The 144,179-nt window shown below is 37.3% G+C and overlaps 4 protein-coding genes and 1 pseudogene across 6 annotated transcripts in view; 2 read left to right on the top strand and 3 right to left on the bottom strand.

Annotated features, from left to right (window-relative positions):
• LOC127409782 (apoptosis-stimulating of p53 protein 1-like) overlaps nt 1-11,555 on the bottom strand; it is a 110,024-nt gene extending 98,469 nt beyond the window's left edge. Inside the window, exons 1-2 of the mRNA XM_051644601.1 lie at nt 11,255-11,555; nt 10,656-10,756 (exon numbers count right to left, since the gene is read on the bottom strand). Of these exons, the coding sequence (XP_051500561.1) occupies nt 10,656-10,664 (9 nt within the window). The 5' untranslated portion in view covers nt 10,665-10,756; nt 11,255-11,555. The remainder of the gene's footprint in view (nt 1-10,655; nt 10,757-11,254) is intronic.
• A 7,080-nt stretch (nt 11,556-18,635) lies between these two features.
• Nucleotides 18,636-24,596, bottom strand: LOC127409815 (protein RD3-like). The gene is made up of 4 exons (XM_051644653.1): nt 24,575-24,596; nt 24,235-24,296; nt 22,132-22,437; nt 18,636-20,650 (listed from the first exon to the last, which is right to left on the bottom strand). The coding sequence occupies exons 2-4, from the start codon at nt 24,261-24,263 to the stop codon at nt 20,284-20,286; spliced, it is 702 nt and encodes a 233-aa protein (XP_051500613.1). The 5' UTR covers nt 24,264-24,296; nt 24,575-24,596; the 3' UTR covers nt 18,636-20,283.
• Nucleotides 24,597-31,343: 6,747 nt separating this feature from the next.
• LOC127409943 (zona pellucida sperm-binding protein 4-like) lies at nt 31,344-33,227 on the top strand (annotated as a pseudogene).
• A 21,584-nt stretch (nt 33,228-54,811) lies between these two features.
• On the bottom strand, nt 54,812-108,215 carry LOC127409786 (reticulon-1-A-like). Of its 2 annotated transcripts, XM_051644605.1 has the most exons (9): nt 107,729-108,215; nt 83,241-83,969; nt 80,857-81,699; nt 56,980-57,187; nt 56,706-56,844; nt 56,346-56,415; nt 56,146-56,192; nt 55,938-55,996; nt 54,812-55,818 (listed from the first exon to the last, which is right to left on the bottom strand). In XM_051644605.1, the coding sequence occupies exons 1-9, from the start codon at nt 107,970-107,972 to the stop codon at nt 55,776-55,778; spliced, it is 2,382 nt and encodes a 793-aa protein (XP_051500565.1). In that variant the 5' UTR covers nt 107,973-108,215; the 3' UTR covers nt 54,812-55,775. The 2 variants fall into 2 exon arrangements, with proteins under 2 accessions (XP_051500565.1, XP_051500566.1); XM_051644606.1 differs by lacking the exons at nt 80,857-81,699; nt 83,241-83,969; nt 107,729-108,215 and adding an exon at nt 69,009-69,176.
• A 12,683-nt stretch (nt 108,216-120,898) lies between these two features.
• On the top strand, nt 120,899-127,504 carry LOC127409809 (protein phosphatase 1A-like). Of its 2 annotated transcripts, XM_051644644.1 has the most exons (4): nt 120,899-121,256; nt 121,693-122,571; nt 122,703-122,759; nt 123,183-123,318. In XM_051644644.1, exons 2-3 carry the CDS (start codon nt 121,708-121,710, stop codon nt 122,733-122,735), a joined length of 897 nt encoding a protein of 298 aa, XP_051500604.1. In that variant the 5' UTR covers nt 120,899-121,256; nt 121,693-121,707; the 3' UTR covers nt 122,736-122,759; nt 123,183-123,318. The 2 variants fall into 2 exon arrangements, with proteins under 2 accessions (XP_051500604.1, XP_051500603.1); XM_051644643.1 differs by lacking the exon at nt 122,703-122,759 and having other exon boundaries at nt 123,183-127,504.
• Nucleotides 127,505-144,179: the final 16,675 nt, after the last annotated feature.

Below are 144,179 nucleotides of genomic sequence, written 5' to 3'. Positions count from 1 at the left end.
TATGATTGGATTATTGTTGCAGTGATTAATATGATTCAGCTGGCAATAATTCCTTTAACATTACTGATGCAGTGTGTAGATTCTCATTTCTTAAACAACCATGTCGGAAGACATATCCCGTGGTCGTGGAAAAGATGTTACTGCGTTTCAGAAGGGGCAAATTATTGGCCTGCATCAAGCAAAGAAAATAACTAAGGAGATTGCTGAAATCACTGGAATTGGGTTAAGAAGTGTCCAATACATTATTAAAACCTGGAAGGATAGTGGTGAACTGTCAGCTTTGCAGAAGAAATGTGATCGAAAATAAATCTTGAATGATCGTGATCGAAGATCACTAAAACGCTTGAAGTTACATCATAAAAACAAACCACAGTAGAAATCACGGCTATGTTTAATAGTGAAATTAAGAGCATTTCCACATGCACAATGCAATGAGAATTTACAGGGTTGGGACTAAACAGATGTGTGACCACAAGAAAGCCACTTGTTAGTGAGGCTAATCAGAAAAAACGACTTCAGTTTGCTAGAGAGCATAAAGATTGGACTGTGGAGCAATGGAAAAAGGTCATGTGGTCTGATGAGTCCAGATTTACCCTATTCCAAAGCGATGGGCGCGTCAGGGTAAGAAGGGAAACGCATGAAGCGATGCATCAGTCATGCATAGTACCCACTATACAAGCCTCTGGAGGTAGTGTTATGATCTGGGGTTGCTTCAATTGGTCAGGTCTAGGCTCAGCAACATTATGCAGCAATAAAATGAAGACAGCTGACTACCTGAATGTACTTAATGACCAGATTATCACATCAATGTATTTTATTTCCCTGATGGCAAGGCCATATTCCAGGACGACAATGCCAAGATTCATCAGGTTCAAATTGTGAAAGAGTGGTTCAGGGAGCATGAGGAATCATTTTCACACATCAATTGGATATCACAGAGTCCAGACCTTAACCCCATTGAAAATCTTTGGGATGTGCTGGAGAAGACTTTGAGTGGTTTGACTCTTCCATCATCAATACAAGATCTCAGCCAAAAATTAATGCAACTCTGGACGGAAATAAATGTTGTGACGTTGCATATGGTTGTCGAAACAATGCCACAACGAATGCGCACCGCAATCAAAGCTAAAGGTGGTCCAATGAAATATTAGATTATGCGACTTGTTTTTTTTGGCCAGGCAGTGTAGGAAACTTCCAGAAAGAGCATTTAACTTCCAAATCAACTTATAACCAGCTTTGAAAAGTAAAAAATAGTTCTCCAAGACACTATCATACTATGAGAAATCATGTTTAAGACCCCTGATTCTCTGACTTTTGAATGTCAATGTTACATCTTCTTTGCAATCTTCTTTCATCTCATTAGATGGATGGATTGAGCCATCTAGAATCCATTTGGAATCTATTGAATCCATTACCATTTGGAAGCCTTCAGCAGAGTTATTTCTCAAAGGAAATTAACAGCTGTATCTGATACCCCTAAATGAGAATGATGAGATGCAGGAACTCCAGCATGATCAATGTGCCTTCATTAAAGCAGACACCTACTGCGTGAAACACTGTCCAGATCAGATGTCACACAAACACCCAATACATGCAAATCCAGACAAATGTGTGCATACGCATACGTGCAGAGAGCCACAAGGTGAGAAGACTGAAGAACTGTGGTCCAACAACAGAATGCTACAAATTCACAGTGAGAAGACTATTGAGATGATACATTACGAATCTCGTAGATGAGGAGATGTAGATCAGACATTGTGAGATTCAGGTTACTTTTGTCCATGGATAACAAGGCTGTATTCATGTAGCAAAATTAACACTTCACAGTTTTCACAGAAATATTATTATATCAACAAGACCAAGCCAACCAGCTATCATGCTTAAAAGAATGAAGGGTGACGAGAAAACATCTAAAGAAAAAAGCAAAGAGTAAGACCAAATAAAAATAAAAAAATTAAACATTCTGCAAAGGTAAGCGATAAGGAAATTTCCACCTACCAGCCACTGCTAAGTCTTAACGTTAATTCCTCCTGCTGGTGATGAAGAAATACAGCTCAGCAGCACTACAAATGATCAAAGCAAAGCCTTGTCAAAAGTGCTCTTAATTAACAAATAAAACTATGATGAAAACCTAAAGGAGGCTGGGAAAATAATTATTTAGAAATGTACTCTCTAATAAAGAAAAAAAGTATAAAATAAGGTGTTGATATGGCTATAATTAATTTCAGTCTGTTGCATATGTCTTTGTGCTGCAACAATAACAGACCATTCAGATTCCTTCCCATTTATGCTGTTACTCTCCCTTATGTCCAACCACACCCATGCATATTTTTGAGAAGATCAAAATAAGCACTATTAAGCTACTGATACTCAACAACAACACTCTATAAGGCTATTCTTTCTAAACTTTCAACCAAATGCAACCAGATTCAGATCTGGCCCTACATTATCAAACTCAGAGCATCAGAGCTGCCGTGTGTGTTTGCTGCTGATCAACTAGGCGGGCCTGCTTATTATTATCCAGTACTAGGCTGATTCATGAAGTTGCTAAATTTACCCAGGAGGAATTTAGGAGTTATTAACTGGTGTAACAGGCAAACGGAATAAACACATCACTTATCTACAAGGCCAGCTACAATCTGCTCACCACTAAGACATTCCATTGAGACCCTGGCGCTGGTTCTGAAATGCATCATAGCCCTTTTCCACCGACATGGTTAGGGGACAGGTTCCTGGGCAGGTGCGAATTCTCAAACTGTTCCGCACGTTTCCACCACAGAAAAGGCCATTCTAGGGTGGAAAAACAAGTTCCGCACTGGCCCTAAAAGCTTACTGGTCTTTACACAGGAATCGATTACGTCAAGGGGCAGAGGGCGGGATAATGTCACCAAAGTTTTACAAACAACAACAGCAGCTATCGTATCGACGTGGACGAAACGAGCACTCTACTTGCAAAATGGTCTTCTTCAGAGATCCAAGATAAAAACTAGAAAGATCGCAAAGAAAACAAAAAGAATCTATGAGGAGATACAACAAGAAATTACGCATGCTGGTGTTCTGAAGCAGATCTCAGTATATTAGATTTGCCAACTTGCTCTTTTTTTGTGCATTGTTTTGTTCAGTAAGGGGATTTTTTACCAGCTATTCACTAAATTAGGAAGATCGCGGCTATCTGTTAAGTATTCCGGTGGGATTCTCAATCCAGATGTAAACATAATATCATATGCTATGGCATAAATCCAAATATATCAATCTGCTATAATGTTAATAACGATTCCACTATTACAGTTTATAGAACTTTGCATGTTAAGCCACATTAAAAAGTAAATACAAAATCATGTAATTTTGTTACCTGTCAATCTTGCTGAGCAATGTAATGAAGTTGGAATGCATTTATCTTTGTTAAAATATGTCCTAAAAACAGCAGTAAAAGCTGTACACAAACACTGTGAAGTGCAATGTTTGTTTATGGGCAGGTGAGATAGTCATGTAAAACTACCACGTAGCCACATAACACATTACGCCACCATTCGGCTTTCAAGTCAGTGGAAAAGTGTGAACCTGCCGGCACAGGGTCGGCACGAGAACCATAGCAATTTCGGTGGAAAAGGACTATCAGTGACCCCATTTCCAGCACTACACTAGAGCAGGTAAACAGCAGCCAAATAAAAGTGTAGGCACCAACAGTGTTTGGAGACATGTGTTTGAAAATGTTGTGCCTATGACCTCTACAGAGGTTTGATGAAGTATGCTGAAGTGTGAGCCAGACTCTTCAGATCTACTCAGATGCTTGGCTTAGACATTGCTCTAGTTCTCTTGATACAAATAGCTACTGGGCAGTACATATGTAGGCATTTCCCATCATGCATTTGCATTCCCAGCATGATAGAGTGATCTAGGTCATGGAGGATGTCTCTTGTGATCAAAGTGGCATCTAGGCTCTTCATCTCAGTCTTCAGACAAAGAGCCTTGTATCCACTTTATTTTGAAATGCGTAAGCAATCAGTGGCTGCATTTCCGGCAAATGTGAGAAAGTTCCGCTGGCATTGACTGCAGTATAAATAACTAGAAGGTTATAATACCAGAGTTAGTGATCTGGGCTTATAAACTATCACACAACCACAGGATGTACAGCAGAATTATGTGCCAATGTCAGATAATTTTCAAATGTCAGCATTTATAGTAAAAGAGAAAGTAAATCATTCACTTGTTGCCGTGTGTTGTTGTATTGAAGAGACGGTAATAAAATCTGCTTCTTTCTTTACCGAGATCATGACGATACAGATTTTCTTGTCTCCATGTAAACCTCCATTCATATCTACCTGCAAAACCTACAATGATGCCTTTATTTATTTATTTCCAAAGCCGATGTCTCATAAGACATGCTGAATGCGAGATCTGCGTGTCTGTTTACTATGCACCTCTAAGAAATTGAGAATGCTCTCTGACAAAAACGGAGAGTAAAATGTTTTTGCCAAGATGAAACAAGATGCAGTTTTGGTGCAAAGAAAGATGAAGCTGCATTTTCCTGGCATCTTTCTTCTCTCTGCTGGTTGTGTTAATTTGTGGATGCCCAGGACTGTCCGTGTTAGCGCCTGATTTCATTCATTCTGCCAGTGCAATAGGGTGCGATTAAACGATGGCAAAATGTGATAAACGGTAAAACTACATGTGCTCAAAACCAATGAGTTTATGAAAATCGTAATATAAAGCAGCATAATGTAGTATTTTTGTATAGCTAAAATAGCTGGAAGTGATTTATACCGGAAGAGGTCCACATTCAAGGTTGATAATGGTGGCGCCCTAGTTTTGCTGAAAAATAAGGTAGATAGTTTTTAGAAGTCTGGCCTAAGGGATAACATAGCCTAACATGGTCAATAAAACTGTAGTGATCTCACAGTTAATTTAAGCAGATTGGAGAGTTCTCCATATCAGCAAAATTTGGGAAACAATGCCATCAGATAACTGAAAACTGAGTTTTCAAACAAAAATGGATTAGTGTTGATGTGGCCTTTATCACTCACCCAATGTAGCTGGCCTTTGCATGACTGTTTAGCCCCTGAGATACAATGTTGAGAGATCTGGCAAAGAATTACTATGTCAGTGATGGGGGGAAAAATGTACATAGAAACAATGTATTAAAGACGTGTTGTGTGTCATCTGTGTAACAGTCTCAGCACTCCAACAATCCTCTGCAGAAACAAACATATGGATTATTCCTATACATTAGCTAGACTGAGGAGGGGGCATTGTGTTTGCTTTGGTCAGAAGCTGTGGTCAAAGGTTCTGGTGTCACAGCATGGGACTAAAACGCAATGCAAGATTTTAGCCTCATGCTGAACTCAACCACACCCTGCAGTGATTTTTTATTTTTTTATTTTTTTTTTTACCTCTCTTTTGGTTGTTTCCATGGCTGTCAGCCAATTGCAGCACAGGAAGCTTAGCGGCTGTAGCTACATTTAAAGAATGCCAATCTCAGCAGAGGGAGAGGAAGCAGGGACTTCAGCATGCATTAAACTGAAACTGTTGTCCTTTGTTTGAAAACTCTTTTACATCTAATCATGCTTTCAATCATATACAATTTAGGCTATTCTTTGTAGGATTCTTCTTTAGATGGAGAACTGTACATGGAAGATCCTTCATTCAAAAAACAAATCTAAAGGGCAGTCGGGTCAGAGAAACATTTTACTGCATTGATAATCTGCAGTCATACAGTTTCCTGCTAGGACACAGCAAAACTGGATCATATCCAGATGTAATTAAAGAGCTGGGCTGTCTGATGCTTATAGCACACAAAACTGGAAAACGCTCTCTCGATCAACACAGCGCAAATCTGATTGGCTGGTTCGATGGAACTTCCACTAGTAGGCAACATAGGCAACTATGAATCTGAGTGGACATCCATGACATGTGGAGTCCCACAAGGCTCAATACTTGCACCGCTCCTGTTCAACCAGTATATGCTCCCACTAGGCCAAATTATTAAAAAGAACCAAATTGCATACCATAGCTTTGCAGACGATACCCAGATCTATCTAGCCCTATCGCCAAATGACTACAGCCCCATAGACTCTCTGTGCCAGAGCATTGATGAAATTAACTGTTGGATGTACCAAAACTTCCTTCAGTTAAACAATGACAAGACAGAAGTCACTGTATTTGGCAACAAAGGCGAAATTCCAAAGGTGAATACATACCTTGACTCCAAGGGCCTAAAGACAAAAAATCAAGAAATCTTGGTGTAATTTTGGAGTCAGACCTTAGTTTCAGTAGTCACATCAAAGCAATAACTATATCAGCTTACTATCATCTAAAAAATATAGCCAGAATTAGATGTTTTGTATCCAGTCAAGACTCTGAGAAAATTGTTCATGCATTAATCACCAGTAGGGTGGACTACTGCAATGGACTCCTAACCAGCCTTCCCAAAAATCCATTAGCAACCTGCAGCTCATTCAGAATGCCGCTGCCAGGATTCTCACCCGAACCAAAAAATCTGAGCATTACTCCAGTCCTCAGATCTTTACACTGGCTTCCAGTTACATTTAGAATTGATTTTAAAGTACTATTAATTGTTTATAAATCGCTCAATAGCCTAGGACCTAAACACATTTCATATATGCTTGTTGAATATAAACTTAACAGACCTCTCAGATCATTAGGATCAAGTCAGTTAGAAATACAGAGGGTTTACTCAAAGCGTTTAGCTACTATGCCACCCGCAGCTGGAACCAGCTTCCAGAAGAGGTTAGATGTGCTCCAACAGTAGCCACATTTAAATCCAGAATGAAAACACTTCTGTTTAGCTGTGCATTTTCTGACTGAGCATTGTGCTGCACTTATTGATTTCACTGAATCATTTTACTTTTGTCTTTCTTTCATTTTAATTATTCTATTTTATTATTTTTATATAACTTTTTCCTCAGTGAGTTAACAATTTATGTTTATCCTCTGTTTAATCAGGGAAGGTTAACAACAGTTATGGATGGTGTTAACTTAGTTATCCTCTGCTGTGCCAGGGAAGGTTAACAACAATTAAAGTGTGTGTTAACAATTTTTGGATATCCTCTGTTTAATCAGGGAAGGTTAACAACAGTTATGGATGGTGTTAACAATTTAATATTCTTTTTCTTATTATACATTAATCATTTTTTTTTTTAAATCACATTTTATTACTTTTTATTCTTATTTCATGTTCTTAATTGGTTTGTATTTATTTTTATGTATCTTGTATTTTCTTTAAAATGTATATGTAAAGCACGTTCGGATTGTTTATGAAATGTGCTATATACATAAACTTGCCTTGCCTAGTAGAAGCAAAAAGGATGCTTTATCAGTCCGTCTGGAAGCTGAGTTGTGTTCATAAGGTTTTGCGTTGATAGAATGAACGCTTTTGAGGATGAAATAATCACAGAATTTGCCCAAGTTTGCCAGGTTAGTGACATCATTTGTTTGAGGCACGTAGCAGAAAGTGAAGTTTACTTGTTTACTTAGTTATGTCTGTGAAATTCTCTATAATGAGGTTTTCTGTGCTGTAGTTAGACTCTCTACACATTTTCTGCTACCCTCCCATGTGTTTTCTGTGCTCGCAGAGACTCACACGCCATTATAAGTCAACAAATGTACTGCCCAGTAGCTATTTGTATCAAGAGAACTAGAGCAATGTCTAAGCCAAGCATCTGAGTAGATCTGAAGAGTCCGGCTCACACTTCAGCGTAAATAATTTTTCCAGCATGTCGGTCTTTTATTATGTTATGATATCTTCAATAATCCCTCCCCTAAACACCCCATACTGACAACACTGACTGTGATTGGTCACTTTACATATCAGTTAGATGGCTTTTCCTGTCTAAATGGGTGGTTCTTGGCCAACTCAAGCTGCTACAGGCCCCTATGCTATGCGAGACTCGGGGGCTGCTAATGTCCACCTGAAAATTACTTGGAGGAGCCACATCTGTAAAGAACGCAGTAAACAGGCCTATGTTGACAGTCAAGGTCACAAAATCCAATTTTGTTAAGAAATGTAAAAGCTTTATGAGTTAAATGTGCTCAACAAGGTTAATATTTACTGACACAAAGCTTCCTTTAGAGTTAATGTGTGATCTCAAAGCAACTTACCTTCTGGGTCTTAGAGGTTGTGGAAACTAACTGAGTTACTACAGGTCTGTGTAAACAATTAGATATTCAAAAATGCTACCTAAAATACAATTCTCACATATCTTTGCGTTGCTTAAAATGGATAATACAGCTACAAGGATGTGTACTGGTCACTGTTTTTTATTACTACACAATTAAACAGTAACAACCAATAAGTAAATGTCCATCCCTATATCTCTTGTGGTCTATTAAACATCGATTTTAGCATTTGTCTGTTTTCAGTGTTGCCAAGCTCCAGATTTACTTAATTCCAAACAGAAATCGAGCCCCATAGAGAATTGAGGGAGGGACATGAAATTGTCAATCATGTTTTAGCATTACTGAAAGACATTAGGCTCAAAAGAAAAAAAATTCTCTTAACGAGCCACAGCGCTACAACATCATAAAACTAATAGCTTCCACTAGTGCATGGCAAGCTTTTTCCATCATTTGGTCAAAATGAATTCAGATGATAGGCAAGAGCTTTGTCACACTATAAAGTTCAAACTGATCTGTTAATCTAATGCAAACCCATTGTTGACTGCCTCAGACAGAGACATTTTACACTTAGGGTGGGTTGCACCAATAAGGATTAAATTAAGCAGAGTTTAGAGCTAATCCAGGGTTTGTTGATCTAAGTTTTATTTTAATTTGAGTTGCGGTTCACCACTTAATTTTAAATACGTTTTAACAAACGAGAAATTTAAATTTTAACCTGCGATTAAAACCTTCCCCTGTGATTAATTTTGTCCGTCATGATGGATTCTGAACCTAGCTGTAGATCGTTAGTACACAGACCAAGCAGGTTAAGAAAATGTTGCAGCAGCATGTACAATGTCACAAGCTTTAAAATATGGCATCATAATTTAAGAAAAAAGGACCACACGGGTCTCAGATCGACCACCTTCCCTCGTCAGCACCACCACTGTGAAACGAGTAGAGAGGAGGGGATCAATAACGATCACCTGTTGCTTGTTACTGCTTTCTTAAATGCAGAATAATGCTCTTCTCACGCTCCTCCTCAAAAGACCAGTCTCTGTCCCGTGTCCCCGCATGTAAAGGATGGGGAAGCGGGTAATTGGCAATCGCCCGCCACCAAGATGAGCTGCCGCACTCGCACCCCGAATTTGAAAACACGCATCGTGGCCAACGGCCCAAGATTTCGGACCATAATAAACGTAAATAATATGATAAACGTCTCTCAGAGGGCTGACGGCACATTCACTGTTCATTTACCTAGTCTTTCGTGTTTAATTGTAGATCTGTTTTTTTTTTTTTTTTTTAAACCACCTCAGTAACAAGTTTAAAGTTAATCCCTAACTGAGATTTAAATAAGAGTTTAAAATATTGGAGCAACAGGCTTAAAATTCATTCAGATTTACTGTGAAATTTAAATCAGTATCAAAATGATGGTTAAAAAAGAAAATTTAAAACAAGGTTTAAAGTTTAGTGCAACAGAATTATCAGATAAACCTTGATTTAATCTATATTTAAGATTAATCCTGGTGTGTGCAACCCACCCTTAAACAGCTAAATGAAAACAGCACAGTTAAAGGGATGGTTCACCCAAAAATGAAAATTCTCTCAACATTAACTCACCCTCATGCCATCCCAGATGTGTATGACTTTCTGTCTTCTGCTGAACACACACAAAGATTTTTAGGAGAATATCTCAGCTCTGTTGGTCCATACAATGCAAGTGAATGGTGACCAGACCTTTCAAGCTTCAAAAATCACGGAGGCATCATAAAAGTAATCCAAAAGACTCAATATTTAAATCTTTTTTTTACTATAAATAATAAAAAAAGGACTTAAATGTTGATCTTTTTCTCACCCATACCTATCATATCACTTCTGAAGATATAGATTTAACCACTGGAGTCATTTTTGCTGCCTTTTTGGATCTTCAAATTTCTGGCCACTATTCACTTGCATTGAAAGGACCTACAGAGCTGAAATATTCTTCTAAAAATCTTCATTTGTGTTCTACAGAGGAAAGACATACATATCTGGGATAGCATGAGGGTGAGTAAATGATAAAATGTTCATGTTTGGGTGAACTATCCCTTTAAAACAGCCAAGCATTTGGAACAGACAGTCAGTTTTCTTACATGGGGATATGGCATATTCTCATCCTCAGCCCATTAGCAGCTTTCTGAAAAAATGGTCTTATAGATCCTTTGGCAAGGCAGTAAGCGAACATTTGCAGCCCACAGTACCTCTCTCAGCAATGAATAAATCAAACAAAGACTTTCACACTAATGCCACAATGTGTTATGCAACGGAGTAGGTTGATTGAAAAATACTATGACAAATGCACACATTTTTATTTAGGATCTAGTGATGAGGGCTCAAACATTTTAACTACACTGCTATGAGAAGTCCCATCACACTCGCCTCACCCTGTAAATCGCAACGATACTCTAACAGATCTTTCAATGCATGTAAACAAACTCCCAAAATATGTTTTGAGTCATTGCTGATTCGTTTATAAAAATAAAAAGACAAGGAATACTCACAGGCATCATGTTTGCTTGTGTCAGAGGAACATCTGGTCTTCAGTCGGATTCTCTTTGCCTTTAATAAGATCCTCAACGTCCGATCCGAGATCACAGCCCCTCTGCATATCAAGAAAACCAATCACTAGCACGATTATTGTAACAGATGATTGTCCACAACACAGTCAACTGCAGGCCAAACAGGCCACAACCCTCCGCTGTGTCTTATCTGGCTGCGACCACAGCTTTAATTAAACGCTTTAACGTTCTTAACATTAATCAGTGTTAGCTGAGTATGGAAAATGGACAGAATTGGAAGCAGCTCGCCAAACTGGAAAATCAGCTGTGTAGGTGGAAATGGCAGATGTTATATGTTTCTGTACACCCACTGAGAGCTCACTCTCTCCTCTGTTAGTGGCTTATGTTATATACAATCAGAAAATTTAAACCGGTTCATTCAACGTTTGACCTTTAAGGACATTTGGTTTAAAGGTTTCCTCTTTCTCTCTAGCACAGGTCTCACATCTGCTAGCCACTTAGCACGAATGGAACAGCATCTCGCTAGCCTGCAAATTTTAACATAACGAATAAACAACCTTTGTTTTAAAACTTTTACTCACGTGTCACATGTAGATATGTGCCATAATCCTTTAAAAAAAGATACAAGAGTGATATTCGTATCCTTAAGGGGAGAAAGCAGACGAGTATCGATTCACTGGCGAGATAGCTAAACTAGTTAGCTTGCTAAGTGAAGCCAGGTAAAACACTCAAATACGTTAAACGAAATCAGAACGCGCTCACCACTTTAAGACAGGTCTGATATACGTATGAAATCTTTAAAAGAGACTGTATAGGATTGGCAGAACTGTTGTTTGCAATCTTGCAGAGGCGAACAACAAGCCGCTCGCGCTGTAATGTTAGTAAATGAAGGCACGCGCAGTCGTGGAATGACAGGAATGTGTAGCATATAGTAACCACTGATGTGTCTCATTGAAATCTCGTTCTCTAAGATTTTTTCATTTAGACAGGAATGAAGATAGTCACTAAAAAACTAGAAAGTACATGTTGTTTTAGGACTGACTTTACTTGCAGTTGCAGATGTTCATGTTAACATCTTATTGCGGATGTTAAACCTTTTAATCAGTTCACAAATTTGTATGAGATTTACTTGACTTTCCATTTTGGAATATGTAATTTTAAATTATAAGTTATTTATATATATGAGAAATGGTGAAGAGTGTTTTAAGAAGTGAAATCTGATGTTGTTGTCTTTTAAACCACCCACTACCGATCAATCATGTGAACTACATCATATTTATAACCACAATTAAGGAGGGAAATGGAGTCTGCTCTTTATTATATACCGTATATATACAGGGATGGGTTACCGACTGGGCCAATGAGGCCAGTGCCCAGGGGCCCTGGGCTTTAAGGTTGCGCGATCCAGTTTGGCGATCCCCCCGCTCGAAAACCCATCAACAATGAAAACGAAACGAACTTTTGGGCATGAAAACGAAAACACCACCCTCAACAACTGTTGGGCCAGTTGCTATGTAAAAAAAAAAAAAAAAATGGTGGGAGGGGGGCCCTTGAAGATAATTGGCCCCGGGGCCTTTGCAAGTCATAATCCATCCCTGTATATATATATATATATATATATATATATATATATATATATATATATATATATATATATATATAATACTGTACATGTATACTATACAGTATATAATGTTTGTTAGAAGGTATATACACACCGGGGGCCAAAAGTTTGGAATAATGTACAGATTTTGCTGTTTCGGAAGGAAATTGGTTCTTTAATTCACCAAAGTGGCATTCAACTGATCACAAAGTATAGTCAGGACATTACTTATGTAAAAAGCAGCACCATCACTATTTGAAAAACGTCATTTTTGATCAAATCTAGACAGGCCCCATTTCCAGCAGCCATCACTCCAACACCTTATCCTTGAGTAATCATGATAAATTGCTAATTTGGTACAATAAAATCACTTGCCATTATATCAAACACAGCTGAAAGCTATTTGGTTCGTTAAATGAAGCTTAACATTGTCTTTGTGTTTGTTTTTAAGTTGCCACAGTATGCAATAGATTGGCATGTCTTAAGGTCAATATTAGGTCAAAAATGTCAAAAAAGAAACTCATCAAACTTTCTCAAGAAACTTGTCATTCAATCATTGTTTTGAGGAATGAAGGCTATACAATGCTTGAAATTGCCAAAAAACTGAAGATTTCATACAAAGGTGTACACTACAGTCTTCAAAGACAAAGGACAACTGGCTCTAACAAGGACAGAAACAGATGTGGAAGGCCAGATGTACAACTAAACAAGAGGATAAGTACATCAGAGTCTCTAGTTTGAGAAATAGACGCCTCACATGTCCTCAGCTGACAGCTTCATTGAATTCTACCCACTCAACACCAGTTTCATGTACAACAGTAAAGACAAGACTCAGGGGTGCAGGCCTTATGGGAAGAATTGCAAAGAAAAAGCCACTTTTGAAACAGAAAAACAAAAGGAAAAGGTTAGAGTGGGCAAAGAAACACAGACATTGGACAACAAATAATTGGATAAAGAGTGTTTTGGATCTTAACCCCATTGAGCTTTTGTGGGATCAGCTAGACTGTAAGGTGCGTGAGAAGTGCCCAACAAGACAGCCACATCTATGGCAAGTGCTGCAGGAAGCGTGGGGTGAAATGTCACCTGAGTATCTGAACAAACTCACAGCTGGAATGCCAAGGATCTACAAAGCTGTCATTGCTGCATGTGGAAGATTTTATGATGAGAACTCTTTAAAGTAGTTTAAGAAGTTCTGAACATTTTTTTCAAATTTTAATAGTAATTTTTTACGTTATTAATGTCCTGACTATATATTGTGATCAGTTGAATGCCACTGGAGAATAAAAGTACCAATTTCTTTTCATAAGAGCAAAATCTGTACATTATTCCAAACTTTTGGACGCCAGTGTGTGTGTATGTATATGTATATACACACACACACACACGTTGAGCATGTATTATAACACAGTGTTTCCCAATCCTTGTCCTGGAGTACCCCTAACACCCTTATTTGACACCCAATTTAGGTCATGAAGCACTCTACAAAGGAACTGATGAGCTGTATCATGTGTTTCAGAAAAACTTCCAAAATGTGTCCTGTTGGGGGTACTTCAGGACCAGTATTGGGAAACATTGCTATATTTATGGTAGAAATGCATCAATTAATCAGGAGTTAAGCAATTAAACATACTTTTGGCATGACTTGTTTAATATTTTATTTTCATAAGTTAACAATGGATCAAACTTTTTTCCCATGTTTGCTGATATTAGGAATAATAGAGCTGTGAACCCTTTACAAATGTATTTCCTGCAAGCCAGAGTGAAAGATTACAAAGCAGTGAATTGTCCATAGGGTGATCCAAATCAAGTTTTTTATTGTTTCCATAACACAAAATACAGATATCCAGCTGAACTTCTCCTGGGGAAGATTTACAGAGAGGGCATGGGGAATGAAACGATTGCTTGGAAGTCCATTCAATGGGCTGGCTCTGTGGGAAAATAAAAGTCAGTTTAGTTCTTGACAAATCTGTAATAAAGCCTCATTCTACAGTATATTTTAGCAGTCATTAGCCCCTTTCACACATGCAACCTGGTCCACTGCAGTTAAATTGTTGGATCGCCTTTACTGGTAAATGTTCCACATCTGCTATTCACACATAATGGTTTCCATCTTTTTTCCATTTTGCAACCTCACACATCAGCACCAAAAATGCTATTAAACTCTGAGATGTAGTTAGTAGGGGTGTAACGGTTCTCGGTAAAAAAACGAAACGTACGGTTGGCCACCCATGGTTTGGTAAGCATTGGCACCACGGTTCACCTCAAGTTTATTGACGCATCTGGAGCACAAGGTTTTGCGAAGAAAAGTGTCAAATAGACACGCACAGTTACAACCTCCGATAATGCATCTGAATGGATCTGTAGATGGATACACGCCGCCTGTGTTTTATGTGGGTCGACTTGATGACACCACTGTTCTGCAAGCATTGTGTGTAGTTGAAAATGACAAGTGGAGAAAACAACCCGCTGATCGAAAAGCTCACTGCATTATTCAGGTCTCCTGTCTGGAAACATTTTCTTTTTGCAGTCAATTACAAATGTGATGGTCAAAAAACGCTTACAAAACAGGCACTGTTTGCAGACATCCCTCGACGCAAGTGCTGTAAACTGGTAATTACACCGAAATCACCGGGGAAAGATAGCATGCGGCAGAGCCGCAGATGAGCTGAAACTGCACACACACACTCCCTTTCGTTTTTAAGCAGGCACTCAGTGCTAATTCGGACAGGCATAAAACAATAACTAAAGCGATTGGGGTGTTCATTGCCAACGATATGTTTCCCTACTCTGACGAAGATGTGTGATTTCCGTGCATGATTAAAACACTCGAGCCGTGTCACATTCCCCCTCGTATTAATTTTAATAGCAAAGTTCCTTTTACAGTGATGTACAGCTTCCGAATATTGAATTTAAGTGCAGTAGAGTTTGAAGTGCACTTTATGTTGATGCGTGTCACGTATTAGTGCAGGTATTAAGTTAAAATGTTGATTTAGTAATTAGAGAAAAGGTTTTTTTTTTAGCTAAAGACCCTGACGAAAATTAACCATGGTTTTACTTAAGTAAAACTGTAGTAGCCATGACTGCTGTCACCATGGTTTTCTTAGCAGAAATCATGGTTTTGGATGCAATTAACCATGGATTTATAACAGTAATACTGTAGTTTCCATATAGTAACCATGATAGTAACCATGTTGATTTTGTGGTTACTATGTTTTTACTACAAATACAATAGTTAAAATATGGTTACTGTAAAACAATCATTTTTATTAAGGGCAAACCTGTTGAAGTGTTTGTTACCAAATAGAGATTTCTTTCTTTGGATTTGGCAGTAATATTTGTTTTTTTTTTCTGAACAAGGCAAATATTGAACCGTACCGAAATGTGACCCTAAAACCATGATACAAACCATGAGAAATATGAACTGTTACACCCCTAGTAGTTCGCTATTTTATGTTTGTTTGGTGTTTATTGCCATATCAGCTACAATGGCTATTTCATGGCAAATACAGGTGGCAATCAAACAATTCATAAATACAACACACCTTGTAAAAACAATACATAAAAAAAGGGAGACTATTTAATCCAGTACAGTAAATCAATTCTATAAAAGATCCTTTAGTTGAGCTTTTCTGGGCACATCTTACAAAACAAGTCTTTCAAGGTTTTTCCAGAAAAAAAACTGTCTCATGACATTAAAAATAAGGCAGATCAGGAGCACATGCTTCACAGTCAAAGGGGTGTTACAAGTTAGCTATTTTATAGATTGACAAATTTCGCTTTTAGGCTGAATTACACAACACCATTCCTAAAATATGAACAGAATCTAAAAATACTAGGTATCACACACTTAACAACTTTGTAAATGACTACAGACAAAAACTGGGCATCACACACTAAACGACAGGATTACTCCGGCTGTCAAGTCGACCCGATCACGAACTCATACGGAAATACACGCCCCCCCGTTCTAGGAGACGGATGACAGATGTACACAAACATGGATGTATGGAAGCAATGCTGTTGACGTTGCTGTTTCTCATTTCCCAGTCTCAAAAGAAATGGGTCGAGCGCATTTGGGAGCGGTCTTGGGTAGAAAGATGGAGACTGCGACGTGAGTTGGAGGTGAGTGGCGTTAAATGTTTTCTACACTTTGAGCGCTTGTTTGCCACCTCCATTTCCTCGTGGTCCAGTGTTGTGGCCACACGTGGTCGATTTCAGCTGCTCACCATATGACTTCAGATTTGAGTCGTGGATCATCACACACTACGAGAGCTCCTCTATAGTCAGCTCTACAATATAATTTTGTATTTTTTTTATATCCTCTGACTAAATGGAATAATTTCACCATCTGTCCACTTTTAAGCCATTTTTGGACTCCGAAGTAACTGAATAATCTCTGTTTTACGCCAGTGCATCCTAAACTTGTACACTCTCAAACCGTTAATCTTACAACTCTTTTCACACATGGCATCAAAACATTACTTTTAAGGTAATGTTACAACTTCTCATTCAGAGAAATAGCCGGTGCAAAATTGAACGGTATTTTCGAACAGGTCATGTTCAAAAACGATCTCTAAATTGAAAATTGCAGATAATTTTTATGGAAAAGGCTGCATGTGTGAAAGCAACTATTGACTTCTTCCTCAAATTGAGCTTTCAAAAAATGAGGACATCTGCATTCTGATTCAAAATGTGCCTATGGTTTCAGTTATCAATCCAATTTTGAAAATATCACAGTATTAACTTTGAACATTTCCCATTTCTTCCCCACAACATTTCCAGTTTGAAGTTTGAGTAAAATAATACTGAAAATCTTGCACTGAATTACAAAAAAAGTAAATACTTACTTGACTGCACTGCTTTCTTCTTTCCTGCAAAAGAGCAATGTAACTGTTAATACTTTTTCATTCTTAGTACTTCCAATTCTTCATACCGTATGCTTGTTATTTAGTAAAATTAGTTGCCTCACACCAACAAAAGTTGCAGTTTCAGAATATGCAGTAACAAATTATAAGTGTGGGAAAAAGAACAATGGTTCATGCCATTTTTACTGTACGTTGACTATTAAAGAGCTCTTCAACAAACTTGACCTCTCACCTCCATATGAGAGTTTGTAGTACATGAAAGACATGATTCCTACACCAACCCACATCTCTTGGTATGCCTTGGTGTAGTAAGGGGCCACCTTGGTCCACCAGCCAGCGAATGCACCACCTGCCATCTAGTGATCAGAACATAAAGATGCATGTACTTTTTCCACTTTAAGGTCTCACAATTATGTTCATGACACAACTGTGCAAATAAGAAGCTTGCTTTGAAGAAGAAGACGATTCTATGTTATAAAAAGTGAACTATAGTCTATATTTAATAACACGAAACCTGCATTACTTTCAAGGACATTAATCAAACATTGATGGGCCAATCAATTCCATATCTCTCAAAGCTAAAGTATTATACTTAGATATTAGGAAATATTATAGACTGAGTCTTTATGGTAGTACACTATCATATTGAATTCTCTATTTCATTTGCTGTAAGAGTTTAATGAGTTCAAGCACAATTCAATTTGAATCGCGAATAGAACAGCTGCTCTTCTCACAGTCTAATAAAGGAACAACACTTTAGCCCCGTTTAGACAGTGAAAAGATTTGCCTCGATCCACGTGTGCTATTCAGATGTCAAGCTTGCAGCGTACATTGATAGCCGATTTTGATTCATTTTAAGGCGCTCAGCGAGGCCTTGTCATAATAGGTCCAATTAGGTAAACAAATATTGGTTCAAATGATATCGCATCTCCTTAAATTGGTCAATTATTATTCAAAATGTCACAATTGAAATTATCTGGCTTTGCAGACAAATGTAGCTCACCTCTAGAATATAAGCGCACCCGGAGAAGGTCACTGCTCGACACTAGCTTGGTCGAGGAGACACAGCGGAAGTTCGCTTCAGGGATCCGTTTTGTAGTTAAAAGCCCCAGTACCAAAATAAAAGTCCGACTGGTTCACTTGGTCTGATATGATTTATGATAAAGGTCATCTTTCATTTCAAGTCAGATCAGTGCAGGATTACAGACTCTATAGGGCCCTATACATCTATTGTAAATCAAAACACACAGAGCAACCTATTTGGCATTTTAGTATTTATTAATATTATTATGATTATTATTTTTTTTATCATTTTTTTTGTCTTTATATACAGTACATTCACAACATCTCACTGTAGTTAAGCTACATCTAAATTGTATGTGTCTATGTACCTTTTACTTTGGGAAAATGGCTTATTATTATGTTTACTTACATCTATGAGTGAACTGAGAGTCAGGTGAATGTAATCTATGCCAAAAAGGCTCAACACCTTAATCACAAATGTTTTATTATTATTAATTTATGCTTTATTATCAACGAATAACACACATAACACATACAACTGTAAAACAGGTGTCACATACATTACATTACACATAGTGACAGAAAGAAAACAATAAATAAATAAATAATAGAACAAAAACTGACTAATGGACTAAACAAAAAAGGAAAGCGGTACATTTCTATCAATTAGATATCATTATACCAAATTACACTGTAAAAAGAGATACATGTGAAGGTACATGTGGGCACCACTTTGCATTCATTAATTGAAAATGTAAAACGAAGAACATATTACAACTGATTTCGACATTACATCTCAGCCTATACACATTTTTTATCTCCTCAAACACTACAAAAAGAGACTTGCTATTAAAAATTAGTAAATAACAGAGACATAGAATAAAAATTATAATGAAACCTGCATCATTGGAGACATGATCCTTAACAAAACAAAAAATTACATGTCTATAGGATAAAGATTTCTTTTTTTTTCTTTTTTTCTTTTTTTTCTTTTTTTGTGGACAACACAGTCCTCAACATGCTTTTCAGAAATTCTGGGTATGAGATGAACAATGAACATATGAAAAGAGCAATAAAAAAATAAATAAATAAATAAATAAATTAAAATAAAAAACTTACAGGGTTCACAGAAGCAAATAAATAAAATTGATCATCTTACACTTACACAATTACAACAAACTTTTTTTTTCAAGTAATAAAGACAATAACAAAATCTAAAGCAGAAAATAATTTAATTAAAGACAATATTTGGATTGCTGGTGTAGACTATTGTATTTAATGATCACACACTCCACTCTACAAGAGAAGTACAACAGTAAAAAGTCTCCTATTTGTTTTTACACTTTTTTGAATCTGCTTTAAAATGGAAGCTTTATGATCATCCCTCTCATTATGGACAATTACCAAACTTGTGCTTTAATTCTGAAGTTTGTTTGTTTGCCACTTTAGCCCATGCTAAATAAAAAAGAAAAATAATAGTTATCTCATTATTTGTACACAAACAGGCAGACAATATGAGTTTGTACCTCTGATCTAAAAAGTTTGGAGATGTATGAAACATGCTAGGCAAATCATGGGTAAATGCAGGGAGCAGGACTCACTGATGTGCAAAGGCAGTGGTGCAATCCTTGGCCCTCAGGCTAATCTCTGCTCTGTGATCCAGAAATATAACTTTCGAAAAAAGACAGTTTAGGCTGGATAACTGGGTTGACTGCTCTGGGTGAATGTGCTCATGTGTGTTTGTGCTACCTCCAATTTGCTCATTAGCTGTATATCCTGGAAAGCTACAACTAAGTAAAAATATTATTTCAATAGGAAAAAAATGAACACAAATTATTGGTCCGTTTCCAAAGAGGAAAAATTGCCTCCCTTATGTCATTAAAATCTGAAGTTTGATCATCTTTTTGATCAATTACAAAAGATTATGGCTCTTATTCCAAGGTTTAACTTTGCACCCTGTTCCACTTTTTAGTCAGTTTTCACTTAAACTGGAGAGGGTAATTAGATATTCTCAATGTTGTAAGCGCACAGTAGATCTGTGTCAGAGAACAAGGGAACTTGCAAAGAGGAGGGACAAACAAAAAGGGATCACATGTTCATTTCCACAATTAGGTGGCTCTCACAAAGTGGTGCTGTAGGCCTCAAAAGTAAAAGGGTGGAAATAGGGCAGGCTCCAATCTCGGTGGATAGAGTAAGGGCAGGCAGCACGCAAGTGTTTATCCACGTAACTAGAAATAGTAGGGATCTCCTCTCTTTGCTTTCTCGACTCCTCTGGTGAAGACTGAGAGGCATTTTCAGCCCAATGATTTCTATTACCACTCTCTATAGGTGCTATGGGAGCAGAAGAAATTGCTGGTGGAGCTGAAGGGAGTGGACGCCTCTGCACTTTGTCTTCCTGTCTCCTCAGGAAGTCCTTAAGAACATGCTTGAAGACACCCACCATCTCCCAGGGAGAGATGTCATTGTGGGCCAAAAGATCATGAAACCTTCATGGAGCGCAATAAAATGTTTAGTTGCATTTCTCAAATAGAAGATGTCTATACTGTAAATTAATTCTGTATTATATCATTATGCATTTGCATGATGAACAATACCATTACTAACAAGATCAGGAAAGAAATTCCAACCAAATTAGAATTCCAACCCACTTTGTTAGTTACTTTGATAGCTTTGTTATTTAAATTCTCTGTACACTGTGAAAAAGGATTATGACTCAAAGATGAGGTAAAATAATTAATCACATTTGTTTGGTTAAAAAGGTTAAGGGATAGTTCACCCACAAATATGACTTTCTTTCTTCTGCAGAACACAAACAATGTTTTTTAAAATTGCTCTGTAAGTCTGTGCAGTGCAAGTGAATGGTGACATTTCAAGCTTAAAAAAATCACATAAAGTCAGCATAAAATAAATACATATGATTCCAGTGGTTTAATCCATATCTTCTGGAGTGATATGATAGGTGTGGGTGAGAAACAGATCAATATTTAAGTCCTTTTGTTTTACTATAAATCTCCACTTTCACTTTTACATTCTGAAAGTGAAAGTGGAGATTTATAGTAAAAAAAAAAAAAATATTGATATGTTTCTCATCCAAAGTGATTGCATCACATCAGTAGACATAATAAACCACTGGAGTCATATGGACTTATTTCATGCTGCTTTTATGTGATTTTTGCAGCTTCAAAGGTCTGGTCACCATTCACTTGCATTGCACAGACTTACAGAGCGGTTTTAAAAAACGTTCTGTGTTCTGCAAAAGAAAGAAAGTCATTCACATCTGGGATGGCATTAGGGTCAGTAAATGATGAGAGAATTTTCATTTTTGGGTGAATTATTCCTTTAAATGCTTTGACAGAAGAATTTTATATCCATTTAGAATTCTATATTCCAGTAGTTATCAACTGGTTTTGCTTCAGGAATCAAATTTGACATTGGACATCAAGTGGTAACCCAAAACATTACCAATATTGTTTACTGTCCAAAGAAACCCCTGAAAATTACCTAAAATCAAACTTTATATATATATATATATATATATATATATATATATATATATTAAAATAATATTAATCTCTGTGACACAAAACACATTGTGGTTGGCCCAAATCCTGTTCATCCTCACTGCAAGTGAACCTGTATTTAATTTAGTCTGGGTCCCAATTTTACTTTGTGTAGTTTTGTTGTTCATTGTTTTTTGAGCATGAGGGCATGCCACTCAACCTATCCTTGTTGGCATCAGCCTAATTTGACTTGTTTCTACCAAATAGCAGATGAATTTGCGCTAAAATACTGTAGAGTTTAACCTTTGACATAAACAATAAAAGATATGGGATGTATTGTTGTATCCTCCTGTTTCAATTTTTTTTTTCAATTATATACGTACATTGCTTTCCTAACTATGCATGATTATATGGTTAGTTGCATTTTATTATTTGCACTTTTTATATACATGCACATATTCTCTTACCTAGTAAGTACAATGGCAGTGTGTGAGGGTGGGATGCGCCCACAGAGGCGTTCTAGCTGATGACGCTCCGAGGCAGGTATGAGGGCCAGCAGGCTTGGGTATGCTGGGGGGCGACGGTGTGGCAGAATACCACGGGAGATGCAGTACTGGAACTCCTCCTCTTGAACCTGAACCGCTCTTTGCTCTAGCTGCCAAAACAGTTCTTGCAGCAACATTCGACCTGGGCCTGCAGGTGCCATACATCCTTGAGCTGGGACACTTTCTGTGTTGGGCCATTTGGACAAACCGAAGAATGGAATTGCTGGGCTGCAGTGGAGGAACAATAAGAAAGTGTGAGTTAAAGTGTGCTGGTGGAACCAGTGGATAAAACGTTAGGTCTTTTGTTACATTTAAAGCCTTTATCTTCTTTTTATGGTCATCCTCTGATAATGAAATCTGACTGTTGATAAAGAGTTTAGTCTTCAGTAGACAGTCCTTCACAGTGTATCACATCAAGCTTTGCTGTGTACATTCTGAACTGGCAGCTTAGTTGATTCAGCAGCATACAACTTCTCTCTATTCAGCTAATGCTAACTGAATCTACAGGACAATCATGTTTTTTTTGTGTGTGTGTGTGTGTTTTATCTTGTAAAAGTCTGGCAGAATATAACTTATTCTCATAACTTCGCTTTTCACATAACTACTCATTGTATTCAGTTACAAAACTGAATCATATTGAGAAAGGCTTAGAGAGTACTTTTATTCATCCCTTAAACTTATGGGTGTTTTGCCAAACATTATTATGTATTTGGATCTTTAGAGACCCAGCACGTATATCTATCACTAATGCCCAGATAGTGTCAAATTTTCATAACATTTTCAAAACAATTAATAGAAAATATTCTGATATATTTTGATATATATATACATATATATATATATATATATATATATATATATATATATATATATATATATATATATATATATATATTAATTTTCATATATCAAAGAAATGATGCAGCAAATATAGAGCAGGATACATTGCTTCCACACTTAAATTTCATGAGACTCAGCTGGCTGTCAAACACATATTGAGCTACACATAACACATAATCTATAACCTACACAGATATATATTTATATTTTTGAGTCTAAATAGATGCACAAATTACATAATTTCAGAAGTACACCCAAATGACGATAGCCAAATCATACTGTTCATGTGTTACACTTGCTATAGTTTATTCCACATTGCTTCTTCATCAAATAGCAATGTCAAATGTAAATCAAGTCAATCACTGACACATCAGTGCCACCTTGAGTAAGAAATAGCATTTATAATATGTATGTGTGAACGTATATGGAATACTGATAATTTAACTTTGTCACACAGAAAATCAATGTGATATAGTAGTCATTTGTATGAATATAATACTCATTTGTCTTATAATAAACAAATAAATATATATCCTGTGACAGTGAACTTATATAGACATGAAATAATAATTAAAACATAATTTATTGAAGCACAAAATTACACTATCTAAGGTCCTTAATGACCCTATACACCTTTGTTAATCAAGCAGTTATTTTTTGTTGTTGTTGTTGTTGTTGTCGCAATTTTGCGGAATGAGGTCCTGGGTCACTAAGACCCAAGGAATGCATTAAAGGGTTAAAAAAAGATTGAATTACAAGCTAAAAACAAACTATACAAATTGACGGATAAGCATAAAATGCACTTTACATCAATTTTTCATAGTTCTAATAGTGCGTAGTACAGGGCACATGACGTTTGCAGCCAAATGTCTAAACAACCTAAATAAGCTCTGAAAAGTCAATACTGAGTAATAACTGATAACTAAATAAAAGTTATAACTGAGAAAGACAATGAAGAGAGGGATATATGCACTGAATGGACAGGTAGAAACAGGGGAAAATCTGGGAAAAACTGTTGCAGTTGAAAATAGAAACAGGAGGGAACATGCACTGAGATGATGGATGAGGCAGAATTTGCAGGAGAGCAACATAACCACCAAAGTATTCACCACAGAGGACAGGAAAAAGAGTTTTGGCAATAATGACAAAAAGAGGATGGAAATTAGTATAAAATGGATATTTTACCTTCCAGGTCCATGATGCCTTGACTCCATCTGATGCCCTTGGAAAACGTCAGTTGCATCAGGCTATGCAAATGAAATGAGAAAATTAAGCCAGGGAGATACAGAATGGGAGAACACAGACAAAAAGTATAGATGTATAGATAACAGAAGGAAAAAGCAACCCAAAGAAATGTTGCTATTGCAGTAGAAGAGTACAAGAGAAGCTAATAAAGTGTTTGAATAAGAAGAGTGAAAAAGAGAAATGAAAGACAGGCAGAAACAGGGGGTTAGGCAAAGAAAGACAGAAAGAACTGAGCGTGTGCCAGTGACATGCAGGAATGGCAGTGTATAGATGACAGCACCGGGCAAAGTTGAGAAGAAGAATGCGACTCTCTCCCCTGCCCACAGCAAACTGTCATCTGTCTTTATGCTCTGATAAGCCAGCCCACTCTGACTCGCTTTACACTCAAACACGCAGCATGAACACACACGCATGCTTTTACATATTACAATTTCAGCTCATACAACAAAAATAGCACACATACTCACATATATTAATAAATTAATATTTAATTCAACTAAAAATCTCATGCTGTTTTAAACGCATCCTTTTCTTTGTCAGCATCGTCTTCGATGGTCAAGCCATCTTTCAAATAGGACTAACACTGTCACACTCTGACCTCTTCAACATATTTTTGACTCACAGCATTCCTGGGGTACATTAGCCTGGGGTTCCTGTTAATTACAGTAAAATAGTTCATTGAATTTGACAGTATGAGAAAAATTATCAAATGAAAATGCAGCCTTTGTTAGCATGTAATGTACCCCACTGCCAAGGGGAATTATGTCTGTATATAAGGGAAAGCAATGAGTCTTGAGAGAAAGCAATGAGTCTAGTCTGCTTGAGAGTGTGACGTGCAGATGAATAAACCTGTATTCTTCAGTGGAGGATAACAATACTGTCATGTTAAATCATGGCATAATCAGACAAAAAAAAAAAAAAAAAAACTTGTTCTATTCACAAAAGAGAATGGCAAAACGAACTGACAGTTTCCCATCTCAGAGATATAGCACAAGGCTCTCTTCTGTCTTAAAATCACTTTTACTCAAAAATGATTGATGCACCTTAGTAGTAGTACATGACTGTTACATATGTTTTTTTATTGCAACAGTTGGCCTAATATATGCAGCACCATGTGAATCTAACTAAGAGGCCACTAATCAAATAAATTAACTTGCATTTCATTGAGTAAATTTAGTTTGAACATACTGGGCCCTTAAGAGCGCTTGCACTAAGCGTTATGCTTTAAGTCTTACGAGCAAAGCCACTGGGCATGACCATGAAGTTTTGGTATTTTCATGCAAGAATGCGCTAAGTCTAGACACAAGTGGGTATATCGAAACTGCGCATGCAAAGCGCTAATGGGCTGGGTCAAGTGCATTTTAATTCTGACGTTCTTCTCTGGCACCGACTGCGTCCTACTTTATAGTCCATTCTCTGTAAATAACCACCGATATAAACAAAGACAGCACATTCATAAGAAGTTGCATAAACAGACCATTTGCAAATAATTAGAATAACAGAAATATGGACTTACGTTCTTTTGTGCATTTACTGCCTGTTGAATATCAGGCATATTTCTATGACAGTGACACCCCCCTTTTATATGCATGAAAAATGTGGTTCTCGTCAGGATTTGAATTTATGCGCCGTTAAATTATAGAGAATGTAAATTGTATTAATCACTTGCATCTACTGACACACACAAATCATGGCTAGTATTAACAGTGGTTGTATCGGCATGCACTTCACTTCTACCGGTCTATTTTACATTTTGAAAATCTTTTACCGGCCCCTTAAAAATCAATCTACGACAACAGGTGGAAAACAATACAATTTTTGTATTGAGCACAATACAAAAATCTCAAGATTTTTTTGAAAATAACTGTTCTTAGTGTTCTCAGCTGGACTTCAACTTACAACCTTTTAACCATATCCCAGTTCATTAACTACAAGGCCACTCAGTTGACTGAGCTCGTCAAAGACACATTTCAAGCTGACAGTACAGAAAAATCGCTGAGAAAATCTCATCGTTGAACTATGTGGTTTTGAATTCTAGCAGGAATTATGCAGTTTAGCACAGCCTACACAGTAGTATGCACAACATGAAGACTCAAAGGCACTGGTGAAGAATTGGGGGAGATGGGGGAGATGACACACATCCACCAAAAGTCTGTGAATGGGGTGATTCACACAAAACTTTCGTATGAATTTAGAAAACATAAAATATATCACATGAGTCATATGTGGAGTCAATGAGGATGTTAAAGGCATCCATAGAAATGATCAGTTGTTTTTCATGGTGAGGAAAGCAGACAGGCATTTTAGATGAGCAGGTAAGAATTGTAATTTTCTGAAAGGGTTACTGATTTCTGAAACATTGACCCTAATGCTTTTTTTAAATGTTTGATATGAAAGAGTGTATAAATATGTAAGAGTGTGCAATGAATATACTTTTATTTATTTATCTCTGCATTAATTTAAACTGTTATTATGCACTGTGTAATGTGTTGTAAAGAAACATGAACCCCCAAACCACCCCCACATTTGGTCCCCTTCAATGTTCAGACCAAATCTATGCCATTACTCAGAGGTCAACAGAAGTACACATTTTAAAACCTTCTTTTGCTAGATTTGAACTCACAAATATTTGAACCATAAGCCAATGCTTTATCCCTGATCCACTCTGTTGACACAGCTATTAGCCTATTAGCATGCTAACCAATAATAATGCTAAGCTAATGTTTCCTATGGACAGCATTGTGATCAAATAGCCTTAAGAGTTAGAATACCCTACAGTTAGCATGCTAACCGATTATAATGCTAAGCTATCATAGCATGTAGCATGATAATGTCTCCGGTTACACATGTAACCTCGGTTCCCTGAGATGAAGGGAACAAGACATTGCAGTGAAATGCTTTGTGGAATTCCTTTTCCACTACCTAGTTGAAGCCCTTGTATCATATGCCAATCTTGTGATTGTCAGTGGTGTTTGAATCCCACCATTTTAGGCGCATATTTGCCCTATATAAGTGGGCGCTCAATCACCATTTCTTCAGAATTTTCTGACTGAAGAACAAGAACGAATCACTCGTACCTCAAAACTCTGAAATAGTAGTGCGGCCAAGTTTTGCAATGTCTCGTTCCCTTCATCTCAGGGAACTGATGTTACATGTGTAACCGGAGATGTTCCCTATTGATTCAGTTCACTCGACATTGCAGTAAATGCTTTGGCGAATGGAGTCCCATCACGCCGCACTATGTAGCGGCATACCCTTCATAAGATTCACCAGGGTATAAACACTTAGAAGAATATGTATATGAGGTCACGGGCCCATTGGGCGGTGACTTATTATAATATGTCTTAAAATGTGTATGAAAATGAATAACCCCACATGGTGAAAACCAGATGGGAAGTTTATCTTAATCTGAGGATCTATATGAGTATATAATACTCACAGGATAATTTAACCCCTTCATAACCAGAAGTAGGAAGGGAGGTTTAATTCTATTGGAAGTGCTAATTCTATAACAAGTAGCCTGCCTGTGAAATGACATCTTTATAAAGATGCGTACACACAAGCAGCTCTTTTATAGAGTGTATAATTACATATATATATATATATATATATATATATATATATATATATATATCTATCAAAGGATACAGCTCCTGCCTGGATGCTGCAGGAAGTGGGTAGATGTCTTGCTGAAGTGAAGAAGCCAATGCCGGTGGCGAGGCAGAGAAACTCTTCGCCGGAACACTAGAGGGGCCAGGTGAATCTTTTGCTGCAGGCACTGAGAGTCAGAAGAAGAATGTCCTGATGCATCTTCAGGGAAATCCCGTTGCTGGAAGGTATCTGTCGACGGTGAAGGGAGGGCTGATCAAGATGAGATGATTGTTGTAGTCAAGGCGAGACGATGTCGGTCTTGAAGGATGAAAATTCTGAAGAAATAGTGATTGAGTGCCCTCTTATATAGGGCAAATATGCGCCTAAAAGGCCGGGGCTCAAACACCACTGCCAATCATAAGTTGCCGTTATGATACAAGGGCTTCAACTAGATCGTGTAAAATGAATTACCCAAAGTGTTTCACTGCAATGTCGAGTGAACTGAATCGATAGTTAACCATGCTAAACAGATGATTTTCTTTTGAACTAAAGGTGACGCTGTCTCCAAACTACTGAGGTACCCACAGAAAAATATGTGGCTAAACCATACAAATTTTGATTTCAATTCAACAAAGGGTTCAAAAGACAAATTAATTTATTTGATTTCAAAACAGCTCATAATTAAAGGAGATACAGTTAAAAAGTTATGCTTCATTTCTGCTGCCTTAAACTTCCATTGTGCTGTCTTTAAACTGCTCAGGTATCCTCAGGAAATGATGTTGATGATGCATACCTATTTTCTTTCAAATCCGAAAATGCATTTAAAATCTATATCACTTTTTAATGAAATTCAATATGGTGGAAAGGCAGCATGGCCGATATGAAAAAAAAAGGATATAGTTGAAATCCACATGACTTAAGGGATCCACAGAAATGAACCCCATAAATTTTGGAAATACAATTGAAAAGTAATGGGCATAAAGCAGTTTTTCACAGTAACTTTTAAACATAGGTGAAAATAAAAATTCTGCATCATAATTTCTGTGCGGCTTGGTCTGGAGAATATTTCAAGATATTGTTTGTATGGTTCTATGGGCTGCCATTGACTCCCATTGGGGAGGAAGAATAATAATAATACTAATGGATACAATAGGTGCCATAGCACCTTCGGTACTTGGCCCCTAATAATATCTGAAAAATAAACCATGACCTATAGATAGTTTAACAAAAATCTAAATTTTTGGTTTCATAAAATGGCTATTCTCAGGGACATAATTTTATGTTCTACCCTCTTTTCAGAGTCTGGACATGAACTTCATTACTACCTGCTGGTGGAATCTCATATCGCAAATGTCTTAGCGGGATAACCTATTTCTCAGGAAAATAGTAAATTGCGCTTGGCACGTCTTCATTACCATACAATACACCCACAGTTAGCACAAACTCTCCCACCCACACCCACCTCCGCTTTGCGCTGACATGTAAATTGTGCTTAGAATTAGCGGTCTCACAAAAAATGGATGTAGTGCGCGGTCGTAGCGTGAAGTGCTGAGCTTTGCGTGCTTACGAAAATAGAGCCCTTTGTCTCTGTGGCACAAGGAAATTTCCTCTTTTTGATTGGAGTGACCCATCTCAATAGAGACAATAACATTGACTCAACCAATGGCTTGAGTTATCTGTTTGTTTGATCAACAGCAGAAAAAGCTGTTTTGAAAAAAAAAAAAAAAAATGACAATTCTGTTTGGTGGTGCTAGTGACGCAGAAATAACACTCTTCAGCTTTAAATAAAAAACTTTTTTTCTAGTTAAAATTAAATCGTGATTTTTCACAGTAGATTGCATACATTTAAAGGAAAAAGACAGTCACAAATTGCGATGGCAGAGCAACCCCTTGAAACATTTTAAATAATGTTTTGAAGGAAGTTAGTAAGATATTATTTTGCAGTGCTTGGGCATTCATGTTAAGTGCATTTTTTGGAAACACGTAAAAAAGGAAATAAATTTGTAACCTTGTATGTGGAGAATGTTCTTATAAGCTAAGATACATTGTTTTCATTGAATTACTGTAGGCTCAGAGATTGCATGTTTTTTTCTCATTGTGTATATCCATTATGACAAATCCAAGAAATTTTCAAAATTCACCAATAAAAGACAGTTAACTCTTGAGAAACCAGTACAAATCACCTTGTAAGCTCCTACTTGTGCAAGTCTGGTGTACCATGATTATTAATGAACAGGCAGGGGCTGTAGTTAAAAAGCTACAATTTATAGAGCATAAAAAGCACAAAGGGATCCACTTGAATAGTGTGATCATTTGTGGAGCAATGACAGAAAGCATGGGTATATTTTATTTTCTGGCACTTTGTGGGTGGTTTTGTGCATTCTGTCATGCTGTTCCACAGCAGAGCCTGCTCCAGGCGCTTCCCGCAAAGTCCACAACAAGGGGTATTCCAGACTAAAATCTTCAAGCTCTTGTGAAACAGCCAAGTGATCAGTGGTTTATACCTCAACTGGCTCTGCAACAGCAACCTCAAAAACAAGGGGTGATTCCAGCTCGGAATCCTCAAGCTCTTGTGATCCAGCCAAGTGACCAGCAGTTTATACCTCAACAGGCTCCACAATGGCAACCTCAAGGGGGGATACCAGGCCCGAATCCTCAAGCTTTTGTTGTCCAGCCAAGTGACCACCGGTTTATACCTCAGCCAGCACCGCAACGGCAACCTCAACGACAAGGGGTGATTCCAGCTTGGAATCCTCAAGCTTTTGTTGTCCAGCCAAATGACCAGCGGTTATTACCTCAACCGGCACTGCAACGACAACTTCAACAACAAGGGGTGATTCCAGCTTGGAATCCTCAAGCTTTTGTTGTCCAGCCAAATGATCAGCGGTTTATACCTCAACAGGCTCTGCAACGGCAACCTCAAAGGGGGATACCAGACCAGAATCCTCAAGCTCTTGTGATCCAGCCAAGTGATCAGGCATTTCCGCCTGTCACAAATTCCCTGTTTTTTGCATTGACTTATGTTGAAATTCTTGTTTTGTTCCCATGTTTCTGTTTCCTGTTAGTTTGTAGTCCTTTTGTAGTTTCATTTTATGATTGGTTTTCCCCTGATTGTTCCCTTGTTTTCCCTGTTTCCTTGGTCAGTCTTCACATGTATTGTCATGTTCTGTACCTGGTTCCCTGTGTTTTGTTTTCATTTTTATTCTGAGTTACTTTGTTCATCTTTTGTTTCCATTAAAAGCTGCACTTAGATCCTCCATCCTTGCCAGCCTCATTACAGAAAGACTGCCCTAAAAATTTACCTAGCAGCCGTCAGAATTCTGCTCCTTCTACAAGGGGACCGTCCAGTTGAGGATCACATCCATGAGTTTTTAGAGCTGGCAAATGTAGTGCACTATCCAGACCGCTCTCTGGTGGTTTTCTTCTGGGCCAGTCTGAATAGTGCACTGAGGGAACTGATGCCTCTGGCTGATCTTCACTGGATGCTCGGCAAATATGTGGAGAAGGCTCTGGAACGTTGCAGTTCCCTTTATACAGTGGATTATGGCGGGAACCCCGGGCCTAATCCTGCGTCTTCGGCTTCCTTGTCGAAGTCTTCCACGGCCCCTGTCTCGAAGTCTTCCACGGCCCCTGTCTTCTTTTCTTTTCATTTTTATTCTGAGTTACTTTGTTCATCTCTTGTTTCCATTAAAAGCTGCACTTAGATCCTCCATCCTTGCCAGCCTCGTTACACTGCCCAAGCAGCCTGTGGTGCAGGCAGAGTCTCTTGACAAGTGTACTGTAGCTGATTATGAGCAGATCCAGTGTGGACAACCTGGTATCAGTGCTGTGGAGTGTGAAGCTATAAATTGCTGCTTTAACGGACAGCAGTGCTACTATGGGAAACGGGTAAGGATGTTGAAGCAATGTAAAGCTGTTCATATTAAACAGCTTATCTGACGTAACTTGCTCTGTACCTTGTTACAGTGACTATCCTGTGTATTAGAGATGGCCAGTTTGTGGTCGTGGTGGCTAGAGATGTTGCGCTTCCTCAACTAAGCCTAGATACGGTCCGTCTGTTGGGTGGAAATGACCCACCTTGCGCTCCAATTGGATCCACACTTTCCTTTGCCATTTACCAATTCCCTGTCATAACTTGTGGCACAAGCATGATGGTGGGTATTGGTAACTTTTAAACTTGCTTTGCTTAGAAAGTAGTGGATGCCAACCATGTTGGTGTTTGCAGGAGGACAATGGATATGTGGTGTATGAGAACAGAATGACATCATCTTATGAAGTGGGGATTGGACCACTTAAATCCATCACCAGGGACAGTCATTTTGAGTAGGTGATCTACACTTTAGCTTAAATGCTAGTATTTTACATGTACTACAAGCTCACTGTTTGTTGTCTAGACTTCTTTTCCAATGTAGGTATTCTTCCACTGCTGTTCAAGCTCTGGTTGTGGAGGTCAACACCATTCCTCCACCTGTAGTTGCTCCTGGACTCCTCAGAGTGGAGCTTAAACTGGCGAATGTGTCTCTAAAGGATGCGCTGAAGGTAGTGTATTGATTATCTAGATTACGTCCTCAAAAGTGCAGCTGTGGTTTGTTGTCATCCTGCAGAGGATTCAGCATAAACTTCCTACAACAGTGATTCAGATTACCCAGTCACAAAAGTCCTGTGAGATCCTGTGTATTTTGAGGTGCACATTTTGGAGAGGACTGATCCCAATATTGTCCTAATGCTGGGACATTGCTGAGTGACATCAACCCCTGATCCCTTTAGCCTACCTCAGTGGGACCTTCTAGTTAATGGGTGAGCATAACACCAAGGATTTGTTTAGTTGGTCAGTTTTGAGCTAGCCCTGACTGTCGTTGTGCCTTTTCAGATGCCCTTACCTGGATGACTGTTACCTGACCACACTGGTTCCTGTGGATGACTACTCTGGTCTTTAGTTCCCAACTCGCTACACATGCTTCAATGTGAAGATGTTCACATTTGTGGATCAGTCACTAGCTCCTCTGCTGGAAACCGTATGACCCCTACCTAACCTTCCTAATGTACTTTTAATCCTGAATATTGCATATTCTAATGAAAGCTATGGTTGTTCCTCTTGTTGCTCAGGTTTTCATCCACTGTAGTACAGCAGTGTGCTACCCCTCTTCCATAGGCTCCTCTGAACAGAGCTGCACCAGGCAAAGTGAGTGCTTCTCTTAAATCAATGGCTTCAGGATTCTGAACTCTAACCCCTACCCCTCACAACTCTCATTTATCTTACAGGAAGGGATGTTCATGTCAAGACCACTCTTGGTGGGGAAACAGTTGTTTCAAGTGGAGAAGTTACTCTGGTCATGTCTTAAAATAGCTTTTATAATAAACTTCATGAGACCAACATGAGCCTTACAGTCTGGTGTCTATGTACAACTGTGAAATGAGAGCTGTTTAGGCATGAGCCAACAGCATTCCAGTGTGGCCTGTGAAAGAGCATCTCATTCATTCAACATATTGAATGAATGTGTCCCTTCACTAAACCAGTTGACTGACAGAGTGGATGAGGAATGTTCATCTTGTTTAGCAAACAAGGAGAGAAAAGGGCCTGGATGAATTGAGTAAAGTGACCACAGTTTCTGTATCTAATCAAAACATTATTTTTAGGCTTCTTGTTAGTCTTTCACAGCAGTTTACAAAATGAAAGGATATGCTATGTCATCTGTGGGGAATACCTTTTGTGATGCTTAAACCCTCTGACATCACGTCGATTTGTAGACAAGCAAATTGTAATGCAAATATAATTAGACTTGTTTTAGTCTTGAACGGCTACATACTTTATCAGTGGTTTAATGACTTGCTCACTCAAAATGATGTTTGTTTGCCACCATCTACTGCCGTAAAGGTGTGTTACAATGGTCAGTGAACCAATATTTTTGGTGAACTGTCACAAGTTAGAGACCTGTTAATTTTACTCCACTAAAGTGATTATTGTTGTAATGTTTTTGTGGTGTTTGATAGTTCTGTAAACTATAGGCCTTGCGAAATTGATTCATGTTCTATCATATTTCTTAAATGGAGAACAAAAAAGGAATTGGGTCAAAGCATGTCGCTTTGATTTAGTGATATTGGGGGCTTAGTTCCCCCTAAAATTTCAGTCCTAGATTTGCCCCTGGTGCTGGTCCAGCAGCAGGCTGCTTAAGCAGCAAGTGGAGATGTTCTATTTAAAAAGGGGCTTTAAAGGCTGGGAAAAACCACAAATGCCTTGCCAAGATGCATGGAAATCAGCCATTGCATCACCTTCCACACACCAAGGGTGCTTCTGCCCACACTACAGTGTGCTATGACATTGCATCACTAGCTGACATTTCAAATGTGTTTTGAAAATTTCACAATCCTGTTGTGCACTCCACCAGGGATGTAAAAATTACTCAAATTATACTTAAGTGATATTGTGTATACTGAGTGAAATTGTACTCCATTTAAAGTCCAGTAATCTTGCCAAAAACATACTTGAGTGAAAGTGAAGTATTCACATTAAATTGCACTTCGAGCTGAAGTGTGTAACAAATCTGGTGATAAATACGCTCTCCTATCCTAGCTTAATATGCAGAGGCAACTATAAGTAAGCCGTTTATAGGTACATTTTCTTTAACCGTAATCTGAGTGAGTTAACATGCACGTTCTTGCACCAATTATGCTTAAGCTGGCAACGTGAGCGGTCATGTAAACGGAATAAACGGTGTTCCTATATCGGCGCAAAGGCCATAAAAGGCTTATGAATAAACCGACCGGCACATAGATTTTTGCCCATTACATTGATTTTGCGGGCCATGTAAACGCCTTACCTGGTGTTCTTACTGGCTCATCCAATGTGCGCATGCTTCAAGGTTTGAAGTCAAAAGTAGAGAATAATGTGATTATTTTCAAAATGTGAATTTCTTGCCTTGTCATGTTTTTTTATAAATAAGCTGATTTTAGAGTAATCAGTATATTGGTGTGCATGTAAACCAGCTCAGTGTCTCTGTGAAGATATGAAAATTCCTCTGTATGTTTTGAGCTTCAAATGTGTGTTGAGTATAAATTTTACCTCCCTATTGTGCACTCCACCAGGGGTGTAAAAAATACTCAGAAAAGATACTTAAGTGAAAATGTGTAAACTGAGTGAAATTGTACTCAATTTAAAGTCCAATTATCTAGCCAAAAACATGAGTAAATGTGTAGTATTCACACTAAATTGTACTAAGAGCTGAAGTGCGCAACTTTTTGGTGTTAAAATACTTTCTCCTATCCCAGCTAAATATGCAGAGGCAACTATAAATAAGTAGGTTCATTTTCTTAAACTGTAAACACTGTTTAATAAAATTCAATATGGTGGCGAGGCAGTATGGCCAATATGAGAAAAACTGATATAGTTGAAATCTTTATGACCTAAGGAACCCACAGACATGAACCCCTTGAATATCAGACAATATTTCACAATTCTTGACCCATAGGTGGCGCTGTCACAAAACTCTGCAAGTGCCCTCAGGTCATGGTCCTCATGAAGCATACCATGTTTTGTTTTGATAGGACCGCCTCAAATCCAATTTCACATCGACCTTGTTAACTTCGTGATGCTGTAACTTTTAAACAAAGGTTAAAATCAATATTCTGTATCATCATTTCTGTGCGGCTTAGTCTGGAGAATATTTAAAGACATTGTTTGGACAAATTGGACAAAGTTTGAAAGACGTTAATCTTTTAAACTGTAAACATCATAATCTAAGATTACGGCTACAACAGTGATTGTCATTGACAAATTGATGTTCCACCATATTTTTAGAGTTTGGACATTATTTTTATTACCACCTGCTGGTGTAATCTCCAAACTGCAAATGCAGGAACTTGGCAAAGTTTGGACTTTGTGCTGAGATAAGATGTGGTGTTGAAAAGTCTTAGCACAATGACCTGTTTCTCAGGAAAATGACAAATTGCACTTTGCGGCACTTACATAGGGTCTATCTCAATCAGCTCCCTAGTTCAGTAGTCGAGGCACTGATCAGGGAGTCAGACATTTTAGGGCTGTGTCAACTGAAAAATCGTTCCAGTGCCCTGAAACGTTCGCTCCCTAAAAAATCCCACAGTGCACCGTAAAAACCAGGGAGCATCATTGCTCACTATGTTCCCTTAATGGAAACGTTGTCATATCTTCATGTCTTTTCTTTAAATGAGATGTTGTTTGTAATGTCTTTCCTCCATAATGACAATGGAAGGGAAACAATCTTTTAAATGTTAGAGTTGTTAAAAGTAGGTTTGAAATACACTCCTTTATATTTTTATTTCTTTATTTAATGTCATTAATCTTTCATAATAACACTGTACGTTTTAATATCTTCAATGAAAATGAACGATAGTGTAATTTTTATAGTGATGGTGCTGATTAATAACAGCTGAGCTTGAATGCGCAAGCTCTTTATCGTGTCGCAGGTAATTGAATCATAAGCGTCCCAATGTTCAGTGAATGAACACCTTTGCCAGTGCCCGAATTCGTGTTCAGGATGTACTGATTCACGACATAGGGAGCTAGGGAGCTGATTGAGACGCACCCATACAATAATACACCCACAGTTTGCGTGCATACACCCACAGTTAGTGCAAACACGGCAACTTGCACTTAGTGCTGGCACGAAAATTGCACTTAGAATTAGCGCTGTCATGAAACTTGTATAATACATTGTGCACAGTCGTAGTGCTGTGCTTTGCACACTCACGAAAACAGAGCCCAGTGTAGATGAACATTTGCGGTCATCTAACAAAGCTCATGTGAAAAGCATTTCTAGACATAAGCTTTTCATCACAGATTGCAGTTGGTGTCCATATGCTAGCCTCTGGGAATGCTGCAGGCTGCATGGTCTTCTGAGACCCATAATCACAGTCTAGCACCTGGTTCTGGTTGTGGGTCGGATCAGGGCAAAAACACCAGTCTGCTGCCCACGCCATCTGCCCTGTGCACATGCCAAAATGTATAAGGATCATTTGTACAATCACACTGCCATTCCAACTTATTTTAAATATTAAAACAGGATATTAAAAGTGCATGCTTCTCTGGATAATACATTTTCCCAGAATTTCCCTAGAATCTCACATTATTCAAATTTAAGTGAATTACTCTAACAAGGTTGCACTGTGAACTTCAGTGGTTGGAGAGAGTGTTGTTTACTAAACAGTCTTGTATAGGCCTAGTCATCCTACATGAGTATGTCATTTTCCTATTTCTATTCCTCTTCTTCCCACTCCCAAAATGTGAGGGATGTGTGCATGTCTATAGGCTTACATATGTGTGTTACTTGCAATGCCAACAACAACAATCAACAATTTTCAAAACACTTCATGTCTCATTATTTTGGAGTAATTTCTTTATTGCAGACTCAGACCAAAAGAAATGACATCACCTGCTGGCCAGTTATTTCCATCTACTGCCTCATTTCATATTATTTCCATTGGGTAATCTCAATCTTTCTTTAGTTCCCTTTGTTTGTCTTGTTTTCCAGGAAAAATATTCAAACATCTATATGACTATCAATCTCCATTTTCACTGTCACATATTACGTCTTTTCTTTTTGGTAAATCGCATTACTTGTGCATATCGCCACCTACTGGGAGAATTCTGGAGGAGAATTTATAGTAAAAAAAGACTAAAATATTGATATGTTTCTCACCCAAACCTATCATATCGCTTCTGAAGATATAGATTTAACCACTGGAGTCATATGGATTACTTTTATGCTGCCTTTATGTGCTTTTTGGAGCTTACAAATGTTGGTACCCATTCACTTGCATAGTATGGACCTACAGAGATGAAATATTCTTCTAAAAACTTTCGTTTGTGTTCAGCAGAAGAAAGAAAGTCATACACATCTGGAATGGCATGAGAGTGAGTAAATTATAAGAGATTTTTCATTTTTGGGTGAACTATCCCTTTAATGCCTGTGTAATAAAAACACAAATAAATGTGTCATCAGAGGCTGTGAAAAGTGAAATTGTATCTTTTCAAACTTTTTCTGTACTTGCTCCAGATGAGTTTTCAAACACAAAAATAATTCTGGACATTCATGTGGCACAATCTGAACAATTCCCATCTAATTTTAAGCTATGTACATTTCATACAAAGGGGGAGAATGAAATCCACTGGAAATGGCACAGGACCTTTCACCACCACCCTCACTAAAAACACTCCATGTCCTGAGGAGATTCAGGTAGTCATTGCAGTCAATCTCAAGTCGTCAGACAGGGTGAATGTAGCAGCCCTGTCACACATACCCACACAGAAAGAGACTAATTGTGACTGTCAGTCTGTGTTCTGGGGTGGGTGATGTCATTGCCAATGGCAGGGTGCCTGTACAGGGACGGTGATGGTTTGGGACATGGCTGGTGTGCACACATTGTTACACCAAAGGGCAATGTGCATGCTTACTCAAAGATCAGGATTTATTTTTTAAATCAAATATTTTGTATGGCATAATTTGGGTAAAATCATTTAAACTCTGCTGAAAAGACCAGCTTAGGCCATGGCCTGGGTTGGTTGGTTTATAGTGGTTAGTGTTGGTTTGGTGCTGGTCTTGCTGGTGGTAAAGGATTTCATTCAAGAATCAAGTAGGGTTTCACTTAGTGTCCCCATATGCTCAGAAACGGCCCTGATTGTATGTTTTAAAAAGATGCAATGAACATGAATGGTGACTGAGACTAAGATTCTGCCTAAAATCTCTTCTTCTAATACTGTTACTAAAGCACTTCATGGTTTTGCCCTACAGTAATTGATAGCTGATCTGATTTATTCTTACTCAGTGTTGTTGAAATGTTTGTGCACCCTGAATCTTTCTTGTGGTTGCAATCAATTTATACCACATTCTGTTGAACTTGTTTCTGCTGCTTTTTGTATTTTTGGGTTTGTGAAAGGCACTATGCGAATAAAAATTATTAGTATTATTAGAATAGGCAGTGGTCTTATACTGTTAGAGAAAGTGGCAGGTGTACAGTATGCATGCATGAGTGGGAGACAGAGGGACTCCATTAGGCCTGTCTAACTTACTGAAAGCATGTCCTCAGGTGAGCAGAGAGGAAAGAGGTTGCATTAAGAGTTTTGTCTCCTCAGTTTTTGTTTTTTACTTACTAACCATTAAGCTTGACATTCTTCAAAAATCTTCCTCTACCCTTGGCATTTCACTTTAAAGTTTTTGAACTTAACTTTTATTTCTTCTTTTTCTCTGGCCCTTTCTGTACAAAAGTAGAGTAATACTTCAAATAAATGGTTTTGAGCACTGTTCACTTTTTCACCCTGTCATAATGTGTTTGACAAGGTGACACTGGTCAGTTATGCCTGGCAGTTTGTGCTTACGAAGGCACGGTTGACCTTTGCTCAGGTACAGCTGGGCTCCAGACATACAGGCAGGCACCTCAGGGCCATCTGACCCAGAGTGCCTTTCCTGGTGTGGGATAGGTGAGAGAAAGGTCTTCAGATTTTTCAGACATGGAAGTTTATTTTTAATATATATATATATATATATAATATTTTTTTTTTTTTCTGTTGTAAAATGTTCTATTCTATTTGTTCCTAAATACATTACCCTCAAAGGCCACATGCAAATGTAAAGTTGACATTTGGTGAATTCTACAGAAGACTTATTTTTGAGAAGTCAATAGTCTTGGCAACAAAAAAAGCTATTGAACAATTCCACTGTTGTTGTCCAAGAAAAAAGAAAAAAAAAAAAACAATACAGTTTGTTGAACATGCATTGACCATTTTTGATAATATGCTCCAACAGCTGGGTATGTTGTCACACTATATGGGGTAAGTTGTCAAAATAGAAACTGCCATTAAAGGAATATTCCGGTTTTAATACAAATTAAGCTCCATCAACAGCATTTGTGGCATTACAGTGAGACACTTAGCCTACAATGGATGTGAATGGGGACAATTTTTGAAGAGTTTAAACACAGAAATGTGAAGCTTATAATTTATAAAAGCACTTACATTAATTCTTCTGTTAAAACTCATGTGCTATTTGAGCTGTTTTTAAAGAAAATAAGGGACGAAATGAATTTTTGTGGTAATCAACATTGTGCCACAAATGCTGTCAAATGAGCTTAACTTGTACTGAACCCAGAATATTCCTTTAAATAGCATATTAAAAGCTTTCCAGCAAAATTGAAACAGCAAAACAATTATTAAACACAAAACAATTGCAGAAACAGCAAAGGTAAAAGGTTACAAACAAAAATAGAATTTCATTGTTTTGACCAACAAATGTTATAATCAATACATTGTATAAATTTAAAACATTTACTGTTAAACACACAATAACTTGCCCTAATAAAAATGAGACAACTTGCCTTGACCTTACATTTATGAAAAATACCCTTTTCCTGAAACACAGTTCAATCTTTCTGCCAAAGTTGTGTAGTTGATCGTTGCCTGAATGTATGCTAGTGTAGTGTTTCTGTGTTCACTTGTTTACCTAAAGCAATTACAAAATGGATGATCATTTTGGAATTTTACTTTGAAAGACAGAATTCACAAAAATATTATTATTTAAGAGGATTTTGATGTAGGTGTTTTAAACCAACACATGAAACCACTGCTAGAGAAAACACATGTGTATTGGAATTTTGACTCAAAACATTATAGTTACTGATATAGCCATTGTGACAACATCCCCGTGTCACAACTAACCACTGTCTCCCCTATATTCAGTGTTAATTCAGTGTTGGACCACATGACCCTAGCCTTACTCTCAGAAAATGGAGATCTCAGAAATGTAATCATTCAGTTGTCTCCTAATTAGTCTGATAATAGCTTCATGGATTTGCTCCAATGCATTCAGACATGAGCATCAGCACTGATCCCTGATGTTGTTTTTAAGTGTTCTGAGTTAGGTGGATGATTGTCATGATTTCTCTAATTCTACTGGAATTTGTTTTAGTCAATTTATCTGAGCTTGTTTTAGTCCATTGCTAATGACAACAACTGTAGAGCCGAGGAGGGCGGGGCCGGGCAGGAATGACGCACGCCCGGTCCCCAATCAGCCTGATGGGGCGCTCGAGGGATAAAGGCGGCCGGGGACGACAGTTCGAGGGAGGGAGAATTACGGGCAGTCTCTCTCTCTCTCTCTCTCTCTCTCTCTCTCTCTCTCTCTCTCTCTCTCTCTCTCTCTCTCTCTCTCTCTCTCTCTCTCTCTCTCTCTCTCTCGTGTGTGTGTGTGTGTGTGTGTGTGTGTGTGTGTGTGTGTTTATTATTGAACTATTATTTAAGTTGTCAAGCTGATTCTCACCTCCTTTTTTTCCCTCTAACCCCCTTACAACAACATGAACAATTTTGTTTTAAACTTTAAAGTCAACTTAACATGCTTTCATCATTACTGTTAGTTAATGGTTGTGTGGTGATGTTCTGATCTCATCTTTTTACTTTATGTTTGTTTATTGTCACCATTACTGAGGTTTGTGTCAAGCGTTGAGGTCTATCTGCCTCCCTAACTTAATATCACAGGTTGTACTTTGTACTTCACATAAAGTATACCGATAAAGTACAACAGTACTAATAACAAGTTTAATTAATTATATTTAGTTATTTGAATTAAACAGGTCGTCAACATTACTTATATCAAATTGTTTTGTCAATTGTTTGATCTGTTATCTTAAGACTTCTTAAATTGAAAAATATATATTTATTTATCAATGTAACTTGTCAAAAAAAAAAAAAACTTAGTTGAGTCAACACAAATTATTTACCTCGGAAAGTAAACTTTGTTTGGGCATAACATTTTTACATTAAAATCATACTTTTTAAATCTCCAATAATACCTTACAAATAAATAATAACACCATTTTAAACAGTAATGAAAGGATGTATTTTATTTAACTTTTATTTAATTGTATTTTATTTAATGTAAAATTTTCTTAGCATTTTAAATGGGTTCAAACGTGCATTTTTATTTTTGTATTTTATTTTATCAAGAGGTACCTTCATAACTACTGCTCACCCTCTGTCTACCGACAATGCTCTGTCTGTCACATGACAAAAATGGTCAGAAAAAGGAAGATGGAAAATTATTGACGCCAACATTGATGTTGCATAGAACACAGAACTCCTTTATTTCAGGCCCTTTCTTGGTTTAATGCTCATCTCAGTGCATCAGACTAATCAGAACAGAATTGAGAGAGCACGGATTTGAGATCTGCATCTGCTGAGATAGAGGTTAGAGACACGTGGGCCAACACTGAATTCATCAGGTCATATTTATAAATGGTTCATGACATGCTTACCAGAACTGATAAAATCGTGTCATTTCCTCACTTCTCTACATCAAAGAGTTGTGTTGTTAATGTAGGACAGGACTCCCATTTGTCTCCAAGAGCACAGAGCAGAGGACAAACTCTCAGCCTTGTTATTGACTGTGAAATGTTAAACATGAGTCTCTATATGGGCCTTCTCATGAACACATAGTGGAGTGTTAATTTCCTGTTTCAGTGATCAAACTCAGCCACTTCCGGCCCTACAGATGCCCAGAGCACCATAGTCTCTGTCAACAAATTCCCTATTATCCCTGCATAACACAATGCTGCCACCACACCCTCCGTTTCTCCTATACAGTATTTAATGTGCGACACAGCTGCTCTTCGAGGTGCAATTCTCTGTGCACCAGGAGAGGGCGAGGTGAACTCATAGATATCAACAGAACCGCTCAGTATTGCTTCTGTGAGCTGAATTCTCAGGGGGTTCTTATGATAAATCCTTATCATCCATCAACTGCTTCAGCTGCTATTGTTCTCATGAGGGAACCATACTGCGACAGACTTGTATATGCAACAAAGACTTTTCTCTGCACGAATAAAATGAACACAATGACTGACACCTATATTTTCAGTAAAAGGAAAGATCATTTTCAGACATTTTCTTATACATTTTCTTTTGTTTTCTCACAAATTCCCTTCCAGACTACTGTATGTGCTGTGGGAGAAACTTAGCGTGTGTGTGTGTTGCAGGCCCCACCTGGTAGCGGAAACAGATCCGCTGTCCAAGTCTGTTCCAACTGTTTCTGGAGTGAAAATCTAGCATTTGGACAATGCACAGGTATTCTGGGCACAACCAGCATAGCCCGCTGACAGATGGCCAGTGTCTTTACCTACATCTTTGGCAGAATTTTTATTTTTTTTATACAGTATGTAACAACACAAACATATAAATATTCCTAAACCCTAGTGTGAAAAAAAAAACAGCTTAAATCAGTCTAAACTGGGTTACTGATTTTTTTTGCTGCTGTTATATATATATATATATATATATATATATATATATATATATATATATATATATATATATATACTACGGGTCAAAAGTTTAGAGTCACTTACTCATTCTTTATTATTATTATTTTTCACATTTTAGAATAATAGTAAAGTCATCAAAACTGTGAAATAACATAAATGGAATTATGGGAATTATGTTGTAACTAAACAAAATCCAAGATAAATCAAAACTGTGTTATATTTTAGCATCTTCAAAGTAGTCACCCTTTGCATAGACTTTGCAGACATGTACTCTTGACATTTTCTCAACCAAATTCTTGAGGTATCACCCTGGGATGCTTTTTAAACAGTATTGAAGGAGTTCCTATCTAAATGCTGGGCACTTATTGGCTGCTTTTCTTTATTATTTGGTCCAAGTCATCCATTTCAAAAACAATTTTTTTTATTTTATTTGTTTTATAAAAGTTTAGTTTTGTAATTAAATAAATTAATATGTTAGCACAATTATATTTTTGTCTACAACTTTTGAACGGCAGTGCTACCGTTCAAAAGTTTAGGGTCACTTACTCATTCTTTATTTATTTATTTATTAATTTTTTTCACATTTTAGAATAACAGTAAAGTCATCACAACTATGGAATAATAGAAATGGAACTATAGGAATTGTGTTGTGAAACCGGAAGTGAATGCTGGCGTGTCTGTCTGCCGCTACTCTCCGGTGTATTGTTGTGCATGTTTTGTTTTGTTTTATTCGACTGTTGCTGCTACTTTGCTTTAATTCAGTTTGGATCTCATTGAACTGTGATTGCCCTGGGATTTTTTATGAATGCCATGGTGCTGGTTTATGCGCTACTCACCTTTGGAATGAACTCGCTCTACAGCTAAGTATCTGCTGGTTCAGTTTATGTGGCTGATGCGTTGATTCGATATGGGACCACCTTCAGATCTGTGGACTCTACTGTGTGATATTTTGTACTGGAGGAAAATACTTTTTCCGTTGGCCTTGGATTATTTTATGTTTTTCTTTAATTGACATCTGTCCGGCTACAACTTCACTACAAACTGGCTCGTGAGCCCTCGCTGCTTACAGAGCTGGCTTCACGGTGTCTTAACCAGGTAGATGGATTGGTTCTGGCTTCTCCTTTTTTTTTTTATTGCAGTTTTAGTGGACTGGCCTTTCATAGGGCAAAACTCACACTACCCGTCTGCTCTGCTGTGCATCGGCACAAATAAAAAATAAAATAAATAAATAAAATCACTTTTATTGTCACACAACCATATGCACAAGTGCAATAGTGGGTAAAAGTCTTGGGTGCAGTTCCAAGCAACATAGTAGTCGTGACAGTGATGAGACATATACCAATTTACAATAAACATCAGATTTACACAACACAATTTAAAATCTAATATACACATATTTACACAACACAATAATAATATACAATGAACAGTATACAATACACACAATATAGAATACACATACACATAACATAGAAAACACATACAATAAAAATAGTATATAAAGTATATATAAAATATACAGTAGAATGTATTGTACTGTATTGGCATTCAGGCTGTCGATTGATAGTCAGTTGCCAGTGTGTTGTTTAGAGAGAATATAATTTATGACAGTCCGGTGTGAGATAATAAGATTAATAAAGTGCAGTGCTGATGTGTATTGATCGTGAGAGATCAAGAGTTCAAAAGTCTGATTGCTTGGGGGAAGAAGCTGTCATGGAGTCGGCTGGTGCGGGTCCTGATGCTGCGATACCGCCTGCCTGATGTTAGCAGTGAGAGCAGCCCATGGCTCTGTAGCATCTGGACCAATCAGATACACAATTATTCATTATTTAATGAATAATCCAACAGACATCTCAAGACCGTAACAAGCAAAGGTACAAATAGGCCCAAGCAGACTCCGAGATGTCTGCTTTCCCACTGATCATTATCGGCCTTTGCTGACACTGGTCCAGCAACTAGTGGACCTCAGAGACATTCCAGGTGGGGGAAGGTAGCCACATGCAAAAGCAAAGGAATGTGGGGAAAGTTACTCACTCCATTCCCCCATAGGAAAGACACGTAAAGCCCATAAAAAAATTAATTCCTATCAAATTAATCCTTGTGTGACTCTCTGCACATTGGTGTATCTCGCCTTATAGCATGCATTGTATGCTTGTTATATTAATCAGAGCATAAAGGGGCACAAACTGCCAGCTTACTCCAATCATGCAAAAATTGAAAATTGCACCTTTCTCATTGGTCAAGCTAAACTCGAGAGGAGTGACCTCCCTCAGGAGTTAAAGGGCACTATTGGAGTGACCTCCCTCTCTCTTTTTCTCTTCTCTCTCTCTCCCTTCTCCTGGTTGCTGTTCGCGTGGGACCGGAAACACCCGGTCTGACAGTGAGGTCGCAGGCCGGCAGGCCTCAAACACACCAAGCCATGTGTAACTTCCTCGACCATAACGGAGTCAAACTAACACCGCAAGTTCATCATTTCTTCATTCAACGTGGAAGAAATTGATTCAACTTCAACACCATCGACTCAAGGAACCATCAAGACTTTCTCCTGAGACTGCATCCGGGCTCTCTCTCAACTGCCAAGGCATTGCAAGTATCGTACAATTAACTAACTAAACAGAGGTTTAGTATAAGCTGTGAACCCCTTTGTTAACAAAGGTGCTTTGAAGTAAGAAACTGATGGTTCTTTCAGATGGTTAAATGACTCTTTTCATAGCTTCATTCCCCTGTTCTGTTCTGGTTTCATTCACTTTCACTTTTCCATTTCCCATGTATGCGTGATTTGTGTGTATGTGTTTGTTTAGATTAGTTATGTGTTCGTGATTTAGTTAAATAAAGCTTTTGTGTACATTCTTGCGAGTTGATTCTGGTCTGCTTGTAAATCAATGTCAATTTAACAATTTGATCACAGCTACATGCTAAGAAAGAGTTATTTTTCTGTGGCCACGAAAAATATCCTTTCTGAGAGTTGATAGATGATCAATACTGAGTGTTCGCTGGACGAACAGATTAATTGATTGTAATGTTAATTCAGCTACATCAAGTTAATTCTATTAACTGATCCAAATATTTATAATTAATTATAACGAGTTATGATAAATTATTCATATTTCCCTTTTAAAGATAATTTGACGGTGGTATATTTTGATAAACAATCTCATCCCTGTTTTAAAAAGATTTAGCTTCAAAGCTGTACCTAAATATGTGTAATATTATTTTCAATAAGCCATGAGAATAATATTACTCCAATAAGAGATTTAATCATAATTCCCTTATTAAAGCTAATTCCTTACAATAGAAATTGTGAGCGGATACAACGAGATGTTGTATTACGATTTTAATGGTGGAGAATTTTATTCAGACAAATAATCTAGTTATTTCTCATTTATCTAATTTATAATGGTTGTCGAACGTGACTAATTCCATTATAAATTTCCTTACATAATAATGTAGAATAAGGACAGTTTAATTTAATTCCTAGCTCACACATACTATTTCCCTACATATAATGGTGGAGGTAAGTGGGCACTTTAACCCATCCCGTGTACATTTATACTACCAAATTCGCTACAGCTCGGGTGGCTGGAGTCTCTGATGATCCCCCGAGCTTTTTTCACACACCGCCTGATATATATATCCTGGAGGGAGGGAAGCTCACCTGCGATGATGTGTCTAGCAGTTAGTTCGCACCACCCTTTGCAGGACTTTGCGGTTGTGGGCGGTGCTATTGCCGTACCAGGCAGTGATGCAGCCAGTCAGGATGCTCTCTACAGTGCAGGTGTCGAACCGTGTGAGGATGTGGTGGTTCATTCCAAACTTCCTCAGCCATCTCAGGAAGAAGAGGTGCTGAAGAGCCTTCTTCACAATGGCCTCAGTGTGGACGGACCATGTGAGATCCTCTGTGATGTGGACACCGAGGAACTTGAAGCTGCTGATTCTCTCCACCGGTGCTCCATTGATGGTGATGGGGCTCTGTTCTCTGTCTTTTCTCCTGAAGTCCTCCACAAGCACCTTGGTCTTGCTGACATTGAGGGAGAGGTTGTGCTCCTGACACCAGCGTGTCAGAGTGTGCACCTCCTCTCTGTAGGCTGTTTCATCATTGTCAGTGATCAGACCTACCACCGTCGTATCATCAGCAAACTTAATGATGGCATTGGAGCTGTGTGTTGCCACACAGTCATGTGTGTACAAGGAATACAAGAGTGGGCTGAGAACACAGCCCTGCAGGGCTCCAGTGTTGAGGGTCAGTGATGAGGAGATGTTGCTGCAGAAGGAGAATGGAAGAGTGGTCTGATTTGCCAAATGGTGGGCGGGGGAGGGATTTGTAGCCATACCGGAAGGGAGAGTAGCAATGGTCCAAAACCCGGTCCCCTCGTGTGTTGAAACTGATATGTTGGTGGTATTTTGGTGCGATTGATTTGAGATTGGCTTTGTTAAAGTCCCCGGTCACAATGAACGCGGCCTCAGGGTGCGCGGTTTCCTGCTCACTTATACTCCCATACAGTTCCTTGAGTGCCCGGTCTGTGTCGGCTTGTGGCGGGATGTACACAGCTGTGATAATGACCACTGTGAATTCCCTCGGTAGCCAGAATGGTCAACACAGAAGCATGAGAAATTCCAGATCTAGACTTGATAGAATGTACGTTCCTCTGATCACACCACGATTTGTTGATCATAAAACATACACCACCACCTCTGCTTTTACCTGAGAGGTCTTTCGCTCTGTTCGCTCGGTGCAAGGAGAACCCCGCGGGTTCGATGGCTGAAACTGGAATCTCAGCAGACATCCAAGTTTCTGTAAGGCAGATAATTCAGCAGTCCCTCGTCTCTCGTTGGAAAGAGATCCGCGCTCTCAGCTCGCAGAGCTTGTTGTCCAGAGACTGAACATTTGCCAGTAGAATACTGGGTAGCGGGGGTCGATTTGTGCGATGTCTTACTCTGATGAGAACGCCAGCTCTATTTCCCCTTTTCCTTCTACGTTTCTGCAGCCGGGCAGCCCAGACAAAGGGCTCCGCTGGCGTGTTTGTAAACAGCGGTTCGGCACTGAGGAATTGGAAGTCCGGTTTTTGGTGTGCAATTGCAGAACCAATGTCCAGAAGTGTTTGTCTATCTCATACAATAAGGCAGACAACATCCAAGACAAAAAACATAAGAACTGTAAACAAAACAAACAAAAAATAGGATGTATTTTTACACTACTTTGGATCTGTTGCGTCTAAACTCATTCTCTCGTCTGCCTGCGGAAACCTACAAAGTCTGTGCTACTCTGGGGATTGCACACCGCCCTCGTTATATTCATCGGGAGTCTCAGCGCATTTATGAGAAGTCTTATACCTGCCATGCCTCCAATAGTTATATTCCGTCATTATGGTCAATTACCCGTCGTCTCACCAATAGACCGGTTGCTGCGAGCGGTGGTATCAACTTTGATCATATTCACTTACTGGAATACTCTCCTGTGAAAACTGTGTCAGCCACAATTGCACCTTCAACTACAGCCTCCTCTCCTGTTAAAATGACATTAATTAATGCCAGGTCTCTCTCTAACAAATCCTTTATTTTGAATGACTTTTTTAGTTCTAAGGATTTTGACTTTTTATTCTTGACAGAGACCTGGCTAAACAATGGTGATGTCATCCCTCTGGGTGAACTAACTCCTGCTAACTGTACCTATTATAACTCTCCAAGGTCTGTTGGCCATGATGGTCTAGCTACTGTGTTCAGGAATCAGTATCACTGCAGACTTTTGCCGGTTAATGGATTTTCAAGTTTTGAAGTGCAGCTCATGAAAATCAATCTAATATGTCCTGTTATCTGTGCTCTAGTGTATAGACCTCCTAAATATAATAAGAATTTTATTTTTGAATTCTCAGAAATCTTATCATCCCTGGTACCTCATTTTGACAAGCTGTTAATTCTGGGAGATTTTAATATTCACGTATGCTGCCAAACACAACATCTAGTCAAGGATTTTTTATGTATGGTGGATTCCATTAATCTCACACAGTTAGTTTCAGGCCTTACACATGTAAAGGGTCATACTCCTGATTTGGTATTAACCTCTGGTCATCATGTGACCAATCTTGAGGTAGTAGATTCTAGAATCTCTGACCATAGTTTTTTTTATTTGAGTCTGTGCAGCCACATTCTGTATCTCCACCCCCAGTGCACCGGCACCTCACTCGTGCTATTCATTCTTCCACAGTTACGCAGTTTACAGAGGTGTATGCTTCTGCTTATCTGTCTCATATCACAGATGTTATTACTTGTACTTCAGACACCTCACAGTTGGTTGATGTCTTTAATACAACTTGCACTGCCATTTTAGACCAGGTTGCTCCTTTAAAGTTGCTGAGATGTAAAAATAGGTCAGGCATCCAGCCTTGGCTTAATGAGCATACTCGCTCTATTAGGCAGGAATGTAGGAAGGCAGAGCATAAATGGAAGAAGGATTAACTTAAGGTTTCATTTGAAATGTTTTGTGATTCCTTAAAACAATATCAAGTCTCTGTCAAGACTGCAAAATCTAATTACTTCTCTGAAATAATTGCTAAAAATGCCCATAGTCCTAAAAACATTTTTAATACAATTGATTCCGTTCTGAACCCTTCCCCTCTGGGCTATCCAGATGCAACCCCTGAGACGTGTGAAAATTTTCTTGAATTTTTTTATTGACAAAATTCAGGACATTAGAACACATGTCTTGGGCCCAGTTGTGATTCACTCTGAACCCACGCTGTCTCCCAGTTCTTTCAGTCACTTTGACCCTGTCTCATTTGCTCAACTGTCGGTAAAATTTCGTTAATGAAACCTGCTAATTCTCCCATTGATGTCATACCATCACGGTTGCTTAAAGATGTTTTTAATTCTGTTGCTCCCATTATGCTGGCCATAATCAACAGTTCTCTGAGAAATGGAGTGGTTCCTGCCAGCTTTAAACATGCTGTGGTTCAGCCCCTTCTGAAAACACCTCATCTTAACCCTACAGATTTTAAGAATTATAGGCCTATTTCAAAATTGGCTTTTCTATCCAAAATCTTGGAAAAGGTGGTTTATTTGCAGCTCTATTCTTATCTGACTGCCTTCAACATATTTGACAAATTTCAATTAGGCTTTAGGTCACTGCATAGTACTGAGACTGCACTGTTAAAGTTGACCAGTGATATTTTAGTTTCCCTGGATTCTGGCAATGGGGCCATTTTAATCTTTTTAGACCTCAGTACAGCATTTGACACGATCGATCACTCCATTCTTTTAAATCGTCTTGAGAGGGTGGTTGGCATCCAGCGAGTTGCATTAAACTGGTTTTCCTCATTTTTCCTCATATTGATAATTACTTCTCATCCTCAACATTGATCACATGTGGCGTCCCACAAGGCTCCATGTTGGGTCCTCTGCTTTTTTCTTTGTATATGCTTCCACTAGGCTCTATCTTTCAGAAGTATAGTGTCGTTTATCATTGTTATGCTGATGACACACAATTTTACCTTCCTGTCAGGTCTAACGATTGTTGTTCCATCAGTAATCTCATATCTTGTCTTGAGGAAGTTAAATTATGGATATCTGAAAACTTCCTCATGCTTAATGAGGATAAACCTGAGGTCATTGCATTTGGCTCTTTGTTATGTATCGCTGACATTGAAAATCAGTTAGGTACTTTGTCTTTAACCTGGCACAATAGAGTTAAGAACTTGGGTGTCATCTTTGATTCTGACTTATTATTTGATAAGCAGATAAATGCTGTTGTTAAAGGAAGCTTTTTTCATCTAAGGTCCATTGCTAAATTAAAACAGTTTCTCAAGGACTTGGAAATAGTGATTCATGCTCTTATTACATCCTGGCTGGATTACTGCAACGCCTTATATGTGGGTTTGTCTCAGTCTTCTTTTTCACGTCTGCAAGTAGTCCAAAATGCAGCAGCTAGACTTCTAACGGGTACTAAGAAAAGAGAGCATATCACCCCTGTTCTCGCTTCCCTACATTGGCTTCCTGTTAGTTACAGAGTTAAATTTAAGGTTCTGCTGTATGTTTATAAGGCCTTGCATAGTCTAGACCCTCAGTACATTGCTGATCTACTTCAACCACATTCTGTACCTAGGTCTCTTCGATCATCAAATCAGTTACTCCTCTCTGTTCCTCATTCCCGTTTGAAAACCAAAGGTGATTGGGCGTTTGCAGCCCCCAGGTTGTGGAATGCACTTCCATTCGTTGTTAGGTCTTCTTCCTCATTGGCCATATTTAAATCTAGTTTGAAGACACATTTTTTCTCTATAGCCTATGATGTTGTTTGAGAATTATAGGGGTTTTTATTTGTATGTTTTACAATGTTTTATTTGTTTGTTCTTTTAACACTTTGACAATTCTATTTAATTCTGATATTAATACAGTAATACAATGTTCCTCAGAGTAAGGCAATTACATTTTTTTTTATTGTACAGCACTTTGGTTACAACATTTGTTGTTTTTAAATGTGCTTTATAAATAAACTTGAACTTGAACTTGAACTAAAAAATCCAAAATAAATCAAAACTGTGTTATATTTTAGCATCTTCAAAGTGGCGACACTTGGCCTAGATTTTGCAGAAATGTACTCTTGGCATTTTCTCAACCAACTTCTTGAGGTATCACCCTGGGATGCTTTTTAAACAGTATTGAAGAAGTTCCCATCTATATGCTGGGCACTTAGTGGCTTCTTTTCTTAATCATTCGGTCCAAGTCATCCATTTCAAAAACTTTTTTATTTTTTTTAAATAAAATTTTAGTTTTGTAATGAAATAAATTAATATGTTGGCACAATTATATTTTTGTCTACAAAACTAATTTCAAACATTTAAGCATACGCCTTCAGATCAAAAGATTTTTAAGATCATGAGAAACATTTCATGCAAGTGATCCCAAACTTTTGAAAGGTAGTGTACACACACACACACACACACACACACACACACTATATATATATATATATATATATATATATATATATATATATATATATATATATATATATATACACGATTTTTGGGTATTTAGGTAACCTAGAAATGTGCTTAAAATATGGTAACATCTAAAATAATTTTATTCAAAAATATTTACTGTAATATGAATGAATTTGGTAACGCCAAAAAAAGTAATTTTTAAGGGTTTCATCAGGAAGAAATAGATAATAGTTACAACTTTTTACAATGCAACTACACCAGATCTAAAAACATTAAACCAGACACGATTTAAGCCAAAGTACTGTAGTTTCATGAGAAAATCATGTTTAGGTTTAGTGTTTGGTTAAGGGGGGTAGACTTGTGTTGGGTAGGTTTGGAGCTAAACTTAGGAAAAATCTGATTTATAAGTGCCCTTATATACGTACACTCACTGACAACTTTATTAGGAACACCTGTACACCTTCTTATTCATGCGATTATCTAATCAGCCAATTGTGTGGCAGCAGCGCAATGTATAAAATCATGCAGATACGGTTCAGGAGCTTCAGTTAATGTTCATATCAACCATCAGAATGGGGAAAAAATTTGATGTCTGTGATTTCGACCATGGCTTGATTTTTGGTTCCAGACAGTCTGGTTTGAATATTTCTGTAACTGCTGATCTCCTGGGATTTTCACACACAACAGTCTCTAGAGTTTACTCAGAATGGTGCCAAAAACAAAAAAACATCCAGTGAGCAGCAGTTCTGCAGATGGAAACGCCTTGTTGATGAGAGAGGTCAACGGAGAATGGCCAGACTGGTTTGAGCTGAAAGAAAAGCTACGGTAACTCAGATAACCCAGTTGTAGTGAGCAGAATAGCATCTCAGAATGCACAACACGTCGAACCTTGAAGTGGATGGGTTACAACAGCAGTAGACCACATCAGGCTCCACTTCTGTCAGCCAAGAACAGAAAGCTGAGGCTGCAGTGGGCACAGCCTCACCAAAACTGGACAATTAAAGACTGGAAAAACATAGCCTGATCTGACAAATCTCGATTTCTGCTGAGGTACACAGATGGTAGGCCCACTGCAGCCTCAGCTTTCTGTTCTTGACTGAAAAAAGTGGAACCGACATGGTCTTCTGCTGTTGTAGCCCATCCGCCTCAAGGTTCGACGTGTTGTGCATTCTGAAATGCTATTTTGCTGACTATTATTGTACAGATTGGTTATCTGAGTTACCGTAGCCTTTCTTTCAGCTCAAACCAGTCTAGTTATTCTCCGTTGAGCTCTCTCATCAACAAGGTGTTTCTGTCTGCAGAACTGCCACTCACTGGATGTTTTTTGTTTTTAGCACCATTCAGAGTAAACTCTAGAGACTGTTGTGTGTGAAAATCCCAGGAGATCAGCAGTTACAGGAATACTCAAACCAGCCTGTCTGGCACCAACAATCATGCAGCGGTCAAAATCACCAAGATCACATTTTTTCCCCATTCTGATGGTTGTTTGTGAACATTAACTGAAAGTCCCGACCCGTATCTTTGAGGATTTTATGCATTACACTGCTGCCACAATACTGGCTGATTAGTTAATCACACGAATAAGAAGGTGTACAGGTGTACCTAATAAAGTGGTTGGTGAGTGTATATACTGTATACTGTATATAATAACCTATTGTTTTTTATTTCTCACAAAAAGCACCACAATATTACAATGCTTTTTAGGTTCATTGTTATGCCACATCTCTGACATGTGTCATATAGTAAAACCATGTTTTTTTTTTTAAGTACCTTGGAATACTATGACAATATCATGAAATATTAATATAACAATCATTCAGTACCATGGTATTAATGGCAAAGTGCTTTATATATATATATATATATATTTTTAGGGCTCTAATGTTTGTCTTAAATCACAACTCTTCTCTTTCTCTCTCTCTCATCTCTGCTCCCTCACTTTATCATTTAATCTTTGCTGCTTTTACTTTGACATCATCATCCTCTTTATAGAACAGACTCTTCTTATATTACTTTCTCTTCATTTCTTTTCATATTAATATGTTATTTTACTATATTCTGGCATTAATATTTACCATACACCAATCATGTGGCAGAACCATATAGTACAACCAAAAAATGGTAATACCATGGTACTTTTTTGAAAGTGATTAGTCTAATAGCTTATTAGTTTTAACAAAAACAAACTTGCTTTGGCTGAATAACTCCTTCAGTTTATGACAGTATTATATAAAAGATGTATTGAATTTCTTTCTACACTGAAAGTGATGCAAAAGCTCCCAATATAATTAATAAAGATGTCGGAAATGCTGTACCAATCGAGTATTATTCTTTTGATGAAATTACAATACAATACACTGAGTGGACTTTTTATCTGACCTGTTACAAGAATGTTAGCTAAGGGAACATTCATACAGTAATACAATGTTCCCTTCAGAGTACCCACTTCAAGGGCTCAGAGTGAGTAAGGCATAGGGTGTATTACTTGAGATTGGAATTCGCCCTGATGTGCTGTAATGCGTGCTGTTAAAGGCACCTCTGCCTAATTTTCTTTGATGGTTCCGTGATTTACAAATAAATCACATAATGACACATAATTACTGTTATTGTGAGATTATTAAGAGATTTTAACTTAGTTTTATCGTATTATTCCATTGACATAGCTGCCCCCTTCTGTGCATGCCACAGTTCCATTCAAATGAAACTCTTTAGCCAAGTACATTTAAGAACATTTATTTTCGCATTCATTATAGAGTACATCTTAAGTGCAAATAATTAAGAGTCAATGGCTAAGAGAATGAACAATACTTAACATTGTACAAAGATTGACAGATTCTAGCTGGCAATCACTCACTTCAGCTTCCTTCTCCTCTCTCTCTTTTGTTTTGTATCATTTTCAAAAAGAAGATCAATGACAGCACTCAAAAACATCTCTGTAGCTGCTTTAATGAGTCCTACAAGAAAAGAAACCAAATGCTATGAGTGAGCTGACCATACCTAATCAGAGCAATGCTAAATAGTTGCGTTTGTGCCCAGTGTTACAAATACCAGAAAACACCGCAAATCCAAGCATCTAGCTGACAATGACGATTATGTTAATCATGTTTACAGGAATAGTGATGAAAACGAAAAAGCCCCACCCAACGCCTAGGAAACAAAAAGCTTTTTTTTTTCCAAGAAGAGAGTGTCACAGGAGAGCAATAAAGCTGGAGAGATCCTTCACATACTACAGAGAAAAAACATTTTCAGCACAGCTGAGAAAGCACAGAAAATAAGAGAAAAAGAGAATTCATCAGCACTTAAGACTCTTGAATTCATGCACTTTATGAGCAACACAACATAAAAATTACATCTAGTCTTTAACCATTTTTGAATAACATGTTTCAACATTACTTCTACAATTCATCAATTAGTTGTACTTCTCACTAGAGCCTGATTTGAGACATAGCACGCTTTGCTTTATTTTTTTATATGGTTACAAGGCGAGGATGGGACTTCTCCTGCACAGCTTGGCCGTTGCTCAAGACGTCACAATGTATACAGAGCAGAACAATTTTTTCAGTGATGTTTATGTGTTAGTGTCTGAGTGTGTGTACGAAGAGGAACCCTTGACCATCTTTCAGCTCTCTTTGTAGTAGGGTTGTCAGGGGCTCACTACCTCTTCCAGGGGCAGTGTTGACCCTACTCAGCCTTTCGTTTAGCCCCAGGAATCTTCTCCTGGATCCTGTACATTCAAACGCAAGCACAATTAAATTTCCAAATATTAGATGCATATTTATGCATTCAGATTCACACATTCACAACTTATTCTACTAATAATAAATGCTTAGATGAAGGACTTACTTTCCCACCACAGAGTTGACTTGGGTTCTTATTAGGTCCAGATACTGGTCAATCTGTGCCTAGAGAGAGAGAGAGAGAGAGAGAGAGAGAGAGAGAGAGATAAAAAGTGAGAGTATGTGAAAAACAAATGCAGAAGACATAGTCATGGTGTCTATGAATTATGTACTGTATAACGCTGCAGTCATAGTAACAAAGGTTCCATTCTGACCTGGTATTTCTTGTAGACCACAGGCATGGAGAACATCGACACCACCACTAAAGTAAGATGCAATGTAAGTAGAAAAAAATAAGAAAGAAGAGTGCATGATCAGAAAATGCAGTAGGTTTGCCATTCAAAACGGTATTCATTAACCTCTATTTCTAATTATAGATACATATACATTGTAAACATCTAAAAAGGTATCTCACCCATTATAAAAAGAGTGAGACCATTGAAGATGGCTCCCACATAGGTCAGCAACCACATCAGCACCGCAAACTTTAGTCGAACAAACACAACAAGCAGTTAGCGCACACTAACCACTTATACAGGAAAAATGATTTATACTGTATTTTTGCACAAGTACTGTAATCTAACAAGCTGAGCTAAAGCAATTGTAAAAGTGCATACTGTCTATAACACTTTTTATATAAAATATTTACAGATAAAAGTATATAACAAGAATGAGCCAATAGGGTCCATAATGTGTTAAGCTACTCAAATGTCCTGTATTCTGTTAATAACTAACTTGTGCATTATTGTTTATCGATATAAAAATGTAGCATTACCTTTAGTGAGTCCACCAGATCCTGAACCAAGAACAGTCTGCGCAGTTCTTTCAGTGTGCTGTTGATATAGTATTGGGCGTTTTCTGCATACCTCTGCATCTGATCATGGGACAATGACATTTCCACATCCAGATATGCCCTGTACCCAGGTAATAGAAAACATTGTTAGTAACGCAGTTGTAACAAAGTAATAGCATAGTAATAACATAGTAATAGGTTGTTCTTGCATCAATTGATACATCTGCACACACACTAAAACACAGAGCTGTCTCACTTGAAGGGATGTCCCTCATCTGTCTTCTGCACAGCCTGTAGCACGGACTTGTAGACTCTGAAGCTGATGGTGGCAGAGAGGGCAGCCAGGGCCAGATAGGCCACCACACTGACGACACTGAACTGTGTCAGAGAGAACAGCAGTAGCAGTATACTGCCAAACACCAGCCCACTCTGCTTCAGGTCCCGCCAATACAGTAAATCCATCGCTGGTTAGGGAGAGAGAGAGAGAGAGAGAGAGAGAGAGAGAGAGAATACATTGAAAATGAGGTTTGGTCTTTATCATGCACACATGAGAAGGTAAGGCTAGGCGGTATGACAGCAAATAGGTGTGTGTACTGTATATTGCCTGTTTAACAATGGCTTTGAATGTAGCTCATCAAATCAGAATTTAAAGTCGGAACTATCTGTTTTATAATATTAGTTTTACTGCTTTGAGTCTTTTGCTTTTTAACTCAAGTGTTGCATAACATGAAGCTGTTTTGAATGGATGCTAAACTTATTATTCATTTGTTATAAATAATTTTGTCCTTTGTTTTGCATTCATAAAGTTATAAATAACATCCAAAATAGGCATCACCTTTTAAAATATAAACCATTTATTCAATACATTTTCAGCTAATCTAATTATATTGTGATATATAACGTGACATTTATACTCTATAAAATGACTTATACCGTGATATGAAATTTTGGTACTGCCCACTGCTGTCTGTTTGTCTTTGATTGTTTTATGATCCCTTAAATCAGCATTCACTAAATGTTGTTACCAACAGTGATCTAACGACTAGTGAGTCAGTGATAGGACAATTAAAAATTATTACACAAACAGTGATAAGCAGAACCTTCAAAATCATGCCTGGGTTCAATCTGCAGAATGACTGCAAAATAAGATCCACATTATTTTTTATCATCTGCTGTCAGAGCAATAGATAACTTTCTCTGCCCCGCTCTGTCCCTGTGTCCTTAAATTCTCGGAAACACTAAATTCTGGCCAAATGACAGCATGGTGGCCACGGCAACAGACTGGAACCAGTTGCACAAATCTGGCATCTTTTGGTGCCTTTTCAAATTTTAATGTCCATCTTTAATCTCCAAGACCAAACATGAGAGTAATGCTATAATTGTGTCTCAAGCTTAATCTATGAATGGTGTACATCATGGTATACAGCATTAAATAGCAGGGTTTTACTGAGGCCAATGAACTGGAATAATTTAATTAAAATGACTCAAACACCACTGAAATCTGAAAGAGGCAGCCAAGGATTCTATACAGCCCTACAAATGCAAAACTACACAAACACTGAATATAGTTTTTTATTTTTATTGAATTGTGAGTGATTAGATATCAATTTTCACACTACTGAATCACTCCTGAATCTGAATCACAGTTTAGCCAAACACATCTATCAGAAAACTGCTCATTGTCTAAGCCCGACATCTGTCATAACTCAGTTTTGACAAAATATGTAGTTACTGTGTTCTGCCTTTGCACAGCAGTGTAAACAAGCTGCTTTTTAAATAGTTGCAAATATTTTTCCATTCCAAAGCTCTTCCCTCTGGTCTTTATTTTCCACCAATAAAATTTTCCTTGATTTTTCTGACATGTCAGAGTTAATTGTACTATAAAACATGTAAGTTTCTTCTTTAATACAAAAAGAGCCTTTATTTAAACCAAGCTGCAAAAATGACTCGTTTGGCTTTTCCCTTCTTTGTGACATCACAGACATAACTGTCTCTACAGCAAGACATCAACCCCTACTTTTAAATCATCGCACCCTTGTCCCACCCATGATGCTCAGTCAGAAAATGTCAAAAGGAGAGAACAAGACTGGCCTACCATTCCTCTTCACCAAAGGGGACTTACACAGGACAACTTCGTGTGCCCACCTGGACTATTTAAAAAAGATTTTCTATATAAACATGTAGTAGACAAACTGCTTTGACAGTTATCATACATCTCACGCCACTTTTAAAAGAAGCGATGACAAGTTACAAATTTTAAAAGGAGACCCCCATTCTGTCTTCCTGTTTTGAATATAAAAGGCATCCTGGATGCATTTTTGCACCCAACCGTGCTATTTTTAATATGAAAACAAGCACTAGATGGACGTCTTTGACCGTTTCGATGCAATTTCGGCAATATGAGCTACGTTTTAAGAGTGGTACAAGCTCAACTTTTAAAAAAGCATCTGTTCTGCTCCATTCAATTGGTGCCACTGGCTAGGAGAACTGTGTCTCATCCAGAGTAAACAGATGACGGAAGGTGTGAGATGTCGTGTCGGTGAAGTCCAGCATCTCTGCTTTGGCCTCTGTTGAAGTATCCTAACATCAGGAAATAATGACTGAAGTTTAACAAAGTTCCTGATCACATCAGTTCAGGATATGAGTGTGAGTCATATTTCAACGTGGACTGTATTATGTGTGTGTGTCATGTGGAATGTATGTGGATTGTATGTGTGTAATAAACAGTATGTGTTTTTGGCTCATATTAGCGTGGATTGATTGTGAACCAATCACAAAATTATTCAAGCTTTGCAAAGGAACTGTTTTTGAAGGATGGGGCAGTTAAAAACACTATTGGACCCGACCGAAAAACCGTAAGTATTTTCAAAGTTCCATTCATGAATGTTTGAAATGTTTGATATGTAGTTTATGGTGTTGCTGTGTTTGGGTAAACCGTTTGATACATTCGGATGCAATGTGTCGGATGTGCGTTATGTGTAAACCCTGAAATTTTGTTTTTTATTGTTGTGGAGCTTCTTCATTCACTTACAATTGAGTTTCAAATATATATATATATTTACACACTACCGGTCAAAAGTTTTGAAACACTTGACTGAAATGTTTCTCATGATCTTAAAAATCTTTTGATCTGAAGGCGTATGCTTAAATGTTTGAAATGAGTTTTGTAGACAAAAATATAATTGTGCCACCATATTAATTTATTTCATTATAAAACTAAAATTTAATTTAAAAAAAAGTTTTTGAAATTGATCACTTGGACCAAATAATAAAGAAAAGCAGCCAGTAACTGTCCAACATAGATGGGAACTTCTTCAATACTGTTTAAAAAGCATCCCAGGGTGATACCTCAAGAAGTTGGTTGAGAAAATGTCAAGGGTACATGTCTGCAAATTCTAGGCAAAGGGTGACTACTTTGAAGATGCTAAAATATAACACAGTTTTGATTTATCTTGGATTTTGTTTAGTTACAACATAATTCCCATAATTCCATTTATGTTATTTCACAGTTTTGATGACTTTACTATTATTCTAAAATGTGAAGAAAAAAGAATTATAATAAAGAATGAGTAAGTGTTTCAAAACTTTTGACCGGTAGTATATATATATATATATATATATATATATATGGCTGTATTCGAGGGGCTACACGATGTAAGCCAATCATAACAGTGGTCGTTTAAAGGAGACACTGAGGCCAAAACTGATCGTTTCAGACAGAGAGCCAGAGACAGAGAGGAAAATGATCATTAATTACTTAATTGTGACTGTTTTGGTGCAAAAAAAACATTACTAACATTATAAGTGAACCTCAGGGAAGATAATACAATTATAAAGAGTGCAAGTCATGACCCCTTTAAAATGTTGCAATGTAGCGATTGGAGTCTATAGAGATTAAACATTAAGCATCTTAACTAGTTTATAATAATACACTGATAATAGGCTGCAGTTTGCTCTAAACACAGGTATGCAAGTAATGGAGCTTCATTGTCTACACAGAGTCCTCTGATAATTTTCTTGCATGTGTGCCTGTCTCAGTGGCATAAAGGGGCTGAAAACTAGAGCATTATTTGGGGCTGTGCTAAGCTAGAGGCCAATGCAGCTTATTCAGGAAGAAAGCACTTTAGATCCTCACAACAGAATCATGTACATGCTCACTGGGATTCTTTGTGTGTGTGTTATGAAGGCGTGTTTGAGACCTCATTATGCAATAAACAGCACTTTCTAAAACACAGAGGAGTATCATGTATTATTCATAGGCACTATAATACTTGACCTCAAATTAATCAATAAACAATATTCAGACACTATGTAGTGGAATAACAAACAGAGGCTTTCGCTAAACAGTGAACTTTCTATTTATTTTTAGATGAAAAAAAAAACAACCCCACCCAATTAACACACAGTGTCATTTGCTCAAATTCTTTCACACCACGCACCTACACAAGCTTGTTTATGGGGCTCTCTGAGGAGCTCTGAGCTGAAGGGAGTGCAGTCGCCAAGGAAACTGGAGAGATGGGTGCAGTGGAGTGAGCAGTGATGCAGTTGCCATAGCGATGGAGCTTGCCCCCCCACCTCTCTTCCCCATCACCCTCCCTCACAGAGCACGCTGACTACTAGACAGAGTAATAAGGTGCTGATAAAATGATGGGGGAAGGGGGAACAGGAGGTAACAGTGTTGTGACAGACACGCAAGCAAAGACCCTCTTGCTAAGACTGTAATGCTGACATCACCATGCCCCTTATTCAAAGGGTAGACAACAGCTAACAACAGTCCGGTCCTCAGGGCAAGAATTGCTAAAGATAGCTACAATTGCTGTGAGACTGGTAGTTGCGACTCGTCACATGGAAACCTGCAGAACCAAAATACAGGCTGAAAAAAGGAACAAACATGAGAAACACCATCAAATGAGATGTAGCAAGACAGTTCTTTAAATCTATCCAATCTCAATGGGATTCATACACCTTCATGGTGATTCAAACGCTGATTCATACTGCTCTCTATTTTGTTTTTAGAACAGAGCTCTGTTATAGAAATGAAGAAACACTTCTCTCTCATGTCATGTTTAAATGTTCAGTGATTGGTTACAAATGTTATCTCAAGCACTAATAACCATACTTGGTATAGCCCACCAGATTAACACTTTCCTAATGACAGAAATAGAAAGGTAAACAGAAAATATTTCAGCAAATAAAAGTATAAATAAAGAGAGATGTGTTCAAGAGAGGGCTATATCGACCAAAATAGCACTTGTGCATGACGTCACCACTTGTGGGTTGTGACCTTATGGTGTGCATTTACTCATTTAGCCAACCTAGTCTCATAGAATGAACGTTACTATAACACAGTTTTTGCAAACTGAGTTTTACGTACAGCTTTCTACGGCTTTCTATGTTTTGCTACAGTTTCCTAGTGAAATTATCTCTAGAGGCGCTACAAAAACTGTGCGTTTTATTCACTTTCACACAAATCATGGGTACTATGGCTGATTATGACTTTATAAACACTTATTTTTTACTCTATTACTCATAACCTGATACTGTAAGTTATTATTAGGGCTGTCAATTTAACGCGTGTATAAAAATAGCACGTTAAAAAAATAAATGCAATTAATCATGTCCCTGGACTGTAATAAGGAATGTTCCTACCATTGGAGCAAAAGATTGAAGTACAACCTGTTTTATCCATGGAGCAGTAAGCGAAACTCTAGCTGTACAGAAAACAAACCACACTTATTGAGAGCAGAAAACACAAGATGAAAACACGTTCTTGCATTCAAACACTTGATGGAGAGCAAACCTGAACGCAGGGATCTCAAGACGCGAGTTTCAAACTACATTTAACTTGACACAGCGACCTAAAAACAACATGTTTTTGATGCAACACAATCGAGACACTCCAAAAGCATCCGTCTGACACAGGTGTAAATTGACACATCCTTAGACAAGCACCCATACTTCATTTTGGACTGACTGATGAATTTAGTTGCAAAATGGATTGCTGTGAACTGTAGGCCAATGACTGGCTTAAAGGTGCACTCAGTAACTTTTGTCTTTGTGTCATCGTGGACTTACATTGACACCTAGTGGCTTGGATGCAAAATCATTTAAAATCAATAGTTTTCAGTTTCAGGTACCATTGTAGAAATGTAATATACACAGTCAGCGTCAAATAACAGGACGGTTACTGAGATTAAGCGAGTAGTATGCGTCTGGTCATGTGATTCTAACATGGCAGCCCCCATGTGTGGACCCTCTCCATGTAGAATAAAACAACTTTTATAAGGTTACTGATATGACTGGAGTCTTCATTTTAATGTGAGTGGTCATGATTTCGTACATATTTTGCAAAATTTAAATTAGTGCACCTTTAAGTTAAATAATAAGGAAATAAACAATATATTTGATTCTAAAGCCAATTTTTTATTGTCTTATAAATTTTTTACTCGTGTGCCACAATAATATAATGTATTTTAATTATAATTTTTTATAATATATATATTTTATTTATAATAATTTAAATATATAATTATTTAATCATTATTGAATTATTGTTATTTGAGGGGATTTCTCAACAAATACCTTTATATGTGATTAATTTGATTTATTATTCGGCATACCATGTAATTAATTTGATTAAAAATTCGATTGACAGCCCTAGCTATCATATCAAAACACTTTTATACTCTAACGCATCATTTGAAAAATAATAAACTTTAACGCTTGTATTACAGACCCTTCTACATTTACACAATTATTCAAATGTGACTAGCTTCCACGGTAGCTCACCTGATAGAGTGTTGGTCTTTGGAGTCGGAGAACGAGCCTTGAACCCAGCCAAGGATGCTCGAAACAAAAGTGAAAGTGAAGCAAAAGTGCCATAGAAGCAACACAAAATTACGTGGTTGCTTCAGTAAATGTTCTTTTCATGTCTAATTTTCTTTTAAAACACTATTGGTCAGGTTTAGGGTAAGGATGTATGTTTGTTCACCTTTCATTTATCTGTTTGAACACTACTGGTTAAGTTTAGGATAAAGTTTTAGGTTAGGGAAGTACTCGTTTTACTCATTAAAACATCCATCTAATATTCACCTTAAAAATCTCATCTGATTATAACATAATTTCACTACTTTTGGCACCCCCTGCTGGAAATTTCACTAGGAAACTGCAGTCAAACGTGTAATGAAGCACGTCATTTTGGTTTGCAAAAATGTTGCCATTGTCACGTAAATTTCATGAGATCAGGCTTCATTTAGCAGACGCTTTTTATCCAAAGTGACTTACATTTTATGTTTTTGAGGGAATATATTGCAAAACCATAGACTGAATGCAGATTATACAGCTTTGGTAAGGTGATGCTCAATTGTATATGCATAGCAGCCTGCTCTTGACATCAGCGGGTCATACTCTCAATACAAAGAGAACACTTCAGTCAGCCTATGACAAACATTGTTACACACATCTAATCTGGATGATGATATTCTTGGCATGAGACAAGGCGACTCCAGAAAGACACAAGGCAAACAGCATTTCTCAGCTGGCAATAATGAAAGCTCTTTCAAAGAAATGTGTCACATGCTATGACATCACAAACTGATGAAAAAACAAAAAGAGTAGACTCCAGATAAACATAAAAATAACCGTTGACTGAGTCGGTACAGTGTTAAAGGGAAAAAATTATGGATGCCACAAGGAGACAGAAAGAGAATTAGATATTCACATGTTATCAGTAATTAATGGCTCTGTTTAATCACTCCTCTTGACTGGTACAACTTAGTGCCCTATATGGGATTGAATACGGTTATAGGGCATATGTGTATATTCTTACAACTGTAATATAGGTTGGACTAGGGAAATATGATCTCAAAGATGCTAAGAATGCAAACTAAGTGAGGTGCAATATATTCTTACTCAAGCATCTGCTGGTTAGCATGATAAACCCCCACTGTATAGATTAAGTATGATCCAACACCACCAGACTTCATATAAGAACATGCATGCACTGTAAAAAGTGGCAACCTGTAATTCTTACCTTCAGGAGTTATGTCTGATCTAACCCTTAAAAGTAGTTTTATTGGTGAAACCTGTATTCAGGTTGATTCAGTGATGTTAAATAATATTTTAGGCTAGAATAAAACCAGCTAATTTAGATATTACGAGACGCGTTTTATCAAAAGAGCTTTGAAAATCCTGACATATACTTTTTATAAGATATATTTATAGTGTGAACTAATATTTCTGTGTATTTTCATATATGCAGCCTGCTCTGTCATTATAAAGATCTCATTATTTTACATAACAAGCTATAATGAGTTATGATTTACCATAAGTTCCTGAAACCTAGCAAAAAAAGTTTTACAATTTCCCTTTTTAAAATGTCAATATAGTGTTTCGTGCATACAATACATATGATAAAAACTGTTTATTGAAAAAAAGAATATTTTATTAATATTGTATTTGATGTGCTGAATTGAACTGTGATACATTTCAATCCATTTTACAGACCAAGGAGAGGAAGTTGTCATGGCCAAACTCTCAAACATCTCTGAAAAGCCCAGGGAGTACTCTGATAATACCCCGATATTTACCACTGTAGCATGAATGGGCTAAGAAAAACTTAAATAACAACTGTCCTTCACAAAAATGAATTGCTGGGCTTCAGGAGGATAATGAGCCTGATGTATCAAATATGATACATAAAAAAATAAATAAAAAAAAACATGGGCCATTTTTATATATATCTATATCTATCTATCTATCTATCTATCTATCTATCTATCTATCTATCTATCTATCTATATCTATATATATATCTATCTATATATATATATATATATATATATATATATATATATATATATATATATATAGTTTGTCTAATGGTATCATTTTGTTTTGTTCCCAATCATGTCACCTGTAACTAAGTAAAGTTTTGTGTTAATGCAATAAAGCAAACAAAAATGACAGCATTACAAAAATAATTTATCCTAGTGTCCAAATATGTCTTGAACAAATGAGCTTCTATGGAATTTGCCATACATGACAGAATTGTTGGTGTGGATATTCTGACCCGCAGCCCACAATGACCACCACAAACCAAAACAGCAGAAACAACAATACATTTCTCGTACAAATTAACTACCATGAATGAGATGTGCCTTGTAAGTTTAGATAGCAAAGGTGGGTGAAAGGGGATGAATACTCAAAAATAGCACCTTTGCAATGACCTACATTACACTGTCATTGTAGTGACACCTAGCAAAATTGGAAGTGGCTTCTAAATAGGATACCTTGTAACATCTGCCTTGATCAAAATCTTAAAGATGATCTTGATCTGTAAGATCATGATCTTAGCCATATGAAACTATGCTAAGCCTTTCTGACAATTGGCACATCCTACCACTAAAATCACTAGTTTTTATATCTTGAATTCTAGGTTAGATATTTCCAGAGTAAGACTATATTCTAAATTGGAGATCTAAGTTTGAAACTACTTGAACTTTATAAGCTTATGCTGAATAACTGCTTTAGACATATGTTTGATTCTGTGAGTTTGGAAATGTACTGTATGTTGGATCCCTTAGGTTATTTGATCCAATCTTATATGGCTCAACTGTCCCCATTTTTATTAAAACAAATGGAGCTTTTACTAACTAACATATTTGTCAGTGTGAAATGTGATCAAAATCTGTTTTATGATTTGTACTTAATGGAAGAACTAGCATAGTTTGTTCTGGACTGGTACCAGATGACCATCAAGACAGATGACAGAGCCAATTTGGCGACATATACCACAGCTTGACTGAACTGCATAGCTGAGAGAACAAAGTAAGGAGAAACAGAAAATGCTGACTTAAGAGATGCTGGCACCTTTGCTGTGGTTTGACATTATAGCACACTGAATCAATACCTAGAGAACACAGATAGTACCGACCTCAAGCCAACAGGCATGACTACAGAAATAGATATCAATTGAATACACAACTCTGTTGACACAGCTGCATTCTAATGAAAAAATGTGGAAATGTGCCTTAGGTGTTTACATTTTTTAATGGCTTGATGCTGTAGGTCCAACAAAGCACTTTATCAGAAACCGCATACAAGAGTTTTCTCCACTCTAGGAAGTCACTAAATTCTGGATCCTCAATTGATCCAGATAGGGTCCAAACTATCTTAATTCAGATGTGCATTCAATTAAGGATGAAGTAATGAAAACTCTAAATCATCCTGATGCACACTGACACTTTTCAGAGCTATTCAGGGCAGTTGCATATAAGCTCGGAATTAAAACAAATCTTTAAAGGAATATTCGGGGTTCAATACAAGTTAAGCTCAATCAACAGCATTTGTGGCATAATGTTGATTACCACAAAAACTAATTTTGACTCGTCCCTCCTTTTCTTAAAAAAAAGAAAAAAAAAGAAAGAAAAACAAAAAATGGAGGTTACAGTGAGTCACTTACAATGGAAGTGAATGGGGCCAATTTTTGGAGGGTTTAAAGGTAAAAATGTGAAGCTTATCATTTAATAAAGCACTTACATTAATTCTTCTGTTTGAACTCATTTATTATTTGAGCTGTAAAGTTGTTTAAATCGTCATGTTTACAGCCGTTTTAGGGTTTGCTGACATTACATCATCATGGCAACGAAGTTGTAAATTGGATATATCTTTACACAGAAAAGGTTAGTAAGCAATTTAATAACACTAAAATCATGTTAACATTCATATTGTTTACATCTTTTGGCTATACTTTTAAAACAGTGAGTATTTTAACATTTACAGATTGGCCCCATTCACTTCCATTGTAAGTGCCTCACTGTAACCAAGATTTTTGCTTTTTTTAAAGAAGAGGAGGGACAACTCGAAATTAGTTTTTGTGGTAATCCATACTACTACTGAACCCGGAATATTCCTTTAATCCCACTTCTTACCCACTGCTCAAAACACATATCCAAATTGACCTATGTCATCAGTCTTAAACATTTTAAAGATAAAAGAAACAAAGACTGCATGCAGTAAATACTTAGAATGCACACACAATAAAGCCCAGAGACAAATATTCATCTAAATGGACCTATTTGTGTTTAGACTCTGAGCTGACAGAGATGCAAAATGCCCACATACTATATAAATAGCCAGTAGAAAGTCTCCCTCTTAAAATGTTCTAGTTTTTCGTTCCTTCTGCACCAGTCTTTTTAACCTTATACTCTAGATATTGGAGTTAAAGAAGGGACATTTACCTGGTGTCTTCCACTAGATGGATAATTCACTATGACTATACACTCCCCACCCCACCCTAAACACATTACATTCATCCTTACAAAGAATATATGATTCTGTAGAGGCCATTTTGACTGGAAGCTAATGAAAAGAGGGCCAACGGAAGTCCACATTTAAGGAACCACCTCCCCTGGTGAAAAGACCAGCTTAACCAGCATACAATTCCCATGCTGTTCTAGCTGGTGGACCAGCGTAGACATGCTGTTCACCAGCAAACCTAGCTGGTGAAGCTGGTTGACCAGCATGGTCTTACTGATGAAGCTGGTTAAGCTAGGGGACACCAGCACACTAGCATCCTATGCTAGGGGACCAGCACCCAAAACACACAACACTGCTGGTCTTTTCAGCAGGGTCAGATATGCTCAAGAGTTGACTATAGCAAGCCACACCCTACACCTCTCTCTCCATTCTTTTCTTTCATTCGCTTTCTATTCCTTCTGTTGCCTAAAGGCCTTTGTGACAGACACGGCCATGATCAGCAAAATACAAAGAAAGAGAGGAGGGGTGAGCATTTGACAGATCATTATAGAACTATCTGCATCCCAATGATCAACTGACCTGACAATTAGGAAGTCATGCATGTCATTGTGATCAAACACACCCAGGGTCTGTGAATTCAGGATGGATCCCCTAAGTAGAGGGAGGAGGGGGAGAGAGGAAGGGTGTGCCCAGCTGTCTCAGACCCCCCCCCCCCCCAGTCTGCTGCTCGTTTGCCCATGACGGCGGCAACCTCGATGCAGAAAAAATGCGGATGTGTGTCTGAGCATCCTCCAAAATTCCACTTGTACCAGCACCTCCCTTACAAGCCTTCTCCTCCCTCTCCTCCCCTTAAAATCCAACAGCCCCAATGAATCAACCCCGTATGCTTCTTTCTCCACATTTATGTCCCTCCCAAACCAGACACATACATGCATCCTAACCCTCTCCATCATTTCTCCATCCCATCGTGATCAACCCAATCTTGCATCCCCCCAGACCCCCTCCTTCCACACACACTCACAGTACCCTGGCACTTCCAGCTGCTCCAGAAGCTTTCCGTCTTGGTCGAGTCTGCGGCTGCCATGGTGCTGGCCTGCATGCTAGTCTGGGTGAGGGTAAAGACTGAGAATCGCTTTCTGCTAACACTGCTGTTACTGCCTCTCCGTTGCTCGCTCTGTCTCTTTATCTCACTCGCTCACCGGTTCACACCAGTGCATGAATAACCCATAGGAGGAGGAGACAGAGATGGGAGGGGCGGCAGGAATGGAGGAGAAAAGGAATGGGAGATCTGATGATGGTGCTGCCCACTGGTGGAGAAGATGAGAAGGATGCTTTCATTGAAGAGAGACAATGAAATGGGGAGAGGGGAAAATTATGATTGATAAAGACCACATTAAATCAAAATTGGAGTTTGTGGCTTTTAGTACGTGTATTAGCTTTAAAGGAATGTTTAGGGTTATAGCTATTTTAGCTCAATTTACAGTATTTCAGAATCAGAATCAGAATGAGCTTTATTGCCAAGTGTGCTCATGTACACAAGGAATTTTTTTGGTTTTAGGAGAAACAAGCAAGTGCACACAGAACATTACAGTGAGACACAGAATATAAAACAAGGTAAGAGTATAAATAGACATACAAAAAATAGGACATATTACATAAAATGGCATATGTGCATGTGCAAGTGGTAATCTATGTGCAAGGTAGGGGTATGTACAGTTATTTAATTAAATATGAGTGAATTTACATAATGTACATGATATATTTATTTACATTATTGCACTATGGGAATCCTGAAGGCAGTTTAATTGTTCATGTGGTAAATGGCCTGAGGGTAAAAACTTTTCTTGTGCCTAGATCCTGACGCTGAGTGCTCTGTAGCGCCGGCCAGAGGACAACAGTTCAAAGAGGGAGTGGGCAGGGTGTGTGGGGTCCAGAGTGATTCTACCTGCACATTTCCTCACTCTGGAGATGTACAGATCTTGGAGGGTGGGCAGGGGGGCACCAATAATCCTCTCAGCAGTCCTGACTGTCCATTGTAGTTTCCTTCTGTCTGATATGGTGGCTTAACCAAACCAGACAGTTATTGATGTACACAGGACAGACTCAATGATGGCTGAATAGAACTGAGTCAGCAGCTCCAATATTTGTGGCATAATGCTTACTAACACAAAAAACTATTTCGACTCGTCCCTTGTTTATTAAAAAAATAAAGAAGAAATTACAGTTTTACAGTAAGGCACTCACAATGGAAGTAAATGGGGCTATTCCATAGACATTAAAATATATAATGTAATGGCAAAATATTCCTGTTCATTGTGGGTTCATTCATACATGCAGTGTTGATTACACGCAGTGACACAGAGGAAATGCCCGCTTACTCTATCTCTGTTAAAATGATAACATGAAGAAACAGAATCTCAAAGGTCTTCCTTTATGAGAAATAAGGGCTTATGGGTTTAATCGGAAAGCCTAAAAATAATGTGAAAATATCGGAAAACAAACCCTTTTGAAATTTAACTATGCTTTTACTATAGTAATAGTAACCAAATTTTTTGGTGCAAACCATATGTGTGATGCAATTTACCACGGTGTTACTACAGTAATAAGGTGTTAGTATGGTTTTACTACAGTAATACAGTATTGTAGTATCTGTCCCACATCTGTGGTTGAACTGCATGCCAAATACTATATAAAAGTATATAAAATATCAAGGTAACTATCACTTCCCATGAGAGAATATGTATTTTTGGTATCTCATACTCTTGAATGCTGTGGAAAAGAAATACATTATTATCTGGGTTCAGTACAAGTTAAGCTCAATTGACAGCTTTTGTGGCATAATGTTGATTACTAAAAAAAATTATTTTGACTTATTCCTCCTTTTCTTTAAAAAAAGAGAGCTAAAATCAAGGTGAATGGGGCCAATTTTTGGAGGGTTTAAAAGGCAGCATTGTGAAGCTTATGACTGTATAAAAGAAGTTACACCGTGTTATAACCAGACGCCACACCACGACACGCGATAAAAGGTATCTTTTCCATGTTAATCAGAGTTTTTGTCCTAACCAGCCGTGACAAACGACGAGCGACAGGGCATTCTATTTTTGAAATGGTTTATATTTCTGCGACATTGCGCCGGGCAGGAAAGTCAACAAATGGGTCTAAAGTTATTCTTAATAACAGTATATTACAGCCGGCATCTCACTAGCCAGTTCAGAACAGCTTGATTTTGGCTGAGGGTGTCACACACCTACCGAATGTTGTGCTTGTGGTCTTGTTCTCTTCAGTGAGAGCTCTGTCACACACACACACACATGTTGGTGCAGCTATCATTATGAGGACTCTCCATAGACATATTGATTTTTATACTGTACAAACTATAGATTCTATCCCCTAACCCTAACCCTACCCCTAAACCTAACCCTCACAAAAACTTTCTGTATTTTTACATTTTCCAAAAAACATAATTTATTATGTTTGTTAAGCTATTTGAATTATGGGGACACTAGAAATTTCCTCATAAACCACATTTATAGCATAATACCCTTGTAATTACCAGTTTGTAACCTAAAAAAAGTCCTCATAACACACCTAAACCTGCCCATACACACAACAAACACACACACACACACACACACACACACAGGTTCAGAATGGCAGAGGGGTGACATATTGGATCATTCTAACTTTCTCTCCGCTTCACTGTCACGTGGAGATCGGCAAAATAACAACAGGAGTAACGCGTGAACATAAACCATGGTAACAGACTGAATCTGGAAACGATTTATAAAGAAACTTTGCTTTGTGTATGTGTGTGGTTGTGTATTTATCCCCTTGGGGTTTGCCGTAGAAAGTGTATCCCCATACGCAGCCCAAACTTCCTGTTTTAATGGGAAATTCGTCCCAAACAGGAAGCAACTTTATGGTGTATTAAAGCAAATCAGGGAGGCTGATAAATGCTGCAGAACAAAATTCAGCCATCTCAACCATAAAATGTTGTTTCTCAGCTGATAATGAAGGTAGGGCATCTAATAAACATTTAACTCTCTTTTGTTGTATTAAGACCCTGCAGATAGACACTAAAAAGGAAGGATGATGAAAAATTTATTTTCCTCTCTCATTGTTTTTTTTTTCTTTTTTGTTAGATGGGGGACAAATCCTAGAATCCTCTTGAGGAGGTTTAAATCTGGTGGTAAACATTGCGAGTTTTTTTTCCAGGAGTTATTTTGCTTATTCAGAGGCTGTACAGCAACAGCTAAATCCTCACTTGCTGTATCATCTTCTCACTCTAGCCTGCTGCAGTACAACAGTGTGTGTGTGTGTGGAGGGAGACAACATGAGGCAAGCCTCATGAGGTATGGAGAATGACTCAGCGCTCTCGGTTAAAGGAAACAGGGAGAGCTAATAGGCAAACCACCAGTCCTCTGTTCTTGTTTAGTTCCAGTGGTCCTGTATATAAGCTCCAAAAATAATTTAATATTATACAGTGGTGCACTGCGTTCCACTACGACCACAATGAAAAATTATTCAGATATGCAAATGTACAAAAAGATAAACATTATGAATGATTTGCCCCACCTAACCATATGCTATTGCATAATGCCTGATAAACAAAACACCATAAATAAAAATCATAAACAATAAATACAGACCCCTTCTTTACTACACCATGAAATCATAAGCTTTTCACTAGCTCCACATTTTCATTTAAAAATCTCAGGCTGTTAAAGACCCCATGAAATCGCATGACAAAAAATAGCCAGTAGGCTTTAGTTATGTACCATGATTTGCTACTTGCTGTTCGGTTGCAAGGGGAGGTACATTCTCATTCTAGAGAGCATTTTATTAGACAATTATTTGTCTAGTGCAACATGAGTCATCAATAATTTAGGTCCGTTTTCTTAGAAGAGAAAGACTGTAAATATGAAATGCCTATATCTCCTAAAAATACACTCACTGAACACTTTACTATGAACACCTACTCATTCGATTATCTAATCAGCCAATCATGTAGCAGCTGTGCAATGCATAAAATCATGCAGATACGGGTCATGAGCTTCAGTTAATGTTCACAAAAAATTTGATCTCAATGATTTCGACCGTGGCATGATTGTTGGTGGCAGACAGGCTGGTTTGAGTATTTCTGTAAATGCTGATCTTCTGGGATTTTCACGTACATCAGTATCTAGAGTTTACTCAGAATGTTGCCAAAAACATCCAGTGAGGGGAAGTTCTGTAGATGGAAACATCTTGTTGATGAGAGAGGTTAACGGAGAATGGCCAGACTGGTTTGAGCTGACAGAAAGACTACGGTAGTACTTGGCGATATGGCCAAAAAAATGATCAAGATCGTTCGATATCGATATTTATCACAATGTACATTTCATTCCATTAATGGGGCGGAACTGCATTCCATGTTTGTTTGACCTCAACAATTAAACATAACTTGTTTGTTTACAAGTATACTCCAGAGGGTAAGCTAACTTTAAAATACACTCAGCTTAGGATTGAATCCTACATAAGGTGTGTGACCTCTTTTTTATCAAATGTAGCCAATTTCATCATCTTCAGCTGACGTTTGACTCCACTGAAAGACTTTCTTGTGACGTTCCTCATTCCAGCTCAGTAGGTGGTGGTAATGCACCATAAGTTGGACTGCCAACTGCCAATAAACATCACAAGAAGAAGAAACACTTTCTTGCATGTGACAGCGATATGGAACATGATTTTTTTTTTTTTTTTTAACTACATAGTACATAAATAAAAAGCAATGGTGTTGATGTCGGAGTTGCTGTTGTGTTCAGTCAAGAGCTGTATTATATTGTCAGTGCTGTCTTGTTCGTTACACAACGATATTAAATTAGCCAGATAGTTTGCTGCTAGATACAGATAGTTTGCTGCTAGATAGCGGCTACTGAGCCTCATCAGGGCCCTGAAGGGGAAGCCTTCAAGGTTAGCATAGAATAGCATAACGCAGTGGTCCCATAGACATTCTATGGGAGTTACACTGGCGAGGAGACAAAATGCCATTCTTTTTTAATGGATGTCTATAGAGGAGATGCTTCAGTGTGAATAAACTGCTTTTGTGAGGAAACAGTTCATCACTTCACAAACAGACAACCTGTCCGCTAATCTCTAACATGTTTTACACTAAACAATCCTTTTGGAGTGTACTATGTGTGAAGTTCGTGAGATCACAACAGCTCATGAGATGAGCGTCCCCGTGACAGAGTGTGCATCAGCCAGGTACAGTTTCAGTCTCTCCCCCTTAGATCAGAACATTTGCACAACTTATAGAAGATACGCTGACCACACAGAGAAATGCCAGTTTCGGAGTTTGTAGTTATTTACATGATCTGCTTCCATATTATTTGAACTTTAATAAAGTTATAACACATTAAATATAACTGCATTTAAGATGTAACGCCAGAGTGTTTCCTTTAAAAAGCTCCGGATCTGCTTATTCTACAACGAGAGTGCTTCTGTATTTACTTTTGTATTTTTGCATTATACTTCCCTCATACTTTGCAATCTACATCACCTGAAGCTGTCTGGAAAGTTTAGAGTGCATCTGGATTGTGAGCTGTTTTCTTCCTCTCCTCAGTCAGGCGCGAGCTGCAGTGCTGCTCTCACGCGTCATCATTAGAGTTTAATGTGATCTCATGTTACGTTAAATGAGATCAAACGACTATTAGGCAATGAAAATGTTTGTTGACAGTTTTTTATGGTCGACGTTGTCGATAATGTCAACTAATCGTTTCAGTCCTAGTTGGCAGATTGTAATGAGACACTTCAGTGCACAGAACTCACAGCATGTTCATATATGTCATGTAATAGATAACAGTACCTGATCAATTTATCATGCAAAATAACTGCAGCTGGCTATGAATTATACATCTGATCTCTAAGGCTACGTCCACATTAATCCGGATACATTTGAAAATGCCATTTTCATTTTCGAAACGCTCTTTGTCCACACTGGCGTTTTCAAGAATTTTCAGAAAGTTTCTCATCCTCACTGAAATGCATGATAACTCTTAAATCCCCTTACAGCATATGCAAAAAATCGCCATTCCTTTTGGTCTGAAACGCAATTGTTCTCATGTTCCATTGTCGAACAGCAATTCCAAGTAAACTTCCTGTTGCCTTTGAAGTAAAGCAATGTGAAGGTTGTACAAAGTAACATTTATCTTTAACAACGCTATCAAAGTGAATATCAGGCACAACAACGCTGCTACAACATGGGCTGCCATCTTGATTGTTTTGGGTTGAATGGATCACATGACTGCGTCACATGACAACAAATATTTCATAGTTTTTGAAAATCTCTGTTTTCCCTGTCATCACTAAAACGCGAAGACAGCGTTTTTAAATGTATCCATTTGGGAGAGCGTTTTCAAAAAGCTCAGTTTTCACTGTCAAAAACGCTGTCTCAGCGTGGACAGAAGGCCAAAACTTAGAGAAAAAGATGCGTTTTCAAACTAAAATGTATTAGTGTGGATGTGGCTTAACAAACAAATCAAACAAACCAAAAAAACAAAACAACAACAAAAGCTGTATGAACTTCTAAATGGTCTGCAGCAAATACAAATGCATTACAAATCCAAACAAAGCCAGTTAATATGCATGATGTCGGTGCCTGAGGTTCCAGTCATTACACATGGAAAGCCAAGAGGTTTAAAAAAGTGAATAATTGATAAAGACAGAATGAAGCAAAAAATAAACTAGATAGGCTCACATGAATAACAGTTTGTTTTTCCTATTCCAAATCTAATGATTAATCACCAGTTTACCTCTAAAATGTGAAATGACCTTGCTTGAATTTAGAGTTCTAGTGTTTTTAACAGGTTTTCAAAAAAGCTTATTCCTCTAAACACATAGTTGCACAAGATTATATTAAAGGTCATTTACAGAATTTAAAGGGATAGTTGATCTAAAATTGAAAATTCTGTCATTATTTACTCACTCTCATGTCATTTCAAGCCTATATAATTGTCTTCCATGGAATACTAAAGAAAAAGTTAAGCAGAATGTCCAAGCTACTCTCTTCTATTCAATAAGAGTAGATGGGGACCAGGGGCTATCAAGCTACAAAAGGGCAAGAAAGCACTGGTTTGCAAAACCAGTCTGAATGATTCGTTCACAAATTGGACTGATCCGATCAAGTCTTTGACTCAATGACTGGTTGCAGATGTTCTTAAGTTAACAGCTCACTAGAGGGTTAGATTCTGTATGAAAATGCCTTAAATTTCAATCTGTTTCTCAAACAAAGCAGCCATATTTCTTCAGAAGACTTGGAATATAGTGCAAAAAATGTATGGACTACTTTTATAATATCTTTATGGTGCTTTTTTAGAAGCTTGAAAGCTCCAATACCTATTAATTCTAATTGCAAGGAAAATATCTACCATTACATTATTAAAAATTTCTCTTTTTATATTAACTGAAGAATAAAAGTCATACAGGTTTGGAATGAAATAAGGTTGAGAAAATAATAAAATAATTCTTTGGGTGAACTATCCCTTTAACTTGATCATTTCGTGAGAAGTGTGTTTTGTTTGTGCTTGTGAAGGATTTGATGTCAGTAGGTTTGACTGAAGCAAAAGAAGCAGCTTCAGTAAAATAAGACTTCAAATGGATTTCTTGAACGAGGACATGAGGACAATTTGAAAGACGTGTACACCCCCTCCCTTTTCTAAGAATGACTAAGCATCGCTGTACAGTGCCGTCAAAATATAACCCTGTAGCTCCTGTCTGACTCAAATACCATGACAAACACTCTGAGATTTGGGGAGGCAAACCAGTAAAGGGAATATATTTTTAAATACGATTAGCAAAATCCCACATGTAAACCAGCATCCACTCATCCACCATTCTTTAGACTAAGCTCTTTTAACTGTGAATGAAAAAAAAAAAAATAATCATTTGAGCATTTTGAAGCTGAAGTGGAATGGAAAAGTGCTTACATGGAATCATGCAACAGCTATGTAAATAATTTTATAGTCCTAAAAATGTATTGTATGTATATTTCCATGCTCTACTTTTATTCAAACACACATTAAAACAGTAATGCATTACATCCCCTCTCCAGACAATGGGATAACAATGGGGTGAAACTGAGACAAAGACTGTACATGGTAAACTGAGCCCTCTGCTGGAGGAAAAAAGCAGTATGTGTACATGCTGTTGCAAGAGTCATCTTATTTCTAGAGGCTTCGGTGAGACACTGATTTTAAAAGAGGAGGGGGTAGAGGGGGTGCGGTCAGACACAGGCTGTGGCACCATATCTAATTTGCAGACTACCACAGATACATACATTATCTATGGTTTATAATAGTGGAATTTTATTTTTATGTATATATGAACATTGACAATTGAAATTATAATTATATTAGTGTTACATAACAGGGTTTATAGCTGTGCAATTCCTTTTCTTCCCACTGCATCATGGCTAAGTTAACACAAGATGGCATCACTCACTGGCCATCCAGAGCAAACGTAACAGACAGATATGAACCTGAACCAACTGGGGATAATTTATTGTTCTGAACTCTACAAACGCAGCCCAGCCCAAAGCTAAGGCATTAATAAAAGACAGTAAGTGCCTTGTGTGCTGTGGAAATATCACAAACAAATGCCATACCTATCCAGTAATACGCACAATGTCATATATTATTTATTTATACAGTTGGTAATAGCATCACCAAACTGAATTAATGAAAAAAAAAAAAAAACATTTGACACGAACACAAGTTTCCCCCATCTCTTATTGGTGACAAACCGTTAGAACCGCCCAAACTCACACCAGTGGTGGAGCCAATGTTGCTGTGTTGGCCTGGTCACATGTTTCTAAAACATAAGATGGCAAGGGAAGAGTAATCCATATTTGTGAAGGGATAGTTCGCACAAAAATGAAAAATTCTTTCATCATTTACTCACCCTCATGCCATTCCAGATGTGTATGACTTTCTTTCTTCAACAGAACAAAAAGATTTTTAGAAGAATATCTCAGCTCTGTGGGTCCTTACAATACAAGTGAATGGTGGCCAGAACTTTAAAGGTCCAAAAGCATATAAAAGGCAGCATAAAAGTAATCCATATGACTCCAGTGGTTAAATCTATATCTTCAGTAGTGATATGACAATTGTGGGTGAGAAACAGATCAAAATTTAAGTCCTTTTCTTACCCTAAATCTCCACTTTCACTTTCAAGAATCTTCCAAAGTCACATGTGGTGTCTGTTTAGTTTCACTTTCACATCTGAAAGTTAAAGTGGAGATTTAGAGTAAAAAAAGTCTTAAATATTGTTATGTTTCTCTCTAACTCCTATCATATTGATTCAGAAGATATGGATTTAACCACTGGAGTCTTATGGATTATTTTTATGTTGGACCTTCAAAGTTCTGGTCACCATTCACTTGCATTGTTAGGACCTACAAAGTTTAAAATTCATCTAAAAATCTTTGTTTGTGTTCTGCAGAAAAATGAAATTCATACACATCTGGAATGGCATGAGGTTAGGGTTGGGTTATAGTTTCTCTGACCAATCAGGTATTGCTTACCTCATGAATATAAATTCCTCTTCTCCTCTTCTCCATCCTACATTAGCCGAATAAAGATTAAGGCAACATAAATAGAGTCAACTCAGCAACATAGCCAGGTTTTTCATTCTCAATTTTTATGATTCACTTACCGCTGGGATCTTTTCCCATTATTGAAAGGGAGAGAGCAATGAAAATGCTTTCTATAAATCAGCTGGTTTTATAATGCCAAGTCAGCCACATCTTTTCAATAATTATTTTTCTCAGTTTCACACAATATAGTCCCACTGAGGTCTGCTGAGTATTAAAGACAGAAACAGCAGATGCTGGGAGCAGCCAGGTGTGAAATAAACACATTCACCTAAAACATAAGCAGCACACATCTAAAGGCACAGGGGATTATGTGAGAAATCTTGTAAAGTTGAAAAGCATAATTAAAAAAATACAGTAGTGTCCAAAACTCTAAACCACTGGTGAAAACGCTTTACAAATTATATTATCAGCATAACAATTTGAGTGAATAGTGAAATTTAAAGATTAACATGAATTTCAGGTTTTTTGTTGTTGTATTTTTGGTATTGCTTTCATCAATATCACAAATTTTCTTACATTTGAGAAATGACCTAGAAATAGTGCAGTTTAAATGAAGGAAAAATACCAGATTTTCAATGTGACCTCAGACTTTTGGACCCCACTGTATCCGTTAACAATTTCTGATACACGTAGGTAATATATGGCTCATAAAGGCATTTACATACCTTTTCACGGCGAAATTCTGGTTAATATGGCGTGGATGGACGTTAAACGCATAAGAAAACCAGCAAAAATCGAATTGCTGAGCAGCCTTTTTTAATACTGCACTTTATACTCAGTGAGACTAAGAAGAAAAAAACTCACCACTAAAATTATATCCTTGTCCATCGTGAATATTCAGTTTAGCTGTGTACAAAGCAGCGCCCACACATAGCTCTCTGCCAAACCATGCAACTTCCTATTGGTCAATGTTGCAAATTCGCCTGTTAAAGTTCACCAAACTTGAATTCCACGCGAAATCCACATTCGTGTGGATTCCCACTGACCATACGTTTCCACTGGTGCGTTGTGAGCAAAGGTGAGCGAATGTCAATTCATTTGAATGGAAGCCGAGCTCCATGCTCGTGAGGAGGATTGTGGGATTGACAGCGGTGCAGAGCAAGCTATTCCCTAGCGTTGTGAGCGACTTTGAGCGGATTTCTTCCGTGCCAGTGGAAACGCAGTGTGAGATGACTGTATTTCACCATGCGAAGGCATATGTGACCATGCCTTAATAGTTTAAATACTACAGAGGCCTGTTACTTCATATGAATGATTTTCTGGGAAAAATGATTAATAGATAATGTTTTCTTTGAGTTTTCTTCTAGGGGTAGGGTTATAGTGTCTGTGTAATTAGCTTTATATAAAAACAATAGAAGTCCTCATCTGAACTTCACTCACACCCACTCTCCATTCTTCATCTTTTTTTCTCATGTAGACACCCATATGAGTACTGATATGATTCTCTTGTTAGTAGTTGAATAATTCACTTCAATTAAATGAGCTTTCCCATAAATAATATTAGGAATGTATCAATTTATCAAATGACTAATGTGGGCTGGCCTGTGCACGTCCAGTTTTATAACTGGATGGGCTGGTTCTCAAGGAACTAAAGCATTGAAATTTGTTTTCCTGCTGTTAAAGCCAAAAGGAGTTTCCTTACAGGGTGAGGCAATCAAGTGTAAGTCTGTTTTTATTTTAATTTAAGTGTATCATAGGCATCTGGCCTTGAGAGAAGTGTTCCATAATTGTGAGACTAGAATTTAAATTTCTCTCAGAGATCTCGATAGTATGGAATAACATGAGTTAGTGATAGAAGAGTTTCCCTTGGTGTAAGCCCCATCCTATGGTTCAGCATCAGGATTCTCGCTCGAGCCATCAGAACCTGGAAGGCGATGACGACAGGAGAGAGGAGCTTACCCTCCACAGTAGGACGGGGCCTAAACTGGTGGTGTTGGGGTGGCGATGGTTGAAGCAATATGGCGTAATGAGCAATGAGACAGCTGTGTGACACTATAAGGCAGAGGCTAGATCATGATTGGATGAGATGCTGAAATTGAATGAATGAATGCTAATGAGTGATGCTACTACAAGTCCTCTGCGAGAATTACCGCTTAGGCTTCCATTACTAAGAGACTAAAATTTGAAGAGTAACTTTAGTAGTTACATTTAAATGGGCTATCATATGAAGAATGCAAACCTTTGATTATATACTGTAGTTCAGGATAGTGAAAGTTGTAATTGCTGTGGTGAACACACATTTACCTTTCTCCCTGATTAGACCCTGGAAGATGGCAGGTGGTGCAGTCTGTCTGTCAGATCCCCTGCGGGCTTGACTGGACCGTCTCCTCTCTCCTTTGTGCACCTCCCCAAGAGGATGCTCCACCTTCAGCTCTGGCAGGCTCGGGCTTGGGACGGGGGTCATTGTGCTGGGCTTGGGCTTCTCCTCCATGCTGAGTGCCTTCTGTTTAGAAGCACTGGTAGGGGCAGGAGCTACAGGAGAAGGTGTGGGAGTCACAAGGGGTGCTGTAGTTGCAGGAGTGGGAGTTGTAGGTTTTTTTACTGTCTGCGAGTCCTCCTTGAGGCCCTTTGCAGTGCTGGAGATGAAGTCGTGGCTCAGTCTTTTGGGACTTTCCTCTCCGCAGGACTCCAGAGCCAGTTCACTGTCAAGCTCTGCCTCACGTTCCTCCCTCAAGATGCTATACTGCATGGCAGGACTAGAGGCAGAAGTAGTAGCAGAGACAGGCGCAGCAGACTGGACGGGCAGTTTGGGAGGTGCTGTGGCTTTTTGAGTGGTGCTGGGACTCTTACTGAAGCTCAAGTACCCAGAACTGGGAGCTTGTGGACTAAGCTCCTCAGACACTAGCTCAATCTCTGAGTCGCCAGATTCTGCACCACTACCCTCGACGTCTTGGGAGGAAGGAAGCAAGGCAGGGGAGCTGGAGGGTTTTGGGGGGGATGTCTTCATCTCAATTGGGGAGCTGTCTTGTTTGGAGGCAGGCGTAGAGGGTGAGGTGAGTGACACTTGAGTTTTGTCATTGGCGGAGCTCATTATATTTGCTTCAGAAGCCTGGACATTTGGATCTGACGGAGAGTCAGACTCTTCTTCTATGAAGAAACAGAAAAACAAAAAGAGGGGGAGGGTAAGAGTGAGGTTTTTGCTGAAGATAAGGTGTCTTGTGGCCATCTGCTCTGCCAAGGCATCCCACAGTGTAAGAAAGGGGTGCACCGATTGATCGGCCACCGATCTAAATTGGCCGATTTTCTTCTTATATTTGTGATCTGCGATCAACCGATCATGCCTAGATTCAGGGCCGATGTTTTTTGCAACACACAGGGAATCACACATACAATGCTACTCTAATAAATGAGCACTTGCTCAGCCCTGCAAGCATGACAGTGTGGCCTCTGGAGGGTGAGTTGTGTGAATATAAACTGGCCCTTTTCTAGAGTCATTACGATAGTAATTCTGACTCGCTGCACAGTGAGAGCAAAGAGAGTATGAAGATACTGGAAACGGGTATCAAAATGAATAAAACAACAAATAAACATGCAAATACAAATCTCAATATACGTGATGTATGAGTCATGACGATCAGACGTTGTGTGGAGCGATAGATACTGTTTGAGCCATCACAAGCGCTTTCAGCTTCACTCCCTTCAACATGAGCGCTCGCTGTGTCATTTAGGGCTGGGCGATAAAACGGTACTGATAATTGTTGGGAAATATTTTTTTTTATATATATATTTATATATATAGATGATAAACTTTTGAGTAATTTTCGATATTTAGCCTATGTTCTACATCTAGACGATCGGATCAGATATGTGTCACAATAAAACGAAAGCAGTTTGGCAAAGTTATACACACAACTAGCTAACTGAATCATAGTCATGGAATCAGCCTGTTAGAAAGTATTAGCTGGCAGCCCTGCTGTCATGTAAATAGGCAATGAGGCTCAGTAGCTGCTAGCTAGCAGCTAGCTATCATGTTAATTTAATAACGCTGTGTACCAAACAAGACAGCAATAACTGCAATACAGCTACTGACTGAACACAATAACTATGATATCAACACCAATGCAGTTTATTTATTTACTGTTTAGTTAAACGCTTAAGACACAAATAGAGAGTGGTGGTCAGAAGAAAGAAAGAAGACAAATTTACTGTCATTCCCTCAGCAGCTATATTTTGAAACCCAATTACAGCAGTGGTGGCTCGTTTTCAAATTAATGTCATACAAGTACACAAGTACACAAATATAACACGAGTGTAATGTTTCAAATTTACACTAAATAACTGACTAAATTTAAATTATAAAATGTTTTCTAGATTTAAACGGCTAAATAAGGCAGAAATGCATCATCACAGTCCGTGAAAAGCATAAATTGTGGCAACTCTTTCTGAAGGATAAATCATTCTGTAGTATCATTCCTCATTTATAAGTGGCTTTGGGTACATTTTGGAAAAAGCATCAGCAAAAAGAATAAATGTAAATGTCATACTGTATGTGTTTGGGTAATGTAAAAGGTTCCATTTAAAGAAATACATCTACATTAGAGCATCACATCAGCCACTAGAGGAATGGAAGTTGGGCAACATGTAGTAGATCCATTAGATTGGAGTGCTTGTATGGGGGTGATGCCTACCTGTGAGAGGGGGTGTAGATGACTCAAGACTATCGTCCTCTGGTTCTGAGAGTGTGACAGTGGGAACTCCCTCTAGCCCCAAACTCAGGATGCTCTCTTTCTCTGACACTGTAACTGATGGGCTGTTCTGGACTGTGGTAGGTGATACAGATGTAGGTGGCGTTTCTGTCAGGGTGATCTTCACTGGGCTGGCACTGCTACCTGGAGACCGGTAGGGCTGGTAGTCGGACAGCTCTTCATCAGATGGTTCCTCCACATATGGGAAGGTCTGAGAATCCAGAAGTCCAGCAGAGCCAAGTTCCTCCAAATCTACTTCTACGGGTGAGGGGCTCTTCTCCAATTTGGTGCTCTGGTTGGACTCTGAGAGAATGCTCATCCTCCAGTCCTCCAGGGGGCATTGTGAACTACCGGAGTCGTCTCTGTGACTGATGTCCATGTAGTTGTAAGAAGAGTCAAAAGCTTTTTCAGAGTCATGTATCTTGTGGGAGCTTTCACTCAGGTCTCCACTGGAAGTTAACTCGATACCTGAGTCCGAGGTCAACATCAGGGAAGTGGATCCAGAGTTGAAGTCATCCGTACGTGGTGTTTGTTTTTCCCCAGCTTTGCTCAGGTTGCCAGAAAAGTAGGAGGTATCTTCTTGTGAGGCATAGGTTTGACTGGACATGAGAGAGGTGTACAGGTCATCTCTGTCATTAGTGGATTTCTTTTGGAATTTTGAATCAGATTCAACTGCATGAAAAGAGAGGAGAGGAACAAGGTATTTAACTAACTTATTTTAACATTATTTTAACATTTTAAACTTCAACAATAATTACACAATGACTATCATTGAAAATAAACTCATTGGCAAACAGTTTTTCCTTGTTTTAAGCATGAATCTTACTAAATTGTGCTAGATTTTTTCAGAAAATAAGACTTTATTTTATTTTTATATATATATATATATTGTTGTCCTAACTTTGTAGTCATGTACTTCTGGTTCTGTTCATTCTATCTCCCTTTAAAAAGTCTTATTTTAGTTCACTAGATGGCAGTAAATGCTAGGAAAAATATTTTTTCATTGTATCACCTTCCATCACAAAATGCCGATCTGAAATGTACTGTAGGTGGCACTCTAAGCATTTTAGCCCTCACAGATGTGCTCGTCCATAGACATTCAGTCTAATTTTCAGTTCATGCACCACTCCCATTGTTTCATCAAATATCTTGGCCTCTGAGTGGACTAGAAGCTCAATCTAGCTGTCATTAGAAATCTGAGATTCTCCCCTTTCCAATAATATAAAACATTTTAGCAACAATAGTCAATAACATATTTTTTCCGATAATTTGTTCAGCATACTTTTCCTGCTGGACTGCATATTTTGTTCTGGACGTCTTATATATAACATTGGATTATTCACACAAGCAAGATCACAGATGGCAAAATGGTTAATTTAGTAGAAAACTGGCTAAAGTTAAAGAAGATACTTAGTGATTCTTTTGAAAATCTGTCGAACTGTGGTATTAGGGAAACTAAATAAACTGTATAGTCACATTCCTGAAAATGATTTTAGTGCTATGTGAAAGAATTTTACATTAAAATATTTCTACCACATTACCTCTTGATGGTTCTTATTTGCGACATAGAAGCTTTCAGCCCTTATTTTGTTATTTTATTGAACATAAATCCAAAATGTATGGTATTCTTTGAAAAGTTCAGATTCTAAGCTTTCATATGATGCATCATATGCCCGAGAACTTTAACGATTTAAGCGTAAACTTATTTCGCGATATAGCACCCCCGACATAAAGGTGTTAAAGGATGTTTCGATATTTTAAATGAAACCAGACAAAAATACTGAGTAAGAATTGTTTTTGTCACTGAATATAAATTTCAACAGTCTAAACAGCAGGACATCCAAGAGAAAATTTCTTAAATATGTGTAAATAACAAAACTATGTCTATATTTGGTGGTATACTCAGTGACAGAATGTGCAGATATCGCATCCTGTCTGTAAGCTTTCCACCAGAGCTCCAGTTTGACCTTTATCTGTTTCTAAATGTTAACAACACATACTCTCTCTCTTACTGTCTTTCTGTAATATTGTGGCTATTTTTGGCTGATACCAGATTTCAAGTTCAATGTTTATCTGTAGGTCAACTACAGTGGTGCACATATGGGCCCGGAGAGCATAAACACACACTTCCACTCACACATGCACTAACACATTTCACCCAGTGCTATAGAATCAAATAATGACAACAGACTGGTGGTGACAACAATGATTATTTTTGCAAATCCATTTGGTACTGATATTTGTGCATCACCCAGTATTTGCTATTTGTTCAAAATAAAACTATATACATCACTTTGATTTCAACTTAATGATAAAAATAATTAACCATACATTTTGTTGGAATAATATCAGATGATTTATATTATATTACCTTAAATCAGCTGAATTTCTTTCATAACTTGCACATTAGCAGCAACATCGCTTAACCTGATCACGTTAAAAGTGAATGGTTAAATAAGCAGATGGAGAGCAGAAGAGAGTTGAGAAGACAGATGGATAAGAAGTGGGTGAGTGAGTGTAGCACGTGTGAGGTTCCAAGGCTATGTTTATGTTTTTATGTCCACCACAAATACTCCAATGCTTGCTATGGAAAATGGTGGATTTCTTTGCCACAGTGACAAAAAAGTCCTCATACACATTTTGACTTTAGGATCAGGTCTGTTACCCTACATTAGGGCTGCAACTAACGATTATTCAGCTTGTGCCCCGACTTAAAAGGTTGTATTAAACATGCTTACTAACAATAAAGAGGCAAAAATCATCTTTTAAAAATACCTCTAAATGACATTCACTGAATTAAAGGGGAAAAAATACTTTTTATTTAGTTTAATTCCGTAAAGAAATTCACTGCTAAAAATTCCTATTGTTATCAAATGTTTTTGTCTTGTTTTCCATTTAAAATGGTCTAAAAATCCTTAAAACAAGATACATTTACTTGAGAAGCAACATATAACATATTTAGACTTGCTTTAAGAGAATGTATCTTAAATATAAGTGTATTTTGTATATAAGTGTGTTTTTTCACTTGGTTATACTTCTGCGAGTGCAGTAAAGACAAAATATACTTCTATTCAAGATCTATTCTCTAAAAGCAAGTCTAAATATCTTATATGCTGCTTCTCAGGTGAATGCATCTTTTTTTAAAGGATTTTTAGATATTTTAAAATATTTGTATTTTTAATATTATATTCAACATTCTCAAATAACAATTTTTCTTCTGCAGTATAGCTTCTAAAGAAAATGTATGCTGTTTTAAAGTAGTTTTAGATATTTATATTGGAAAACAAGCCAAAACAAAAACAAATCAAAACGTATTTTGTTGCCGTGTATAATGGGGTGAAGACTACCCTCTCTCACCTTTCTGTTCCATCTTTAACTCACAAAAAAACAAACTCTCTCATCTTAATAAAGCTGGGTATTGCCAGTTTTCTTCATGATAAGAAATGTACAGTGACATATATTATGATGCAATAAGTCGCGAGCCATCACGTTATAATCCATGAGTGTAATAATATAATAATGAGTGCCCCCACGACAGAGTGTGCATCAGCTGGGTACAGTTTCAATCTCTCCCGCTTAGATCGGGACATTCGTGCAGCTCATAGAAGAGGCGCTGATCGCACAGGGAAATGCCAGTTTTGGAGTTTGTAGTTATTTACATGATCTGCTTCCGTATTATTTGAACTTTAATAGTTATAATGCATTAAATATAACTGCATTAAAGATGTAACACCAGGGTGTTTCCTTTAAAGACGCTTGACAAGCAAGTTTTGTTTCAGCAGAGCGGCAGCTCCAGCTCCGCATATTCCACAACGAGAGTGCTTCTGTATTTACTTATTTGGTATTTTTGTATTACTATTACTATTTTGCATACTTTGCGATCTACATCACCTGAAGCTGTGAAAGTTTAGAGTGAATCTGGACTGTGAGCTGTGTAATTCTTCCTCTCCTCAGTCAAGCGCGAGCTGCAGTGCTGCTCTCGCATGTCATCATTAGAGTTTAATGTGATTTTGTTACGTTAAATGAGATCAACGACATTCGACAACGAAAATTTCTGTTGACAATTTTTTACTGTCGACATTGTCGATAACGTCGACTAATCATTTCAGCCCTACCCTCCATATTACAGGTCTGTAACTGTAGATAATTACATGATTTCTGTAAATCACTTTGTTTATTTCCTTGCCAACTTGACCCCACTCCATCCAAGAGCCCGTTCCTCTCTTTGCTGCCCTACATTCACTGGGCAAATTTGCTCCATTGGGACTCTATTTTTAACCAAAAGTAGCTTAGAAGTTTGTGAACCTATAGAAAAATAGTGCAGAGAGAGAAAAGAGCCACTGATACTTCAATAACAAAACTCCATGCTGGGCCATCACAACATACCCCCTTCTAGGGATACTAACAACCAACTCCAAACGCACTCATTGTTATCAAAATCCCATTCATTTCTAAACAACCCACCAACTGAACTAATAATGTAACCATAACTGCCTTATACAAATCAAATAACAACTTCAGTTATCTTTGGCATGAAAATCCCTTTACCTCTTCCCAAATTCAGGCCATCAAAGTAAGGGATGCAGCCAGACAAATTAATTGGGAAGCCCTAAGTGAATCTGAAAGAGAAAGAGAAGCTACTTCTATTTACGACCATTGGAGTATTCATAGAACTACTTTCAGTTCATATTGCGTGAAAAGTGTGATGTTGATGGTGCTCATTCTCATTTGTCTCCATGTAGTTAGTGCTACAGTGATTTTGATCCAGGCCCGAATCTAGAAAGTTTACAGTAATGAGGCGATGACATACCAGCGCTTTTCGTTAGGGTCAGCACCATGATGATATAATTTGACCCTTTGCTTCACATGCACTTGGGGGGCGGGCATAGGGATAATTTAGGGGGCCAAAGCCCACCCCAGCAGCCCCCTAGATCCAACCCTGACTGGATCACCTCAGAAACTCTGTAAGAATGTGACATAAGTGTTTGTGCATGTGAGGGATGATCCTGCAATAGTCCTCATACTCACACCACACAATTTCCAGCCCACACCTCACCCTCAACATTTACCCATTGTGCAAGCCATGAGTCATCCTCTCCAAAACAGAGAGTGAGAGAGAGAGAGAGAGAGAGAGAGAGAGAGTCAGAGAGAGAGAGCACATGGTGGCTTATAATGGCCAGTCAATTTGCATCCCTGAAACTGAAACTTCAGCCTGATTTCATGAACATTATGTGACCGTGGTCCGAGGCAGCATTTTTGACAAACGAAATTACGTGTGGAACACATTTGGCTGCAATTTCCAAGTAAAATGTCCAGTGGGGGGTGCCAAAAGTTAGTGAAATAGTGTCGTAATCATAAGGGTTTTTTAAGGTGAATATAAGATGGAGGTTTGAATGAGTAAAACATACCTCACTAACCTAAAACTTCAAACCTAAACCTAACCAAAAGTGATCTAATAAAGCAAATAAGAGGTAAACAACAATAACTACGTTTCCATCCAAGGATGTTTTGCGAAAAAAGTTTTAGCGCATCAAAAATAAGCTGATGGAAATGCAAATTATCGCTAGTGTCGACATAATATTTTTCTGTTTAACTCTAGCACATAAACTCTATGTCGATACATCAGATGTCGCGAAAAACTGGTTTGGAAACACTTTTTGTCCAGAAAATTGGCATTAATGCAAAAATATAGTGTCACATGACATAATTTGCCCCAATCATTAGCCTATGTTAATCATGATCACAAGGTATGCATCCTTGCCAATTTATTGTACGTGATTATGGATTGATCTTAACGGCATATAGATCCGATCTGCAAACTGCATTATGATGCTAAAATTAATTTTAGATGACAATCAAGTTCAGTTGGTCGTTAAAAGTTGCTGGACAAATATGCAGGACATAATGCAGTTGTGATGGCGATGCTTTAGATTAGATGATTGTTCAAAATAGCCTATTGAATATCAGGAATGTATATTATGTAAACCCTGAAATTACAATGCATCAAATTTTCTTTAATAGTTGTGTACACAACATATAGACATCGATGGATGGTCCTTATTCTAAGACCGAAAATTTCCCCCACTACTTGGTGCAGGTTGCCAGCTTGAACAGGGCCATAACGATTCGCTTTCGGGTCGGAACCGGTGGCAACCTGTGATAGGCGCAACATCAGGACCAATATTACAATCCTTTCAGAAGGGCAATTGCTCCCTTTTGATTGCAATTCCTCCACTTCTGATTGCATTTATTTGTGAAATTAAAATGACAGTTAGCTGGTTAATTTCAATGAATTGTCTCAATACTCTCCCCATTTTACCAAAACTTCGGAGGAAAAGATTTAGTGACATCTGGGAGGCGAATTAGCAATAAACACACATTTCTGTATGGATATGGCTTAAGGGCAGATTTCTTTTGCGATAAACCAAAACTTATGTGACAAAGTGTTTTTTTTAGGCATGACGTCATCACGCACACCATTTTTATCGATAAAAGGCCATTTGAATGGAAACAGGCAGAAGGCGGCAAATTTCTCCAAACAAATGTACGTATTTTCACTTTGTCGATAACAAAATAGCGCGAAAAGTGGATGGAAACTAGGCTACAGGCATTCTTACTCTAAACCAACACCTGAACCTAACCGACAGTGTCCAAAAATAAAATGTGAAATGAAAAACACATTTTCTGAAGCAACCACATCATTTTGTGTCGCTTCTACAGTATGACACTTTCGGCTTACATGGCAGCTCACGCACTTGGCTGGGCTCGAGCCTATGTTTTCCGAGTCCAAAGTTCAACACACTTTCAGGTTTGCTACTGTGGAAACTAATGACTTTGGAATAAGTGTGTAAATGTAGGTGGGTGTGTAATACAAGCATTAAAATGTGTAGTTTTTCAAATGATGCATTATAGTAAATAGTAAAAGTGTTTCGACATCATAACATAGCAGGGTGTGAGTAATAGTGTGAAAAATAAGTATTTATAAAGTCATAATCAGCCATTGTACATTGTATATAACATACAGTTGTAGCGCCTCTTGTGTTCATTTCAACAAGAAACTGCTGCAAAACATAAAACGGGCTACATAAAAGTCTGTTTGCAAAGATTATAGTAACGTTCATTCTATGAGACTAAATTGGCTAAATATGTTTCACCTACAGTCCATAAAGACTGAGCTTGGATTTTGAGAAAAAGGCTTATACTGTAGCAATGATATTTCATTAAAAACTTCCTACAAGGACCCAGGGCACAACTTGTAAATAACTCAAGCATCCACATTTTCTTATATTTTATATAGTTGTGTAATAGTTGGTCTAGCCAGAGACCAACTAGTACACAACTTAAACTAAAGGCTATTGGATATTTAAAAAAGTTTTTCTAGCCTATATATCCTGGCCCAACTTGCTGTTTTAATAGGAAATATGTCAACACAGGAAAGAGTCAAACCATTTCATAGGCTCTTTAATAAACCAAGGCAAGACATACAGGTGCATCTCAATAAATTAGAATGTCGTGGAAAAGTTCATTTATTTCAGTAATTCAACTCAAATTGTGAAACTCGTGTATTAAATAAATTCAATGCACACAGACTGAAGTAGTTTAAGTCTTTGGTTCTTTTAATTGTGATAATTTTGCTCACATTTAACAAAAACCCACCAATTCACTATCTCAAAAAATTAGAATATGGTGACATGCCAATCAGCTAATCAACTCAAAACACCTGCAAAGGTTTCCTGAGCCTTCAAAATGGTCTCTCAGTTTGGTTCACTAGGTTACACAATCATGGGGAAGACTGCTGATCTGACAGTTGTCCAGAAGACAATCATTGACACCCTTCACAAGGAGGGTAAGCCACAAACATTCATTGCCAAAGAAGCTGGCTGTTCACAGAGTGCTGTATCCAAGCATGTTAACAGAAAGTTGAGTGGAAGGAAAAAGTGTGGAAGAAAAAGATGCACAACCAACCGAAAGAACCGCAACCTTATGAGGATTGTCAAGCAAAATCGATTCAAGAATTTGGGTGAACTTCACAAGGAATGGACTGAGGCTGGGGTTAAGGCATCAACCACACACAGACATGTCAAGGAATTTGGCTACAGTTGTCGTATTACTCTTGTTAAGCCACTCCTGAACCACAGACAACATCAGAGGCATCTTACCTGGGCTAAGGAGAAGAAGAACTGGACTGTTGCCCAGTGGTCCAAAGTCCTCTTTTCAGATGAGAGCAAGGTTTGTATTTCATTTGGAAACCAAGGTCCTAGAGTCTGGAGGAAGGGTGGAGAAGCTCATAGCCCAAGTTGCTTGAAGTCCAGTGTTAAGTTTCCACAGTCTGTGATGATTTGGGGTGCAATGTCATCTGCTGGTGTTGGTCCATTGTGTTTTTTGAAAACCAAAGTCACTGCACCCGTTTACCAAGAAATTTTGGAGCACTTCATGCTTCCTTCTGCTGACCAGCTTTTTATAGATGCTGATTTCATTTTCCAGCAGGATTTGGCACCTGCCCACACTGCCAAAAGCACCAAAAGTTGGTTAAATGACCATGGTGTTGGTGTGCTTGACTGGCCAGCAAACTCACCAGACTTGAACCCCATAGAGAATCTATGGGGTATTGTCAAGAGGAAAATGAGAAACAAGAGACCAAAAAATGCAGATGAGCTGAAGGCCACTGTCAAAGAAACCTGGGCTTCCATACCACCTCAGCAGTGCCACAAACTGATCACCTCCCTGCCATGCCGAATTGAGGCAGTAATTAAAGCAAAAGGAGCCCCTACCAAGTATTGAGTACATATACAGTAAATGAACATACTTTCCAGAAGGCCAACAATTCACTAAAAATGTTTTTTTTTATTGGTCTTATGATGTATTCTAATTTTTTGAGATAGTGAATTGGTGGGTTTTTGTTAAATGTGAGCAAAATCATCACAATTAAGAGAACCAAAGACTTAAACTACTTCAGTCTGTGTGCATTGAATTTATTTAATACACGAGTTTCACAATTTGAGTTGAATTACTGAAATAAATGAACTTTTCCACGACATTCTAATTTATTGAGATGCACCTGTACATGAGGACCAACAACCAAGAGTAGCAGGCAGGTGCACAACAAGCACTCATGTAGCTCTGTACAAAATATGGAAAATCACACCCGAAGCAGAGGGAGAGCCAGTCCTACCTGATAAAACTATCTTTGTTCGAGAGCTCTCCTTGGGCAGTGACCTGGTGTCAACAAACAGCTCAGATGACTACAGAAAATGAAAAATACCATTTAACAGCATAACCCTGCGGTGATTGAATGATATGAAGAATCTTGATCATACTGTTTTGTCTCTCTTGACCACTCTAAAATTTCCATATTGCTAAGGTCTACACTCATGGCTGCATACAGGCTCAAAGTAGTGTGGGTGGATGGGTGTTTGTGTGACAGTTTGTATCTCTGTGTTAGGGCCTTTGCTGTATGCTGGCACAGGTGCTGCAGTTCAGAGAAAAGCTCAGATGAGGTGTTAGGTAAGATTCAGAGCCATGGTGCTTACACCAATGCTCTAAAGCTAATCACTCTTCTACTTAAACCTAAAGAACTTAGAGAGGAATTAGTAGGATCCACACAGCCTTAGTTAATGAATAGAAGAAAGACTTCCAACACAATAAAGCTACAGATTTGTCGCCATTGCTTAATAACATTTCACACCTGTCCTAGTGTGTAGACAGCTGGGGTATTAACTTTGAGTAGGGCTGCATGACAAAAAATCATAATTGTCGATTATTGCTTACTTGATACATTAATCGCGATTATTAATTTAGATGAATAGAATTTACATTCGAAAAAGTATTTTGTTTAGATTTCTGCAGAATTGTGACACATCATTCACAAATTTCCACAAATTTCCTTGTCGCTTGTGTGTTTGATTATAAAATATTTTAGCTAATTTGATAATTCCTTCAGCAGCCATTAAGACTGTAGTACTCTCAAGTTTAACACATTTTACCATCTTTAAATCCATTCCTGCAAAATTGAGAATTAGCACAGAACATGCCAAAAAAGTCCGATTCTGTCTGGGCCTCAACTGACAATCTAAACACTCTGATTTATTATTGCATTCATGCACACAATTGGTTACAATGCTCATTGTTGCAAAAAAAAAAACAACATCAAAAAACAACAACAACCCACATTGTAAATCAAAAATTTAGACAGCAAGGGAACACCTAAAGAAAATTCCAATTCCCTTTTTTTTTCACGACTAGTTAATTATGGCAGATTTAATTGTAATCTAGGGCTGCACGATATATCTCATTTATTGAAATATCGCAAATGTACATATCGCGATATGCACATCGCAAAGGCTTGCGATAACGGAATGAATTTAATAGTCATTTTAAAGGTGATTCAGATAGCAGAGAATAGACTGGGTGCAATTGTCACTTGAAGTGTGTGTGTGCAGTGTGCATATGATAGGCGCTGACTCAAATGATGGAGTATGTCACAATTTAGGCATACAGTGGCAAGAAAAAGTATTTGAACCCTTTAGAATCACCTGCATTTATGTTTAAATTTGTCTCAAAATCTGGTTTGATCTTCATCTAAGTCTAAATAATCTTCATCTTCATCTAAATAATGAACAAACACAATCTGTTTTAACTCATAACGGGCACATAATTGTATTATTCTTGTACACATTAAATACATCACTCAAACATTCACATTGTAGGTTGAAAAAAGGATGTGAACCCCTGGGCAAATGAATCAACAAAAGCTGTGTATTTAATTAGAGTCAGGAGTTGGCAAACCTGGTATCCAATTAATGCAACGAGATTGGATGTGTGGGTTAGAACTACTTGGACTTACACTCAAAAATTTTGAGTTTGCTTTTCACAAGAAGCATCTGCTGATGTGGATCATGCCTTGCAAAAAAGAGATCTCAGAATTGTTGTTTTTCATAAAAGCAGGAAAAGGTTACAAAGTTATCTCGAAGAGCTTATATATTCATCTGTCCACAGTTAGACAAATTGTCTATAAATGGAGACGATTTAGTACTGTGTCTACTCTCCTTAAAAGTGGCCATCCAGCCAAGATGACTCAAAGGAAACACAGCAGAATGCTCAGTGAGGTAAAAAAAAAGAACCCTAGAGTGACAGCTAAAGACTTGAAGGAATCATTGGAACTGGTTAACATCTCTGTTCATGAGTCTATACGAAAAACACTAAACAGGAATGGTGTCTATGGCAGTACACTGTGAAGGAAGCCACAGCTTTGCAACAAAACAAGTTTGCAAAAGTCCACCTTGGCACTCCACAACATAAAACGGGCTACGTACACTTGGGCTACGTACACAACGCTACTTGGAAAAAAATTTGTGGACTGATGAAACTAACGCTGAATTGTTTAGGAAGAACACGCATCACTAAGAATGGTATAAAAAAGGCACTGCATACCAACATGAAATCATCATTCCCACGGTGAAGTGCGGTGAAGGGAGCATCATAATTTGGGGTTTCTTTGTTGCTTCAGGGCCTGGACCACTTACCATCATCAAGGGATAAAGGAATTCCCAATATATCTTACAGGATCATGTCAGGGTGGCTATGCACCAGCTGAAGCTCAGTAGAAGCTAGGTGATGCAGCAGGACAATGACCCAAAACATCAAAGTAAATCCACTACAGAATGGCTTCAAAAAAAGAAAATCCACCTTTTGGAGTGGCCCAGTCAAAGCACTGACCTTAACCCAATAGAGATGCTGTGGAATAACCTCAAGAGAGATGTTCACACCAGACATCCTAAGAATATGTGCTGAAGCAGTTCTATAAGGAAGAATGGTCCAAAATTCCTTCTGAATGTTGTGCAGGTCTAATCAGCAGCTACTGAAAATGCTTGGTTGACGTTATTGTTGCCAAAGGAGGATCGACCAGTTATTAAATCCAAGGGTTCATTTACTTTTTCCACAGCACTGTGAATGTTTAATGGGATGTGTTCTATAAAGAAATGAAAAATGATAATTTGTTGTGTGTTGTTAGATTAAGCATATTGTGTTTGTCTACACTTGTGACTTTGATGAAGATGAGATCACACTTTATGACCAATTAATGCAGAAAATCACATTTTCAGTGGTATAAAATTTCAAAGAAAAAAATGAACAGAGAAAAATACAGTAATTCCATTAGGTACACACCAATAAATGCAGGTGAAATCTGTCTTGCATCTACTCTGTAAATAAAATGTTCTGATTATGTTGAACCATTGATACACAACGGATAAGTGTCTAGTTTTGTTAAAGTAAACTTCTCTTTAAAACAAAGTTTTCACTGAGCTCATTCCCTTCAGAATGATCAGTGCATTGTAAGGACTTCCTTCCTGCAGTCTGTGTTATTTCTGATCAGCAGCAGGTCTACCTTCACAGGAAAACACTGATGAAGCGACACTGCCTTAAGTACAAACCTCCCACAACAAAGATTGACAAAAAAGGGACTTGGAGGGAAAGTGCGAGGGGAGATACGTAGATCTCATGAGAACTCACATGTACTCTTACGTAAAGTTTGTTTCTAGCAAACGTACATTCTCTTACGTTTGCATAGACACCGAAACGTACAATACTGACATATTGACAGCATGTAAACGTCATCATTTTAAGTATTAACACTTACAGAGACGTACAAATGTTCATGTGTACTGTTTGAATTGATTAATATAGAATAATTCATAGAATTAATCAGTTAAATACATTTAATTTATAATCAATGAGATTAGTTAAATGCCATCACATTTATTTAATGCAGTTGACATATGACATTTTAATGGTTTCATTCAGTTCTGCTGCCCTACACAACGTTTTAAAGGATTATCACTTTAACCAAGACTAAACTTTAAAATGTTAAAATGAATAAAAACTCTGTAATCGTTTAATCATTTATTAAACATTTTATTTTATTTTTGTTTGCCATGGGACACAAAAGGAATTTTCAGAATATGCTAAAAAAACAAAATAAACCACAAAAAGCACCATAAAAAACCAATAAAATTAATCCATACATTTGTTAGCTATAATCCAAATCTTCAGACTGCATTCTGTGAAGAACAGACCCTAATTCAAGCCTTTTATTCAACATTCTCCGTCTCCATCCGCCCGCTGTAACCGTCAACCCGCGTTGGTTTCGTTTTCAAAATTCAAAAACTGCCGCCTCAAGCATTACGACCAGCGGTTTTACGGCAGTGATGTTGAATGCTCATTGGCTCTCAAGTGTCTTGTGACCGTTTGCGACTGCCGTATTCTGCGATGTATATGTTTGAACGAGAAATGACAGCGCCGTTCTGGAGTGCATCAGGAGAAGATTCACAGCGATTAATAATTTAAATTCTATCTCCACCTCACACAGTGCTATTGTATGCTGTCAGGGAGCACATCGGATGCAGCGCATCACCCTTTGGACTACTTTTGTACTGAATTGTGCCATTTTTCTGAATAAATTATTGTGATTACATTTATCTGCCTGTTGTGTGTTTTATGTGCTTAATAAATGGTTATGGTTAGGTTTAGGAGTAGGTGTGGGATTAGCGGTTGTAAAATATATATAAATGAATATATTTTAATGATTGCTACTGTACATTAATCTACTTGTTAAATGTTTTTATATAGTTGAAATGTGGTTATGTTTAGAGGTTGGGGTAAGGTTAAGGGATCTAAAATATCTATAAAACAGTAAAACATTTACAAATATATTTATAATCGATTCATGTATTCAAATATAGTTGTAATGGATTTGTCAATATTCTACATTTCTAAAGCTGTAAATATGTTTACGTTTTAGATGCTTTCCATGTCCATATAGTACGTTTTAGTGTCTATTCAAATGTAAAAACATGTACATTTAATGTTACAAATATTAACGTACAAATAGCTACATATATTAATGAAATCAGCTTGGATAGAAAGATAAACAAGAGCACCATGGCAACAAGGTCATCCTCCACAACTTAACATGTATTTCCAAGAGAAAAAGGTCTTTAAGCCATTAAGATGGGCTTTATTTTAGACACTAAACAACTGGGCATCGCATTTCTCTGGGTATCAATACACGCAGTAATTTATTTATTTTTGTCATAAAAAAAACTGTTACCCCTATAGAAATTAATAGTACATTTAAAAAATATGTAAGATAAGTTAAAGAGAAAAGAAAGGCTGGACATGATGTTTCTGAGAGGGTTGTGGCACATGTGAAGGAGTTGGTGTCAACTTCAAGTCATTCATAGGACACATGTCCTTTTTAACATAGATTATTCTGTGTAAGTGTGCATTCCATGCACTTCTTTATTAGAACAGAAACAGCTGCAGATGGTTTAGGTGAGCCAGGGACAGCTGTTGGAGGCCCAAAGCTGTGAAAATGGCATATGGGCTAATGGCCCTGCTAAAAAGACCAGCTTAACCAGCATGCAGTTCCCATACTGGTCTAGGCTGGTTTAGGCTGGTCTAGTGGGTAGACCAGCATAGCCATGCTTTCCACCATCAAAACCTGGTAAAGCTGGTTGATCAGCATGGTCTTTCTGATGAAGCTGGTTAAGCTAATTTAAAATCATGGTGGGGACACCAGCACACAAGCATCCCATGCTGGGGGACCAGCACACAAAACATAACATAACTCCTCTTATACCTGTAACACAACTGGCCCAGTCAAGCATGCAGGGATTGTAGTGGAATAGCATATTTAAAGTACTATACATTGTACTAGGGATGTCAAAAGTACCAGTACTTCGGTACCAAGTCAATCCTAAATTAAAAACGATTTAACGGTACCTCTTTAGCATTATATCAAATCAAGAAATACTGTCAGATATAGTTAAAAGAATATTCCAAGTTAAGCTCAATTGACAGCATTAGTGACATAATGTTGATTACCACAAATAATAATTTCAACTCGTCCGTCCTTTTCTTAAAAAAAAAAAAAGCCAAAATTTTGGTTACAGTGAGACGCTTACAATGGAAGTGAATGGGGCCAATTTTTGGAGGGTTTAAAGGCAGAAATGTGAAGCTTCTAATAATTGTATTATTTGAGCTGTAAAGTTGTTTAAATCGTGATTTTTACAGTCATTTTAGGCTTTTAGAGTTTATTGACATCACATTGTCATGGCAACGAAGTTGTAAAATTGTATATAACTTTACATAAAAAAAAGTTAATAAGCAATTTTATCACACTAAAATCATGTTAACACACATATTGTTTATGTCTTGTGGCTATACTTTTGAAACAGTGAATATTTTAATGTTTACTAATTGTCCCCATTAACTTCCATAGTAAGTGTCTCGCTGTAACCCACATTTTCACTTTTTTTAAAGAAAAGGAGGGGCAAGTCAAACTTTTGCGGTAATCAATATTATGCTACAAATGCTGTCGATTGAGCTTAACTTGCATTGAATATTCCTTTAAATGTTTCCCCTAGCATTAATCAACATACAGACAATGATCGCAAAAGCATAAAATGTAGCAGATGTCTGGGTCGTGTCAGAGAAGCGATCAGAAGAGCCATCACATCTTGCGGTAAATTCAGACATGGCATTAACACAGTCAAATGATTGCAAACAGGTGGAACAAAAACAATCAGGTATGTGTCAAAATATCGGATCTGAGCATTAGACCTTGCAGTGGCTGTTCATTATTTTGTTAATATTAATCACACAACAAAACTGAAAAGAAAAAACACTTACTGCTACTATATTAAAAAAGAAAACCACTCAATGTTAATTTTTGTTTTGTTTTTTATTACTGTTCTTTTTAATTTATACTTAGTTCTATATAATTATAACTGTTTCACTGTAATTACTTAAAACTTACTAAAACTTGAAGCAATGTTTACATTACAATTAGAGTTACTTTGGGAAACACTTAAATGACATCGATTTAATGCCATTTAATGTTGGGTTGTATCGTGACAAAAAAATGCAATAACTGATCTATCTATTACAAGGCTGAGACAAATGAGCATAAGCTTAGCCCTTTCACATAATTACTTCAGTGATGCAGTATCTTTGTTGTGATTAGTTTCATTCAGTACAACAGGCAACACACCTTTTGTGAGGCCATAAAGTATGCTTACAGTCTTTAAATTACTGCAGTTTTTCTCCCAACAAGTTGAAAATGGGTATTCCATAAAGCCTGTTAAAGGATAAAGACTATGAAATTTAATTTAATAATAATTGTATTTATTTATCATGTTATACATTTGCACATATACAGTGAAATTCTTTTTTTTTCCACATATCCCAGCTAAGCTGGGGTCAGAGTGCAGGGTCAGCCATGATACAGCACCCCTGGAGCAGATAGGGTCAAGAGCCTTGCTCAGGGGCCCAACAGTGGCATCTTGGCAGTGCTGGGACTTGAACCCCTGACCTTCTGATCAGTAACCCAGAGCCTTAACTGCTGAGCCACCACTGCCCCCCTGGAATCATTATTATTAAAAGTTTATTCTAATGAGCTAAATTGCAATTTGTGGGGCCTCTCAATACATAATCTATAAATGAAGTGGGGTCAAAAAGTCTGAGACTGAACACTAGTGAAAATGCATCGACTTTTGTAATTTTTATAAAGCAAACATTTTCATTAAACTATATTGTCAGCATAACAACTTCATTGAAAAGTTTAATTGAACAATAAAAATGAATTTCAGAATTTAGAATTAGATGTAGTAAAAGCAAAAGTTATATTAACAGTAGGAATGGGCATTTTGAGTCATTTTGTAGTCAAGTACTCTCACACAAAAAGAAAAACGGGTAGCCTAATTAATTAGTTGAAGATTAGAATTTAAGTTTAAACTTTTAACCTATTTTTCTTATGAAAAAATGAGCACTATGCATAAACAACAACATCTAGATTTGCAAAATGAGAAAACATTTTTTTAGTTTTTTGTTCTCACACATAGAAACATACATTCTGTACAAGTCTTCTGAAGCAAAACAAACACTTTAAATAAGGACAGAATTTTATTTTTGGGTGAACTGTTTCTTTAACAACATCATGCATCCACATTTTGCCCACAGCAGGCAAAGGCACAAAGGAAAATCAAACTGCAATGTTCGAGTAGTGTTTTTACTTGTCGAATATTTAAAGTTGAATGAGTACTCGATTAATCGATTACCCATGCACATCCCTAATTAACAGTAAGAATATAAAAAATATTGGTATGTTAAAACCCTAATTACCATGTAGCTTTGGTCTCTCTCTCTGACATATCTGTTCTCAAGAAGACACTTTCACATTGAATGCATTCTGTCGAAAATTATGATTCAGTTCTGCCATGGCCGTAACCAGCTGTGAGGTCACAGAGGACTGGACCTCTGTAATTTTTCATACTCAAAAATAAAATTTGAAGCTACACTCACTGAGCACTTTATTAGGAACACCTGGACACCTACTTATTCATGCGATTATCTAATCAGCCAATCATGTGGCAGCAGTGCAGTGCATAAAATCATCCAGATACGGGTCAGGAGCTTCAGTTAATGTTAACATCAATCATCTGAATGGCGAAAAAATTTGATTTCATTGGTTTTGACCATGGCATGATTGTTGGTGCCAGACGGGCTGGTTTGAGTATTTCTGTAACTGCTGATCTCCTGGGATTTTCACACACAACAGTCTCTATAGTTTACTCAGAATGGTGCCAAAAACAAAAAAACATCCAGTGAGCTGCAGTTCTGCGGACGGAAATGCCTTGTTGATGAGAGAGGTCAACGGAGAATGGCCAGACTGGTTCGAGCTGACAGAAAGGCTACAGTAACTCAGATAACCACTCTGTAAAACTGTAGTGAGCAGAATAGCATCTCAGACTGCACAACACATCGAACCTTGAGACGGATGGACTACAACAGCAGAAGACCGTGTCGGGCATTTTTATTAGGACCATAGTGAGTGTACATACAACAGAATGAAAAATCAGTGGTTGAAAACTTGTCCTTTGAATGTATACGTGCACATAATTCAGTTTAGACAGTTGACTAGATTGTTTAGTGTCCACTGTGTGTGAGAGAGTTGTGAGTGAGGGCACAGTTGCAGCCCCTCACACCCAAAACTTCCCATGTTTGGCACATAATCTGATAGTAATCAAAAATTTAAATGTAAGTTAAAAATAACTAGTTTGACACATACGTGAAATTCTTATTTTGTTTTATTCACAAATGTTACCAAGAACAGTTTCCAAATAAGCTAACTTCAACAAACTATGTTTTTCTTTTTGGAAAAAGGAAATTAAAAAACAATATGCATTAATTAAACTAGGAAAAAAGGTTTATAAATAACAGCAAAAATATTTGCACTCACCCGGAGCATTAGGGTAATGCACATATTTAAACTCTGAGTCTACATAAAAGCTATAAAATTTTTATCATTTCACATTTTATTATTTAGAAAAACAAGTGATGAAAGTTGGCTTTTTATAAAATGCGCTCTGCCTGTGTTCAAAGATTTCATGCACATACAGCTCTGAAAAGCTTCAGAGTTTCTTGTACCGCTTTGCATTGTCTTTCCAACATAAAAGCAGATCCTCCTCTGTTGGTTTGCATGACTCCAACAAGAAACAAACACAGTATAATTCAATAAGAATCAAAATATTACAAGTATTGCTACAATTGACCTCACACTTGGCCAAAGACACCATGATATCTCCTCTCATCCAACACCTCGACGACACACATCCACACTGCCTGACTAGTACACAGTGGACTCTATTGTTACTGCGAGATTTGGTAAGAGATTCATTAAGAAAGTACAGTATAATTCAGGGTTGCTCACGTCAGGCATTTGCACAAAGGAAAATAAATGTGCAATATTTGAGTAGTTTTTTAAAATAGTCGACTAGCTGGTGCAGAAATGTAAGCGCAGTGTAGTTCTAGCAGGAAGATTAGCAGCTGTACATCATTGCACCATTAGCTAGGTAACTCCTAGCCAATCACATGTAAGCCATTGCTTTATAAGTCTGCTCACAATATATCACATTGCGTTTCAGTGTGCTAACACGGCAACCTCCACCACCCCACCACCACTAGTCGAGTCCCGTCCTGCACAGGGGTCGACTCCTCGCCCCTGCCTCCCATCTCCGGCAGGATATGACGGTTCCGAGTTCAACTTCTTCGGACTTCCATACAGGGCTTACGCCAAAGAGAGACATTACATTTCTGTTTTATATTCAGCAAATAAATGTCATCTTAAATTGCACTCAAGTCTGCGAGTCTTCCTGATAGAACTATTACTTGCACATCCCGAAATCTTAGGTAAAAAATCTTTTGCAAACAGCTACATGTCTGTCACTATTTTTGTAATATAATAAGTTTATATGTGGGTTGCGTTTGTAGGGGTAATGTCAAGTGTAAAGTCTGCTAAAATTGACAGTTTGTTAACTTGGATAATTGTTTACAGGTCATTAAAAATGTAGCAAGCTTTGTGCTGAACCTGAACCTAAAATAACCCAAAAAATAAAAGATAAATTAAGATAATTTATTTTATTAAGATAAATTAATCAGGATGGTTTTATATTAAAGTCAAAATTACAAAAGAAGTTAGAGTGTGCCCTTAAATGCGATCTAATGACTGGTTATCAACAGGCCTGGCCCAGCCTTTGAGAATCAGTGGTTCAATAAGAACTCATGCAATGGTAGCAGACTTAAGGCTGTTATTTCGCTACTGAGACAGATTAGGTCTGCTAAAAGGATTTGTCCTCAGGACTCTGATTTTCATCCACTTGCCAATGTCAGTCTGATGATTCAGACACAGATGGAACATTTTGACTCTGAGATGCATCTCACTATGTTAAAGATACTAATTTGAGTAGTTTTCATTTAGCAGAGCTCTAGCATATGATAAGTGTTGTCATGGTTTTCAGGACATATGAAGTGTGCTATCTTAAAAAATATAATGTTATCACTGGAGCCTTGCAACATATTTGCAACGGTCCAATCTTAAAAAAAATTATTCACATTTTAGAGATGAGGAAAGAGAAGCTAAGTAGAAAATTGAAAAATTATCAGACTAACAGGCATGCAAGTCCTGAGACAAAGATACTGTAGTTTGTTAATACCCTTTTTAAAGGTTAAAGATGTACTTGCAGAGATTCAGAAATGTACTGAGGTTCCTTTTGGCCACAGTAAAAAGTAAAAAGTATTATCTTATTTTGACACTGCATCCACGACATGCAGGCTTGGTCTAATTATTTAGTATCTGATGGTCAGCCATGGCAGTGCATTCTCAAATATTGTGTGGTTAATTAAACACAAAGAGATTTTAGATTGCAGTAGCAGTGTATTTTATTACTGTTTTACTCGTACATTATGTGGTGATTTGTTTTGCCCTTATCCCCTAATACCATTTTCACATTAGTTTGCTGTTTTACAGCTCATTATTAGGTTTCTCATGGTAATTTGTCCCTCTCTCTGTGTGATACCCCACACGAAAGACTATTACATAATTCTGATGGCTGCATTTGCACAATTTAACTCTCACCCACATCAGTTTTCAGCATTTAAAAATACATCAAAAAGAGAAACACAGTCTTATCTAAAACTAAAGTTATTTTTATATAGGCTGAATTTCTCTGCCTTTTTCCTTGGGTTTCTATACCATAATTCTATCAAATTACTCGTTTCAATCCGTGCCTGTGAGACGTTCCAATGGCAATGTCAAGTTTTGATCACTGTGCAGTAAGGATCTGTAGAGGTTACTGTCATGTATCATGATAAAAACAGAGCATTTTAAGTTGAAGAATTTTTAACAGCAAACATCATATATAATATTATATAATAGCAAATATAGAAAAACTAAACAGTGTGTAATAATAACTACATTACTGTTTACAAACAAACACTCCGCTCCGACAATTCCGTGTTATTTTTGCAGTTGAGAAAATAACTGCTGTCTATGGGCACATCACTCAAATTGAGTTGAAAATGCTCAAAAAGTGATGAAACAGTGTGTTTCCGAAAGATTATTAGAGATTTGTCAGGAATAGAGAGGCTCACGATTTTTTTTTTAGATCCCATTTTCTCCCCAATTTGGAATGCCCAATTCCCACTACTTACTAGGTCCTTGTGGTGGCGCGGTTACTCACCTCAATCCGGGTGGCAGAGGACAAGTCTCAGTTGCCTCCGCTTCTGAGATTGTCAATCCGCGCATCTTATCACGTGGCTCGCCATGCATGACACCGCTGAGACTCACAGCATGTGGAGGCTCATGCTACTCTCTGCGATCCACGCACAACTTACCACATGCCCCTTTGAGAGCGAGAACCACTTAATCATGACCACGAGGAGGTTACACCATGTGACTCTACCCTCCCTAGCAACCGGGCCAATTTGGTTCCTTAGGAGACCTGCGATGCACACAACAGCTGACAAAAACAAGACAGGACACCTGTGTGAGAGTTTGGCCACACACAAACCCGAAACCTCAGACCGAAATGAACAAACCTCAGCACAACATGAAGACAGCTCGTGACCTGGGTGTGCAGCGCAAAGCAAGCGCAACGTGCGTCCGTGGTCACGAGAGACAGAAATAGATTATTGAAGCGAGTGCATGCCACCAATATGACAAGCGCAATGCACTCATGTCAATACAATAATGGTCCCAAGCAAATTTTACATAATCAGTTTTTCCTTTCCGAGTACTCCAGTTCATGCAAATTAGGCTGGGCAAAAAAGAAACACATCTCCTCTTTGACTTCAAACTCTTCAGATATGTTTGGTAGGTTCTGTTCTCTGGTTTGTGTGCAGCTGTGTTGTCTGTTGTTAATATCGCTGGTGGTCCTGTTGAAGTAAAACAAAGAGGTTTCTCGCTTGAATGCCCCATCTCGTGAGAAAGGGCTGCGTGACCTCCTGCTTTTGTGCACTCTCATGAATGCGCACAGGAGATCGATGGTTGTAATACAGCCTTTATTATTGTCCGGGGCGGCAGCTTCTCAGTTTTCTCAAGGAATAGGTATCATAATAATAACGTGGGTTGTAAGATGCGCTATAATTCAAACATCTTTTTTAAATAACTCCTTAGCAAACGCCATTAAACAGTTGCACCTGTTCAGTCTGCAAGAATGCGCTTTTCCTCTTGTCTCCTTTCATCTCTTGCTTCATAAGAGAGCACGTGTTCCCCTCATTAAAGCTACAATGAGAACAAGTTGAAGAGGAACTAATATTAAAAATATCCCAAAAAATGAGAAGACAGGGATCATATTTATAAATATAATAATTATATATACAATATTTAGATACTATTATATGATGTACAGTATATATCATACAAAATAAATAAAATATAAATAATAAAATAATGAATAACAATTATTAAATGAAGTAGTGACCAGTAAAAAATAACCAAAAATGTCACATTCATTTTATTTGCACTTATGTGTTATCAGTTCGACCTCACTTTAACACTAAGCCTTGTTTTTTTTATCAGGCAATCTATTTTGTGTAAGCCTACCTGTTTTTAAGGCTCACTAGAAAAAAAAACTTTTATTTTTATCTTTTATTTTTGTGTTTGTTTATTTGATTATCAATTAACCAACCTTAAGTATTTTTCACAGCAGAAAATAGATAACAACTATGTTATCACCAACAGTGAAAACAGCAGTGACAGTGAACAGAAAGCGTGCATACTGTATAACCAGTTATGACAGAGGTCCTGATAAAAGGTTAATGATAGGGATATGGATCGGTATTGGCCATTCAGATGACATGAAAATTGGTAATCGTATAGGCTGTAAATATCCTAATCGGGCATCACTATAAAAAGTAGTTATTACTAGCCACACAACAAAAATAAATAAGTCTCAGATCACTTAAAGGGACAGTTCACCCAAAAGGAAAATTCTCTCATCATTTACTCACACTCATGCCATCACAGATGTGTATGACTTTCTTCTGCTGAACACAAACAAAGATTTTTAGAAGAATATTTCAGTTCTGTAGGTCCATACAATGCAAGTGAATGATGGGCTTTGAAGGTCCAAAAAGCACATAAAGGCAGCATAAAAGTAATCCATACGACTCCAGTGGTTAAATCCATGTCTTCAGAAGCGATATGATAGGAGTGGGTGAGAAACAGATCAATATTTAAGTCATTTGTTACTATAAATCTCCACTTTCACTTTCACATTCTTCTTTTGTTTTTGGCGATTCACATTCTTTGTGTATATCGCCAGCTATTGGGCAGGGAGGAGAATTTATAGTAAAAAAAGGACTTAAATATTTCTCTCCCACACTTATCTTATCGCTTCTGAAGATATGGATTTAACCACTAGAGTCGCATGGATTACTTTTAAGGCGGTCGCACACCGGACGAGAGGCGACAAGGCACAGGTATCAAACACAGGGCGGTTCAGTTTCCAGAGAGTACACACAAAAACTACCAAGGTTTTGCCCTTCTTCAAGAATGAACAAGGCTAGAGTAAATAATCTTTGTCCTTTGAAAATGATTTGGGTCGAATTTAATGGAAAATATGCGAGTTGCACTCCGTTGAGCAGCCTCCGGAGTCGTAGCTGGGCGCCGCCGACAGATGCCGAGTGGTGGCGGCTGTGTGCGTACATTCATAGAAAACAACTGTTTCGAATTTTAGAACACGCAATGTCATCCGCCAGATGCACCCAGTGTGCGACCCCCTTTATGCTGCCTTTATGTGCTTTTTGGACCTTCAAAGTTCTGCCCATCATTCACTTGCATTGTATGGACCTACAGAGCTGAGATATTCTTCTTTTGTGTTCAGCAGAAGAAAGAAAGTCATACACCTCTGGGATGGCATGAGGGTGAGAAAATGATGAGAGGATTTGATGATGAACCATCCCTTTAATCTTTCTCAATTTTTGTTTTTAAACTAAAAAAGCTTCTCTGCTATGGTTGACAGTTAAAACTGCTAAGGATTTCAAACATAAAAGAGAAGAATTCTTCCACATCCAATTCAGAGGAAATTTGCCATCCCCACCAAAGGACAGCTTGTGCCAAAACCACATGTGTTACATAAAAAGGTCCTTTCCACTCACAGCGCAGAGCCCATAATATAGAGATGAACTTGGATGCTACAATCACATGACATTTGCTGTAGTCCCTTTAACAGTATAGAAATTATTTTTAAAAACATATTTCTGTTTTTAGATAGCCTAACTGTGTATTTCACTGCTCTTTTATCTACAACTGCTATATGTACACATATCAACAAACGTGGTAGCGTGAATACACGAGACTATACAGTAGAAATGGACTGGTTGAAGCCTACTGCCACTCTTTATCTTAAGAAAACAAAATGTACTTTTTAGGCGGTAGCCTAACTGCAGAAATAGTGTGCCAGGCACGGTAATGGCTACCTGGATAACAAGGGCCCGGTCGAGAGAGAAGTTTACCCCCCAGGGTCTTACAAATCACTGCATGTATGACAGTGCAAATCACGATGGCAGTGAACACGGGATGCCCGCATTACCTGTGGAAGCAGTTTCCATGACAACAGGGAGCGGTTGCCGGTCGCTTTCGGGATGGCTGGAGAAGTGTTTCTCTTCTCCTGACTCGTCCTTCCAGTCTCTCGTCTGCAGCTTCTCTTCCAAGTCATCACGCCGGGCCGTGGTACTCTCAAAGCGACCAATCTCCTCAAAATCGTCCCTATACCAGCCACCCTCCGATCCTGTCTCCTCATCCGGCTTCACCGACATAGTTGAGGGCTCGTCCATGTGCGATGCTTTCCAAAGAGATCTGGTCACAGACAGAAGAAAAGCCGGCAGAAAAGACTGCTCAACTGTGTTAATCAGAGGCTGTAACTATCAAAATGGATTGGGTTGGGCAGGCCGAGCTCTCCGGCAGAGCCTCGCCTCGCTCAGGATGGTGGAAATGGCTTGTTTAGTTGAGTGTTTCGGCGCTGACGTCACCGTGTCTCGGGCTCATATAGTGGACACGCAGCATAAACAACCCGCATAAACTTGGCCAGAGCTGGAATTAGACATAGGCTAAAATAAGACTTCCTACATTTGATAACAAATTAAAATAGCTATCGTTGGAGTCAATAAGCACACTCACCAAGAAAGACAAATTAAGACAAATACTGTGAAGTAACCATGACTTGCAAAAAATGGATTTGATTAATTATCTTGAAATACACTGGAATAATACTGCGTGGTCTTTGGTCTTGCATTTTTAGGAAATAGCGTCATCTTGTGTCTTCAGAGATAACTACAGTCTTTATTTGGATCATTCAAAATGACTAGTTGGAAGACCACATTGGACCTTTTTGGTCTAAAGACTCGCATTATGGAAGCCGCGGAGTGCCGATTAAAAAAGAATGAAGAAATAAATGATCAATCTATTAATTTGAAAATAAAAACAGGAATAAATAAACCAGTTTATAAATGGACAAATAAATAGACTAATTTAAATGTGTTTATTTAATTCAAGTTTAAACATGTAATTATATTTAACAATAAAATAGCACATTAACAATTTATTTTTAAATGCACTTATTAAATTGTGTTTTAAAAATGCATTTGGCAATTGCTATTCTTCATTCATTTGCCAGTTGCTTTTCTTTACCTATTTGCCAGTGGCTTTTCTTTTTCATTTTACTTTGGCTTTTCTTTATCCATTTGACAATCGAGTTTAAAAATGCCATTGGACAGTTGACATGTGAGAGCATCCAATTAACTTTAGACTCTTTTAAGACACACCCCCTCTCCCACGTCCAACTCGAAGGAGGTGTAAGACGGTCTGTCATTGGATGCTATTGATAGAGGTTTACAGACTATGAAGCCTGCATAAAAGAAACGGACGCAAGGCGTATCAGAATTTAATGGTCACTTGTCGTTTCTGCTGCAGTTTAATGCCGAGCGCGTCCCTCCCCGAATGTGCACAGTGCTACGTGTCCAGGAAGGGAGCCGGTAACCACGATGCCGTCAACAGAACCGATCGTAACAAACCTATTCGCCCCACTTAATAAAAACAATGTGTTTTAACCCCTGCAAAAGGGGGGCCTTTTGCCCCAAATACTATAATTTCACTTATTGGACAGTTATTAAAAAACTTTTGATTTAATCACATTGAACAATACGGAAAATGATACAGTTGAAGTCAGAAGTTTACATACACTTAGGTTGAAGTCATTAAAACTAATTTTTTAACCACTCCACAGATTTCATATTAGAAAACTATAGTTTTGGCAAGTCGTTTAGGACATCTACTTTGTCCATGACACGAGTAATCTTTCCAGCAATTGTTTACAGACAGATTGTTTCACTTTTAACTGACTATATCACAATTCCAGTGGGTCAGAAGTTTACATACACTAAGTTAACTGTGCCTTCAAGCAGTTTGGAAAATTCCAGAAAATGATGTGAAACCTTTAGACAATTAGCTTCTGACAGGCTAATTGGAGTCAATTTGAGGTGAACCTGTGGATGTATTTTAAGGCCTACCTTCAAACTCAGCGCCTCTTTGCTTGACATCATGGGAAAATCAAAAGAAATCAGCCAAGACCTCAGAAAAAAATTGTGTACCTCCACAAGTTTGGTTCATCCTTGGGAGCAATTTACAAATGCCTGAAGGTACCACGTTCATCTGTACAAAAAATAGTACACAAGTATAAACACCATGGGACCATGCAGTCATCATACCGCTCAGGAAGGAGATGCATTCTGTCTCCTAGAGATGAACGTAGTTTGGTGTTAAAAGTGCAAATCAATCCCAGAACAACAGCAAAGGACCTTGTGAAGATGCTGGAGAAAACAGGCAGACAAGTATCTATATCCACAGTAAAACGAGTCCTGTATCGAATAACCTGAAAGGCTGCTCAGCAAGGAAGAAACCACTGCTCCAAAACCACCATAAAAAAGCCAGACTACAGTTTGCAAGTGCACATGGGGACAAAGATCTTACTTTTTGGAGAAATTTCCTCTGGTCTGATGAAACAAAAATGGAACTTTTTGGCCATAATGACCATCATTATGTTTGGAGGAAAAAGGGTGAGGTTTGCAAGCCGAAGATCACCATCCCAACTGTGAAGCATGGGGGTGGCAGCATCATGTTGTGGGGGTGCTTTGCTGCAGGAAGGACTGGTGCACTTCACAAAATAGATGGCATCATGAGGAAGGAAAATTATGAGGATATATTGAAGCAACATCTCAAGACATCAGTCATGAATTTAAAGCTCGGTCACAAATGGGTCTTTTAAATGGAAAATGACCCCAGGCATACCTCCAAAGTTGTTTCAAAATGGCTTAAGGACAACAAAGTCAAGGTATTGGAGTGGCCATCACAAAGCCCTGACCTCAATCCAATAGAAAATATGTGGGCAGAACTGAAAAAGCATGTGCGAGCAAGGAGGTCTACAAACCTGACTCAGTTACACCAGTTCTGTCTGGTGGAAAGAGCCAAAATTCCAGCAACTTATTGTGAGAAGCTTGTGGAAGGCTACCCAAAATGTTTGAAAAAATAAATAATTTTCTCTACTATTATTCTGACATTTCACATTCTTAAAATAAAGTAGTGTTCCTAACTGATCTAAGACAGGGAATGTTTTCTATGATTTAATGTGAATCATATTAATTGTGAAAAACTGAGTATAAATGTATTTGGCTAAGGTGTATGTAAACTTCAACTTCAACTGTAAGTATAAGTATTTTGTCTCAAAATAAATGTGTTAATTTCAGGGATGTTCATTAGGAATCATTCAGAGATCATCATTAGCTACATAAATTTGCAACATTAAAAAAAAATATTAAATATTAGATCAAATTACTTCAAAATCAAACTTTAGACACTGCATGCAATGATCTCATGGATTAGGAATATTTTGCAGTGTATAGTGACAAACAGGTGTTAATTAAAGTACTGTGGTAGTTTTTGTTGCTGTTTAGAGTTTTGTGACAAATACAACACAACAGATACATGGAGTAACAAATATATGAATGTACTGAACATACAGTTACAGGGTATGAAATAATAAAGTAGTGTTTTTACTTATAAGAGTGATTATCGAGATCAGTGTCAATTACTTAATTATAAATAGTCTATATCACATCATATAGCAAATGGTTAATAATTATATTAGTTAAGCTTTGTAATAAAATAGAAGCACTGTTCTTTCAATCAACTCTTTGTTGACATATTTTCTCAGTCCTCCAACAGTTCACTGTTCTTTGGTTGTACAGTAGGTTTTTTGCACAGTCACCATAAAGATATGCACTAAGCCATTGGTTTTCTGTTGTAAGAGGTTATAAGAAAAGAAAATCATTTTCAATGTCCATATAAAAGAGAATGTTAAATAAATCTGCAGAGATCTAACCAGATATGTTTTTTGTTTGGGTCATATTTGTAAATGTTATGTAACAATCTTTCTTTTATATTATATTTTTTATTCATTTTAATAACTTTTACTTTTTAAAAATTATTTTATTACTTTTTATTCTTATTTCTTGTTCTTAATTGTTTTAACATTTATTTTATCTTGTATTTTCTTTATAATTTTTATGTAAAGCACTTTGAATTGCCATTGCCAAGTTTTAATTGCCATAAACTTGCCTTGCCTTGCCTTCTATACCATCCAATGTCTTTTGCATTGTCTTATGCCATTTTTTTTTTTTTTTTTTTATTGAATAGGATATACAGCATCAAATAAATAGGATAGCCTGATGCCATTGCTCGCAAAAGGCATCATGTTAGTTTTAATAATTCATTGCTGCATAGTCATTCTCAGTTTTTGCTATCAAATAAATATATTAGTTCATAATTGGTATTATGTGTTGCATTTTACAGAAAAACAGTCACAGTCGTATTCCTGAAAAAGTTTAATGGCTAATTTTAGTACATTGCAGAGTTCACTTATGAGGGCATTTTAAAGGGTTAGTTGGGTCACAACAGAATGGCCAACACGAATAGGAGAAACAATATCAACAAAATGCTTTTTACTCAGTCTGGCATTAAGTGATATTACCCTCCATCTCTAATGAGCAAATAATAAGTGGATGCTCCATTACTCTGACACGGACACTGCTTTTTCGCTTGCCTCAAATGTCCCCCAGAAACAATTATTCATTATTACTGCTTTCTCATTGATCTACTTGTGCGTTCACTGAATGTTGGGGCAATAAGGAAAAGAAACAAAATGGTTACCATTTTCTCTGTGAAACATGCTCTTTAGATTCTTCAAGATTGGCAGTTTTGTACACACTTCATTTTCTTTAGACCTCAATTTTACATGGGATTCCAACAGTCATGAAGTCACTTGTTGTCTGCTTTTCCTTCATTTTCTGGTCCAGTTCTTCCATTAAAAAAGTTAGGTTTGTACAGAAGTTCATACGGAGACAATTTATATTTGTTTACAAATCTCATTTCTTGCATTTAAGCAAAAGCAGTTAGATCATGAGAAACATAAATTCAATCAGATGTGTGACTGGTACTGTATATAATATAGAGATCCAAGACAAAATTTTAGCTTGGAGAAAAAAGTATTTATGTAAAGCATACAAAGAATAGTTGACTGAGCCCATCTGATTCTACAATTATTATTGTTTAACTATTATTTTAACTAACTGATATACGTATGATCTCAGTGGTGTTAATGTGTTGATGTTATTTTCATCGTAGTTGAGCTTTGACAGGTCAATGTATTCAACAGTCACTTCAATTATAAATAGACTAAAGGCTGTTTAGAGGCATTGTATGTAGTAATTGCACAGTGCCACTAGGTGACCTCGGCGTCCAGTATCCAGCCTATAAGTGTGAAGTCACAATAATAATTAATGAAAAGAGACAAGCTTATATTATGATATACTGATTTTCACATTTATTGTGAAATGTTATTAATGTGCTGTGTAGTTATTTATTAACACATTCATTAATAAAAACATTTACATCATCTGTCAATTTTAATAAACTCATAAAGCACTAAATTCTGTAGTATGGGGACTTTTTAAAGCAATTTAAATCCAATGTGCTTTCCTTTTATTCATCATTCAAGATCAATAAGAAGGTTATTCATATGCATCAGTAATAATTCATTGAGATTTTGATCACAGACAAGCAGCTGTTCATGTACATGGGCATTATGGTTCATATGCATCCACACATATACACTCACCCACACATACACAAATCAATTTGCATTTAAAACCCTTGCACTAACCAAGCTTGATGACTGAGTGCACTTTCATTTTCCTGCATTAATGAGCTGCAAATGGAATCAGCAGTCGGATTAAACAAGCCCTCTGATTTTTTCACCATTCTCATTATGCAGGCTCACAGCAGTCAGAGCAGATGGCCAATCAAGTGAGAGAGTCCTAAATTTATTCACATATGCATGCCTGCACATATGCAGTCCCAAGCTGACAATACAGTATGTGTATGTCACGGAACTACTGTTTTTCACTCATTTAAATTAAATTGCATAAAGAGCATGAATAGATCATCAGTAGCTCTCTAGCGATCCACATTTCTCTGGCTCTCCATACATTATTCTTTCCTCCCCTCCTTTATTCTTTTCTCTCACATCTTTTGTTCAGTAAATGGATCATGATCTATTTAATGGGATAAAATATGATGTGTTATGTTTGCATCAACTGTATATCAGAGGCCATAGAGGGAAGACATGAGCAGATAAATTCTCAGCAATGTATAATTCTCACATACAGTCACTCTTGATATATAGACTTTAAGAGTGGAGGATATTGCATAAACAAAGCATAAGATAAAGCAGATCTGATGAGAATTTAAGTGCTGTTGGTCTCTGAAAGTGTGAGTGAAGACATTGGTATTTGTGTTCAACTAAATCTTTGCTACAAGCAACAAAATAATTGTTCGTTTTAAGTGGTGTTTCAGTGGTTCTCAGCAGATGTGAAGACAGTATAGAGTGCTAATATGATAGAACTCTGGTGTATTTGACAAAAATAAAATAGACCTCTCATACCATTTAAAGTGCATAAAACCTACACTGATGTTTCAGTGAAAATTTGTGTGGTTATGGGCCACAATATCCCTTTTATTCATGATTCTAAGGTGGTATCTTCAGTTGTCATTTCACCATGGTATCCAAACATTCTTAATATCTTAAATATTAGGTAACAATTTACAATAAGGTTCCATTGGTTAACATTAGTTAATGCATTAGGTATCATGAACAAACAATTAACAATGTCTTTTTTACAGCATTTATTAATCTTAGTTAATGTTAGTTAATACAAATACAATTTGTTCACTGTAAGTTCATGTTAGTTCATAGTGCATTAACTAATGTTAACGTATACAACTTTTAATTTTAAAAATGTAGGATGATGAAATTAACATTAACTAAGATTAATAAATGAAGTAAAAGCATTGTTCATTGTTAGTTCATGTTCACTAATGATGTTAATTAATGTTAACGAATGGAACCTTATTGTAAAATGTTACCAAATATTATAATGAACATTTTCGAATTAGTATCGCTTAGTACAGTATGTCATAACAGAAGAGAAACATTCTCAAAATTCCAATAAACCATGTAATCCTCTAAAAAAAAAAAAAAAAAAAAAAACGATTAAAAAAAAGAAAAAAAAAGATAATTTTTATATGTTTTCTCTAGAGACTGATTTCAGACACATATACATCTTAAAAGAATAATTAAATTAAATGTAAAATTTTTTTTACATACTGTGCGGTATCTTAAGTAATTTAAAGCTTAGTGAAATTAAGGTGATGTGTGATTCATGAAAGAAAAACAGGTAAAGAAAAACAGGAACAAAGAAAATTAAATTAATCCAACAAATTTTTCATTCTGTTGTTATCATCTTAACATGAGAAACAAACTCGGCTGCTGTCATCAGCAAAATACCTCAAACAGAAATGGAGATACATGCAGGGACACTGCACAAAGGACAAACCATCAGAACTCTCTGTTAAATGTCAGATTAGAAAAACAGCAAATAAGCAAGTGTAAAAATTAGGCCATGGATTTGTTTGCACATTATTACTTGTACCATATTACAGAGGAGCTCAGGCAGTATTGATAATCCACAGCATCTTTAGATTGTAAACCCTTGTTGGAATTAAGGACACTGGAAAGCACTCTTATATTGAAATAAGACAATTTTATGTCAATAAATCAACTAGATCTAATATTATAGTTGTTCACTTGGCAGATGTTCATTTGGTTGGTTTTGCCATGGGGCAAAAAAAAAAAAAAAAAAAAGAGTTTATATGTCTCTATTTGTTTTTTCTTTTAATGACATACATTGCATTAATGGAGCAACAGAGACATGTGAAGACTGAATATGGAACGTTAATCTCTAATCTTAAGAGATTTTTGAGAGAGTTTTGCAATATTAGCAACACACTTTAAAATAATTGCTTTTTTATACCACTGATCATCTGGGTTTTATGAAAAATGATATTTTTTAATCAAATAAAGCATTTTATTTCATGCTAATGTTGATCCTAAATACAGATTGAGTTGTTTGAAGGGACACACAACTCATTTCTTATCTGTACAGACAATAACAATAAATGTTAATGTCTATTATGCAAAAACATTGCCAGTTGTCTGAGGCATTTGGGAGAAACACTAAATGTGTCATGTGTATTGTTTGTTAAACAAAAATAACAGCATCTTCATTGAGAGCGTTTCCATGGAGTAACCAGGCAGAAATGTAACTCTGTTGTCCTTGAGAAATAGTGTTATGTAAGGTTGACAATACAATTTTCAAATCACTGCATGGCAAAAACATGGCAACAGTCCATAACAGGTGCAGTGTCCATGATTTAGCCCTTTAAGCTCTGAAGGTGTTTTTAAAGATTTCCTGTTTCAGTGGCATGCCCAAAATTAAAGGCTTATAACTCTAAAAAAAAAAAAAAAAAAAAGAAAAAGAAAAAGAAAGAAAGAAAGAAAGAAAGAAAGAAAGAAAGAAAAGATTGAAAGAAAGAAAGGAAGAAAAGAAAAGAAAAACAAAGAGGGTCAATTTTTCTGGTTTCATTTTTTAATGATATATATTATGATACATTATGAGACTATCAGCCTAAGAAACTGCTAAAAATCACACACACACACACACACACACATACCCATACACACACAAACACACACACACACACAAATAATTGAGCCAAAAATTCACTTTTTTTCAATTTTTCTGATTTGACAGTACATATCTCAGGGTGTAAATAAGGTAGCTCCGGAAACCAATCATGTCAACTGTAACTGAGTAAAATGTTGTGTTGTTACGACAAAGCAATCAAAAGTTATAGCATTACAAAAATAATTTATCCTAGTGTCCAAAAAGGTCTTCAAGTTTCCAAAAGCCTCTCCAAACAAATAAAACATAATAATTGTACTTTAATAATTAAGAAACTAATTACACATGCAAATACAACAATGACTAGTTATTCTCTCTCACCAAAGCATGCAGGCATGAGTAACGAGATCTCATTCAGTTCCATTCTGTGTCATTTGAGCCATCATTGTGTCTGTGTCATGTACTTGACGCCATCTCCTGGTGGCTATATGTTATTACAGTGAACAATCCTCTCTGCCCATATTTGGATGACTTCCACCTCTGGTTGCAGCTATCTGAATCCTAAGGATTCGTTCCATGATGCTGGACAACGTACTACATTATTTCCGATTAAGATATCTGATCCAGGAAAGCTAAAGTGTTTTTAGCCAGATAGCACATTATGTGTTATGTGCACATGGTGCTTTCTGTGGATTATCTGATGATCTATACATCCTATTACGTTGTGTGTGGTTTCCTTTTAACAGGAATTGCCTCTATATTTTGTTTGTGAGTAAAACAAATAGGCTGGTTGTTTTCTTCTCTTGGAGGACTTTCCAACGACATATGACACATGGCTATTTTTATCACTTTGATGTTTTTACCAAATACGATAATATGTACAGTGCAAAATCAAAACAGAACACTTCTGATTTGTCTGCAAATTTCAAAGAACTTGTTCAGTTTTGGTCATAATACCTACATGCATTGTAAAGTACAGCTTCTAAGCATTAAAACGAAGCCTATTTTGTGTTGGTCAAGACTGTAGTTATTAATATTTCAAGAAAAAAACAAATTCTCAGGCCCGCCAGCAGGATAATCTGATCTTAAAGGGTTTTAAAATTAAAGCAGAGCATGGAAAATCTCGCTAGACACAACAACTGTGTATCATGCTTGTGTAACAAATCTTGCATTTATTGATTAATTCTGATTGAATGGGCAGCACATATCTTTCTCTCTAATTGGGACTCTTATTTCATTTAGCCACACACACACACACACACACACACAGACACACACACACACACACACACGCACACACACACACACACACACACACACACACACACAAACAAAAACTTTTTAGAAATGGTTTAAACATTATGAACTCATGCTAAATTCTCTGGTTTTTCCTGCTGTGGGATCATGCTTTGTTTCATTGCTTAAAAGGAGGCTAGCATGTTGCAAATCCAAATGGCCTTTTTGAATCATGTAAAATAAAAATAAAAAACTGCCCCAAGGCTACAGAATACTGTCATGGACCCGGTGAAATAAACTCTCCTCTTTCTTTTCTCTGTTATCATTTATTACATAGCTGCTGAGGGAGCATGGGATGTAAGAATGATGGTCTAAATTAAATTGCAATGACTGCATCTCTTTTTTCTTTACATATCAGCTAATTGAGACTCTGATGCGAATCACTGGGTTTTCTCCCTTTTGCTTTGACATTTCTTTTTCCAGTTTTCCCTCTTTGTATAATCTCCTGAGACAGAAGATGCTTTTGAAGAGTGGTAACAGTGATGTGACTTGCACATTACCACTTTCAATGCAGCTTTTGTTGGTATTGCTTTAGACAACAGAGTCCAAATACACTGTCTGGGGTTTGGATAGAGGGCAACATTGTTGTGGCACTTTGCTCTGGACATTTTAGAGACCTCACCTGTGACTGGCAACCTGGCAGGGAGTCTGACTGTTCAGTGGTTTGTGTGCATTTATCTTTTCCTCCATCTGTACTGTAACCTTCATACTGTATATTTAACTTTTTTTATTTTTTTAAATGCTTCAAATGGTATGAGAATCAAGAAGAGTGGCTTTTCTATTGGTTATTAACATTTCAGCATAACCGCTAACAGAAAGCTGTGGAAAGGGCTGGCAAAAGCTTTAGGGTCTTATTTGTTTTGATATAGGGCTACGTAGAAACAGTGCAATTAAGAATCACAATAGAAATCTAGCCCTCGTTAAGGCCTAATGCATTTGGTGTTTAGAGCAGGAAGCTACTTATCCTAAGTGCACAGTGCACACCACATTATAAGCTACACACTTAAGTCATGCCGAGGGCAGCATATCTTAATGTAAGATGCTTTTAATTTGGACTTCCAGCCACAGATGAATTATTTACCTCCGGTCTTTAGCATTACAGTGATGCCTTGTATCTTTGATGACACAAAAACATAGCGACATTTCTCTGACCCCAGCCATTGGATTTTAATACTGAATACTGCACCTACAGACACTACACATTCAATGGAATCGTATTTTATGCTCATGGGTGGCCATACTGTAAATTACATTATAAAATAACCTCAACATTCCCTCGTCTTTTGCTCCCGGGAATGCCATTAAAAGCTCATGATAGATATCAAAATGGTGTGTTATGCACACTCAATGCAATATCAACTTTAATAATCCAAACAGCCAAAGTGCAATTACATTTCTGTTCAAAATATTGTATATGTATACACTGACTGTATATAGCACCGTGGAAATATCTACTAACTAAAATTACATTGTTTAACAGCTCGAAAAAAGCCATTCATAAAATTCTGTCTACACTGAATAGCCTAATAATTTTACTTTACTCAATTTGAGTAAACTCATTCCCTCAATTGAATTGAGTAATGGCATCTCCAAAACTTGTGTAATGTTCACTTAACCATTTAAGTTAAGATAACTTGATGCAAATAGTCTTAACTTAGATTTGCTATATAAATGTTGTTGTTTCTGCTTAATAATTTGAATTGAATGGACTCAAATTTAGGTCATACACTAACACAGCTTCAAGAAAGAAGATTATATCTGATTATAGGTCAGTCATTAAATAAACTTATTTCTCCACAGAAATGCATAGACACCTGTACCTTAGTTGCACATGCCCAAGAAGAGCTGAGATAGTGTTAACAGGTCCAACTTGACCAAATGGTACACAGATCACCCTAATGGTGACATCACACAAAACAACTATTTGCAACAAAACAACCTAAATAATACTACAAAAGACCTAAAACCTCTTTGAATTCTTAATAACAACTATTTACAGTAAATGCCCCCATATGTTCCCTCTGACCAATGAAACATAATTAAGTAATTAAAGTACAAGGCATTATGGGAATCCCAATTTTGTACTTGATAGCTTAAGTTATTATTACCTAAAATCTAAAGTCTATTGATTTTTAAGACAAAATAAGTTCAAGGAACATACATATTTGAGTTATGAACCCAAAACTGTGTTTAATTAAAGGGTTAGTTCACCCCAAAAGGAAAATTCACTCATCATTTACTCACCCTCATGCCATCCCAGACGTGTATGACTTTCTTTCTTCTGCTGAACACAAACAAAGATTTTTAGAAGAATATCTCAGCTCTGTAGGACCATACAATGAAAGTGAATGATGGGCAGAACTTTGAAGGTCCAAAAAGCACATAAAGGCAACATAAAAGTAACCCATAAGACTCCAGTGGTTAAATCCATGTCTTCAGAAGTGATATGATAGGTGTGGGTAAGAAACAGATCAATAAATAAGTCAATTTTTAACTATAAATTCTCCTCACTGCCCAGTAGATGGCGATGCACAAATAATGCAAATGGCCAAAAACAAAAGAAGGAGAATGTGAAAGTGGAGATTTATAGTTAAAAAAAGGATTTAAATATTGATCTGTTTCTCACCCACACCTATCATTTAGCTTCTGAAGACATGGATTGAACCACTTGAGTCATGTGGATTACTTTTAAGCTGCCTTTATATGCTTTTTGGACCTTTACAGTTCTCTTCCATTGTATGGACCTACAGAGCTGAGATATTTTTTCTGAAAAATTTCGTTTGTGTTCTGCAGAAGAAATAAAGTCAAACACATCTGGGATGGCATGAGGGTGAGTAAATGATGAGAGAATTTTCCTTCTTGGGTGAACTATTCCTTTATTACGACAAATTTTTATTTTATTTATTTATTTATTTTTTTGCAGCTAAAAGCAGCAAAATAATAAATAAATATGTATCGCAATGATTGTGTCAGACTTTAATGGTTCTGCTCAGTCTGTTTAGCTTTATTTGTTCAGGTAAATTCAGTCAATTAACTAACAAGGTTACATTGATTTACACCAAAATTTGTCCTTTTGTGAACCTTTGAAGACAATAAACCGCAGAGACTACACCAAAAGTAGTGTGTATGGTTAAGGATAAACAAGCGTGTAGATGCTGTCTCTAACACAACAGTCGGCCACATTCTCATCAATGAATCTATTTCCAGCCCCTCACTTGCGTGGGTGGCACTCATGACGTAATTGTGAGAACGCAACGCGCACTTTCCGCTGCTGCATCCGGGTCCCACTCAAGCCTATCCGCGCAGAGAGAGAGAGAGAGAGAGAGAGAGGGTCCTGTTCTGAGCGCGAAGGTCCTGTAGCCCCCCCTCGGGAAAACAAATACACCGGAGCCAGAAATGCCCCACAGCCCAGCTGCGGACTGCCTAAACGGGCTCACGTGATGCTTCTCAAACAATGAACACGGTTATCATTTTTTTTGTTCATAACAAGCATACAGTAGTCCGTTTCGGGTCGTTTCGTCGTTGGTTAGCTGGCTAATTGGCTAGCCATCGATTGATGTGTGCTGTGGCTGTCAGCTCAGCGCTGCTTTATACTGTTTGATCTGGCCCAGCATACTGAAATCAAGGCTGCTGTCCGCGGCTTTTGTGCCTCGGCGTTTTTTCATTCAGCAAAGAACACTACGAAGCTGGGTAAGTGATTATATGACACTCTGACGTATATTAGATGGGGAGAGTTAGCCTCTCTTTGCTATATGTGTTTGCAGCAGTTTGTATATGCTGATCAGGGCAGTGGCTTTATCAGTAAACACATCACAGTTGCTTTAACATCCCACGGGTCTGTTTATAGTAGTTTTGTTAGTGGCAAGCTAAACTCTGCTGCAGTGATGTGGTAAAACTAGCACAACCAGTTTCCTAAATTTTGTTTACTTGCTACTGGATAATTGCAAGAGCTTCCAGAACCTGTGGCTCATCATCAAATAAACCAACATGCCATATCCGTCACATGCATGAATGTGTAATGTTGTCAGTGTGAAGTGTAACCCAGGTAGTCAGCAGTGTAAGAATGAAACACCTTTCTGAGTAACCACCTTTTTCTCACTTTGCCTTCCGGTCATGTTGGTCATAGAGCGAAATAAGAAGAATGGGTGCGTTCTTAGACAAGCCAAAGATGGAGAAGCATAATGCTCAAGGGGAGGGGAACGGCCTGCGCTATGGACTCAGCAGCATGCAGGGCTGGCGTGTGGAGATGGAGGACGCACACACAGCTGTGATGGGCCTGCCCCACGGCCTCAGCCTTTGGTCCTTTTTTGCTGTCTATGATGGGCACGCAGGCTCTCAGGTTGCCCGATATTGTTGTGAGCACCTGCTGGAACACATAACCAGCAACCGGGACTTCAGGGGAGGCTGCACAGCAATAGCAGGTGCAGAATTAGGAGGTTTTGAGCCCTCCGTGGAGAGTGTGAAATGCGGAATCCGCACAGGCTTCCTGCAGATTGACGAGCACATGCGGGCCATGTCAGAACGCAAGCATGGGGCGGACCGCAGCGGTTCCACTGCGGTGGGTGTCATGATCTCCCCTCATCATTTCTATTTCATCAACTGTGGTGACTCCAGGGCCTTGCTGAGCCGCAAGGGACGCGTTCACTTCTTCACCCAGGACCACAAACCCAGTAACCCCCTGGAAAAGGAGCGGATCCAGAATGCAGGTGGTTCAGTTATGATCCAGCGGGTCAACGGCTCTCTTGCTGTCTCCCGTGCTCTTGGCGACTTCGACTATAAGTGTGTGCATGGGAAAAGCCCCACTGAGCAGCTGGTGTCCCCAGAACCAGAAGTGTATGAGATTGAACGCTCCGAGGCAGAGGATGAATTTGTGGTACTGGCCTGCGATGGCATATGGGACGTAATGGCCAATGATGAACTGTGTGATTTTGTGCGTGCACGTTTGGAGGTGACAGATGACCTGGAACGAGTGTGTAATGAGATTGTCGACACCTGTTTGTACAAGGTAAGGTCAGTCAGATAAGCCATGTTTGGCCTTTGAAATTTAAAGGGATAGTTCACCCAAAAACTAAAATTCTCATCATTTACTCGGCCTCATGACGTCTCAAAACTCCTATGACTTTCTTTCTTCTGCAGAACACAAACCAAGATATTTTGATGGGGGTATGAGGTGTTTTTGTCTGTACAATGCAAGTAAGTGGGGTTCAACACTTTCAAGCCTCAAAAAAAAACATATAGGCACCATGAATGTAATTCATTTTATGGACGAAAACACCTAATATCAAATTATCTTCGTTAGTGTTCCATAGAAGACAGACATATGAGTTTGAGACAGCATTATAACACATAGGATAGCGTCAAGAGTCAATGCCGAGAGAATTATTATTTATGGGGTGAACTGTTTCTTTAAGCAGCTTAAGTAGGATGTTAAAAGTGCATGATATATGAATATCATGTGTTTCCCCCATCATAATAGTAAGAAAAATCAGTGAGTGCAAAATTTATTTTAAATTGATTTTAGAAGACTTTGGATTATATTTTTCTTCTTACAGTGCCTCTTTGTCTCTCACTCTCTAACTTGCCCTTTTACTCCTGTCTTTCTCTGTGTATCAACAGGGTAGTCGTGACAACATGAGTGTGGTGCTGGTATGTTTTCCTGGTGCCCCGAAAATCAACCCAGAAGCAGTGAAGAGAGAGGCGGAGCTAGATAAGTACCTGCAGAACAGAGAAGGTGGAGGTTGTAAAAAGGCGAATAAATAGAATCTGACTAAATGAAAGAGGAAGTTAGAGAAGGCAAGCATTCTTTCTTAATTTGGTGAGTTTGTTAGATGGCAGTTTACACTTGCACAAATAAGTATACGTTGCAGTTAACGTAAAGTTTCCAATTAACGAATCCCCATATTGGAGAGGAAAGACTCGCTGGTACTGTATTAGCACAGATAGGACTATTCAGGATACATTTTTCCAGAGTCTGAAGAAATAATAACAGTGTGACAGTTAGAGGCCTTTGATTATTTATTGCCAATATTGCAAAGCACTTACACAATTTAGATATAGGCCGTAGCTTTACCAGAGGTTTTATTTTAGTGCATTCAAGAATTCCATGCTCTAGAGCTTACTGTACGTCTGTTGACGTATTATTATTAGCTACTAATTTATGGTAAGTGCAATTGTAGATTAGGACAATGGAATGCCGAAAACCCAACACTTGGTTCTGCACTTTTTCATTAAAAGCTGCTATACTTAGAGGCATCTTTTATTAATAAAAATATAGAGACAAAATTTGAGATCTCAGTTACAATACAAAATGTTTGTGTTCAAACAGAATGGATACAAAGTGTAGTGTAGCATTCCATTTGTGTAAATTTGTCCTCATTGGCTTCGGATAGTTGAAATAGCTGAAATATTCATCCACTCATACAGCATGTGTTTAAGGGTGTGTTCACACTTGTAGTTCGGTTCTCTTGGTCCGGACCAAAAAAGAAAATGATACATTTAGTCCTGGTTCGCTTAGCGTTCTCACTACCATTTTTAACACTGAACCTAACGGTACAACACAAAAGGCAACAGGAAAAGTCACAACCTGATTGGACAGCTTTTATGAAGTATATTTTGTGACGGAACTTGTCGAACATCCAAAACAATGCTGGCTGCTGGGCGAAATGCACTCATTAGATTTATATATGTATATATGGTGGTATTTTTACCAGCTGAGAACAAATGAAGAGCTAATAAAATGTGTAAAAGAGTCAAAACAGCGGCAGGAATTCCTCCGTTGCACACACAAATGAAGATATGCTGCAAGGACGGCTGACGGCGGTTCCGACCCCTGTACCGAACTGTAATGGGCAACATAGCTCCAGTGAAGAGAAGAACCAGGTATGCTTGAGGTCAGTATTAGGCAAATTACTTCCTGTTTTTGGTCCGTTTAGACGTCTTTGGTCCATGTTGCATTCATATATCAATTGAACCGCACCAGAGTTTGTTTGGAAGCGGACCGAGACCCACTATTCAGGCGGTCTTTGTCCGCTTGTTTGGTGCGCACCAAGGTTCGGGTGGCAGCGTTCACACTTGTTCAAATGAACCGCACTAACAGAGCAATCGCACCAGAGTTCGTTTTAATCGAACCAAACCTGCCAAGTGTGAACACACCCAAAGTCTGACACCTGTTTCATTTGCACCTTTCTGTAATGTTGCAGTCGTTATAAATGAGCATGTTTGTCAGGGCTCCACTGCTGATTACATGAAATTGTAGCTGAAACTATGTTTACTCTACACGGCATGCAGATTTGTGTCTGTGGCATTAGCTGTTGCCATGAGGATTTTATTCTGCATGATTCCTGTTCTGTAACTGTAAAATGGAACATTGTTGACTTAGTCCTAATTTACAGTGACTACCTTGATTAGAATTGATAGGTTAGAATTAGCACCCACCCCAATTGCTTGGAAGAGTAAATTTAAATCCAATGGAGACTTGGTACTCAAGCATGCACCGTACCGATAGCACGATAAGTTGTGTACACCTCCTGCATGTACGCTACATTAAGAAAAAACAGGGATAGCTCCTAATCAGAGTTAACTTGTGTTAAGTTAGTCTGACAGACGTTTTATACTCTGTCGATAATTTGCACAGTGTACATTTCTAACCCCTGCGGAATAGCTTTCGTCTGAACTGAACACAGTATCTGAAAAATTGTGTTGATGTTTCTCAATGCTCTCCGAGTTGTTTACTATTTGTTGCCTCAAACTGACATTTTGTCAATCCTCTGGTTTGTGTATATAACTAGAGAAAAATAAACTAAGTTAGGAAATTCTTGGCACATAGAGTGAGATCCAATCGGTCAGCACTTTTTATGAGATTTAGAACTTTGTCACTACAATGATGTAACATTGATGGTACATTGTACCTCATGTTATGACTTTTAAAACCTAACATGGATCATACCATCTCGTAATAATTTTTAAAGGGATAGTGCACCCCAAAATAAAAATTCTCACCATTTATTCACTCTCTTGCCATCCCAGATGTGTTTGACTTTCTTTCTTCTGCAGAACACAAATTAAGATTTTTAGAAGAATATCTCAGCTCTGTAGGTCCATACAATGCACGTGAACGATGACCAAAATTTGGAAGCTCCAAAAAGCACATAAAGAGAGCATAAAAGCAATCCATAGGACTCCAGTGGTTTAATCCATGTCATCTTAAGCTATCTAATTGGTTTTGTGTGAGAACAGACAAAATGCAGTCTCTAGGCATAATCATGATTTCAAGCTCTAGATGGCTAGGAAGTGTAATCAAGATTGAACTCATGATCGCCAAGATTTACAGTTAAAAAAATAAAAAGAGTTCTGTTCTCATCCAAAATTGATTGGATCGCTTAAGAGGACATGGATTAAAACACTCAAGATTTATAGATTACCATGCGGCTTTTGTGCTTTTTGGAGCTTCAAAATTTTGGTCACTATTCACTTGCATTGTATGGACCTACAGAGCTGAGATATTCTTCTAAAAACCTTTTATTGTGTTCAGCAGAAGAAAGTCATACACCTCTGGGATGGCATGAGGGTGAGTTAATGATAAGAACATTTTCATTTTTGGGTGAACTATTCCTTAAGAGACTGCGAAATCGTAAGATATTTTACATCTTGGCTTGTATGACTTTTATTCCCATAGAAACCAACCAGTCAACAAACAGAATTTGGAATCGATACAATACAGGCAACACATTTTAGCTAGTTTCCCACCAAACACTATTTTAAGAAAGGAAACATCAATTAATAAATTTGGTTACTCATTCCATATTTATTTATGCAATACAAAAGACTGATGTATATCATTAATGTAATACGCTTCCCTCGTTACAAACCCCAGTGTTTTTTTTTTTTTTTTTGGTTTTTTGGTGTTACACAAGTTATTTATATATCCTGTTAAAATCATTGTTAGGTCAGGGAGTATTTAGCAGAGACGGGACACTTCTATTAAAATGAATGAGAGAATTTGGAACGCCCAACCGTCAATGGATGTAGAAAGGAAAGTCCCGCCTTACAGGTAAAAGAGCCAGTCACCTTTTAGATAGACATCACCTGTCAATCAACTCGAGAATGCACATGCGCATTGGTTAGATTAGCTGGGAATTTCTTTTTTTTTTTTTTTTTTTTTTTAAGCATAATCTGAGGTAAAGAAGCACATTTTATGATTCCAGTGTTGTCAGATTTTACTGCTGATTTGAAATATGTTCTTTGATCATAATCTTGACCAACCGTTTTGCTCTTTCCCCATTCAAGTAGATAGGAGCTGCTCTTGAATGCCGCTTGTTTACATAACAAATAACTGCCCAAAAGCATTCCAAATATGGCCACCAGTGGAATGAAAAGAAAGACTTTGGTTAGAGTTAGGGTTTGGGTGAGTGATTGGACTTTATGGTTACTTTTAAATTTGGGTTAGGAAAAAAAATCTCAATAGCATAGATCATTGGTTTGTTTTTTTTCTCGATGGGAGTGAAAGTCATCTCTTTTTGTACAAGCCAACTTTTGCTTGTACGATTTTGTTGCATTGTACTAATTTCAACGACTTATCATGAGACTGGAGTGGTAAATCCTGACAAGTTTTAGCAAAGCTTCCGTATCTAAGATCATGAAAACTTTATTTTTATTTTTTTCTTCTTTCAGTTTCCTTGATTTTCATATTTTTGGGCCCCTTGGACTTAATTTGTAATGCAAGAATAGAAACTGATGGATTTGCCTGCACAATTTGCCCTTTTATCTAAAATTTCCCTTTCAGTCAAATTCTCCAACAAGTTCTTAGCATATCTATGTATTTTGCCAGAAGATATATTTTAGCTTTAAAGGGATAGTTTACCCAAAAATGAAAATTCTCTCATTATTTACTATGCAAGTGAATGGTGACCAGACATTTGTAGCTCCAAAAATCACATAAAAGGAACAAAAGTAATCCATACAACTCAAGTGGTTAAATCCATATCTTCAGAAACGATATGATAGATGTGGGCGAGAAAGAGATAAAAATTTAAGTCCTTTTGTACTCTAAATCTCCACTTCCATCTGAAAGTGAAAGTGAACATGGAGATTTAGAGTAAAAAAAAAAAAAAGACTTACATTTTAAGATTTAGGTTTCTCACCCACACCTTATCATATTACTTCTGAAGATATGGATTTAACCACTGGAGTCATATGGATTACTTTTATGTTTCCTTTATGTGACTTTTGGAGCTACAAAGGTCTGATCACCATTCACTTGCATTGTATGGACCTAAAGAGCTGAAATGTTCTTCTAAAAATCTTTGTGTTCTGCTGAAAAAAGAAAGTCATAAACATCATGAGGGTGAGTAAATAATGAGAGAATTTTCATTTTTGGGTGAACTATCCCTTTAAGATGTTTAACTGAATGGGAGAGAAAAAAAAAATGTGTGCCTGCTCTAAGAGAGATTAAAATGATGGTAGGTCACTCCTGTACCATATCAATTATGGTTGAAATTTTGGTTGGGCTTGCTGTTTAGTCTCCTCACTATTTTACACATTTAGCTTGAAACAACATAAGATAATCCACTGTGTATTAACTCAGCCTTAATTATTTTCATTTTCATAAGACATAACATGTGATTTGTCTGTGTACCTACAGAGAGTTAGTAGGTCCTTCTGGGAGAGCCTTCATTTGTGCCTATGATTGTTAATCTATGGCCAGTTGTAGCATTCAATGTAACTTAAGTAATTTAAGGTGAGTTTTGTTTGTTTTGCAGTCATTCTTAAAATGGCATAAATGTTATTCCACACATGCACGATATTACGCATCATTTTGCTTGTGCATTAGGTGAGGAAATTGATTTAAACTGTTCACCTAACATAGCACAACTCAAACCCCAGTTAGTCATATATGGGGTCAGAATCTTGCCTTAATTAAAAATGAGGCAGGACTTATCTGGGCCATAAAGTATTGTATAGGTTGCCTTGAATTCTAGGCAGTTGTGCAGTTGCCTGGAAACACTAGCACCACCAAATTGGGACAAGCTCTCTTCTTTACGGTAAAAATAAAGAACATGCCAACAAATCTGTCCTTCAACCAAATAATTACTCGTTAGCTTTTCAAAGAGGCAACCAAGTACAAATAAAGTAGGCCTTTATAAGCATAGGATAACTTCAAAATGTATCTTCTGGAGTATTAATCTAGGGCAAATAGACCCTTTTATTGTTGAATAATTGTGCTGTGTTGTGCTGTTGGTCCCTTTGTCTTATTTCTGTCTTTACCTCTCAGGTCCAAACTGACAAGCAACAGAGGACACTATTTATTTAAATTATTTATTGTCTCAATAGTATTTTACCTCTTTTAAATGAAACTGTCCATGCATTCCATTTTATTTAGCCAAATAAGCACTACTAATGCAACGGAAAGCTTATATTCCCTTTTCCTTGTATTTATTGTTATTTGTGAGTTATAGTCCATGTGAACTGAGAGTTATACGAGTTAAAATTTCATGATGTATTGGGTTCATCTACACAACGTAGTTTCTTCACATAACATTTACATGTTAAATGCTTTTCACTGTTCTATCAGAGTAGATTGGTCCAAGGTTGATGATGTGTAATGGTTACAATCTATGGTCCTTTCTTAATCCAGCAGACTGTTTGTGTCTGTATTTGTTCAATTTTACCTCTCAGAAGGTAACTGTTTTATAAAGCTCGTTTTGAAAGATTTTTCCAATGCTATTTCATAGAAAAGTATTTCAATATTAAAGGGTGAGCACCCAGTATTTTATTTCTTTAGTTTTTATTTTTGTACATTAGCACCCGGGTATTAGCAATGTAGACAAACTGTGATCTTGTCATTCTGGGCTGTCAAAGATGTTCAAATAAAATTATTTAAGAAAACACTGAATTTGTTTTTTTAATTTAGCCCTAAATAGGGCAAGCCTGTAAAGGTACCTCTGAAAATGAAACCTTGCTATTTTCCACCGCATTTTTTTCTAATATATTGCTTTTAATTAAATCTTGAAAATAACATTGAAAAGACAAGTATATTTGCCTCAAGGTCAGCTGCCTTCTCAAAAATGCTGCCTTCTTACATTTAGATAAAGATTGTGGGTTGATTCCAGAGTTTATATGCAGTACAAAGTCACTTAGCATTTGCAGGGACCCCCTTGCAGACCCCCTCCAGGATACAAAAGCCTTCTTATGGTTAGGGAAAGATGTTGTTCCATTTAATTTAAGATTTGCTGCAGGGAAAATTAAATCATAGTAACCAGCTTTTCTGTGAATTTGTCTTAAATATTGCTTTAAATGAAGACTTAAGAAATGGGTATCATCAGGGTTGAAGGCCATTCTCACAATAGTCTGTCACTCCCAGTCAAAATCAGTATTTAAAAAAAATCATCCATATAATCAAAGACCAACAAAATCTGAACGAAAATTATCCTTTATTCAAGGCAGTGTGAATCACAGAGGACAACCATTAAAGTCTTCCTTCCATGATTAAGCAGTAACTCACATATTGCCCACCATTATTAAACTGTTCAGTATGTCTCTATCTCTCCAGTCATAGTTTATTTAAAATGTATTTCTGTGTAAGAGACTGTCACAACATTAAAACCACCTGCCTAATATTGTGTAGGTCCCCCTCGTGCCGCCAAAATGGCGCCAACCCGCATTCTGTTCTTCTCATCACAATTGTACAGAGCGGTTATCTGAGTTACTGAAGACTTTGTCAGTTCGAACCATTCTGGCCATTCCCTGTTGACCTCTCTCATCAACAGGGCATTTTCATCCACAGAACTGCCACTCTCTGGATGTTTTTTGTTTTTGGCACCATTCAGAGTAAATTCTTGAGACCGTTGTGTGTGGAAATCTCAGGAGATCAGCATTTACAGGAATACTCAAACCAGCCCATCTGGCACCAACAATCATCCATGCGATTATCTAATCAGCCAATCGTGTGCAGCAGTGCAGTGCATAAAATCATGCAGCTACGGGTCAGGAGCTTCAGTTAATGTTCCCATCAACCATCAGAATGGGGGAAAAAATGTGATATCAGTGATTTGGACCATGGCATGATTGTTGGTAACAGATGGGCTGGTTTGAGTATTTCTGTAACTGCTGATCTCCTGGGATTTTCACACACAACAGTCTCTAGAATTTACTCTGAATGGTGCCAAAAACAAAAAACATCCAGTGAATGGCAGTTCTGTGGATGGAAATATCTTGTTGATGAGAGAGGTCAACGGAGAATGGCCAGACTGGTTCGAACTCACAAAGTCTGCTCAGATAACCACTCTGTACAATTGTGGTGAGAAGAATATCATCTCAGAATGCTATTCTGAGATGAGGTTTGGCCCTGTTTTGGCGGCACGAGGGGGATCTACACAATATTAGGCAGGTGGTTTTAATGTTGTGGCTGATCGGTGTACATACATCTTTCTTGCCTTCTATATTCTTGCCACACTAAATTCTTGATATTAAAGTGATGTCATGCCCCCCTCTCCCATGATCTTGATGAAATAGTGCATTAAATTAATACATTCAGAGTGATCCGAGTAGATTCTAACATTTTCCATAATGCCCTTTTACTAGATGCTTATTTAAAGGAATATTCCAGGTTCAATACAAGTTAAGCTCAATCTTCAGCATTTGTGGCATCATGTTGATTAACGTAAAATTATTTCGACTCGTCCCTCCTTTTCTGTAAAAAAAAAAAAAAAAAGAAAAAGCAAAAATGGAGATTACAGTGAGACACTTACAATGAAAGTGAATGTGGCCAATTTGTTGAGGGTTTAAAGGCGGAAATATTAAGCTTATAATTTTAGAAAAGCACTTGAATTCTATTGTTAAAACTCATGTTTTATTTGAGCTGTTAAGCTGTTTAAATGTTATGTTTACAGTCGTTTAGAGTTTGTTGACATTACATCATCATTGCAACAAAGTTTTAAAACTGGCTATAACATTACACAGAAAAGGTTAGTAAGCAATTTTATCACACTAAAATCATGTTAACCAGTATTTAAGTATTGTGCTATACTTATTAAACAGTGAGTATTTTAACGTATATGGATTGGCCTCATTCACTTCCATTGTAAGTGCCTCACTGTAACCCAGACATTTGCTTTTTTTAAAGAAAAGGAGGGGCAGGTCCAAATTAATTTGTGGTAATCAATATTATGCCACAAATGGTATCGATTGAGCTTAACTTGTATTGAACCCGGAATATTTTTTTAAATCTGAAGTGTGTAACTTTTTCGGTGGTAAACGACTTTGTCTTATCCCAGCTTAATATGCAGAGACAACTATATGTAAGCCATTTGTATATACATTTTCTCATAAACTGTAAACACTGTATCTGTGACACTTTAAAAATTAAAGTCCTGTCCAGCCCAACACAACAACATTGACATGACCAATGGCATGAGTTTTGGGTGGGGCTATCTGTGTGTTTGATCAATGACAGATGGGGGGCGTATTCGGAAAGTTGTTTAAAAACAACGTTTATTTTTACAAATGGTGCTCATACGACTGAATAGTCTGTACCTGTTCAAATTGTTCAATCACGGCCAATTTCACCTTCCCTTTGATCAGAATCATCAAATTAGGGGCACTGATAGAACATATTTATCAAAGTAATGACAAAGGATATACTAATGTACTTTATTCTTACCACATGCTCTCTTTTCCAATCAACTGGGGGATAATACCAACAGAGCATGGCTCACTATGAGTCAGTCACTTGCTAAAAAGGTCATGATCAATGAATCTTCAAAGGGAATTTTATGCTCTTTTTAATGACTGATTATGTATAACTGGGATTTGCAATTAACAAAGCTTTTGTTATTCTGATTCATTCACCTCCCCTTCAATTATAGCTTTTTACATACATTTTAAAATATGATCCCATTTTCACTTGCACAACCTAGTGAGAATGCCTCTTTACAACCATACAAGTAAATAATTCATGCTCACTGCCACAAGAGGACAAGCATTATTTTTGGCAAGAAGACATTTTAGATATTTCTGTTCTGCAGAGGGTCCAATACTCCAAACTACAGTCTGGAACAACTTCTGAATATCTCATTCAGTCTTTTATCAGTGTGCATTAATTATTCTCATTTTTCTGTAATGGGATCATTTTACCCTCTGTTTGCAAGGAAGAGAAAATGAAGGAGAGGATTAAACCGCTTGAATGTCCTCTATTGTCCTTGGAGAGAACAGATGATCTTCATTCAGCACTGTTTGTATTAAGATAAAGACAAAAGTGGGCAAGAAAAGAAAGCGCAGAAGAACTTCTGGCATTGCTCTTGTTGTCTGACCTTCCAGAGACCAATTATTCAGACATTTATAATCTGTAACTGAATAATAAATGAATGACTCTATACCTTTAGACCTGCCTATTCAGGCTGCAACCTTGAGCAGCTTTTGTTGCTTAATAATACAGTACATTGTTACTGGCAAAATCATTTACATTTTTAACCCTTCTCTCGTTTAACGTAGTCATTTTACTCTAGCCACAACATAATAGTCCTGCCTGTCTCTGTCTTGTTGATGCCCTTACTATACAATTTCACTCATTATGAATAGGACTTCAGTGGCTTTGTGCTGTGTGAATGTTCAAAAAATTTATTCATTCCCACTTATGAAGGTATGAGTTGAAATCAATGGATGTCATAAACCTGTGCATGAATGTGTTATTATGAGACTGTTTCTGGTATAGATGGACCCACAAATGTGGACATACCAAGGGTTGACTACTGAACAGTTTATCTCTTTCAATTCTCATCTGTAAAATAAGTTGTCTCTAAAGGGATAGTTCACTAAAAAAATAAAAAAATAATCTGTCATTATTTACTTACACTCTTTTTCTGCCTTGGAACACAAAAAGAGATGTTAGGCAAAATTTTAGCCCCAGTCATCATTTACTTTCATTGCATCATTTTGCCTTACAATGAAAGTGAATGGTGACTGGGGCTAACGTTTTACCTAACATCTCCTTTTATTGTTCCACGGAAGAAAGTAAGTCAGTCATACAGGTTTGGAACAAAATGAGGGTGAAGAGTAAATTATATTTTAATTTTGCGATGAACTATCCCTTTAACATATTTTTATATTTTCTCAGTTATGTTAATATTGATCAGTAACTGAGCTGGAGATGTTGGCTGCCTCTTTGCTGTTATTGATATTAATTCTGCAGGAGTATTGAGTGTTGGTCAGTTCAGAGCGTCATAGGAATCACACTGCATCTGTTTGCTGACCCTTTGCTTTGAGGATCAAAGGAGGGGACCCTGGCACAGAGAGCATAAAATAGAAACTACTTCGCTTTGAATGTGCGCCAGTGATGACACCCCCGCTTGAGGCTTACGACTGTATACATCTTTTAGTTAAAACATTACGCAGTAAGAACTAGATCTATTCATATAGACACTTTTATGATTTGACTTGTTTTCTTATATATATATATATATATATATATATATATATATATATATATATATATATATTAATGATCAACATGTAAATATGTTTAAGGTTTCTACTATTTGTATAATCTGAACTGTTGTTAAAATATAATGTTTAGTGTATAATTTTTTTTTTAAATCCTAAAAATGACCAGAATTATTTCCTGTACTTCTGTTCATAATATCAGACTTTGAGCACACCATTGTAAAACATAAGATTTTTTAATTTTTAAAATACACTTCAAGCCATTAACAGTAGCTGGAATAAAGCTCTGTATACTAGCTTGTACAAGTAAATGTGGAAAGGTAGAGGAACCATTTAGGGAGAGTGAGAGAGAGAGAGTGTGAGAGAGTGTGTGTGTGTGTGTGTGTGTGTGTGTGTGTGTGTGTGTGTGTGTGTGTGTGTGTGTGTGTGTGTGTGTGTGAGTGAGAGAGAGAGAGAGTGTGTGTGTGAGAGAGAGAGAGAGTTTAAAATTAATTAACTGCAGGTGCACCGCCTAAACAACAGTAATCAACAGTATTTGGCATGGCCTCAATTGCAGACCAAAGATTGTTTTGCCAGGCTTTGGCCCTGATTTGGCTGTCTGTATAGTATATATTGTCTACATATTAGTTTTTTGTTTGGGTCCCAGAGGGAACAGATATGTAATGAGACTGTATTTTAGAGCCTGTGGACCATTTAGGAGTGATGGATCTTATGCTTGGACCAAAAAATAATATAATAATTTACTTAGGGATAGCTCACCCAAAAATGAAAATTCTCTCATCATTTGCTCACACTCATGTCATCCTAGATGTGTATCACTTTCTTTTTTCTGCAGATCACAAACAAAGATTTTTAGAAAAATATTTCAGCTCTGTAGGTGAGAAACAGATAAATATTTAAGTCTGTTTTTACTATTTATAAATTCTCCTCTCTGCCCAGTAGGTGGTGATGTGCACAAAGTATGCAAATCGCCAAAAACAAAATAAGAAGAAGGTGGAAGTGAAACTGGAGGTTTCTAGTAAAAAAGGTTTCTCACCCACACTTATCATATCACTTCTGATGATATAGATTTAACCATGGGAGTCTTATTGATTATTTTATGCTGCCTTTATGTGCTTTTGGAGCTTTAAATGTTTGGTTACCATTCATTTGCATTGTATGGACCTACAGAGCTGACATATTCTTCTAAAAATCTTCATTTGTGTTCTGCTGAAGAAAGAAAGTCATACACATCTGGTGAGTAAATGATGAGAGAATTTTCATTTTGGGTGAACTATCAATTTAACCTTCATGTATGGTTCTGACAATACTTGTTTATTGATTTAGTAAATGATTTGTTCATATGCTTTTTAATGTTGTCATCTGTCTTTTTTGTTCTCGTGAGAGCTTTATGCAGTTTGACACCAGACCAACAAATACTGTAAATTGTACACCACGGATGCATTTTTATAGTTTACTTTTATGGCTTGTTTTAAATTATCCTTATTAATTCATTATTAATTATTTTTTTCAAGGCAATGCACAATACTTAAAATGTAAATAATACCAACACACCCACACATACTGTATATGGGTCATTCTCAGGAAACTGTATCATTTGTATGTTAATGAGTTGGTCACATTATTTGATAGATTTAACTAAATTTAGTATGTAATGCAGATGCAATTCAAATTAGTAAATGTAATAAATAAATAAAAATTGTGCTTTAATGTATATAAGAATGTAATGCTTTCACACTGTATGTAGTGTTCTCTAAAATTCACAATATATTAACTGAGAAAATGCAGAATTCGTATATGTCCTGCTTTTTCTCTTTGACTCTTATGCTGTGACATTTTCCTTTTTCATAATCATTTGTTATTTCTGACAACATAAGCATGTAAGGGGATGACATATTTTGCTCTTATTTTGTTATCATATACAGTATATACACTCCCCCAATTTATTTATTTTTTTTTTTTTTAAGATTTATGCAATTACATTTCATTACAAGATTCAAAAATTTAATTGAGTAATCTTTAATAAAATAACAATAAAAAAACCTACATATTTTAAGTTTTATTAATTTTGTTTAATTAAACATTACAGTTCAATTTGATGTTAATTTATTAAAGGAATATTCCGGGTTCAATACAAGTTACAATTGGCAGCATTTGTGGCATAATGTTAATTACCCAAAACATTTAATTCGACTCATCCCTCTTTTTCTTTAAAAAATCAAAAATCTGGGTTACAGTAAGGCACTTACAATGGAAGTGAATGGGGCCAATCCATACACGTTAAAATACTCACTGTTTCAAAAGTATAGCCACAAGACGTAAACAATATGGATGTTAACATGATTTCAGTTTGATAAAATCACTCACTAACCTTTTCTGTGTAAAGTTATAGCCAATTTTAAAACTTTATTGTCATGATGATGTAATGTCAACAAACCCTAAAACGACTGTCAAAATTTTGATTTAAACAACTTTACAGCTCAAATAATCCATGAGTTTTAACAGAAGAATCGATGTAAATGCTTTTATAAAATTATAAGCTTCACATTTCTGCCTTTAAACCCTCCAAAAATTGGCCCCATTGACTTCCATTGTAAGTGCCTCACTATAACCTTGATTTTTGCTTTTTTTTTAAGAAAAGGAGGGACAAGTCAAAATTAATTTTGTGGTAATCAACATTATGCCACAAATGCTGTTGATTGAACTTAAATTGAATTGAACCCAGAATATTCCTTTAAATAGAATTTTTGTGTGTGTGTGTACATACAGTACATACTGTATACAAAAACATTCACAGATTCACATTACTATTTACTCTATAGTCATTCATTTGGCAGACACTGATCTATCTATCCATCCATCCATCCATCCATCTCTGTATTTAAATGTATTTATTTATTTTCTAGCTAGAGTGTTTGCTGTTATCTTGATATTTTGTTTATCAATGATCACAACCCTTTTTCCCGTGGCAGCTATCCTCAGAAGCCTATGTAAACTTTGACCTGATATATTGTTTGGAACCGATCTTTCACCTCTGCCTGGTGTTTATTGTCATGTTTTATCACCCCAGAACCAACTGCCATCTAAACTAAAACTTTCACTGTACCAAGAAAAACAATGCAACTGTTTAACTCATTTTTAAGTTGTATTGGAAGATGCCCAGCCCCAGATGACCTTACTCCTAATTCGTTGTCTAGAATATGTAAATGGGGCCCCTGGGTTAATATATGTGTAGTGCTGTTTTCTGTGGACCCTTTTGTTTTCAGTATCACTAATGAGGAATGGATCATCAGGAGTCCCAACCACATGGGTCAGCTGACCTGGCCGTGCCTGTTTAATTACAGCATTAGCAGCTTCACTGACTGCTCATGCGTAATACGCAGTGCTATCTGAAGTTCTCAGCTCCTAGGCAGCCATATGGCGACCTAGTGCGGGGCGGTTAGTTCAACTTGGTATTGCCCTGGAGAGCTTAGAGTGGGAGAGAGAGAGAGCAAGAGAGCACATGTAAGGGTGCAAACAATCTCACACAAACACAACACATGTGGTGGCCTTGAAGAATGTCAGCAGGCCTGATGTTTTATTACTACATTGCCACTTGTTTCTTTGCTCATGGGGAGGTTGTTTATCTGTTACAGCATAGGAATCTAGTTTTGTTTGAATACCTTCTACGTTTAAAAAACTATTTTATATATTCATGTCTGTATTGACATTCAAAGAAAAAACTGGGATTCTTAAAAGTATAGAATGTGTGTTGTACATATTGTTAGGGCGAAATTGCTAATGCACCATTAAATACTGTGACTAGAGGGCGCCAGAGATTCTTCCATCCTTGGATTACCCATCCTTTGTCCCTGACTATAAAGCTGACTCCAGCATGTTAAACTACTATTTGCCTTCTTCTGTGGCACTTCTTCGATTTACACTGTACACCTGTACACTACGACCTCAGTGAAAGTATGTTCCATTTACGTTACTAAACACACACATTAATAAATCAACATTTTTCATTACTGTTTTTTTCACCGCCTGGAGGTAATATTGGGATTGAGAAGGAGAGACTCAAATTAGATTAGGCTACCACTCTCATTACGCTGAACCGCTGTTAAAGAGAGTGGGTGAGAGAGGCTAATGCGTTATAATTGGCGTTTACTTGGACGCCGTTGTAGTTAATTCAAACTGTACATCATAGGCCTTTCATAAGCTGTAATGCTCATAAAAACAATGTAAATAAACTTGCAAACAGTGAAACCATGCAAGCTCATTAATTATTGAAGCCCAGTGCATGCTGGGAACACCAGCTTCCAAAAGTTGAAGGTGCACTCAAGCTGACTTCAGAACTGCATACTACCCATACTACTCGTACTACTTTTGCCAAATTTGTCTATGGCAGAAATAGTAAGAGTAGTATGGTAGTATGCCATTTCGAACTCAGTGTCAGTAACTTTTGTCTTTGTGTCATCTTGGACTTACACTGACACCTAGCAGCTTGAATGCAGCATCATTTAAAATCAGTAGTTTTCAGTTTCAGATGCCATTGAAGAAAGTAGTATAGTATTCCCAGTCAGCCATGATTCAATGAATCAATGAATCAGTGAGTGAAAGTGTCAAATAACAGGACGGTTACTGAGATTAAGCAAGTAGTATGTGGCTGGTCATGTGATTCTAACATGGCAGCCCCCATGTGTGGACCCTCTCCATGTAGAATAAAACAACTTTTATAAGGTTACTGATATGACTGGAGTCTTCATTATAATGTGGGTGGGCATGATTTCCTACATATATTGCAAGATTTCAATTAATGTCTTTAGGAGTTAAACTTTTTTAATGAGGAAAAAATTACTCATGTTTGAATGTAGAATTTACTTAATTTTTTCAAGTTCATGCTTTAACTTATTCAGTGTAGAAAGTGTTTAATCTTTTCTGCTATATTTACTACACCACAAAATCATTATTGTTAGTGCACATTACTATTCAGGAGAGTGCTTAGAAACGTTGTATTCACTGGCATGCTTTGTACTTTTGGTACCATCGTGTGTCTTTTGCCTGATGACTATTTCTGTAGTAGTCTATTACTCCTAAGATCATTTTGGGTGACCTATTCCTTTAAGATATCAGGCATTCATTTCCAAGAATTTTGTACCAGATGAAATAAAGTAAATCTTTATTTTCTTTTTACGTAAATCAAAGCCAATTACTCGTATTTTCAAGCATTTGAGTAGCACACTTCTGCTCAGAGTAGTCTTAAATTGGATGGGGAGATGCGATCCTCCCCTGCACTACACTCTTTAAAACCAGCCGTATCAGCAGAGTTTTGGCCTTGCTGGGGCTGCCTGTGTTATTTAGCCCATGTCATCATGCTCTGTTTATCTCACTGAGCCCATTACGTGTGACTAGCGCAGCAGCGCAGCAGTTAGCCTATTCCACCCTGAGGCCTAGGGATCTGATGTCAGCGCTCTCTCCTGCAGTTTACTTCCAGTCTTGAGATACATTATATAATTTTTTAATGGAGGATGAGATTATTGGGTATGCTTGTTGTGTGTGTATATATGTGCATTTATGTGCTTGTGTGTCCACTGCCTATTGATTCACAGTTAACTGGCACCCTGCCTCCAGGGCAAATGCTATCAAGGTCAAATCCAAGGTCAAAAACTCTTACTATATGAACATTTTATGGCTTGACCCAAATATGACCTTTTATGCAGTGCTGACCAGTTGACTTGCATTGCATGTTTGCTCCACTAAGAAAAGCATTTATGTAAGGTAGACAGTACATCCAAGTGCATGTACATGCATGGAATGGTTTTTCATGTATCGCATGCTTATTTCTACGCCGATCAGCCACAACATTAAAACCACCTGCCTAATATTGTGTTGGTACCCTTGTGCCACCAAAACAGCACCAGCACGCTATTCTTTTCACCACAATTGTACAGAGCCGTTATCTGAGTTACCGTAGACTTTGAGTTCTTTCAGTCTAGCACTGTGGTCTTCGCTTTGATCATTTACATTAAATTTGGTTTCCTCCACTCATGATATCTCTGTTTAGAATTTGACTGTAGGCTAGGAGCAGCTACTGTTCCGGATGATGGCCCCTCTTACATGTGGCTGAATGAAGTTGAGCACATTGTTTCCACTTTAAAGGATTAGTTCACTCAAAACTAAAAATTCTCTCATCATTTACTCACCCTCATGCCATCCCAGATGTGTATGACTTTCTTTCTTCTGCAGAATACAAACAGAGGTTTTTAGAAGAAAATATCAGCTTTGTAGGTCCAAACAATACAACTAGAATTATTGAAGGTCCAAAATGCATATAAAGGCTCCATAAAAGTAATCCATATGACTCCAGTGGTTAAATCTTCAGTAGCTATATGATGGGTGTGGGTTAGAAACAGATGAATATTTAAGTCCTTTTTTTTTTTTTTTTTTTACTATAAATTAAACTCCCTGGTCAGTAGGTGGCTAAAAAAAAACAAAAGAAGAATGTGAAAGTGAAAGTGGAGATTTATAGTAAAGAAGGACTATTGGACTATCATATCACTTCTGAAGATATACATTTAACCACTGGAGTATTATGGATTAATTTTATGCTGCCTTTTTTATGCTTTTTGGACCTTCAAAGTTCTGTCCATCATTCATTTGCATTGTATGGACCTACAGAGCTGAGATATTCTTATAAAAATCTTTTTTCATTTTTTCAAAAATTTTCATTTTTAGGTGAATTTCATTTTCTGTAACAATCTGTTTAGTATTTCCACTTCAAGGACTAGGTGGACATGGGAACTTGTAAATTATTTAATCACAAAGGAAAAAAAATAAAAATAATCAAAAGCACATAATTGTCCATCTTTTGACAGACTACATTATACATTTTCCATTAAGCTGTTTTTATTATTAATATTGAGTTGTTCCTTGCCACTGGTACCTTTGACTTGTCCTTTGGGGGGTTTGTAATGCACTTTTTTTCTGTTTTCTATTTTCTTTGAAGCTGCTTTGGAACAATATGTATTGTAAAAAGAACTATACAAATAAAACTGAATTGATCTGAATATAGAATTGTGAGTTAGGGTCGAAGGATCAAAACCCATAGTGCTTTGGATGTTTCATCAAACCATGAATTGTTAAAAAACTTTTAAATATGTTCACTGTAGTAGACATTATATATCAGAGGGTTAAAGATGTTAGGACATTTAAAAAATAAAATAATATTTTATATATATATATAATGACTCAACTCACCCCTGAAAGACTTATAGTCACATGACATTCAGTAATTTAAACACACATTTAATTTAATGAAGTAATTTAAGCATCTTCAATGATTTGTCTCTTTCTACTCATCCTGTAAACAAATTAGATGAAATATTCAAAATTCAATGGATGTCCTGACAGGGCAACACATTTTTATTTGTGCTTTTCACAATATACTTACTTTCAAAGCAGCTTTACAGAAAATCTTGCACTAATGTTTTAAAGTCCCCAGAGAACAGTTTTATAGAAATCATGCCTTACTGTCTTTAAGCGCCTGAGCAAGCCAAAGGTGACTGAGGCAAGGAATAACTCCATAAGATGTTTAGTTAGTGGAGGGAAAAAACTCAGCGGCACATCCTCCTCTGGCTTTACATTAAATTTACATCTAATAGTAATAGAATAACAGTATTTAGCTATATATGTGTAGTGTGTAAAAGTAATGTATTAATTTAATAGATTAAGTGATTACATTTTTTTTCAATGAACATCAGTGCTCACTGTCAGTGGAAAAATTATTCAAGCGCTTTGAGGTTTGTGCTGCTGCTTCTCACCACTTTCTCGCTATCTGAAGATGACGGAAGACCCTATAGAGGCAAAGAAGCTTGCTCCAACCCCCGAGTCACCAGAATGCCATTAAGAGCCCTCCTCATGTAAGAGAGAGAGAGAGAGCGGCTTGCGTAACATGCTGCAGAGCTGCAATGCAGGCAGCTGACGAGGGCAGTTTGCCCACGCTCCACTGAACCACAGCTGCGGTCCATCTGGAGCTGGGCTGGCATTGTCTGCTTTGCCCACATGGGCCCGCTTGATGCGGGCTGTGACTGACAAGCTACAGAGGGGTTAAAGGCTGATTTATTGCGCACACTAAGGTGCTGCGGATGAGCAACAAATGTTGCAATTAGCCAGGGTAAGATTGACCCCAAACAGAAAAACATTACTATACTGGGTAACAATCACTTTTCTGAAAACGCATACCCAAAGTCCCTTTAAGGCATGTCGGGTCACTCGGCGGCCATATTTATAACACCTTCAGGCTGATATTTTCTAGTCATTCAAGTACAGCTCCTATCTTCTTGAATAGAGAAACCGAAATCTCCAAAATGGTTGGTCAAGATTACGACCAAATAACACATTTCAAATCAGTAATAAAATCAGATAACAGTGGTATCATAAATTGTGTTTCTTTAGCTCAAATCACACACACACACACACACACACACGCAGCTATCATTATGAGGACTCTCCATAGACATAATGATTTTTATACTGTACAAACTATAGATTCTATCCCCTAACCCTAACCCTACCCCTAAACCTAACCCTCACAAAAAACGTCCTGCATTTTTACATTTTCAATAAAACATCATTTAGTATGTTTTTTAAGTGATTTGAATAATGGGGAGAAATGTCCTCATAAACCACATTTATAGCATAATACCCTTGTAATTACCAGTTTATAACCTAGAAAAATGTCCTCCTAAACCACTTAAACCTGCCCACACACACACACACACACACACACACACACACACACACACACACACATAGCCTATATATACACGGTTGTGAGGGTTACTTTTGAAATGTATTCCACAACAGATTACAGATTACATGCTGTAAAATGTAATTTGTAACGTATTCCGTTAGATTACTCAAGGTCAGTAACGTATTCTAAATACTTTGGATTACTTCTTCAGCACTGGTAGATTTTTTCACTTGTTTTGACTATAAAAACTCTGCCAGTACAGTAAGACAAAATACACATGTTAAAAATACATTCTCTGAAAAACCTAAATATCTTATGCAGTGCTGTTTCTAAAACAAGATTAATCTAATTGATCTTGTTTTAAGGATTTTTAGATATTTTTACAGAAAAACAATACAAAAATTATCAAGAATACGATTTTTGCCCTAATATCAAAGGTCTTACTAGAAATTTTGATCCAGCGTGAATTGTCTTGATAAAAAAATATGATCGTGCATGTAAAATGGCTAGAAATAGCATTTTATCTTAGCATAAATCTGACAGTTTACACAAGGTTTGTTTTTTTCTTTCTTTTTCTTTATATCTTTTGCTCCAAACTTACTTCAAACTTACTTCTCTGTCTGCTCGTATGAATGTAACACATCATAAGAAAGTGTTTCACCGCTGTTCAAATGCACTTTGGATCACATCATTTATATGTATAAATGTTTTCCATCTGAAAGGACTAAATATTAAATGAAACAAATGACAATAAAATGCAAAGTAATCTGTTCAATAATCAAAATACTTTTTGAATGTAACTGTATTATAATTACCAATGATTTAAATTGTAACTGTAGTGGAATACAGTTACTTATATTTTGTATTTTAAATACGTAATCCCGTTACATGTATTCCGTTACTCCCCAACCCTGTGTGTGTGTGTGTATATATATATATATATATATATATATATATATATATATATATATATATATATATAACACACACTCATTCACCCACCCAGCCACTAACACACACACATACACTAACAGAAAAGGACCCAGCTGTGCAAGAGCGTGTTCCCATTCAATGTTATTCTAAAAAAACATAGTATTTGAAGGCAAAGCCATGTTCCATTTCAGTCCACAATGGGAGGTTAAGTGACCGGCTGATTGGACAGATTCTTGCTGTATTTGTGGCAAAGCACTGCTGTTATGAAAATGATTAGTAAAGGCATTAATGAGATTCATTAAAAGAAAGGTAAAACATCAAAATTGGCATACCCTATTTTTTTTTTTTAAATCCCCTTTCACTGATGATTAAAAAAAGCAGCTAAATTAAATAAATTAATGTGATGCGATTTCTTTCATTTTTGTGCAACAACGTCAGTAATGTGAACAGAGCTATGACAAGGTGAGCAATAGTTAAGCTTTGATTTTTCAGAAATATATGCTGGAGGGAAC

This window comes from Myxocyprinus asiaticus, chromosome 19 (assembly GCF_019703515.2).
Source record: "Myxocyprinus asiaticus isolate MX2 ecotype Aquarium Trade chromosome 19, UBuf_Myxa_2, whole genome shotgun sequence".
Lineage (NCBI taxonomy): Eukaryota > Metazoa > Chordata > Actinopteri > Cypriniformes > Catostomidae > Myxocyprinus > Myxocyprinus asiaticus.
Note: the sequence above shows the minus strand (reverse complement) of the source record. Positions and strands in the feature narration are given on the sequence as shown.

Coding starts and splice junctions, on each gene's coding strand:
- LOC127409815 (XM_051644653.1), bottom strand. CDS start 24,263: ATGGAGTCAAGGCATCATGGACCTGGAAG. Junction 22,438..24,234: donor AGGCATCATGGACCTGGAAG/GTAAAATATCCA, acceptor CCTCCACTGCAG/CCCAGCAATTCCATTCTTCG. Junction 20,651..22,131: donor ACTGCCATTGTACTTACTAG/GTAAGAGAATAT, acceptor CGCTCCATGAAG/GTTTCATGATCTTTTGGCCC.
- LOC127409786 (XM_051644605.1), bottom strand. CDS start 107,972: ATGGACGAGCCCTCAACTATGTCGGTGAAGCCGGATGAGGAGACAGGA. Junction 81,700..83,240: donor ATCTACACCCCCTCTCACAG/GTAGGCATCACC, acceptor GTTTCTTCATAG/AAGAAGAGTCTGACTCTCCG. Junction 56,845..56,979: donor GATGAGGGACATCCCTTCAA/GTGAGACAGCTC, acceptor ACCTGGGTACAG/GGCATATCTGGATGTGGAAA.
- LOC127409809 (XM_051644643.1), top strand. CDS start 121,708: ATGGGTGCGTTCTTAGACAAGCCAAAGATGGAGAAGCATAATGCTCAA. Junction 122,572..123,182: donor TCGACACCTGTTTGTACAAG/GTAAGGTCAGTC, acceptor GTGTATCAACAG/GGTAGTCGTGACAACATGAG.